Source organism: Urtica dioica, chromosome 4, assembly GCF_054948205.1.
Source record: "Urtica dioica subsp. dioica isolate 48M chromosome 4, U.dioica_male_clone48M_v1_H2, whole genome shotgun sequence".
In the NCBI taxonomy this organism is placed as follows: domain Eukaryota; kingdom Viridiplantae; phylum Streptophyta; class Magnoliopsida; order Rosales; family Urticaceae; genus Urtica; species Urtica dioica.
This window is the reverse complement of record NC_142759.1, coordinates 44,821,823-44,951,705: the sequence shown is the minus strand read 5'-3', so window position 1 is coordinate 44,951,705 and position 129,883 is coordinate 44,821,823. Positions and strand designations below refer to the sequence as shown.

Genomic DNA, 129,883 nt, shown 5'->3' with positions numbered 1-129,883 from the left:
AGATAATATGATCTAATAAATAAAATTGGTTACGTTACTGTATCTCACATTCTCTTTTATGTCCGGTATTATCTCACTGCGTCATTCAAATCGATTTACCTAATATTTACGTCTGTAAATATATGAAAGTGCCTATTTATCTAAGATTTACGAAACGTTGGCTATTTAGCAATGAACCTTTTTTCTTTCTTACCTTAGCTGCTCTTTACTCCTATATCCTTGGTTCTAGCTTCTCACTCACTAGATAATTATGTAATTTTAGTACCTTCAACCTAAAATTAATTCTTAATAGCGGTTTTAGATTCTTCATATGTGATTGAATGTTAGTAGTCAATTGGGAACCCAAATCATGTCCACGGATTGCGTCACCTTTTGTGTCGCCTCAATAATATTTCAACATGTATTGCTTCATTTTAAACGTAATTTATCTGTTTGGTTGACAACATCACTTGTCTTTCACTAAGAAAAAAATTATTTCACCTTTGGTTGTTTCATCCGCCCTAAAATCAAACTATCCTAAAAGAAGATGAAATTCACGACAACCGATTTGTTCATCGTTGCTCCATCGCCGGAGGATGTCCATTAAGGAGTCATTTTAATCTTTTGTTTTAGGTCACGACTCATTTCATTTTGGGGGTGCGGAGAAAAATTGAAAAAATGAATTATTTTTTATTTTATTTTATGATATGAGCCTGAGGTAACATCGTTAACTGATAAAAAAATTATAATTAAAATGAAGGATTGTGTGTCAAAATTTCATTTGAGCGATATATGAAAGTGAACACCAAACATGGACAAAAGATCTGAGTTCATTGATTGGATGTATCAAATTTTCATTGTAACTTTTTATGGTGCGCCTTAAGTAACAACTGCAAAGTAAATTATTTTGAGAAAAACAATCAACACCTGGATAATCGTCAAAGAGAAACGACGATCCAATTTTTCGGAACCTTTTAATGTTGAAATAAGTGATCAAGATTTGAAACCAAAATGAGAGTGACATCACATATATATATATATATATATATATATATATATATATATATATATATATATAATGACACTCAAACAATGAAAAATAAAATTTTGGGTTTGAATATTATAAGATAATGAATAGCAGAAGTCTTTATTTCGTGAGTGACAATCACAACACAATCTTTTAGCTATCAATGCAACAGTCTCAAGCGCCATGACAGTCTCAATGAAAGTCCGATTTCTATTTAACTTTTACATGAGTAGTCTTCTTTATTTCGGGAAGATATCGAATTTATTTCGTGAGTGACAATCACAACACAATCTTTTAGCTATCAATGCAACAGTCTCAAGCGCCATGACAGTCTCAATGAAAGTCCGATTTCAATTTTATTTTGGGCCACAAATTTTCGTCATGAGTTCGATATCTTCCCGAAATAAAGAAGACTACTCATGTAAAAGTTAAATAGAAATTTTTGTAATTAATTATTGTTATTATTATAAAGAAACTTGAAACAAATTAAATAAATAAAATAGCTAGATTTCACGTGGTACGCATGAAATAAACACTAGATGTTGCATACACTAATGGTTAAGCTGATGGGTATATACACTATTCTTAATTTCTTAATTAATATTCATGGTTTATAAGTTTACCGTAAATAAAAATAAAATAATATTATTTAAATTTTATGTTTATAATTATTTTAATTTAATCTTAAAAAGTGAGGTTATTATTTAGCAACATAAAAATTTAGAATATTCTTTAGTATAATTTAAAAAGTGAGAATATTATTTTATAGAAATTTAAAAAGTGAGGACATTATTTGCATAAATTTAAAATTTTAGGGTATTGTTTTGTAGAGTTACAAAGTGAGGATGTTATTTAGTATAAAATAAAAAATTAGAATATTATTTCGTAGTTTACTCTAAAATTTATAATTATAACTACATAATAAAAATTTATCAACTAAGAGATTTGAGTGTGATTGAAGAGTATGGAGATATTAGAAATGAATTTTTTTTATACCGTATAGCAATGAAACGACTCCATTTTATGGATCATTGGATAGAACCTTGTTCCATTCGAATTCCAAAACTAGAACAGATAATTTTTGTCGGCAATTTGGAGCCAGACCATGATTCCAGTTCTGGATTTTGGGAAAATCAGAACAAATATTTCCCTTTTGTTCTGTAATGATGCCCAAGATTATCATCTGTCATTCGATAGTTAGCACTGTAAATATATAATTAAAAATGTAAAAAAGAAAACAAACATATTCCTTAACACAACAACAATATATTTGTGACGCCCCAAAAATTGGGGTCAACGGAAAAATAAAATAAAAGACTCAAGAAGAGAAATAATACTAGACAACAAAATATAAGACATCACGTCAAACCTCGTTTGAAAAGTCAACATAATTTTCACCTATGGGATTTAAACACGTAAACAAAATAAAATTCAATGACCATTCAACAAACCGTCACAATTTAGTGTAGCACCATTTATATATAATAACGACAAATATCATCGAGTCATATCAGTCAAAATATTACAGTCAATATAAGAATACTTTACAAAAATGTGTATCTCCACTCATTCGTTGGGATGCCACAACATTTCTATAATCAGATCTTTTATTTTCAAACACCTGGAGTGGAATTAAAAGAAAAAAATAGGTGAGCTTCCACGTGCTCAATATGAGAACCATTACCCAACGTAGGTTTTATTCATTTTAATACCATATTATTTATCAAAAACTATATTATCAACTTACATTATTAATTGATTATTATTAAAAGCAAAACTTATTAACACTCAAATTGTAGTAATAACGAAACCTCTGACATGAAGTCAAGAGTAGCCACTTTAGGCTGTAAGGTGCCAGGTGGACGCGCAAAGTAATTGGTCAAGGTGGGCTCAACGACCGGTAACCTCGAATCTCGCCCCGCATAAACTCGATGCGCAGCAAAGGAAAGCGGAATGTGTCATCGCTCCATCCAATCAACTTTTTTGGACAATAATGTCCCCGGACGGAAGCGCATCGCCCGATAATGAATACTTTGATTCCAGTTTAATTTGTATAATACTAGGTTATGATTATTCAAAAACTTTATCCTGTTGACACATTTGGAACAGGCCTATTTGGTTTAATGTTTCACCTAATCATCTATCTAGTACTAACCATTTTTAATTAAAGAAAACTCTCACAAAAGAAGAGTAATAGAATCCCTACCTTTTTGGATCCTGAAAATTGCTCGACATGAAGCTAGTCTCGAAGTACGTGATCATCGAACACAGCTGATTTTTGAAACGCTCAAAAATCACGTCGAACTGAGTTCACGGTTGCATTCGGATCGTCGAAATAATTATGGGAATAGTCTAAACTAAAAATTCCAAGACCGAAGCTCCGGCGACGGCGGCGGAGATTGCCGGCGACCGAAAAAATTATTTGATAAGTACTCAAATTATTCGGTCAAGTTTTTTCGGTGAACGACAACTTCTCCACAAGCTGAAGGTTTGTACTTAGAATGATCCTTGTGATAAGTACTTTGTGATGGTGGTGGAGGTGTATCTTACATCCCGCCGGTTGGTCAAGAAAGCCACCGGAAATGGAGAAAAGAGAAAATAAATTAGAGAGGAGAGAGGAGAGAGAAACTGCACAGTGGAGGTAGAGAAGATGTACGGGTGTGGGTGAGTGATGAGTTTATTGAGTGTGAAAGACAAATTTTAAAGAATTATAAAACTTAAATAAAAATACCACCTCATCAAGTTAAATTTTCAAATTTGATCAATATGTTATGTGGGTTTTACAATGTCAATTCTAATTTCAGTTAAAAGAGCACCATAATTTATACCATGCGCCGCGCGTATAAAAAATAAAAAATAAAAACCTAAATTGCATTGCATGAGACAATAAATTAAAATACACATAACCGAACAATAGTGCAATCAAAGTTAATGAAGGCAAAACAAAGCTTATATATTATCTCTTGTGCTCAATAGAGTGGAGACACACAAAAATGAATACAATCGTGGTCTTACATTTGTCGCCGTTGCCTTATTTCCTTGTTTTATGCTTCGCCTCTAGTCTTTCCATTTTTATAGTCCTCCCAAAAGCCGGTCACCAATTCTCTCCAAAGTTTTGACATCACGCATAGAGATATCAGAAGGCACAAAAAGGCGAGACAAAATAGGGAATCACGAGGATGAAGAAGAAGTGCCCATTATCATTAGTGGGTTCGATGGGATCGCAGCGTCGGAGGATGGGCGTCACGGGAAGGAATTATCTGACGTGGCAGAGCTGCAATACGCGGCCACGAAGCGCGTAGGAGCCGCGGCGGAAGACGAGGACGAGGAGGAGAATGGAGATTACCCGAAGATAGGGGGGCTGGAGGACGCAAAGATGGTGTGTGCGTTGGAAGCGTCAAAGCTGTGGGGGATCGCGGCCCCGATAGCTTTCAACATTTGGTGCAACTACGGAATCAACTCGTTTACGAACGTGTTTGTGGGGCACATCGGCGATGTGGAGCTCTCTGCTGTGGCCATCTCGCTGTCCGTCATCGCGAATTTCTCGTTCGGCTTTCTGGTACGTGGAGAATGGATGAATGCAATGGATGGTTATATATATGTAGTAATTGGTGTTTTTGCAGCTTGGGATGGGGAGCGCACTGGAGACGCTGTGCGGGCAGGCGTTCGGGGCGGGGCAAGTGGAGATGCTGGGGATATACATGCAGCGGTCGTGGATAATCCTGTGGGCGACGTGCGTGGCGCTGCTGCCGCTGTACATCTACTCGGGGCCCATCCTGAAGGTGCTGGGGCAGGAGGAGGAGCTGGCGGACATGGCGGGGGAGTTCACGCTGCGGATCATCCCTCAGATGTTCTCGCTGGCGGTCAACTTCCCCACCCAGAAGTTCCTGCAGGCGCAGAGCAAGGTGTGGGTGCTGGCGTGGGTGGGGTTCGCCGCCCTCGCCCTCCACAGCGCCACGCTCTACGTCTTTGTGCGCGTGCTCGGGTGGGGCACGGCCGGGGCGGCTGCCGCCTACGACATCTCCGCCTGGGCCGTCGCCATCGCCCAGCTCGTCTACATCCTCGGCTGGTGCCGTGACGGCTGGAAGGGCTTCTCCCGCCTCGCCTTCACCGACCTCTTCCCTTTCCTCAGGCTCTCCGTCGCCTCCGCCGTCATGCTTTGCCTCGAGGTCTGGTACTTCATGACCATCATTGTCCTCACTGGCCATCTCGACAACCCTGTCATTGCCGTTGGCTCTCTCTCCATCTGGTATCACTCCTCTCTTTCTATTATTCTGCCTCTTTGCTTATAAACTAACCCCGTATGGTCTCTGCTTCTTCAGCATGAATATCAATGGTTGGGAAGGCATGTTGTTCATTGGGATTAATGCAGCTGTGAGGTTGACAATTTTCTAATCTATATCTATGTTTCTTTTATTATTACTACATTTATTTCACCATCTTTAACTTTTCATTCATTTCTCAGTGTTAGGGTGTCCAATGAGCTTGGATCAGGACATCCAAGAGCAGCAAAATATTCTGTTATTGTCACATGCATTGTGTCTCTCTGCATTGGGATTTTCTTTGCCACCCTTGTATTGCTGACAAAAGATCATTTTGCCAAGATCTTCACTGACAGCAAGGAAATGGAAGAGGCTGTTTCTCGGTTAGCATTCCTTCTTGGTATCACAATGGTGCTTAATAGTGTTCAGCCCGTTATATCAGGTAAAAAAATAAAATTAAAAATTAAAAGCCACTCGAATTTTTTTTATTTTTTTTATTTTTTTTATTTTTTTTTTTTTTTTTTTTTTTTTTTTATGATTAAGATTTTTCTATTTATTTGTTCTTTGGGCAGGTGTGGCTGTTGGAGGAGGTTGGCAAGCTTTGGTGGCTTATATTAACTTGTTTTGCTATTATGTAATTGGGCTTCCTCTTGGGTTTGTACTTGGCTACAAAACCAATTTAAAAGTTGAGGTAATATTATATATGTACATATATATTGTAGAATATTACATTATTCCATTTTGTTCGTTTCTCTTTAATTAGGTTGATGATATGTGCTAATGGACATTATTTTGATTATTTTTAGGGGATTTGGATTGGGATGATATGTGGGACATTCTTGCAGACTGTTATCCTTGTATATATTGTATGTAAAACCAATTGGAAGAAAGAGGTAAAAGTGGATTCTATGGCTATATTTCCTTCTTCTTTAGACTCCTGAGAAAACCGCATATATAAAAGATGTATTCATGGAAGTTAACTTCTTAACTAATAAGAGTGATCTCGATAAATAAAAAAATACTTTATTATTTCCTAATTGATCAATTGATGGTGATCCATTTCTCAGGTTGAACAAGCATCTGAAAGGATACGAAGCTGGTCCGGAAATAAAGATGAATATGATGTAATAAAGATATAAAGTCGGTTCTTTTTTTTTTCTACTATTTTTGAAGGGTTGTTTTGTTTTTTTTTTTTTTTTTTTTTTTTTTTACTTTTTTTTTGTAAGATTAGTGATTAGCAAGTCTACGAGGTATAGAGAACTTTCACGCCAACAAATTTAAATTGCTCATTTCACGGTTATACAGATATCTATAGTTTGTCTGCTCTTAAGGTTGATTCGTTTGACACTGAAATTTGATGCCACTCCAGGACTCGCAAGTCATAAAGTTTTAGCCTAAGCCTAAATACAATTTTTTTTTTGGTACGATACATCAAATATCGAAAATATTTTAACAGTTAAGATCCAATCATTTTGTTCAGCTTCTTTAGACGGAGCCTTTTGTTTTGTCCATATTTCATTGGCCTGAAGCTTTGAACTTTGAATCGAGTCATTTATGGCGTAAAGGACAAAACGATGGTAAAACTGGTAAGAAAACTTGTAAATCAACGAATTATATAATTTCTCATTGTTAAGACCTTCCTCTTATAAAATATTAATATTGCAGGTCAACTCGCAAAATTTTATGCAATTACGATATGGGTCAACTTAATAGGGTTATTACTTCAAGTCTCCAACCCAGCCAAGGGTTCTTCGTTTTTTGGCTTCATTTAATTTGTTTATTATTGAAACATCACTACTCATTTAATTTAAACACTAAATATACATTTTTTTAAAATATTATTCTTGTTAACGCCATTTTTAAATTAACATTTAGAACCGTCCGTGATTCAGTCCAGGGCCGGACTCTATGACAACACGTAGGTTGAGTGTGGTGAAATCTCACCTTCTCGTCATATTTACCTCGCCGGAAAGAGGTTCTCAATTTCTTGTTACTTCGTCAATATTTTGCCTTCGTGTTCGTCATGTTCATCGAGTTCGTTGTGTTCTTCGGGTTTTTCACCATTTTTGGGTTCTTTGCGTTCGTCGAGTTCTTCGAGTTCCTCGTGCTCTTCACGATCTTCGGATTCGTCGGGTTCTTCGTGTTCTTTACCTGAAAATACAAGAAACATGAACTAGAGGGACGCGGAGGGAGTTTCCCCTGGCGCTTGCTCCGACGCTCAACATTGGTTGAGGTGGGAGGCTAATATCTTGGCTCAAATGTCAAGAGAAAAAAATATAGTGAGTCTGAAGTAAAGCATATATTTTTTTACTCGAGAAAGACTTACCTTGTGTTGAATGGAAGTATTTATAGTTGAACCTTAAATGAGTGAGGCAAAAGAGGAATTTTTAGGCTTAAGGTTGCTTTGGCCATGAGCCTTGGCTAGATGAGTGGTTGATGGATGAGTGGTCATGGCTGAGTGATTGATGAATGAGTGGTCTCGTTTGGAAATGTGGTATTGTTTGGACGAGTGGTCTCGTATGGACAAGTGGTCTCATTTTGGACGAATGATCTCATAGACAGATGGTCTTGTTGTAGGAGTAGTCTTGGCTGAGAGGTGGAGATGGCCGAGTAGTAGCCTTGGCCGGGTGGTCATATTTGTGACTTTATCTTGAAGATTTTGCCAAGGAACTTATCTTGAAGTACGTACTCAAGATTCCATTTTGAGGACCTAGCTTAGAAATTTGTCCGAGAGACGTCTCGTGAGTCTTGATTTGAAGCTTGGGTTAAATTTTCATTCGTGGCTCGAGATTTTTGGAGCCATGAAGGCTAAGAGACTCGATCACGGGGATCGAGTGACCCGAAACTACGGGGGTCGAGATTTTTGAAGCCGCGAAGGCCGAGTCTAATATGGAGATGTAAAAAGATTAACTTTCATTGTTTGGGTTCTCGCAAAGCAGATTACAAAAGTTGGCCTCTCATAGGAGATAACAAATAAAACAGAAAACTTTTCACATGGTGGATTGTAAAAAGTTCACAAAAGGTGGGCATTTGGGCCTTGGGATTCGCTCTATGACACGAGCTCCTAATCTATTAGGTAGCCTTCTAGTTGACGATGTTGAGATAAGTTTCTACCCGGGCATTGTTGGCACGCATTGCTCCATTAACGGTGGCGTCTTGTCTACTCGTCGACGCTCTGGTGTGGTTAATCATTGCGAGAACAAATTTCTTTAGCTCCCTATTCTGGATAAGGTTCTCAATTTATCTCTTCAGGTCGATGCAATCGGAACTTTGGTGTCCGCGGCACTAGTGAAACTCGCTGAATCGAGTCTAGTCTCGCTTTATGGGATCGTCTCTTAGGGACGTGGGGGTGGCGAACTTCTCGCGGGCCAACGCCAGTATCCTTTCAGGAGGGGTGTTCAGCGGAGTGAAGTTCAAGTTACCTCGAAACTTCTCGGCCAGTAAGTGTTGAGCCGATTTCTCGTCCCAACAATCTATACCAGATTTATTCGAATTGTCTCGTATATTTATTTATATGAGTTAAGGGTCTCAGAATCCGATTATGAAGATCAAACCGAAATTTGAAAGAAATTAATAGATAATACGAATTTGAATATAGAAAGGGCGAAAGGAAATTCCTTTTATTGATTATTGAACGTACACCTTACAAGAATAGGAAATTGTTTGAGAATAAGCAGGAAAACTCCAAATGAGTATAGAAAAATATAGCGCAATCATTCAGTGGCGTAAAATGAAAATGGAGTGAGCTTTTATAGCTAGCTCGCTGATTCTCCTGTTTCTTCAGATCGATACACGTGTACGAGCAGAACCGGTCTTCGATCCTTCAATCTCGCGTACACCCCCACCTTTAGGCGATTTGACCGTTTCTTAGGTGATCACTCGTTTGAATTAATTGGGGGGGCCGTCCAGGAACATTTATGGGCCCGGGTCGAGTTGGGATTCGTCCTTTGATGAAGTATTGCTATTGTCTTGGGCCGATCTCGCTTGCGCCTAGGATTTCTAGGCCGAACTGACGTTTATCTTGTCCCCCTTTGGGCCGAACTTGCTCCGGGCCTAATTGGTCCAACTCGCCTGGTGGAAGGGGACGATATCCACTCCCACAGTAAGCGCCCTTGATCATCCGAGGGACAACTAGACGTGTCAGTGCGCGCCTTCTTCTTTCTTGATTCGTCCGACTTATCCTCCTCCCTCTTTCGATATCCTGGGTCATTTGCTCTTCGGCCGTGGACAAACTTTTTGAGGGTAATGTACTATCCGTGAGTATCAAGAAGTCAGGAACCTTCCAAGTTAGATTCCATTAAGTATCGCCAAGATGGCGTCTCCGTCTTCAAGCCTGTCAACTTTCTTCGACTTCTCGGTGAATCGCGACAGATATTGGCGCAAAGGTTTGTTCCTTCTCTGCTTGATTGTCCGGAGGTGGCTCTTTCTAAACTTCTGTTCTCTAGAGCCATTGAAACGGGCAAGAAAACTTTGTTGTAATTCTTCATAGATGATAGGGGCAAGGCAAAATACCTGGCACATGATCGCCGACGAGTGTTTACCCATTTTCCTCCATAGATGATAATGTTGGGTGTAAGAAAAGGAGTTGGTCTTCCCGCCATAAGTTGACGCGGTCGGGAGGCAAAAGTCACGTGCGAAGTCCTCTGCGAGGATATCCATGGTGAAAGGCGAGGCGATGTCCTCCATCATGTTGCAGATGTCGGGCGTCACGGTCTGTGCAGCTAGTAGAGACCTCGCACTTTGTCCCTTAACTCTTCAAAGAGAGTCATCATGTCTGTGTTTTCGGTGGAAGTCGCGGTGGGGGAAACTCTGTTTGTGTGTACTGTTGGAATAGATCTAGGATTAAGAAAAGATGATCTCTTCTAGCAAGCGGCGGAATATAAAATTTCTTTAAAAACACGTAAAACGATTTACTACCTAGACAAAGTGCATGAGCGTATAATTTAAAATTTTAAAATTAATTTGAATTTTCACTCAGTACCAACCTTGAATGGAGCTTGAATGTCGAGAAGCCTTAGGAAGGTTGAAACGCTTGTCTCTCCCACTAGTCTTCTTGAACCTGTGAGCAACCACGAAAGTTTCTACCACTAGAGTCTTTCGAGTATGGTTAGGATTTAGTGTGTGGACACTTTTAAACACTATGACTCAAGAACTTGTCTTGGAGCCAAAGAGCTAAAACAAAACACTAGGTCTAATGAGGACCAAGGTGCCAAAAGAAAAGAACAAGAAGAGATCTAGAGAGAGAGAGAGAGAGAGAGAGAGAGAGAGAGATGGGTGGCCAACAATTTAGAGAGAGAAGCTCTCAATCTCTAAAATTGTGTATTCAACATTGTGAATGATGTGGGGTATTTATAGGAGGAGGGATTGCCTTGAAGTGGTAGTTACCTCTTTTCTAATGAATATCAAATATTCATGGGCATAATCTTTATTTCCCATTCCTATCAAAATACCAAGGTTGGAAGAAGCTTCCTCTTTTCTCCTAGTTGGTCGCCCAAGTCTATTCACTACTACAAATATGGGCATCAGGTGCGACTTTTGTCGCACCTGATGCCCACAAAGTCGCACCCGATAGTACTATCGAGTGCGACTTTAGGTGCGACTAAGTCGCACCTAAAAGTCCGCAGCTAATACTATTGGGTGCGACATGTCGCACCCAATAGTATATACTATTAGGTGCGACACTATTGGGTGCGACTTATCGCACCTGAAGTCGGACCTATTTTTCCGTGGGAACTTAAGAATAAGCCGGGAATTTGACTTTTGGGTGCGACTTGTCGCACCCAATGCTCTTCCCGCCAACTTATTGGGTGCAACTAGTCGCACCCAATACTCTTCCCGCCATAGTATTGGGTGCGGTTAGTGGGCATCAGATGCGACTAGTCGCACCCAATAGGTAAGGTGGGAAGGGTATTGGGTGCGACTAGTCGCATCTGATGCCCAATTTATTTTGAAAAAAAAAATTTACAAATAAATAGAATTATAATAAGAATTAGAAATTAATATTTCATATTCAAATATTTTTAATATACAAACAACTAATACGAGTTTGTTCGCTAATATAAAAATATACAAGTCCAACTATTTTCGTTGTTGCCTACAAAACTTATCGATAGAGGAATTTCCTCTTCCAAATAAGTTGCCTCTGCGGCCACTGCTGCTTCCTCCTCGGCCACTGCCGCTACCACTAGGACGATCTCGACGAAACTCCGCAGAACCTGGCATCACATTATCAGCCATTGCCGCTGATGTCGGCGTAGGCTGAGGATGTGGGCTTGTGGGGGAAGCCTGAGTATGCATCTGTGTAAACGAGAGCAGCTGTCGCTGCATCTCTTCCATCTGGATTTGTTGTGCCGCCATTTGAGCTTGTTGTGCTGCCAGCTGAGCTTGCAACTCGGTATACAGTACTGGATCGGCACGTGAGTGAGATGACAAACCAGACGAGCTTCCGTCTTGAGCTCGAGCCACACTCAAAGCCCCAACTGGGGTCATGGGTCTTATCTCGACATCCCAATCACGGCGTGGCCCGAGAACGTCATGCATCGCATACTCCTCTGCGCGTTCGAGGCTCAGCTCTTCGCCTTGCTCCTCCGCTTGTCGCAAAATATCTTCCACTTGGGCGTTGATTCGCGCCTTTACAAAAAAACCAAATAAAATTATTATATAATTATTATTAAGTAATTAAATAAAGTAACTTACAAATTGTTGATTCACGAAGGGCGTTGTCCAGTTGCCGTTAACATCTTGATGGTTTTTCTCCCACGTCGCTAATGCGGAGGGCAATGTCCCATCCTCTTTCCTCTGCAAGTTTTAATCATCAAAATAAGACTAATGTGTCTAATGCTAATAAAAATTAAGCAACTTATGCCCTTCTGTCGATGAGCGAAAAAAGGTATCGACCCTTGTCTGGCCTTTGTCTGCTTCTTCTTCGCATTTTGTCTGTTGCGATCAGCCTTTGCCTGCGAGACATAAATTCATTTAATTCGATTCGATGAGAAAAACAAATCATGTTCAACTCATACCTTATGGTCCGGTGTGTTGAACTCCTCTATTGCCTTCAACCAAGCCTCGTGCGTATAGCCCTTTGGTGTTTCTTCTCTGGCGAGCTCTATTTTCCCACAAAACTTGTTGAAGAATCTAGATGATAACTTTGACTTTTGGTTGCGTCGCAACCGCTTCATTTCGCGAATGATAGTAGACTATATCTCGTTGCGAATGCAATCAGCTGGCACTCTCTCGCCAGTTGCAGGATCCTCGTACACAAAACGGTACTCGTTATGGATTGCGGTCATAACGGCCGTCACATGCTGAGGCTCGACTTCATTCCAGTCGTTTTGATCAAGTTTCCAAGACGGTTCGAGAAGGTGCCGATCATGGGATTTAGCTCCCAGATGTCCTGGTAGAACATCATGTGTCGCCGATCGTAGCGAACTACATTCGCACCAGGAGTCCCTACCCTTGCTCTCGCTGACACGAGACCCTTTGTTGGTCCACGTGTGTTCTTCGATCCGGAGGATCCCGGCGTCTGTGGTGGATCCTTGCCTTCACCTGCTCCAGTCGACATCCTATAAGAAGAAAACATGATTAGAAAACAAAGAAACGTGGACGACACCACGAATTTATTAATTAGCATTGAAAGTCCGATCTTACTAATTAACTAAGTCCTAAACCGAGCCTCCGTGGCTCGGTCACAACATTTTATCAATGAAAACTATAAAACAATCACTCAGTAATTAATTAATTACAATATCATAAACAACTAATCTAATTATAAAATAGTTTAAACAATTAACCAATTTCAATCTTAATTAAACTATTTCTTCAAAAAAAAAATCTTAATTAAACTAACATTTAAAATTTAAAATTAGTTACATAACCAATTTCATTATTAAGTATAAAGTGTTAACAATTAAACTATAAATTAATTAGTTAACTAAACTAACAACTTATTAACCAATTTGAATTCAATTACAATTTCAATTTCAAAATAATATTTTATCTAAACTTTTACAATTACAATTAATTTCAACTAAACATTAACCTAAGCATATTACTAAACTAATTATAAACACTATATATATTAACAATTATAATTACATTAATTAATACATGTTACTAAACTAATTATAAATACTATATATATTAACAACAATAATTACATTAATTAATACATGTTAACAATCAAAATCAAACTAAACATACTAACAATTTATTTGATTTGAAACGTAAATACTAAACTACTAAATATACTAAACACATATATAGAATTTGAAACTAAACATACTAAATTACTAATTAAAACTAATTAATAATTATTAACACTAATTATATATGCTAATTAAAACATACTAAATTACTAATTAAAACATACTAAACCATTTAAATTTATTTTTTCTTCATATATATATATAATACTAATTATTAATATATATATACACAAAAAAATATTATCCCTTAGGCGGAGGAGATCGGACCGGCGCGGAGGAGCGAAGGCGGAGGAGAGGACCGGCGTGGAGGAGAGGACCGGCGCGGAGGAGCGGCTGCGGAGGAAAGGACCGATGGAGGAGGAGAAGACCGGTCTGAGAAGAGCGGCGCGCTGACTTGGACGTCGGAGAAGGCTCGGAGAAGAGAGAGGGAGAGAGGGAGGGAGAGTCGCAGAGGGAGGGAGAGTCGCAGATGGAGGGAGAGAGGGACGGAGAGTCGCAGAGGGAGGGAGAGTCGGAGAGGCTGAAGAAGATGAAGAAGACGAAGTTGAGTTTATAAACTAACCCTAGTAATCAGGTGCGACTTGTCGCACTTGATACGCAAATAGGTGCGACTAGTCGCACCTAAAAAAGTTAATCGGTTCGACTAGTCGCACCTGAAAGTAAAAAAAAAAAATCTAAAAATTAATTCCACGTCAGACAAATGGAAAAAATGAGGGGGAGAAATTGAGCGCCGAATTTTTTTTTAGACTTTCAGGTGCGACTAGTCGAACCTGAAAGTTTTCAAAACTATTGAGTGCGACTAGTCGCACCCAATACCACTTAAAATCAGCGAAATTTTTTTCATTTTTGGAGCCCTTTGGGTGCGACTAATCGCACCTGATGCCCAATTAGTGCGACTTTTAGGTGTGACAAGTCGCACCTAATGCCCTTCCGCACCAGAAAGGCTTATTTGTAGTAGTGATTGCTTCATAGAGCAAATTTGTTTCCTCTTTTTTCTTTTAGAAAGTATCTTCATACATCAATGCACAAAATAATTTCCTTTTCTCTCTATGGTATGCACGAAATTTAACTTCTAGAACATGCTTCTAGATGTTTCTTTATTTGTTCATGACAATATAAGAAAAGTCCATGTAGAATTTTCACATAAAATTCCATGAAATGAAATTCAATCCTCAAGGCCCAAATACCTTCATTGTGGCCATGTGGACTATTTCATTGTCATCATATGACAATGTCAAAAAACTTATTTATTGACATTCATACCACCTTATGTCCTCATGGACAAAATTATCATTTAGACAATTTTCGTAAAACTTGTCTAGTTCAACATTTGAACTTGTTTTGACTTAGCTTCTAGTTTAACTAATCCTACTCTAATGACTTGTGGTAGTGACCTCATGCATCCAAATGAACAAAGCTTGAGCTAGCATACTTGGACTCAAAAGTTCACAAAACTTTTCCAAGTTCTAGCTTAATGTTAACTGACTCTACTAAAGAGTTGACACTGAAAATCTCTCGGTTCAAATGAATATATTTTATACTCAAAATTCTACTTAATTGTGATGAGTGGATCCATTAAATATTATCTATACTTACCCTTCATGAATATCATCGACTAGATGGTATATATAAAATTAATATTTTACGCTTCTAGTTATTATTTCCTCAACTCTTTTGTCACTTGTAGAAAAATGTATTGACGAGGAGTTAACAAGTCACATTGATTCATCCAAAAGAGTCATGACTCAATTTGGAAACTGGCTAGTTCATTTATTCACATTCCAAGGAACAAATCATGAGGTGATATACATTGCATTTCAGCAATCTTGTACATGAATTCCATATCTATGAGATCTTCACAAAGTTGTTCATGACATCTTCATAACTTACTACTTCACCAATAGGTCTTGTCTATATCACATAGTGAATCTAGAACTTTGATTTTCTCAAATGAGAATACGTAAGTTATGAAATGACATGTCTCATTTCAGGATTAAGGTAAGCATGATGCAATTCATACATAGTGACTCCGAGACATAAGAGGTTAAATGGTTTGTTCTTATTCTGTCTCTAGAAGTGCATTGGTCAATTCAGTATCTTCAGAAGATACCTGGGAAGAATTATAGAGTCTCCAACTCTCTATGTCTCATAACCAGACATCATAGATTCTCCTAACAATCATACTGAGATCAATAGTCCTTTGATCCTTAGATTGTGAATATGCTGTTTTAAGCTAACCATGAAGAGTTTGTTCATGCAAATCTATATTTGACTCTTCATTTGTTGTTAGGTTTGTTTAAGGACTAAAGACTAAGATTTATCATAAAGCTTCAAACAAACAAGGAAGATTGAATGAAAGTTTCAACTTTTATTAATTATTCAGCAGTTACAAGCAAGAGTCTTCGTAAGACTTTATTACATCAAATATAAATAAGTTGTAACAACTACTCTTCTTGTGGGCACCAATGCCAACACGTACTCTCTCATTTGACGCTCGGTTAAGAGGCGCAATATGTGGTGGAGTCGGGTTGGCCGAGATTGGTTCCGTTTGCGTTTGGGGGTTCGTTGGTTAGATAGGAGAGAGATTTCGTGGAATCTCTTACTGGGTGTTGAGTCTTTGTCTTAGGTCCTTGTCATGGCAGGGCGCGGGTCTCGGATTGTGGACAGACATTGGCGAAGTGAATCTCCGAGCGTCTTTGCTATCTGTCATGTCGTCTCTGTGGCTTATGCGATCGAAGACGGACGGACGTGAGCGTCTCGTTCTCGCCTCGGAGGAGCGAGAGCTTCGTGAGGTGGCTTGATGGTTTCATGGCCTCGACTTAACCACCACTTGGAGAGCCTCATTCATCTCGTGACATTGGTGACGTTTGCGATTTTCTCTCGCCTCCGTGAGGGCAACGCCCCTAATGTCCACGTACTCGGATCGGGGGCATCGTCGCTAATCTCTTGGTGGGGCTCGAGGTCTTCGTTTCTGGGTTGTTTTCGGGGCCTTGCTCCGATTCTTGAATCTAACGGGATGTGCTCCGATGCGTCTTGGTCGTTGAAAACGTTGTCTATGAGAGCACTGTCTTCTCCGAGCCTCGCAACAACTCCGGCGAGACAAAAGATATTCATCTCAATTCATTCTATTCGTGTGTCTCGGTCATCACGAATAGGTTCAGGGAGAGCTTCCTCTCAAGGGCCGTTGTTCTCTTGAGATTGGCGGGCTTGGGCTCGAGTGTTGAGTGCAACTCTTCCCATTGACGGGGCGCCGCCCTCGGAGATGGCTAGGAGGCAAGCCATGGTCGTTGGTGAATCTTGTTGTCTTCTGTGGAGGAAGTGGGTTTATTGTTGGAGAGCTTGTTGTTTTTCTTCGAGTTCCCTTCTTATAGTGCCAAAATTTTAATGTTATTTTTGGGTCAACACTTAGAATCGTCATTGGTTCAATCTAGGGTCAGAATGGGGTTCTCGGTTTCTCATTAATTCGTCAATAGTTCACCTTTGTGTCGTTGCGTTCATCAAGTTCTTTGGGTTCTTCGCAATCTTTGGGATCTTTGCATTCATCAAGTTCTTCGAGTTTTTGTGTTCTTCGCAATCTTTGGATTCTTCGTGTTCTTTGCCTGAAAAGACAAGAAACATTAACTAGATGGACGCGGATGGGTTTCTCCAGGTGCGTACTCCAATGCTCAACATCAATCGAGGTTGGGGGCTAATATCTCGTCTCAAATAGCGAGAGAGAAAAATACAGTGAGTTGGAGTGAAGCATATATTTTCTAAGTCGAGAAAGACTTGCCTTATGTTGGATGGAATTAGGGTATTTATAGTTAAACCTTGAATGAGTGAGGCAAAAGAGAAATTTTGAGCCTTAGGATCGATTTGGCCATGAGCTTTTGCTGGATGAATGGTCATGGATGAGTGTGGATGGCTGAGTAGTTGATAGACGAATGGTTGATGGATGAGTGGCTCCTTGATGTTATCGGTCGTTCTCAGAAAACCCGAAACATCAAGAAGGCATATGCCGCTCAAAGGACCGATGGTCAGGCAGGAGGTCCTAAAGAGTGGTAACTCACCTCCACGAGTCGACGGACGAGTCCTCGCGTCAAAACTACGCAACTCATCGAGTCGAGTCTATCTCCTCGAGTCGAGTCTTGCTCCTTGAGTCGAGTTTTACGTCCACGAGCCGACTGACAAGTCCTCTTGTTGACCTAATTCCTCGAGTACAGTCTCTCTCATATCGTGCGACTTGCACGAAATCCCGAACGCCGAAAGGAGCACGCGCTCGGTGCGCTCATCAAAAGGAGTGCACGAGCGCGCTCCTTGGAAAAGAGCGCTCGTACGACGCGCACGGCACACAGCGCGCCCGCTCTACGCTCCTTGAAGCCGCGCGCACCGGGAAACCGCACCCCAATCCTTGAGGTGCCTCCTTAGGACCTCCTAGGCCTCCACTAAAAATACCCCCTCTCATTGAGGGGGAGAGACACATTCATTCTTCCCAAAGATTACTCGCTCTCAGAGTTCTGAAATGCTGCCGGAGACTTTCTGAGCACAATTTCCTCTGATTGAGCGCATGATCTAGAGCGCAAGCCGCTCCTAATATTTTCTACTAAAAATCCCTTAAGCGTCCAACGCATAGGCCACGTCCATGATTTTCCACTGAAAATCCCCTACACGTCCAACACGCCTGGAATTCTCCACTGAGAATATCATACGTCTCCAAAAGAGAGAAAACACACATTCTCTCTCGGGTCGCTCGATCTTAGAGTCATGAGACATCGTTGAGGCCTCATCTGTGCTCTGTCTCCTCTGTTGAGCATACCTTTCGGGCTCCACGCTTCATACTGATTTCCCACTGAAGATAAATGATTATTGAATTCGATAAGAAGAACACTGTAGCATTTATGATTAGTGGGTTGAATCCTGTTATTAATATATAGAATCAATAACAACTATCCCCATAGCCTCAGTATCAAACTGAATTACATGCTGGGCATCTAAGTTCGGGCGGTATGCTAAAACATGGTCGATGATTGATACACGCCTGGGAAGCTGTATCTAAAATAATATATGTGGAACACTAAGTGAAGGCTGATCATTTAGTGGGAGCATTATACACTTTTGGTAAGTGTACGACCTGGGAAGACCTTGCCTGAGATGTGACGTTTAAGCACCATTACGACACACTAGCCGAGGTCACTATGATGGTCACAGTGAGACTTGATCTAAATCCTAAAGTGTTCATGGACTTCTAGGTCTTGTTACTTAGTTCTTTGATTCATCACGTTAAAGGCCAATTGAGGTTGCATAAACAGATGTTTTGGGAACTCGGGACTTGATCGTAGAAAGGAAGTGTTTCACAGATACGGAATCCAGCCTTCCTGAAAGAAGGTAAATGTTCTCTCACCTAAGGGTTATTTCTAGAACCGTTAGATTGCCGGCACTCTCGAAGTAAGTAACATTCGAGAAAATCTTTCGCTGGGGAAACACCAATGCTTAGGGCTTATATTTATGAGAAAGGTATAATGGAATAATTTACCTTTTCTCGATACGAGTTGAACCTTGAGGATCTTGAACGCGTACTAACTATATCAGTGGAACTCGTCAAGATGAGTCAATATAATTTTAGTATTAAAGGAGAGTTCAGTCTTAGCTTACACGGTGGAGTATTGACTAAGATTAGACGAATCGATCGAAAAAGATTATTTAAAGGAAGATATTATGGAATAATATATCCTAGATTATGATCTAAGGGTTGAGAGAGAAAGTAGGAATTTCAATAAAGATCTAACGGTTGATCTTTGATTGGAGACTAGGGTTTCCTAAAACCTCGCCATTATATCGCTATAAATAGAGGGTCTAGGGTTGAACAAATATCATCCAAAAATAGAGGAAAAATTTCGTCCATTCACTCTCTGTGGTGGACAAAAATTTTCTCTCTCTCCCTCTTCCCGGAATTCCGTGATTCCAATCCCATAAACACGGTGAGATCCGAAACACCATTGTTTCGGATCTAAGTGAGATATAGAAAGCTGCCCACTCAGTTGTCCTATTTGTCTCGGAGATTACGTTTTGGAAGACTGCGGTGTCATCATCGACGAATCGAAGCTGATCTAGAAGTCCTCTTCATCGACGAACGTTCAAGAACGAAGACGGATCTGATAAGGCTTGAAGAATTTGGTTCATGAGCCCAACCCGTAAGTCTCCTCGAACCTTTATTTTTATCGGTTGCTCGATTGCTTCTCCAACTTTATAGTACAAACTCGTAAAACTAGATCTTGTTTAAAATATAATCAATATTAATTAGCTTATGATAGCGTATCTAATTCTTCCGCATGATTATATATAGGTGTTTAATTCTTAACAAGTGGTATCAGAGCTAGTCGTTTTACTTGTTTGTTTGATCCGTTCGTGCTTTTAAATATTTAATGGCTCGAATGAAATTATATATGATTATGTTTTTCATTCGATTCGATAATTGTTTATGCGAATTGTTTTCGGATTTGATCGTAGAATATTTGATTCTCGCTTTATTAGAAAAATTATTGTACACTCGATTATGGTGGGTATAGGCTTTATGTAATTTTATTTTTCTGTAAAATAAATATTGTTGTAAATCCCGACGTGATCACGACGATCGACGAGACGCCGCGACCACGAACAACCGAATGAGCCGCTGCACCACCGTGCAGCGTATCTCCCACACGGCTGAGCAGAACAGCAAGGGAGCTGCACCCGCGGCCCCGCTCCAGCCAACCCAGCGCCGCCGTAAGCCCAATCGAGATGCGCCCAGTCTGCCGAGGTCGCGGCCTCCTGCTCCGCGTGCACCTGTGTCTTGTGGCTAGCCTTGCTGCCTTGAGGGCAACCCTAGCCGTGGCGGGCTAGGGCTGCTGGATTCGACTAGGCCTCGGCCCAGTCAGCCCAGTGGGCCCACGGGCCCACTGAAATTTAAAAAAAAAATTAAAATTTAATTTCTATTTAATTTAATTAATTCATATGGCATGGGCCTTAATGATTTTATTTTAAACATGAAAAATAAATAATTTGGATATTGATTTATTTTTCTAAGGGACATAGTTGTGGGCCATAATGAAATTTATTTTAAATGGAAAATAAATAATCTGGATAATTGATTTATTTTTCATGGGACATTGCTTATGGGCCCAATAAGAATCCATGGGCCAATATGATTGAGCTCATCTCATTTTCTTTATAAGATCAAATAGGAAATGATCAAAAACGAAACAGACCATGCTCGCTAGTTTATGCTTGTTTATTTAATTGCTTTGCCATATATGCTTGCTATGCTTGGATATTGTATCGTTGGTAGCTTGCTTATGGGTTTTCATTCATTTAAAAATATCTAATCGGATTAGGATAGTTTTAATGAATTAGTTGAACGGATCGGAGAGTTTTGTCACCAAGCCGATAAGAGGCTAAGCGGGGAGGTTATTAAAAGACGATGTCTTCCCTCCCTACTGGAAGCTCATCCGAGAAGGGATGCTATAAGGTTAATCAAGACTAGTTGTCACGAAAACCTAATCACTAAACTATATTGAAACTTAATTGTTTTTAAGGGTAGTTTAGAAACACTCTTGATTTTTTAATATGATTTAGTAAACTCGAGTGGATCTCCTAGATTAATGTTAATGCTAGGAAAATTAAAATACTAAGAGTATATTGAGTCTTAGGCCTCCAACATTGGCACAACACCATGAGGATGACGGATCCTTGCTTGATTGGCGGTCTTATTTAAGACATGGTGATCTGCTCCTAAGGACTGGCTTTTCTTGATTCCAATACCAAGGTTGTGTCTCTGGCGATAGGTGGGAGGGTCGAATCCGACGTGTACTGGCTAAGCCAGTGCGTTTGGGCTAGGCTTCTTTCATCGAAACGTTGGGTCGACTCAAGCATGAACCAACCTTTGGTTGCTCATGTGGCCAACGATTCCTATAAAACTGGGTAGTTAGTGAGCATAGTTATGAATTTACATGAACCATAATTGCTCACTAATCTGAGATGATACTCATTTTCACTAGGTGCACTTCGTTACGCCACCATAGTGGGACGGATTGTGGCTATTGGTGGATTACTCTGGAACATAAAAACTGGGTTCTTTTGTCTTGGTGTTTTATCCCGTGCTTGTTTGCATTATGTTTTTATTTCCTAAACTTGTTAGATAGTTGTTTCTTTTCATATTTCTAATAGAAGTTCTTTTATATACTCAATAATAATGTCAAACCCTATTATGGCCTTATTATCGAAAGACGTACTTACTGGTGAAAACTTCCCTAAGTGGAAGTCGAACCTGAATATTGTGCTAGTGAGTGAAAGCATTCGCTTTATCCTCACTGAAGACAGACTTTCGCTTCCTGGTCCTAATGCCTCTAGAAACCTAAAATAGGATTATGATAAGTGGGTCAGGGCCAATAACAAAGTTGTGGCCTACATGCTTGCAAGCATATCTGATGCATTGCGAACGAAGATGGAAGGGAAAAAGACGGCTTTGGAGATCCTTGACGCACTGCAACAAATGTTTGGGATGTAAAGCGAGCAAACCTGTATTGAACTCACCCGTAAGTGCACTAGCACTAGGATGATTCCGAGAACTCCGGTAAGAGACCACGTCATGAAAATGACTAACTACTTTACCGAAGCTGAGCTCCGTGGGGCACAGATGGATGAGATCACTCAGGTGGGAATCATACTGAACTCCATTTCGAGTGACTTCATACAGTTCACGTCCAAATATATTATGAATAAGTTGGACTATGGACTGTCTCAGCTGTTGAATGAGCTACAGACTTTCGAGTCTATCACTCAACCTGGGAGGAACAAAGGGTCGGCCAACTATGCTGACAAGAGTTCCTCACCCAAAACCAAGAAGAAATCCTCTTCTGGTGCTGAGTCATCTAAGGCACGCCCTAGCTCTTCTAAGAGGAAGGTTCCCGCTAAGAGAGGAGGGAAGAAGTTCAAGATGAACGGAAAAGGGAAAGAAAAGAAGCAAGATAGCATTGGTAAATGCCACCACTGCAACACTGAAGGCCATTGGAAAAGGCATTGTCCTTTATACTTGAACGAGCTTGAAAACAACAAGAAAAATGCTGGTATGTAACCTTAAAATTCATGATTAAAGATAATATGTTCGAAAGTAAATTATTTACTGCGAGCTATTTGACTTGACCTTGTTTGGTAAGTCAAAAGATCACTTACTAAAGAGCATGAACTAGAAGAAAACTAAATGAGACGTACGTCGAAAAACATAATTGATAGAGATATAAATTAAGGTGAGAATCCATAAGATGGGAGTCTCAACCCTAATCAGAAATCTGAGTCGTCTGTTGTACGATGGCAAAGCATTAATGACGTGAAGGAGTTGCCTTATCTTCTCTGGTCAAAGTGGGAGATTGTTAGGAATATTGCACACTGAAGATAAATGATTATTCAATTCGATAAGAAGAACACTGTAGCATTTATGATTAGTGGGTTGAATTATGATATTAATATATAGAATCAATAACAAATATCCCCATAGCCTCGGTATTAAACTGAATTACATGTTGGGCATCTAAGTTCGGGCGGTATGCTAAAACATGGTCGATGATTGATACACGCTTGGGAAGCTGTATCTAAAATAATATATGTTGAACACTAAGTGAAGGATGATAACTTAGTGGAAGCATTCTACACTTTTGGTAAGTGTACGACCTAGGCAGACCTTGCCTGAGATGTGACGTTTAAGCACCGTTACGACACACTAGCCGAGGTCACTACGATGGTCACAATGAGATTTGATCTAAATCCTAAAGTGTTCATGGACTTCTAGGTCTTGTTACTTAATTCTTTGATTCATCACGTCAAAGACCAATTGAGGTTGCATAAACAGATGTTTTGGGAACTCGGGACTTGATCGTAGAAGGGAAGTGTTTCACAGATACGGAATCCAGCCTTCCCGAAAGAAGGTAAATGTTCTCTCGCCTAAGGGTTGTTTCTAGAACCGATAGATTGCCGGCACTCTCGAAGTAACGTTCGAGAGAATCTTTCGCTGGGGAAACAACAATGCTTAGGGCTTATATGTATGAGAAAGGCATAACAGAATAATTGACCTTTTCTCGATACGGGTTGAACCTGAAGGATCTTGATCGCGTACTGACTATATCAATGGACACTCGTCACGATGAGTAAATATAATTCTAGTATTAAAGGAGATTTCAATCTTAGCTTACACGGTAGAGTAGTGACTAAGATTAGATGAATCGATCGAGAAAGAGAAATGACTTTTTTTTCGTCTTTTTGATCGAATTTGTTAAGCTTCAAATACTAAGTCCATAGTCCCCGATTTGGCTTCGATAAAGATGAATAGGAACTTTCTAATAATAATGTTTTTATTATAATCTCACATGTTGTAATATGATTAGCAGCATACATTTGGAAATTTGTTTATTTGTCGAATTAACTATTTATAGTGGAATTAATTATTTGTCGTTGGATCAAGTAAATAATTAATTGAATTTTGAATTGGGCCTTATGGGCATTGCAAAATTCGAAATTCCCTGGCTCATGCAGAAGCAATTAATTTATATTGGGAAAACGCCCAAAAACGAAATCCTTTGCTCATGGGCACATGAAATTCGAAAGCCCAATTTTTCTCTTTCATGATTTAAATAAAGAGAGAATAATATTTAAAAGGAAATAATATATTTGCCTTTATTCTCTATATATTTAAATTCCTAATATATAGGAGAAAATATTAGATTTGATATTATTTCACTATATAAAAGGGAATAAAATATTGCATTTTTAAATAGATTCTTTATTTAAAGGAAGATATTATGGAATAATATATCCTAGATTATGATTTAAGGGTTGAGAGAGAAAGTAGGAATTTAAATAAAGATCTAACGGTTGATCTTTGATTGGAGACTAGGGTTTCCTAAAACCTCGCCATTATATCACTATAAATAGGGGGTCTAGGGTTGAACAAATATCATCCAAAAATAGAGGAAAAATTTCGTCCATTCCCTCTCTGTGGTGGACGAAAATTTTCTTCCTCACCTTCTTCCCGGAATTCCGTGATTCCAATCCCATAAACACGGTGAGATCCGAAACATCATTGTTTCGGATCTAAGTGAGATACAGAAAGCTGCCCACTTAGTTGTCCTATTTGTCTCGGAGATTACGTTTCGGAAGACTGCGGTGTCATCATCGACGACTCGAAGATGATCTGGAAGTCCTCTTCATCGACAAACGTTCAAGAACGAAGACGGATCTAATAAGGCTTGAAGAATTCGGTTCGTGAGCCCAACCCGTAAGTCTCCTCAACCTTTATTCTTATCAGTTACTTGATTGCTTCTCCAACTTTATAGTACAAGCTCGTAAAACTAGATCTTGTTTTAAATATAATAAATAGTAATTAGCTTATGATAGCGTAATTAATTCTTCCGCATGATTATATATAGGGGTTTAATTCCCAACACATACAATGTTACATACGCCTTGAACTACGTTCTGACTTGATCCCGCAACGCGGGTATGTAGGCAGCTCACAAGAAGCACAGTTACACCCCCTATTCAACCCCTTCTCTCCTCAGAGAACACCTCCGACTAGAGGAAACCTCAACTCGAGACTTTCGAGTTCACACCTTTGGCTCGAGTGCGGCCATTTGGTCCGACCTTGGGTCGAACCTCCCGAAGCTTTAAATCGTTGTTCATTTTCGTGCGACAACAGTGGACAAGTGGTCTCGTTTGGACATGTGGTCTTGTTTGGATGAGTTGTCTCATGGACGACTGGTCTCATCTGGACGAGGGGTCTCGTTTTGGATGAGTGGTCTCATTTGGACGAGTGGTCTCGTAGACGGCTGATCTTGTTGGACGAGTAGCCTTGGCCGAATGGTTGGTGGTCGATTGGCCTTGGCTGGGTGGTCTTGTTTGTGACTTTGTCTTAAAGATTTTATTAAGGAACTTGTCTAAGGACTTTACTCAAGAGTCCATTTTGAGGACTTAGTTCGAGAATTTGTCTGAGAGACGTCTTGTGAGTCTTGATTCAAAACTTGGAGCGAGTTTTTATTCATGGGCGTGATATGTCGTTTTTTTTGTGTGAAAATGACAGCATAACATATATTATATTCAGTCCAATTTATGATCAGAGTAACTCTAATATTAGGAGGTGCCCATTTTGCTGTATTACCTTAAAAAATAAATATATATATTAAATATCATTTCACATTATTATTATAAAAAACACTAATTATAGACAACTTTAAAAGTAGCTCATAATAGACCAACTTTAATATTTTTATCATTTCAATTAAGAATTGTTATTTATTATTTAATTATAAAAAAAAAGAACTCATAGATGCAAAAAAAATGTTGGGACCCATATTGCCTACAATGCATTGAGCATCATAACCATCGAGTAGAGTAAAATATAGGGAGCTTGAGTAGATTAGCCAATCAGAAACATAAATTTGTCAAAATAGCCAATATTTAGTTTATTTTGCAAAATAGTCAATAAACCACAACTTGATCAGACAAAAATACCCTTCATTAAAATGATGGGTTACCAAATATATATTAATTAACAAAAATAAATTAAATAAGTAAATAGAAAACATTACAATAAAAAACTATTCTATTAATATTTAAAAAATTCCTTAAAAATATTACGAGATATTTAATGTCGATCTTCATTGCCATTAATTTCACTCGCCCTTCCCCCTCGCCACCGCGAATGAACCAAGAAAGCTTCACCGTGACATCGATTTAGTCTTAGAACTATTTCGGTATGCGTTTATGAAATAAATTTACTGTCATTAACACAAATTTACTGACATTAACATGAATTAACACTGAACATCCGACCATGAATTAACACGAAATTCTCTTCCTCTTCATCCTTCCCGAAGGCTGAAATCACACCCATATCTCGACGAATTCCAGTCACACAAATATATCGATATTAACACAAATTTATATAAAATAACACAAATAAACACAAATTTACTGATCCACAAACACAAACACGATCGCATAAACACAAGTATACCAATATATTAGAATGGATTTCACTTACCGACACCAAAGAACCAGACCTCAGAAGATCGCACAAGGGGAGAGTGGTGTCAGAGAAAAGTCTTCGGCAAGGCAAGACGGACAAAAACTCAAAACAAAATAAAACACACATTATTCACAGATTTGTAAAGCATAAAAATATAAAAGGAAATACGAAAGGCAATATATTTCTTCGAGAATATCGAGAACAAATGGCCGCAGACTCTATCACATTAGCCGCCGATTCTAACAAATTCCCTGCCGCTATCATATTTGTGATTAGGGAATAGAAGTTTGTGAGGCGTAGTGCGTGCGTGCAGCCGAATCCATATGGTGGCAATATATATGTATATGTATATATATATACACGAATATATACATACATATATATATACTAGTTTGCGTCACGTGCTTCGCACGTGTTTAATTTTAATTATAAATTAGTATATTTATTTAAGTTTTAAATTTCGCTTTCGGATAAACCTGATTAATAAGCAAAAGTCTCATATGTAATTGGTAGAAGCATATTAGTTGAAACGATGACTGAATCTTCATTGTTGTTGTTTCGGTCAACAGCTTCGATAGGAAAAATATATATGCAGTGCACCATTTCGTTGAATTATATATATACAAAAAAAAAAAAAACAACGTATTTTCATGAGGCAAATTGAGGAATAGGGTTTAAATTTCGTCTCGGAACTTTAGGGTGATAAATTGGAACACGAAGGATTGGTAATTTTGACCAAACAAAAAGAAAAAAAGGAAAAAAAAAACCTCGACTGAGGCATTTCGACAAACCCTGGAAAAACTTTGCAAAATAGGGCAATTAAAAGAGACATTCCATTCAAATAATAAAAAAAAAAAGTAAACCATACAATGATTACATAAGCATGATAATCGACATAAGCCAAGTTAAATTATAATTGTAGCAATGTTGTAGCAATTTCAAACCTAGCACACGTGAAAAGAATCAAATTATAATTTCAAATTCGGACCCAAACAGAGAGCACAAGAACCCCAAAATCAAACACACAATTTCAAAATCCCCCATTTCTATATAAAAAAAATGTTCATGTACAATACAAAATTCGTGTTCAGTAACAAACGATTTCACAAGGGAGGAGCGAGGAAGGAATAGGGCATTTGTCAGACGAAACATTTTAAGGTTCGTTTATGTCTCCAAATTTTCTAGCGTAGAGGCTACTTTCGCACAATTCCAACGAGAGAAGAAGCAGAGTAAAAGGCAAAATTTGCCACCAAGTCTCCAGCGACTCTGTCCCCGACGCCACCGTCACTCGTTTCGGCACGTGCTATGCACGTGATTAAAAAAGACTTATTTAGTATGCATAATGCGGTATTGTATTAACAATTGAGGCTCAAAAATAGAATCAATATCAAAGAGGAGGTAATGCTCCAGTAATGGGCAGCTCGGTCCATTTAAGTGATAATTTTTCAAGAAAGAAGATCAAGAGATGAATAATGGAATAAAAGAAAATGTGATGGTGTCGAAGTTGAGAGAAAAAGAGGATTATTACTTGTGTCTAAGACGAATACACCAGACAGCCACTTCTTCCCATCCCACCCTCCATACCTGCATCGGAACCATATTTTGATTAACACATTTAAAAAAATCAATGCAACACATGCATACTCACATAACGATTTTCATGTTTGCAATAGCAGAAGCTGATGCAAAGTCCCGTGCAGATAGTAAATCCCCAAAACTGGTCGACTCTGACCATCGCAAAATATCTAGAGAAAATAAAGAAAAATCGGTTCACATTTCGAAGGAGAAAATACTTTCCGTAAACACAATCAGTTAGGTTTGCTCTTACCGGTATCTAAGACCCAAAAAAATCACTCAATCTTAAAATCCAATTTCCGCAACAATCAAACTAATGTGTAAGCAGATACAGAACAAGATACATCAAAAAAATTCATAACAAATTTAAACTTACCTACGTCGATTTTCTCTGAGATGACTTTCTTCGAACACCTAGCAGCCAGTCGATTAGGTCGCCTGTCTTATTAAAAAAAAATCTAAATTTTCCTAAGGGAAGCTGGAAATTATAGAGAGAAAAAAGATGAGGCATACCTCGGCGAATTTGGACGGTGGCGTACGCGGTTGGCGGGCTCAATTTTTTTACTCGAATTGTTTAATACCCATGAAAAAGAAGCAAGGACCAATTTTCTGACACATTATAGTAATCAATTATGCAGAAAGAGAACAAACTTGTGGAAGTTTTTTCTGCTGTAACACATAAATAAAACAACTAAGGATAAAAATAGAGTAAAACCAATTCATTAAAGTAAAGCAGCAAGCATTTGATACTTAATCAGTGAATAATGAATATACCCCATTTGTGCCTGGTTTGAACTACGGCAAATCCAAGAGAGCGAAATCAACAAAACAACTTAGAAAACAACAACATAGACAGAGCCAACTGATAAATACAAAGGATATGGCTGGAAAATATGTAAAAGCTCAGTGCACATTCTGGTAAGAGAACTATCAATTACCTGCAAGGTGAAGAGCCTATCTTCAAACTGCACTTCTTTTGTCAGAAAATCGGCTCCAATTGTGGCCTTATATTGGTTGCTAAACTTCTTGTTCACATACCTACAAGAAGTATGTCAAGGGAAAAAAACAGAGCAACAAACCCAAAAGAACGGCTATACGAATTTAATTTTTTTAAGAAAGAGATATTTCAATCTCAATTGCCTGACAAAACCCACATGATTACAAGCTATATACGTCATGAACAAGAAATATATATACATGTACGTATATATATATATATATATATATATATATATATATATATATATATATGTATGTATATGTGAATACATCAGATAGCTTAGTCCAAGGATACTGATTAATCAAAGAGGTCTTTCCCACCCTGTAAATGAAAATAAAAATACAGCTTTTAGAGGAAACCTTTATTAAACGAATTCCATCAATAAACAACAAACCCTATAATTACAAAGAACCCCTAATCTCAGATGCAAACTTCGAAAGAGAGAAAAAAGATGAGGCATACCTCGGCAAACTTGGATGGTGGCATACGCGGTTGGCGGGCTAGAATTGTTTACTCGAACTCGAAAGGTTTGCGTTATGAGGAAGAAAGGTTTCGATGGTGATTTGATTGTATGGAATGGGATGATTCGGTTTTGGTCGGAGCGTGGGTGAGTTTGGGACGCGCGCAAGGTGTTCGATGAAAGACCTGTGAGAGATGTTGTCACTTGGACGACGGTGATCGACGGATACGCGAAGCGGTATTTGTGGTACGATGCCTTTGAAGTTTTCGAGTCGATGTGTTCGAGCGGAGTCGAGCCCAACGAGGTGACGATGGTCGTGGTGCTCTCGGCTTGCGGCGGGAAAGAAAGCCCTGGGATCGCGAAGCGTGTCTACGATTTCGTGTTGAGGCACCGCGTGAATCGGAGCCAAAATTGAAAGGTGAGAGAGAGGAATATAGAAAAAGAAACGAATTCGAATGAGATGAAGGGGAGGGACCTGAAAATGTGATTAAATGCGATAGAAGAAGGTGAAAAGGCTGAAAACGTTGGGATTCAATGATGAATTGAAGTATGAAATGAAAGACATTGAAGTATGAAATGAAAGTCCTGAGAGTGTGTATGTGTTAGAATAAGAGTAAGCTTAGGTCATAATAATTCATTTAAGTGACGTGTCGATTTAAGATTGATTAAAAACAAAAAGGAATAGTCTATGAATAGTAAATAAGCATTCTGACTTATTATATTATATAGATACATACATATATATACATATATATATATATATATATATATATATATATATATATATGAATATGGAAGAAAGAAAAAATTAGATACACAATTGCAAAAAGAAACTGGAGAGAGAGGGATAGATCTTCTATAACTATAAGTATTATTATCAATTACTTTGTAGGTTTTAATTCCATCCTTATATATAGTTATACGTATCAATGACCTCTAGTTGTGCGTTTCTTATTCTGTAATACTCTTGCAATCAATTTATATAAAAGGCAATCATCCTTAATTTTCGTTTTGCATGAATATTTTGGATCCATACATATTAATAATTATAAATGGCAATCTGATCCGAAAATCAAATGCAATTTTTTTTTTAATTTTGAAATATATAATAATTAAAAGGTTAAATTAGGTATAATAAATCTACACAAATTTGTCTATTTTTCAAAAAATATTTGAAACGTTGGCTAGTTTGCAATTTCAACGTTTGAAATGGTTTAATACGCCTAAATATTCTAAAATATAATTATAGTAACAATAAGAGTGCCGTCTCGATTCATCTTATGTTGTGATTCCAGGATTGACGAATAGAATGAATAAGAGAAAATAGAGATTTCGTCTGTTAATTCAGATTCGTAGGAGCTTCAGTTACTAGGTCCATACTCTCCAAGGTGGCTTTGGTAAGATGGATAAAGATACTCGTAATAATTTGATAAATGATTACACACTCACTATTGCAACTTGATTGCAATGTCTTTCTCATTCGTAATAAAGTACTTTATGAATAAGTTATTAATTCTTAAGTAACTTCGAAATATCATTGAGATTTAATTAAATCGACTTGTAAAAGAGCAATTTAAATCAACCTACAAATCCTGAAAGTGCTTGTAGTAGGTGTGTACAAAGAGGTACATGAGCATTGATTTGTTTGATCAAATTCCAATATGGGACTTTTCTCAAATAGGAAAAAAAAATATTATATTATATATTTTCCGATTTGATGAATATTTATTATAGTAATTATTTATGTGAGTATTATAGAGATAATCTCTACTATTCTATTTATAGAATAGTATATCTTATTGTGAGAAAAAAAATAATATATTAATTAAGTTATTTATTGAGAATATCATGGAGAAGTAAATAAATGTTAGATATGATATGAATATTTAATTTATTAAAGTACTTTGGAGATATTTAATTTGTTCTATTCATAGAGTAAATATCTCATATTAAATAGAACAAGATAAAATCAATTTAAGAAAGTGCATATTTTATCTGGGTAAACTTTAAAGCTATAAATAGGGACTTGGGGTAAGCGCAAAATACACCAACATAGCATAATTCCACTCTTAGAATTCGACAGCCCCTCCCCTAGTGTTGTGGCTATATTTCCTCTTTCCATGAGTTGAAAAATTTGTTCATACCACTTTCCAAAGAAAGAAAGAATTACTCTGAAACCTTATTATAATAATTAGTGAGTAAAGAGATAGCCCACACCTTATTCTCTATCCTTTCGAAGATTACATCGTGGAAGATTACGGTATCGATCAGCCGGGGTAACTAAGAAATCGACTATCCGAGAACGAGGAGCAGTCGAGGAATCTGAGAGCAAGGAGATCTAGAAAGCTAGGAGCGCGATGATTTGTAGCTGAGCCGAAAAGTATGTAATCCGAAATTCTCTTATAGTATTGTGTTGATTGTGTTTGCACATATATTAGATTTGTTGTTGAATAATTTTGAGTATCCTTGTAATTATTGTTTACGTTAAAGATTAACGATTGTTCGTGTATTTTTCTATTCTGCATTTGTAAATTAACATATTCTAGAGTTAAAAGATTGGTTACCCAATAAGAAGTATTGAAATGATCGTTCATGTCCAATTCATGGGAACCACAATTAACCTTTTATGGAAGTAATATACCCATCAATTGATATTAGAGCGATTATTCGTGTCTAATACAACTTTATCTGCCAACAATATATATATATATATATATATATATATATATATATATATATATATATATATATAAGTGTTTATGGATTCATCTCATCAGTAGCGGTGGCTAGTTTTTTTAAAACCTTAACAAACTATGACTATTTTGGTATTGATCAAATTTAATATGACTATTATGTTTCCATTACCCATAGTTTTTTTTAATCGTTTGTGATCTCTAAGAAAACTGAAAAAACGAAATTTTTTACTTTTTAGGTCAGAATGAGATTTTAGACATATTCAAATTTCACAGTTTGTTCAAAATATATATTGAACAAAAAACAAGTATAAAAATGGAAGTGAGAAGCCATATAACAGAGTATTTTATCCGAAATAAAAAGATGTGTATAATTTTTCAATATCGTGATTAGAATGTATATTTTTACAATTTAAGATGTTTGTGTGGTATAATTAATCAAATTCTCCTTTCAGATAAACAAGTTGTACCTTACATCTACCCTTTTTACTTTTACCTCTTGAAAAAGATATGGAAACCCTAAACCCACCCATAACTTCCTAACCCAAGCACATAGTTTATAATTAACCATGGTTAACTCAACTCATATAAATATAGATTTTTTTTGGCCCACTCTTCCAAGACCCACAATATTTTCCCTTCAATTCTCATCCCCTCTCCTTATCCCACTTTTCCTCTTTCTCTACCCAAATCTCCCACTCTCTCTCACATTGGGACAAGGGAGTCCAAAGTAAAAAAGAAAAGAAAAGGAAGTGAGTGGTCAAAATGGAATTTTCAGAAAATACAAGGGAGGAGAAGGCAACAACACCAACAATTCCAATCCAAATTCTAAACCAAAACCAAACAGAAGGCCAAAATCAGCCCCCAGAGAGTCAGACTCATCCAAAACCCCACAAATTATGTACAACTCCACAATCAGGTACAAAAAAACGCACACAATTTACTGTTATTATTATATTTTCTTCGTCTTAAATCCCAAAAAAACCCAATCAGATTTAGACGGCCATTCGAAGAAGGGTAAAATAAAAGCGTATAATATTTCTCTCTCTCTCACTCTCTCTGTCGTTCTACAGAAACTATCGGAAATCTAGAGAGAGAAAAAGATAAAAATAAATATTGTCAAGGGGTCCATAAATTTCTCTGGTTTTTGCTTCGGAGCCCTAGATCGCCAAATTTCCATTTCCCGCCCAAAATAGAACCTTTCAACTTTCAAGATTCAACTTGGTCCTAAACCCCGCAGAAGAAAGATGCTCAATCGGTACTTACAATCAATATACACCTTCTTCATCCAATCTATATATAATACATATACACGCACATATAATATAATCATCATAATACAATAACTGTTACACTAATTTTCGATTTTGTCAATCCTAGGTTTTCGCTTCTTTATTTTAATTTTTTCGATATATAAATAAATAATAAATAAAAAACTATTTGCGTTTCGCTTCGAATTCTGAGACTAAACCCATTTATCGTTCTTACATTTTCCATTCGATTTACAATGCCAGGTTTGTTGAGATTCTTAGTCACATACTCGTATATATCTATTTTCCAACTGAAAGTAGTAGTGATGTTTGTATTTTTCATGGCGGTGAATCTAAGCAGGTTGGTCGATGATCTCGCGTTTCTCCAATGACGACGACGAAGAAGAGCTCTTCGTCGATCCAAAGGAGCTCGTGAAGCTCCGAAGCTGGTTCGAAAAACTCCACAGAGCTGTGAACGGAACCTCCGCACCGGCGCTCGGACCAGACGGCGTCGCCGCCGATCTCTTTAAGCTCTTCGTCGTCGTCCGGGGGAAAGGCGGAGGAGACGCCGTGACAGAGCGCGGTTTCTGGACCTCCGTTGCGGGAGAGCTAGGGTTAGGGCTCGAATTCTCCGCCGCCGTGAAGCTCGTCTACGCGAAGCATCTTGAGGCCTTCGAGCGGTGGGTCGATCGCGGCGTCGATGTCATGAGAGAGCTCTGCCTCATGGACGGCGGCGATGGATTCGGGAATCTGATGTCAAGGAAGCGGAAGAACGCGGACGAATCGGAGTTTGACAGTGACGTTGACGGCGAGGTTTTCACGGGGGTTTTGGATTGGGTCAGAAGCGTGGCGAGAGATCCTTGTGATTTGACGGTTGGCTCTCTGCCGGAGCCTTCGAAATGGAAGGACGAAGCTGGCGTTAATAATGGGTTGATTTGGAAGAAGGTTTTGATGGCTCGTGAGGCTCTTTTCTTGAAGCGGAACAAGGATGAACAACAGGTAATTTTTATGTTATACTTTATTTCCTTGTTCTCTTGTACGTGATTTTGTTTTCTTCATTTGAAATTGAGTTTTTGTTTGGTATAGCTTAAGTTTGAATTTACTATTTTAAATTCTTATTAAATAGTTAAAAAATCTTGGAATTAAGGGTTAGACTTCATTCATCTCAATTTAATTTTTTATGAATATTTTTTATTGCTATTTGGAAGCGGTTTTTTCATGGTGTTCTGGGGTTTTTTTTTTTTTTTTTTTTTTTTTTTTTTCATAGTGTTGGGTGTTGTCTGTGAGCATTATAATTGATATAAAAAACTAGATTAAGGCAAATTAATGACCCTTTATGCTCAGTCAATCTGAAGAACACTTGCTTCATTGGATTCTAGAAGAACTACTTCCTCAAGATTGTTGAATTTCTAACTAGATTTCCATCCTCAATTCTAGTCATAAAACAGGAGCTGAATTTGATTCTCATTTTCAATTAAGAATCATACTCAAATAGAGAATTGAATCGAATTGATGAAACAAACAGGGGTCATTCCTTTTTAGTTATGGATAAGAGCCCATTCCTTTTTTTAGGGAACGTGATTGGTATTAGGATAGGAGTGGGAAAACATTGCTGAACTAGGAGTTTTCGGTAGGACTCAAACTTGTTTAAATGTAGTTACACACTTACGCTGTTATTACGGATATCTTATTAAGAAAGATTATAATATGATATTATTAAGCAAAGAGTTGTTTGTGCTAGTGGTTTGGTTTTTGGTTTATTTTCAAAAGCTCCTACGTTTTCGCATTTATAAAGGTTCTCATGTACTAATTGCGAATATTTTTTAGTTTATTAATGTTGTGAGGTGGTGGGAGGCTTGGTGCCTAGGGACTAAAAACCCTAGTTTTTTACATAAATGGTAGAAATTTTTTAAGAGATCGTAATATTATCCAGTGCAACTAAAGGTCTGTTTTGTACTTATAATGCTTAGGCTGAGTGCTCATTTCTACATGTTACTCCCAAAGATTATAAATTCAGTGAGTGCACTGGTATTTTTGTAAGTTAGTCTGTTGGTTCAAAATCTGTCTTGTTTCTATGTCTCTATGGAATCCGAAAAATACAGGTGGAAAAAAATGAAAATTCCTAGTATTTTCTTATGTTGTTTGGATTGTAATTTTTTTATAGGCAAAAAGAGGAAACGTGTATAACTGAACAGTGGATTCCATTTTCAATGAAAATGACAAGAACAATCAAAATCTAAGGCAATTTACATGTTTTCGAGATTTCATTTTCTTTATCTTACAAACGTGCTAATCTTTTTGTATAATTTTTTTCTTGGCATTATTTATTGCATCTGGTAGTCATCCAAAGCTTGAGAGGAAAATAGTAGATTCTTTACTATTTACTCATTATTAGTTGGATATGGTAAAATATTTTAAAGGAAACCCTGCGACGTTAATCTTTATTACTCTCAGAAGAGTACTAATTGTCATGCAATAAAATGATGGAATATGGTATGAATTTACGGACATTTAAAAAGTGAGGGTATACATTTTCCAGGTAGAGAGTGAGGTGTTGTTTTGCAAAAATTGAAAATTTGTGGTATTGCACAACAATAAACTCTAGGATAAATTTGCAGAAATAGAAGAAGTGAGGGTATAATTATTTGGTTTACCTTTTTTAGAACAATTTAAACAAGAACGAGAGAATAGTAAGGAATCTACTTCCCTCTAGTTTTTCTTGATTTCCAAATACAATAAGGAGTTTCAATTTATGCTCAACTTTTCGTCACCATATTGGTTTTCCTTAGTAAATTCCGTGTCCCAAACGAAAGCTTAGTAAGCAAGAGTCTCTCTTTGGAACTTTAAAAATATATAGGGAAAAAAGGTTAAAGTCCTTTGCATTTTCTTGTTTTGTTTTCATTTGGTTACTCAATATTTTTTTTCAAAAAATTTAGAAAAACATGGTAGAAGATGAAAACGTAAGTGTGAATTTCATTTTCATTTGGATAATCAAATTTTTTAAGATTAGCTGTCTGATAATGTTGTAGACGCATGTTACTGTGTTTGCTTGTCTGTGGGTGTGCATGCTTAAGCTCAACACTCTTTTTCTTGGTCTTATCTTATAATTTGATTCACTTTGTAGCAGTTAAAAATAATTTGCTTTATGGGTTCAAAGTCTGGTCAACAGTGAAATAACTATTTAACCTTTCTGTGCAAAGTTCATTGTATGTGTGCTAGGTAGGATCACAAGAACTTAGGTGGGTTATAAACCAATATAAATTATTGACTTCGAAGTGATTATGTACCTGTACAGATACAATCTCTTTGTGATGATTAGCCATGTCCTTTTATTTAAAATATAACTCTGAGAAATCTTTTAATTTATCTCACAACTCGGACAAATATTAATTTTTTCAAGGAAGTTGAGGCTTTTCTGTTTGTGTCGTTGGATATAGGTGGTTGTCAGAATGCCATATCATGTGTTTCTGTGTTTTATGATATTACACACAACTTGCTTAATTGAGACTAGTAATGTGCTTAATTACTCGGGGTTTAGTTAATAAATTTGCCCTCTTGCTTGTAAACTTCTGAATCTATTTTAAATAAATTGTTAGCTTGACACTTGATTTGTGGTATAATGATGAGTAGATCGGTTTATCAATATTGGGCTTAAATATAATGATAAGCAGATAGGTAGGACTCGTATATGAATACTTGATCCAAAATGCATTATTGTATATTCTTCTTGTATATTTTCCATTAATGCAATATCAAAGCCATATCATTAAAGATCTATTTTCTGTTTGCTTTGGTCGGTCGAGTTTTGGGTTTTTGGGTTCCGAGGTGGCGTGTACGACTAGCGTGCGCTTCGGTCATCCCTCGTATGCTTTCTTTGTATTTTACGGTTCTGCCATTTATTAATAATAGGGTCCCTTGTTTTTTTTTTGTTTTGTTTTTTTTTTTTTTTATCTATTTTCTTCTTGAAACTCTCTACAACTCACTTGTTACACCATAAAGAAACATATTCTATTTTCAAATTTTCTTGAGCTAATGATATTACAATCCAAAATCTGCAGAATGTCTATATACATACATACATACATACATACATACATACACACATATACACGTACATAAATACATACATAAATACAACATTTGTATGCACATACATACATACTATACATATATATATACATACATTATATATATATATATATATATAAATATTTCTTTTGATGTTGAAATTGTGTCCTTTTTTTGACGAAAATAAAATTATGTCCTTTGGTGCAGAAAAATCAGAGGATGCATCCAGGGATGTACACAGACAAGGCGGGTTTGGCATACAATCTCAGAGAGAGGCAAACATCCCGCCGGAAGCTTTTTAACGGGAAATCGGGCGGAGAAGCGGGCCTTGACTCATCCTCCGACGCCGACCGAGGCGGATCAGGATCGGACGATCAGAATGAATTGGAGGCCTCGATCTACAGGCACAGCCCGAGCCGAATTCCCACCGGACCCGCCTACCAGGCCCAAGTACCAGAATGGACACTTGATGCCTCCGAGTGCGATCTCAAGTGGTTGGGCATGAGGGTTTGGCCGCTTGATAAAGTGGAACACAAGTATCTTGTCGAGAGAGACCCGATTGGGAAGGGAAGGCAAGAAGATTCTTGTGGGTGCCAAGATCAGGGCTCGTTGGTCTGCGTGAGGTTCCACATTGCCGAGAAGAGGCTTAGGGTGAAGAGAGAGCTAGCCTCGGCATTTTACCTTTGGAGATTTAACAAGATGGGTGACGAAGTCAAGATGTTTTGGACGAAAGAGGAACAGAACAAGTTTAGCGACACGATCGCGTCGAATCTCTCGTGCTTCGGGGAAAGTTTCTGGCAGAAAATATTTGAGGCTTTCCCTTTGAAGAGCAGGGCTGATTTGGTGAGTTACTACTACAATGTCTACATTTTGGAACGGAGAGCTCATCAGAACAGGTTTACGCCGAACAAGATCGACAGTGACGATGAAGAGTTCGAGCCCGAATCGGAGACCAATGGTGATGTTATTGGAAAAGAGACGCCAGAGTCGAAGAAGAACTTCACTTTATCGACCCCAAACAAACAGCACAGGAAGTAGCAGATGACACAGAGAGATATAGCTTTTGGAAATGGAGAGTAGAAGGGAAGAGTCACCACTTTTGAGACCTGTAAAGCCTTACAGTTTTTTTTTTTCTTAATTTTTTTAGTATGGTTTGAATTGAAATTTTCTGTATGAACAGACAAACCCTTTTGCCTTGCACTGCCTTCTGATGTGGAAGTTACAGTGTTTTTGAACTCGAAAAACCGATGCAGAAGAAGAATAGGCCATTGCATCAAAGGCTCTATTTTTTAAAGAGATTTTAAAGTGAAACCTGTTTTGGTTTTGCTTTGAATTTTTGAGATAATATTTGTGATTACCTAATCAAATCACTAGTTTCAATTTCTGCTTTGTTTTATTGGTTGGATGATATTTGCTCGTTGAGTAGAGTGCTGGAGATGGAATGGTTATATTTTTTCTTTTTATAACAGCACATGTTGAACTAAAAAGAGAGTCGGCAGTGGACTGGAGACACACTCCATAAAATTTCTGCTCAACAAGTATAGAAGATTAGTTATTAGAAAAGTGCTTGCTTGTTTTACCGAATGTACTGTTCCATACTGGCTTGCTGAGAGGAAATAAATGTCTATATATAAATAATTTGGTTTGTGTGCACAGATGTTGTGTGATGAGACATCTGGAAAAAGTTGTGAGTGTGAGTGAGTAATGAATAAATGAAAGAGGAGAGGAGGGTCAGTTTAATCTGTAGGGATGCTTGCTGTTAGGGCGGCGCTTGTACAAGGCTGCGGCGAGGGTGCGGAGGGCGTCGTGGAACTTGCGGATCTTGAGGTAGCCGGTGACGGCGGAGAGGTCGGGGGCGGAGAGGGCGGTGGTGTGGGCGAGCATGTGGAGGAGGGCGGCGAGGGTGTCGTCCATGGCGAGAGCGGAGAGGCCGTCGGCGAGCATCTCGAAGGCGGGGTAGTCGGGGACGAAGCCCTTGGCCATCATCTCTTTGGCGAAGTCGACGGCGTGGGCGATGGGGCCGCCGGCGGAGCAGATGCCGCGGAAGACGATGTTGTGGGAGACGGCGTCGGGGGGCGGGTCCCCCTTGGCGGCCATCTCGCGGAAGAGGCGGAGGGCCTCGGCGGCGCGGCGGCGCTTGAAGAGGGCGTGGACGACGGGGTTGTAGGCCTTGGGGGAGAGGGTGAGGCCCTTGAGGTGGAGGGAGCGCAGGAGGCGGGTGGCCACGTCCACGCGCCCCGCGCGGCACAGCCCCGCCGCGAGGGTGCCGTAGGTCACGATGTCCGGCTCGCACCCGCTGGCCCCCATGCTGTGCACGATGTCGGCGGCGCGCCCCATGTCCCCCGCGCGGCAGAAGTGGGTGAGCAGCGCCGTGTAGGTGAACTTGTCGGGGGCCAGCCCCTCCATCACCATCTGGTCCACGAGGCGGGTGGCGTCCCCCACGCGCCCCCCCCGGCACAGCCCGTTGATCAGCGTGTTGTACGTCACCGCGTCCCGCGACACCCCCCGCACCTCCATCTCGTCGAACACCTCCTCCGCCTCCCCCACGCGCCCGTTCTTGCACAGGCCGTCGATGAGGGTGTTGTAGATCACCGAGTTGCGCGCGCACCCCCTCCCCTCCATCTCCTCCAGCAGCCGCATCGCCCCCCTCACCTCCCCCTTCGACCACTTGCTCTCCATCAGCATGTTGTACGTGAACTCGTCCGGCTCGCACCCCTTCGACCGCATCTCCGAGAATATCTCCTCCGCCCCCGCCTCGTCCCCCGCCAGGCACAGCCCCTGGATCAGCGAGTTGAACGTCACCGCGTCCGCCGCCGCAATCCCTTTGCTCGACACCGCCCGCACCACCTCCGCCGCCTCCTTCACCCGCTTCTCCCTGCACATCGCCGCGATCAGCGTGTTGTACGTCACCGTGTCCGGCGGGACCCCCCTCGCCGCCATCTCCGTCAGAACCTCCACGGCCTCCCCGATCTCCCCCAGCTTGCAGTGCCCCGAGACGAGCGAGTTGTAGGTGTAGATGTCCGGGTCGAAGCCCTCCTGCAGCATCAAGTCGACCACCTCCATCGCGTGGCTGACGTGCCCCGACTGGGCCAGCCCGCTCACCAGAGTGTTGTAGGTGAATATGTCGGGCCGGAAGCCGTCCGTGTCCTGGACCAGCCCGAGAGCCTCCCCGACGCGCCCCGCCCGGCAAAGCCCGTTCACCAGCACGTTCACCGTCACGTTCGACCCGCGGCACCCGTACTCGGAGACCATCCTGTCCCTCATCCTCAGGGCGCCGTCGACGTTTCCCTCCTCCACGAACCCCTGCATTATCGTGGCGAACGTGGTCTCGTCGGGAACAACGCCGTGCTGGGGCGTCGACATCTCCTCCAGCATCAGCATCGCCGCCCTCATCTGGTGGGCCCGGCACAGGGCCTTGATCAGCACGTTGAACGTCGACAGGTCCGGCGGGACTCCCGCCCCGACCATCCACGCGTGGGCCGCCTCGACCAGCCTGAGCTTGTTGGACTCGACGAGGGCGTTGAGGACGTGGTTGTGGAAGCGGGTCCCGGCCTTGATCCCAAAGTCGGACTCCATGGCCTCGAGGAGCGGGACGATCTCGTCGTGGAGGTCGAAGCTCGCCAGCGCGTCCACAAAGATCAGGAACGTGGACTCGGAGACCATCTCGGGCGGGATCTCGCGGAGGAGGGACCGCATGGACTCGAGGGAGCCGGAGCGGGCCAGCTTGCGCAGGAGCTCGTGGTACACGGCCGGGCTGGGTCTGAAGTTGGGCTGCTTCGAGGCCCACTCATAGACCCTTAGGGCCGAGGACTCGTCGCTCTCGCGGCTCACTGCTTCCAACAGCTGCTTCGGCGTGAAGTCCGGGGGAAGAGCCACCGACGCCGATGAAGAGACTGAAAAGCAGCGCCGGAGAACGACCGGCGGCCGATGAGATGAGCGATGCTGTTGGTGGTGGCGTTTCACGAAGGTGCTCAGGCTTACTGAGAAAGCCATTGTGTTTGAAGCCATCTTTGTAACTACATTAAACATTAGGGCTTCATTAATTAAGGCCACGGAAAAATGGTTTATTGCTTACAATTCAGAGTCTGAAATAGCGGGGAAGAAGGAAAAAAAAAATGGAAAAATTCCAGTTGATAGAAGCAACGAATTATGCTTTCGAAAAAGAAAAATGTAATTCAAGACTATAGTGAAACACGGCCAAAAACCCAGCGAGGTGACAAAACAAAAACCCAGAAACTGAAGAACAGCAATAATGATAACGAAGAGTTGTTGATGAGATGAGACAGTACCAGACGAGGACAGAGAGAGAGAGAGGGAGGCCAGTCGTGCTACGAATGCTGTTTCATGAGCTCACGCGTTCGAGGCTACTGCCTTCCCTAAACAAACCAGAAAGCTTCATCTTTAATCTTCTTCCATTGCTAAGATGAGCGACTCGATTTTGCCCAGAAGAAAACAAAAATGAGAGTCTTTGCTTCCTTGGTTTATCTTTGTAAGAATAAAAAGATATTTCATATACACCCCAACTTATAAAAAAATTGAAGCCCTATATCCATATTTACACTATATAGCGTAAATAATATATAAATAACCATGTCTACATATTTACACGCTTAAATTTACGTAAATATCTCATATTTTTATTTCAATAAAAGGGTAAAACAGGAATATCGCGTCATGTTTGTGATCATTTTTCTAGTAATTACGAAAAGGTGACTATATAGCTATCCAACTGTTTAAAGGGCAAACTAGCAACGTAGCCAAATTGAAACGTGGTTTTTGAGATCTAGCCAACGTTTGGTTAATTTTTTAATCTAGCCAATTTTTGAAATTTACGGGTACAAAATAACTAAAATACCCCTAAGTAATTATAATGCTTTCTTTTTAAAAGTAGTAGCCAACGTTTCTACCACCACCAGAAGAAGGGAAAGATAGGGGGTTTAGCGTACCACTTTATGACGATGGATACATACTTCACAAGACTTGTTGACAAAGTTTATACAGAACAATATGAGTTGGCCCACACATTGGTCTCTATCTTTCCGTAGTTTACATTTTTAAAGATAACGGTATCGACCAGCCTGAGAAACCGAGGAATCGACAATCCGAAAGCAAGGAGTAGCCGAGGAATCCGAGAGCTTCAAAGATCCAAGGAGCAAGGAGCATCCGAGAGATTTGAAGATCACTGGAAGCCTGATGCAAAAACAAGGAGATCTAGAAAACTAGGAACGTAGAGGATCTGTAGCTGAGCCAAAAGGTATGTGATACAAAATCGGCTTATGGTATTGTGTTGATTGTGATTTCCCATATATTAGATCCGTTGTTGTTGAATAATTTTGAGTATCATGATAATTATTGTTTACGTTAAATATTAGCGATGGTTTGTTTATTCTTCTATTTTTGCATTTGTAAACGTATTTTAGGTTTAAGAAATTAGTTACCAATAAGAAGTATTGAAACGACTGTTCGTGTTCGATACATAGGAACCGTAAGTCACTTGTAGGGAGTAATTTAACCCAACATTAGGATCTATAAAATAAGCTTTTACACAACAAAATTATTAACGGTTAAGTAACTTAAAATATTACTTAGATTTAAATGGACTTGTTAAGGGTATTTAAATCATGGGTAGTGTAGCAAAATAGCCAAAATGAAACTATGAAATTTGTTTTTAGCCTACGTTTCACAACTTTTAGGGAAATAGCCAACAGATTTATGTGGCAATAATTAAGGTCTGATTTGCCCTTATTTATTGACAAATTCGTCATTTTCTCCCTCCTACTTATTTCCTACACTTTTTTTTACATAAAAACTTCAAAAAATCATATCTATCTCATATGAACTCGGAATTGAGTGATTCCAAATCCTACGGATTCGTGATGCCGAGATCTTCAAAAATAGATCCATAGATGTAGAAAAATCACGTTACTACCTTAAATATGGAAATAACTGAAATTTTTTGAAATTATCAAAAAAATAAATGGAAGCGTAAATATTGTACATTAAACATAATTTTTCATCAAACACAATGGGTCTATTTTTGAAGATCTCGACGCCACGAATTTGTAGGATTTGAAATCACTCAATTTCGAGTTCATATGAGAAAGATAAGAATTTTTGAAGTTTGATGAAAAAAAAATTATTTGAAAAAAATAGGAGAGATAAAGTGACGAATTTGTTAATAAATAATAGCAAATCAGACCTTAATTATTGCCACATAAGTCATTTGGCTATATCCCTAAAAATTGTCAAACGTAGACTAGATCCAAAATCACATGTTTAAAGTGGCCCAATTAGTTACAAATCTCTTAAATCATCCATAAAGCCTAGTATGACATGGCGGTAGTTGTGTGACTCATAACATGCCTTAATTTTCGTTTGTATAACACTAATTGTTGATGTCGATTTTTAGATCGATCAACAATCACAAATGAAAAAGCGAAATGATAGAATATTTCAAAGGGGTTTAGAAAGACGTCGTATAAGAAACAATCCAATTATAAAGAACTATAATAATATACGAATATTAATTAATTTTATTTATTTAGAGAAGGTTACAAATGGACGAGGTGACGAACTCAACATGTTGAACTCAAGATTGTGAATATAAGAATACAAAATAGAATTAATTGAAAACTGAGATGTCGAGCTTGCATGTGCGAAAATCGTCATCTCCTCTTCTATTTATAGGCGAGATGGGACCTTCTGGCCGAAGACACGTGTTCTTCGATCCACACTCCTCACCAAGGCAGAAGTCGTCCGAGATCCGGTCTTCGCGGCGTGGTCTGCTCTTTGATTGACCGATCCTTCTGACCAGGAAGACGTGGCCGAGCTGGAGTTCTTCATTGGGCCGGAGAGTATTGCTGGACTTGGGCCGATCTGCCGAGAGCGAACTAGGTCCATATTAAATATTTGAATTTTTATACCCCCACAATTAGCCCCTAAATATTTTGAAAATATTTCGAATATTTTTGAAAATATTTAGCTCAGAGAATTTGAACTATTCCGAATAAAAAAGGGGGGAGATCGAAGATTCGGGACCACGTGGCATCGTGTGAGAGCGCGTCCTCTTCACACGTGGCGTGACGTAACCGTATTTCGTAGGTCGAAGTCGAAGAGTCGGAGAATCAGTTATCTTTGCAGATATCGAGGAAAATATCTTAGATTTGATTCGGTTTGATTTCCGAAATCATTAGATTTTTTTTCGGGATTTTGGGTAATAATGAAACATTTAAATAAGCGGACCGAAGAGTCACATCTTCTCATTTATATTCTTATCATCCGTGGTTAAAAAGGTAATTCTTCCTCTTTCTAACTTCTCACTTTCTTTCTGATTTCGAGTTCTCTCTCTTAGTTCTTTAGCTTACTTGCACTTCGACTATTATTGATTCTCAGTTCGACTAGCGAACTCAAACGAATTTATAGATTTAAACACTTCGTCCGTAGAACACATTAGAACTAAATGTCGAACCCAGGACTTCGTCCATCGGGGTCTCAACCTCTCGGGAACGAGGATATTTTATTACCCTCTGCTGTGACCTCGACCGACCTTAGGAAGATCCGTGAAAAATACCAGATTCCCCCAGAAATTAATATCCATCTTCCTCCTCCTGGGGCTACAACCGATACCATAGTGGAGGGTTTCTGTTGTATATATGAGATCTGGCTAGAGAAATGTGGGCTAAGATTTCCTATTCACCCTCTCCTATTCGACTTCGCCCAAACTCTAGGGTTGACCATTCCCCAAATGTGTCCAAACTTCGTTAGGATGGTAATGGGTCTGATAGTCGTAGCCTACGAGGAAAAGGTCGAACTCACCCTGATGGATTTAGTCCGTCTCTGTGTAGTTAAGGCAAATTCGAAACACGATCCGAAGTGTTTCTACCTATCGAAAGCTGCAGGCAAGGGCGTGATCTCGGGTCTGCCCTTGAAGGATAAATTTTGGGGGAGGCGATACTTTTACTTCGCCGTGAACGAGCATTCACTTGGTGATCGAGCTCGTTCTTTCTCATCAAAATGGGCGAGCTCGCCGAGTAAAAATTTTATTTACCCGTCTATTTATATTATGCGGACAAATGGAAAGACTAACGTTTTTTATTTTTATTCTTTTTTAGGGAAAATCAAAGCGCCATCCCAAGGAGTTGAGTTCGCTGAGAAGTTGACATTACTGCAATTGGGCGAAGTAGAGTGGTCAAGCTTTACTCCTTACAGATTCATATCGGCCAAAGTTTGGCCTTTCCCACCAAATTTTTCAGAGCACTTAGAGGAAGGTTAGTTCGACAAATTCGATCTCATCTTCTCTCTTTCAATACTAATTGTCTCCGTTTCTTACTATTAAAGTTTTTTTTTTAATTTTAGTTGGAGACAATATGAACACTCCGATCAGTGCCCGGGAGGCGAGGAAACAGAAGAAAGGGGTTGTCGCTTCGACTTCGACCCCGACTCCAGCAGGTCCTGCGGACACTCCCGAGGTCGAAGTGACCGGGGTTCGCTTGATATCTGAGATCCCAGTCGTCTTGGTACCTTCCGATGAGGTACCTGAGACGGCCGAGGACGCTCCAACAGGCGTCCAGGAATCCGGGGTTCCTGAGGCCGGGGAAGATCAAGTCCCCGGGATCGAGGATGACTCTCCTGAGGGGGCGAGAGAGTTTGGGTCCCCGAGAGGGCTGAGGTCGCGGGCGCGGCCAAAAAGAGGAAGATGCCGGCGAACCGAGTCTCTGAGGGGGGTGCTCTCGGAGAAAGGAAGAAGAAGAAGAGGAAGGAGCCGGCTCCCGAACTCGTCGGCCGGGATGGGGAAGAGCCCACCTCCAAGGTTCCTGCGACCGTGGTGACTCGGGCGGACAAAGGCAAAGCCGCAGCGGAAGGAAGCAAGTCTTTCTCGAAGTCGAGGTCCGGTGGTCGAGATGATTCCGCCCCACCCGCATCCGGAAAAGAAACACGTCGTCAACTTTCACTACGTGCGGGATCATTTGTTGTGCGACGATATTTACTCCTCGGCGGGGTTTCTTCGTCAGGTGACGTGTTCCGGGATGGAACTCCCAAAGGTTCCTGAGCTCGCCGAAGCGGACTGGTACAGGATGATGGCGAGTTATTTTTTATTATTATTTTTTTATATTTGTATATAACCGTTCTGTTATACTTGTAAGAAAAATATTCTGTTATGGTCGAACTAACGATAGAGGGGTTAATTTCAGTTGTCCACCCAACTGAATCGGGGTGTTTTCGCTATGAAAAACGCCTTCTCGACGCCAAGGTCGAGCAAGAGAAACTTGCCGAGGTTCAGAAGGGGACGGAGTCTCTTCAGACCGAGCTGCAGGGTATGAACGATAAGATCTCCACCCTCCAAGACGACCTCCTGGCCAAAGATGCCTTGTTGGAGTAGTCGTACGGCAAGATTGAACGCCTTACCGGCAAAGTTCAATTCCTGTCCGTCAACCTCGACGATAAGAAGGAGAAAGTCAAGGGGTGGACAGCTCGTTCTGGAGACTTCGAGAGGGAGATAAATAAGCTAGCGGCCGACCTGAGGGCTCGGGATAAAGAGCTGAAGGACGCTTTGGAGGAGATCGCCTGGATGAAGAGGATGGCGAAGACGTAGTGAGATCGGGCGGTGCATGCGGCGAAGAAGGCGACCTCGCTGAAGTATCGCGAGCAGATACTTAAGCACCGTGCGCAGAAAGAGAAGATGGACGAGGCCGTTCTCATTCTCAAAAAGCTCGAACAGTGCCGGGGGAACAAGGAATTGATCTCGGAGGCCTTGAAGGGCGAGATCTCGGACTGGACGGCCGAGATGAAAGATACTGAGGATGACATCGCTCAGTATGAAGCCGATTACTCGGCCATCTCCATCCCCGAGATCGAAGACGTCCCTTTCACCCCGTACTCTGACCGATCTCCCGCCGATGCGCCTACGACCGATGGGGAGACTTCTATCATCAATGAGCACGGCTCCATGCTTGGTCGTGCCGACGAGGTCCTCAACTCTATCCCAGAGGGGAACGAAGAGGCGGCGGCGTCCACGCCTATCCCGGAGCATCGAGATGCCGAGGTCGAACCCCGTGACCAAGTTTAATCTTTTCGGCCCATTCTCGTCTTTTTGAATTTAATAAATTGTTTATTTTGTTTTTGGGGCCCGTGTTTTGGGCGAAGTTTTTATTGGTTTTGATACAATTATAGGGGGCTTCGGTACCCCTATTTTATTTGACTATGTTATTATTTTATGCAATTTTGATTTTTAATTTTGCCAAGTTTTTTTTTTAGCTCGCCAAAATCTATTATGAATGCATGGACGTTTATTCTTTTATTCAGTCCGTCCGGTCGATCTGAATATCATTATTTTGTTTGTTCCTGAGACAGCTCGGATTAGTATAATCTGTCAAGTCTTTTAGGTCGCTTGTATTCGGCCTAAACTGTTTCCCTTAAAAGTTTCAGATGATTTTGCTAAGTTATTTAAATCGTCATGGAACTAAAAGGTTTCCCTTAGGCCGAGGTTTGGAATTGGTTCGTCGTTCAAAATCTGTTTAGTTGTTCGGAATATTTCTGGTCCGAAGCGTTTCCCTTTAGATTTGAAGCCAAAGTCCGTAATTAAATTTGGTGAAAATTTTAAGTCTTTTAGATCGCCGTGGACCTAAAAAGTTTCCCTTAATATTTTTGGACGAGGTCGATCCATGTGGGTGTGATCTCTGATGACGCTGTGAGATGTCGGCTCTTGCCAGAGTCGTCATGAGGCGTTTGCACTGCTAGCCTAGTCCGAGGTTGGGGTCATTGGCCGAGGTGCGAGCTCCGTGGCTCAAGAGGGTAGGGGGATTGTGCCTTTGTGGTAAGAGGCTGCCTACGTACCCTTATGCAGGGATCAAGTCGGACGTAGTTCAATTCTTACTGGTTTCAACAGTAGTATTTTTTGAGGTTTGAGACGTTCCATGATCTTAAAACCGGGATTCCGTTGAGTGTTTCAAGTTCATAAACGCCGGGATAGGTTACTCTGGTGACCCTATAGGGGCCTTCCCATTTTGCCCCGAGTTTTCCGGCGTTTGCCTCAGCAGTGTTTTGGAAGATTTTTCGGAGGACCAAGTCCCCTACATCGAATCTCCTTGTGTTAACATCTTTGTTGTAGAATCTAGCGATGGATTGCCTATAATGGGATAACCGTGATAGGGCTGAATCTCGCTTTTCTTCCACAAGGTCTAAGGCATCGCATAGGGCCTCGTCATTTTTTGGCTCCTCCTCAGGTGCGTATTTTACCCTAAGGGTTTGCACCTGACGCTCGATTGGGATGACAGATTCGACTCCATGGACGAGGGAAAACGGAGTGTCCCCTGTCGGTCTCCGCGGGTTGGTTCGGTATGCCCATAGCACGCCTGGCAGCTCCTCTGCCCACCGCCCTTTCTTAGCATCGAGCCTTTTCCTTATGGAGTCAACTATGGTCTTATTTGTTGCTTCCGCGTGCCCATTTCCTTGAGGATATTGTGGTGTTGACATTCATACCTCAATGTTGTTATGGAAGCAAAACTTTCTAAACTTTTTCGATATGAATTGCGATCCATTGTCTGTTATGATCTCGTGGGGAGTGCCATGTCGACAAATTATATTTTTCCAGATGAATGCGGTGACGTCGACATCTTTTATCAAGACGAAGGCGCCAGCTTCCACCCACTTTGAAAAATAATCTGTTAAGATTAATAGAAATCTTAACCTGCCAGGGGTGACCGACATTGGTCCCACAATGTCCATAGACCATTTCATGAACGGGTATGGAGCCGAGATAAAAGACAATTCTTCTGCGGGTCTTTTTATGTTGGGAGCATGGCGTTGGCATTGATCACAGCGGCGCGAGTGCGCCTCGCAGTCTGCCAGCATGGTCGGCCAAAAGTAGCCTTGCCTCTTTATTTTGATGGCAAGCGCTCGTCCGCCTGCGTGATTTCTGCATTCCCCTTCGTGCACGTCTTCAAGGATTAGTTTAGACTCCTCCATCCCGACGCACTTGAGGTAGGGTCCTGCGAAGCTTCTTTTAAACAGACTTCCATCTATGATGCAAAATCTCGCGCTTCTTAGCACGAACTTGCGTTTTTCCATCTTATCGGATGAGACCGCACCAGTCGTGATGTAATGTAGTATTTCATCTCTCCAATCCCCCTTCTATTGTTATGACCGCGGTAGTGGTTATGGCAATGGAAGGTTGTTTGATCGTTTCGACTGGGATGATCCTTTTGAGGTCCGGATCCGAGGTAGATGCCAAGGCAGCCAACGCGTCGGCCGAAGTATTTTCACCCCGAGGGATCCTAGTAAGGGAGAATTCTTCAAATTGTTTCGTGAGATCTTTTACGACTTTTAGGTAGGCTTCCATTCGCTCGTCCCTAGCCTCGTACTCTCCGGAGTATTGGTTTGCCACAAGTTGGGAATCGCAGAAAGCTTCTACTTTCTTTGATCCAACTGCGGTAGCCAACCTAAGTCTGGCGATTAGCGCTTCGTATTCGGCTTCGTTATTTGATGCGACAAAGTCGAGCCTGAATGATTGTTCTATGGTTTCAGTGTGAGGGGATGTCAGGTGTATTCCTACTCCTGCCCCTTGCTTCGATGATGCTCCGTCCACTTTAAGTGTCCAGGTGCCTTCGACTTCGGTTACGGTGGGACTTTCCCTCGGGAGTTCGATGATGAAATCCGCTAAAACTTGCGATTTTACGGATGTCTTCACTCGGTACTCAATATCGTATTCACTCAGCTCCACGGCCCACTTGGTTAATCTTCCTGATTGATTAGGGCTATGTAGGAAACTTCTGAGCGGATGTGATGTCATTACTATTATGGTGTGAGATTGGAAGTACGGTCGGAGTTTTCGAGCGGCGGAAACGACGGCCAAGGCCAGTTTCTCCATAATAGGATATCGAGTTTCAGCATCGACTAACGACTTGCTTGTATAAAAGATTGGTCGTTGGTCCCCTTGCTCTTCTCTGACGAGTACTCCACTTACTGCCGCTTGAGATACTGCGACGTATAAATAGAGTGGCTCCCCCGCAACGAGTTTTTGCCAAGATTGGGGGTGTCGATAGATACTCTTTCAATCTTTTGAACGCCTCTTCGCATTTGTCGTCCCATTCGAGCTTCTTGTTTCCTTTAAGGAGCCGATAGAAAGGAAGACATTTATCTGTAGACCGAGAGATGAAGCGGTTGAGGGCAGCGATGCGTCTCGTCAACCTTTGAACTTCACGCCTATTACGGGGTGAAGGCATTTCTCGCAAGGCGTGTAATTGATCCGGGTTAGCCTCAATTCCTCGTTGGGTCACTAAGTACCCAAGGAACTGGCCGGATGATACTCCGAACGAACATTTGGTGGGATTGAGTTTCATTTGATATTTATTCAATACCTCGAAACATTCCTCCAAGTGCCTTATATGGTCGTTCTCCCTTAGGGATTTCACGAGCATGTCGTCGATATACACTTTAATTGTCTTCCCTATCTTTTCTTTGAACATTTCGTTGACTAACCTTTGATAGGTGGCGCCAGCGTTTTTTAGTCCAAAGGGCATGACCTTGTAGCAATACGTGCCTCGGTCGGTGATGAAAGCTGTTTTTTCTTGGTTGTCGGGATGCATCAGGATTTGGTTATATCCTGAGAATGCGTCCATGAACGAGAGCATTTTATGTCCCACGGTCGCTTCGACTAGCTGGTCGATGTGGGGCAGCGGGAAGCTGTCTTTGGGGCATGCTTTATTTAGGTCGGTAAAATCAACGCATACCTGCCATTTCCCATTTTTCTTCTTTACGACGACAGTGTTCGCCAGCCAATCCGGATATTTTACCTCGCGGATTGAATCTGCACTGAGCAGTCTTTCAACTTCGTCGTTGACAACCTGCACTCTGTCTGGACCGAGCTTTCGTCTTTTTTGTTTTACAGGTTTAAAGCTGGGGTTGACGTTAAGTTGGTGAGACGTGACGTCGATGGTTATTCCTGTTATATCTTCGGTTGACCAGGCGAAGGTGGATTTGTTTCGTTTTAAGAAACAGATCAGCTCTCGCCTAGTACCACCTTTAAGCTTAGTTCCGATTCCGACACACTTGGAAGGGTCGGAGCCGTCAAGCTGTACTTGGACTGTTATCTCAGTGCTTGGCGCATCAAGGGAATTGGGATCTTCTAGTGCGGAAACGCTCTCGGCCGACTCCACATTCATTAATTGTTATTGCTCTTCTTTAATCGTTTTGGCACAATGTTTGTGGCTAGTGAGATAGCAACTGCGGGAGGTTGCCTGATTACCTGATCTCTCCTATTCCCTCTGGCGTAGGGAAACAAATGCATTGATGATAGGTTGAAGGCACAACCCTCATCATATGTATCCATGGTCTTCCCAAGATAATGTTGTAAGGGGAGAGACAGTCTAGTACTTGAAACTCTACTATTTTGTTGATTCCATGTGTTTTTACGGGCAACCTGATTGTTCCTAAGGATGGAGTAGTGGACCCATTGAAACCTGTCAAATGGGTTCGTTCTCTTTCGATCTCGTATTCATCGATTCCCATCCTTGCCAGGGTATCCTTGAAAATAAGATCTACAGAGCTGCCTCCATCGATTAGAACTCTTGCAACCTCACAGTTAGACACGTCAATCGTGATCACGAGTGCGTCGTCGTGTGGTTCGGTTGTCCCTATTGCTTTTTTTTCGGAGAACGAGATTTGTACATCTTGTTCTAATCTTATTTTGGTAGTTTGGTTACTTAATCGACGTTGATGTGTTTTGATGGAGTTAACTGTTCCGTTGCAAAACTTTGAGCCGCCCATTATGAAGTCAACCCTGTGTTTTGCGACAGTCGGCGGGGAGTTTGGTTCCCCTTCCTCCTCGGGTCTTGCTCTCTTGGGGGAGGGGTTGCCCCTTCCCCTGTTGTTGCTATTGAAGATCTTTTTCTTTGGCGGGGGTCCTGGATCAACATCTTTTAGTTTCCCCTTTGCATATTTCTCGGCTAAAGCCTTACGCACGGTCTCACAATTAACCGTGTCGTGGCCGTTAGCCTTGTGAAAACTGCAATACGCATTGGGGTCCCGTGTCCATTTCTTAGCCTGGGGACCTCCCTCCTTAATGTCGTCACTGACATTGAGCGTATAATTAGGAGGGGCGTGTTGCTTTTTGGTGTGAGGTGCGGCGTCGTGGGGATTAATCCTGCGAGGGTTATTCCCAGCATTTTCGGGCCTCACCCATGTATTGGAGGGTGGTTTCTTTTCGGCCGCGCGTTGCCTTTCGTAGGAAGCAAATTCTTCTTCGGCCTTTGCGTAATTCGCGGCTTTATGAATTGCATCCTCTAGTGTGAGGGGGCGGTTAACAGTCATCTCCAATTTCAGCTTTGAGTCGTGCCTTAATCCGTTCCTTAGAGAGGTTATGGCAGACTCGTGGCATGCGTTAAAGATTTTCGAGAGTACGTCCTTGTAACGGATCATGAAATCCTTCAAAGATTCGTTTTCTCTCTCCTGGATCCCCCATAAGTTTGCTATGGTCAGATCGTCCTCCACGAACATCGAATAGTGTTTCAAGAACGCAGCCGATAGCTTATCGAAACCATCAATGGAGTTTGGTTTGAGTTTGGAGAACCATTCCAAGGCGGGTCCGGACAAGCTTTCAGCGAATAGTTGGCAGTATCCTGCCTCCAATTCTCTCTCAGCGAGCATAACCCGTCCCATTGCGACTCTGAAGGACAATATAAAAGCTTTCGGACTTGAGGTGCCACTGTATCGTGGAAGGCGAACCTTTCCGGTATCTCCCAGTTGCACTTCAGTGATATTTCTGGCGAAAGGAGTTCGCATTGTTTCTTCAACGAGACGATCTATCTCGGGAGCCGAGCTGGTCGCAGAATGAAATTTTGAACGAACAGCTCTCAGCTCGGCTGTTATAGATTCCTTGAACCTGTCCAGTTCGGTCATACTGGGTTCGCCACCACGAAAGAGGCGAGGTCCCGATTGTGCCGGACTGACTGCGGTTGCACTTACCGGGCCATGACGGGTCTGATTCATCCCGCCAAAATGCTGGGGGTGAATGTTTGATAGATCGATGGAGGGCGAGGTCCCGAATCAGTCGGGAAAGACCCGGACGGTGCTCCCCCGAGCGGAGGCGGATGGAGTCCGGAAGGATCGATCGTGACTTCTGTCGCGACCTCGCCAGCAGTCCCCCCAAGCTAAAAGCTTGTGATGTGAGACTGGTCTGTTCCTCGGGCGACCTGTATCCCAGAGAAATCCAGACGGACTCCGGGAGGGATAGCTCAGCTTGTTTGCGCAACCGAGGTTGCTTGGCGAGCTGACACAGAGGCGGTCATATCTCCGAATCCCACTTGAGGATCCGGGGTGTTTTGAGGAGTCGAGAGAGTATTCAACCGGTCATTAAGAGCACGGTTGGTCTCGGCTTGCTCATCTATCTTTTTGGTTAGCATATCCAGGATTGCCCTGATCCCCGAAGGGATCTCCTCTCCGGATTCGTAATGAGTCGGAGTGGAAGACATGATAAATTTTGTTTTTTACGAACTGCTTCTTCCGAGATTGGTCTTTCTGAAGATTCCTACAGACGGCGCCAAATTGTTGATGTCGATTTTTAGATCGATCAACAATCACAAATGAAAAGCGAAATGATAGAATATTTCAAAGGGGTTTAGAAAGACGTCGTATAAGAAACAATCCAATTATAAAGAACTATAATAATATACCCAATATTAATTAATTTTATTTATTTAGAGAAGGTTACAAATGGACGAGGTGACGAACTCAACTGGGTGAACTCAAGATTGTGAATATAAGAATACAAAATAGAATTAATTGAAAACTGAGATGTCGAGCTTGCATGTGCGAAAATCGTCATCTCCTCTTCTATTTATAGGCGAGATGGGACCTTCTGGCCGAAGACACGTGTTCTTCGATCCACACTCGTCGCCAAGGCAGAAGTCGTCCGAGATCCGGTCTTCGCGGCGTGGTCTGCTCTTTGATTGACCGATCCTTCTGACTAGGAAGACGTGGCCGAGTTGGAGTTCTTCATTGGGCCGGAGAGTATTGCTGGACTTGGGCCGATCTGCCAAGAGCAAACTAGGTCCATAATCGATTTTGTGGGCCGGTCTACAACTGCATTGTGGGCTTTAGTCGGGCCAAGGCCCATACGAAATAATATTAAATATTTGAATTTTTATACCCCCACACTAATTAAGACATAGTTGATTAAATATGAAATGAATAACATGTATTAAATATGATCTAATTTAGACAATATTTGATAGTATATTATTTATGAGAATATATAGGAGATACTATTTCATAAAATGAAATAATACATTCTTATATCAAAATAAAATAAAACAAAATCAAGAAAATGAATATTAGCTTTCCTTTATCGTAGCAGACTAAAATATATAAATAGGGCTTAAAGCAAATTCGACCAACATAAACCCAAGATAATGAGGTGGACAAAACTTCTTTATCCTCCTTGTAGAATTTTGTGCCTCCTTGTTTCCTTAAAATAAATTATTTTGTCACTCCGATTGTAATAATAGTGAGGCAGTAGAGTTGACTTACGCCTTAGTCCTTGTGCTTCCAAAGAACGTCAAGGAATACTTGGTGTAATTCCCCCGTAGAACACTAAGGACATCGAGAAGACATTCTAAAAGCGTAGAAATTCAAATAGCAGAAAATTATGTAAGTAAAGTTGTTTCAGATAAATGTCTAGTTTCAGATTAGGGAAACTTGAGTTTTCAGACTCAATGTAGCATCAGATTTGAAAACCAATCCATACTTTGGTCTCTTTAACAAAACCAAGCATTTGGACCTCTGAATTGTCTAAATTGCCCTCAAATTAAAATTATCTTATTTCTCTCGTCTTTTCCTCCACTTCACGCTATTCTCCTTACTTCTTCACGCATGAAAATAAGAAACCCACACCATTCACTCACGAACAACGTCTGGCGGAACCCACGCCATTTGTCGTCGTACGCCATACGCCATCGCACGCCATTCACCGTCGCACGTCATCGTCTTGTCCCCATCGTTCATCGTCCTCAAAACTCAAGTTTGAACTTATCGAGCTTTCTATGTTGTTGGGCACTTGAGAGAAGAAAAATGAATAAGTTTCTATCACTTACACATTTTAAATTTACAAGAAAGAGTTTATTTTCTGGAATCCATAAATTTGTATTCGTCAGATTTTTTTTTTTTTTTCACGAAAAAATTCGAAGTTTCGATATATAACTTTGAAGATTTTAGTGTTAATCTCACACATTTCAATCTTTTAACTTTGAATTTTTAACTCCGTAATAGTCATAAACATTTCAAACATTTTAAACTAATATCTTATAATTTCGAACTTTTGAATATCATTTCGAACTTATATCCCGTCTTGCACGGATTTGACATTTTTTTTTCATCAAACTTATATTTTCTAACTTCTTAATAGGTTCAAGCATTAATATATGTTGTTTATTTGATGGTACTTGATTGAACAAATGTACAAAATGAGAATATGCTAATGAATCGCGATTCAAACTTCGTGCACTATCGAATGGGCAGCCCCCGAGACGTCAACAATCGTGGAAGCCCCCGAGACGACAACCACAATGGCAGCCCCCAACATGCACTTGCCTTTGGATGATGACGATCATTTCGTTGACCCTCCATCGAAAGCAGACCATCCGACAAAGGAAAAATCTGTCCTTGTCTATGGTAAGTTCATTTTCGTTTCAGAGTTTTCGATCACATAGTGTTAATTGTTTCGAGGAATTTGACCACATGGTATGAATTATTTTGAAGTTTTTATTTATTTTCAGGTTGTGACTTCTACTGATTTGATGTTGTTGGATTTTTCAGCGAAAAGAGGGACAATGCGACCTGGAAAATAATTTTTTTATTAGTTTTTAGGTCCACAAAATAAAATTTATACTTAAAAATTAAGTTCAAATATTTTATTTGTATTTTCTATTTTTTTTCAACGCAGTATAATAAGTGGTCTTTAAAAGTAAAAGCGGTGATTAGAGGAAGCTCGCTTCGGCCGGAGCGACCTCGTGGTGTCCCACCTCTTCTTTGCAGATGATAGCATTATGTTCTTCCAGGCCAATGAAGAGGAGTGCAGAGAGGTAGCGTGGTGTCTGGAAACCTACTCGGCGGCTTCAGGTCAGTTAATCAATTTCTCTAAATCTGACATCTGTTTTGGTTCGGAGGTGGACGAAGCGTACGGGGCAGAGCTAGCCGATTCGCTTCAGGTGTCGGTTACTTCTTGTCACAATAGATACTTGGGGCTACCTACGAAGGTGGGGAGGAGGAAATCGGACATCTTTGCATTTATCCGGGAGAGGGTCTGGGAGAGAATCAGCTCGTGGAGGGGTATCCACTTCTCGCAAGCCGGAAAAGAAACTCTTATCAAAGCGGTTCTCCAGGCGATCCCTTCTTACGTGGCGAGTTGTTTCCACCTCCCCCAAGGGCTCGTTGATGGGATCCACAGTGCCATTGCCAGTTTTTGGTGGGGGGGACACCGAGCAAGGGAAGAAGATACACTGGTGCAAGTGGTCGGAGCTCTCTCGCCACAAGTCAGCCGGCGGTCTCGGGTTTCGTGATATCGGGAAGTTTAACTAGGCCTTGCTTGCGAAGAATATGTGGGGGCTTATTCGTCGGCCTGAGAGTCTCGTAGGACGCGTCTTCCACCAGAGCTACTTTCCGAACGGGGATATCCTTCATGCCACTTGCGGGTCGTCAGGATCCTTCATCTGTAGGAGCTTATGTTGGGGTAAAAACATTATTTTACAGGGTTCTAGGTGGAGGATTGGGGACGGGGAAAACACTTCGGTTTTGCTCGATCGGTGGATCCCCCGGCCGCCAACGTTTATGCTTAGCGACGCCCCTTCGTTTCCGACTGAGATGCGGGTTTCTGAACTTAAAGACTACACCGGGAGTTGGAATATCCCTTTCATTGAGGCAATGTTCTCCCACGAGGATGTTGAAGCCATTCTGAGCATCCCGGTGAGCCGGGGTGGAGGCCCGGATGTGCTCCGGTGGTATTTTTTCAAAGACGGGGAATACACAGTTAAGAGTGGGTATCAGATTACTTCGGAGGATCCTTTCGGAGAGGGTCCGTCGAGAACGTCCGGGAACGGGGAGTGGTGGGGCAAACTCTGGAAACTCAAGATTCCCCCAAAGGTGAAGATTTTTGTGTGGAGACTTTGTAGGGGATTGATCCCTTCCCGTACCATGCTTCGTCAACGCCATGTAATCTCGGATACGACTTGTCCAGTGTGCGAGTCGCAGAGGGAGACCACTTACCATGCTATGTGGGGTTGCTTGTGGGCCAGGAAGGTATGGAAGATTGGGGGCTTCAAACCTCTCGTGAAGAAACTCCATGAAGGGGATATGATAGGGATGCTCCTCCTTGCCTCGACGGAACTTAAGGTTAGTGATTTCGAATTTTTCATTACTATTATGTGGGAACTTTGGAATCACAGGAACAACGCGTGCTTGGGTAAGAAGGTTTGGAAACCCGAGGAACTTCTCGAGTGGGCGGCCGGGTTTTTACGAGACTACCGGAGAGCTTGTTGTGGACCCACTTTCGAACGGGCTAAGGTGGTGCCAAGCAGGTGGAGCCCTCCCCCGACGGATGTTGTAGCAATCTCGGTGGATGCCGCGGTACGTACGGAGGAGAGACGCATTGGGCTGGGGATTGTGGCTCGGGACTCAAAGGGGGTGATTCTAGGCGCGGAGACTATTGTGATTCACCTCGGTCTTTTGCCCCAAATCGCGGAAGCTTCGGCGGTCCTTCATGGAACGCTCTTTGCCTTGGATAGGGGATGGACTCGGGTTATCATCCAATCAGACTGCCTAGAGGTGATTTCGGCTATTCAGAAACGCGAAGCGACGACTACGGAAGTAGGTTTGGTTTTAAATGATATTTATTTGCTCTTACATAGATTTGTGGATGTCTCTTTTGTGTTTCACCCGCGAGTATGTAATAAGGTTGCTCATGCCCTTGCTAGTTATGCTTGTAATTTTGTTTTTCGGGCGCCCGTTGGTCGGGATCGGCTCCTCCGTGTGTGTTACACGAAACCGAGAACGACCTTCGTGGTATTAGTCTGTGATGTAACCACGGTTTTCCTCCGCCACTTAAGTGAGGGCTTATTAATATAACTTTATCGTGGTGCCGCCCACGTTTCAAAAAAAAAAAAAAGTAAAAGCGGTGATCATCCCACTAATATTTTTCGTAGTGATTTTTAGCCTTTCAAAACTACGATATCATAGTGTTTCGTATGCTCCTACTGATGATTTTTATTTCAATTAACCAATGCGTTAACGAAATTATGATTGTTCAAACTAAGTTTATGTATTGGATCTTTTGATTATTATTATCATCATATGTGACACTTATTCATGAATGCAATCTTTTGACAACAATTGGAAGCCAACCCAAGTTGACTTTTAACAGCCTTTTCCTTTATTGGAATTCAATAACTTCAATTCTTCTGGTTTCTATGCAAACAAAAACAAAAAGAGGAAAATCACTAATGCAATTGAAGCCTGGAACTTTATGGGTCATGTTAGCTTCTTTTTTTTTTATTTTTTATTTAAATGGTTATTTATTCTAAATCATGAATAAATAATAAGAAATTTCATACTTCATTTACATGTATATTATGAATAAACAACTCTGTAATCGAATGTATATATATATATATATATATATATATATATATATATATAATATATATTAAACCAACTGAATAAATGATGAAGTTTGTAATATAGACGCTTGGTTTTTGGAAAATATCATCAGTATTTCCGTGTATAATCAAAATGTGCAATTAGTTTTTAGAAATATATATATCGCTTCAATTTATTATAAATGACATATATTTTCCCTAAAAAAATGTTATATTGCAAATACTATTTTTTTGTTTATTTTTTACAAAAAAAAAAAAATTGAACTCTCCAAAACGCCCTTAGTAAAATAAATGTTTATTTACTATTTTATTAAAAAAAAGTCAAAATCTCTCTTTATAAAAACAATTCTTAACTTTTTTATTAAAAAGATTTTGATTTTTTTAATATATATAATAAAAAAATAGAGAGTTATTTCATTAAGGGTCTTTTAGCTATATAACCATTTGACTTATATAGCGTTTTGTATGCCAAGCTTTTGTAAATTTTTTGTAAATAGTCACCTCAACTTATTTACGGCACTAAAAAAAACTAAAAAAATCAAAATAGGCCGGAATATTTTTGGGTATTTTTGTCTTTTTTAGTGCTGTGAATAAGTTGAGGTGGCTATTAACAAAAAAAAATTACAAAATGTTGGCTATATAACAATTGTTAGACTTTCGGTGGCTTTTTGGCTAATTTTTTGTTTCATTAAAGGTATTTTGAGGAGTTCAATTTCTTTTTTCTTAAAAAATAAACAAAAAATGTGATGTTTGCAATATAACATATTTTTAGGAGATGTATATGCCATTTATATTAAACTGAAGAAAGATGTATGATATTCTGGTAATGGACGAGATAAATTGTACATTTCAATTAAATACATGGATACTATTGATATTTTTCCTTATTTTCTGCCGTTGAATATAGATTCAACTTTTTTTTTTTAATAAAAGGCTACTCAAAAGAATATATTGATAAAAACAAAATGTTTATATTACCAAAATAGCGCAAAAGAAATTAAAAAACTTCTACAAGAAGAATATGAAAAGTGGACCACAGACAATCATAAATACAATAAAATAATTTGTGGATTACTCGTCTATGCAGGTAACTAGTTATTATCATATTACTACACGAATCACGGAGGAAACGTCTTTTTTCGCTTGTTGCAGATTACAGTTTTAGGAGTCTTGCCTGACTGAGATTCACGCCTAAAGAAGAAAACCATATCTTAGATTTGAAATTTAGATCTGGAAAAAAATCAACCACTCAAATTAAAGATCGGACGATACGAAAATCATATCTAAGAAATTTGGATTATTGAAACATAACCAAAAGAAAAAGTAAAATATGAAAAAGAAAATATAATATAAAAATTATCTTTCTCTAGGTTGAAAGTCATCCGTTGGTCAAAACTATAAGAGTCTCCCTATTCCGAAAGAAGAGATGACATCGAATTGAAAAGTCAAATTTTAAATTGTTCGGAGAGAGCACCACTAGACTTTTTTCGGGAGAGAGTAGTTCCGAATATAGATTTAACTTAGAAGACGTGACATTGTTAATTATTCAAGAACCGGTCAGACTCAGTTTCAATATCTAAGCCTAAGTTAAAGGGTAGAATATGTAATTTAAGGATAGTTTAGGTTGGCCATTGGTTTCTAGGTTTAGATAGTTTAGATATGTCGTATTATTTTACAACTAAAAGAAAAGTGTGCAAAAATATTTTATGCATCTTTTCCCATTGCGGTTGACAGATATGGGAAATATACTTAATTTATGTCACGAAAACAATTTATAAATGTGCTTCACCCACTCATTAGGCTACGCCTTTATAATTGTGACCCCACCCGCTTCAATTTGCTTGATAATTTTATCTTTCTTGTATAAGAAAAAGCTTCATTTTCTGTAATATAAAAAAGAAAAAGGAAACATTGCTGTTTTAAAAATAATGATAAACATTATATGCTAGTTTTTTTTTTTTTTTTTTTTTTTTTTTTTTTTTTTTTTTTTTGTTGTTGTTGAAGAATTAGCTCATAATTCTTCTTCAATAAAAAAAAATGTGGAATTACTAGATTCTAATCAATCAATTGGTGACTAGGTGCACTAAATAAAACGTATTCATGATAGGACTGAATTGAAAGCAACTTCCTACTATACGTCACGATTTTTTTTTTCTTTTGATTGAAAGAAGTACTTTTCATTAAGTCACAACGGCCGGGAAAAAGCTCCTCATAGAGGGAGGAGCATCCTCAAGTGGCACCATCCCATTCCAGTCAGAACGAGAAGCCCAAAAACAAAAAGAGTGAGCCAGACCATTCAACTCACGATGAGCCCAATCAAAAGAAAAACAAGGAATAAATGACATGGAAATTAAAATGCTAGAAAAAACTGGAGATAGTATCACTGTGGACACCTTAGTCCATTTGAAAGGGAGTCCATTAGTGGCTTGTGGTAGCCTTCGAAGACGACTTTCTGAAGAGTGAGACGACCAGCAATTCCAACTGCTGCCTGAACACCCAACATTTCGGCTTCCAGCACCGAGGAAGCCTGAACTTGGCCTGTCCAGAGAGCCACAATCCAACTCGCGGAGTCTCACACCGCTACTCCAATTGCCACTCTGCCTTCCGTGAACGATGCGTCAGTGTTGATCTTGAACCAGTCCGACGGAGGGGGATTCCACGCAACTCGGTGAATCGAGCTGCTACTGGTTGAACTTATTCGTGCGCCACCGACTCCTCCTGGGAACGGAAGAGGGTGCCAAGCTCTCCACTGAGACGGCGAGCCTTGCTTAAGAGCTGAGAGACTGACGGCATTGAGAGTCCCAGCTTCCCCTGATTTCGATACCACCACAATATGTCCATCACGGCTCCAAAAAGGGAAAGCAGATCATAGACTTGGGCCCTCGTCAACTGAGGTCTCAAGACTGTGCCCAACAGCCAATGGAGAACTTTGCGAATATTCTGATCTTCGCAGATGTGCCCCACAAAATTCATGCCCAGGGTAAACCAAATCCCTCTGGCCATTGGGTAGATAAAAGAGGATTCTATACCTTCGTGGCAGATCGGCCAAGTCAACGACGTCTGAGGGAATATACAGTTGATAACCACCGCCGTTGGGAGCGCGTTAGCAGTTATTCGCCACTAGAAGAGGTTCAACTTTCCATGAATTTTGGAGCTCCAAATGCACGTCCAAATCTTGTCTTTTGGATCGAAAGCCGCTCTATTATGCTCCCAATATGTGCCCTTAACTGAGTGGTCACCATTCTCCGAATTCATCCCACATAGCTCATCTTTCCGTGGACTTAGTAGCGTTTTCACTTTGCAGATCTCGGCTACCGACTCTTCCTCCACCCAAAGCGCCAACCGTCCCTTGTCCAAAATTCGGGTTTTCGGAATCATAAGTTCGGCCACTCTGATTGATAGGGGGCACGACGCCTTCTATTCGATGACGTGGTCGGTGTAGATCCACTTGTCCCTACAGGCATCGATTCCCTCTCATGACCCAATCACGTAGTAGGAGCCTTGAGAGATAACGTCACGCGTGCTCATCACATGCCTCCACACCAAGGAGTCTGATTGCTTGAGTTCGCAGCGGAGGAATGGGGTCCTCTGGCAATTTCACCGTGAGGCACTGGACCTAGAGGCTATTAGCTCCTCGTGCAACTGCCCAACCCAACTTGCTGAGGAGAGCGTGGTTAAAGTGCTCAAAGCGATGAAAACCTAGGCCACCATGGGTTAGAGGCTGACATAACTGGTCCCAATTCCAGAGAGCCAAGAATCTGTCATTTGCTGCCTTTCCTGTCCACCAGAAGCGTCGCACCATGGCATCCATTTCCCGACAAAGCCCTAGAGGCAGCTTATGGCCCGACATGAGATACGAGGGGATGTTGAGGGCCATTGATTTCATCATAGTTTTACGAGCTCGATAGGATAGGGAGCGACCTATCCAGCCCTCGATACGGGCCGCGAGTTTGGTTTTGATACCGGCGAAGCTCCTAGATTTATTTTGCCCAATAAACAGGGGGTCTCCCAGGTAAAGTGAATCATTTGCACAACGAGACATACCTAGCTGCTGGCATAGTCTCGCACGAACCGCTGGGTTATAATTTTTAGAGAAGATAATACCTGATTTTTGGGCATTCACTTGCTGACCCGACCAACTCTGTGTCATCACTTCATCTTCTTTTGCTCGGCAGAATAACACTGTGTCATCGACGAACGTAAGGTAGCTGGTCCGCGGGGAAGAAGCCATGAGAGCACCTCCGAGACCAGGATAAAGAGGTACGGAGAGAGTGGGTAGCCTTGTCGAAGCCCGCGAGAAGACTTGATCCTATCAATCAGGCACTCCTTCACTAAGGATATATATATAGCCAAGAAGCCGTAGGCCTCGAGGACTTTCCAAATGAAATGTCATTTGACTCTATCGTATGCCTTGCGCATATCGATTTTTATCCCTATCAAGCCACCCTTCCCCTTCTTCTTCTTCATAATCGAGTTAAGCTCTCTCGCAAGGATGGAGTTTCTCCAATCCCCCTGCCTGGGAGGAACGCTAATTGGGCAGGAGACATAAGCTTGTCGACGATGCTGCGGAGCCTCCCGATGATGATCTTAGTGATAATCTTTGAGCTGAAATTGCAGAGGCTAATTGGTCTTATCTTATCCAAACTTGTGGCCCCAGGGACCTTCGGAATCAGGATGACGTGTGCGCTGTTTATGGCTCAAGGCAACTTCTCGGAGCGGAAGAACTCCTGGACAAAAGACACCACATCACTCCTGATCGTCTCCCAGTAGGTTCTATAGAAGATGCCTTGCAAACTGTCAGGTCCTGGAGATTTCAGCGGGTGCATCTCCCAAACAATTTTGCGAATTTCTTCGGGGGATGGGACTTCCACTAGCTACTCATTCTCGTCTGTTGAGATATGATCCCCAAAAAGCTCCTCAATTGTATCTGGTTCTTCTGTAACCCCCGTAGTGTAAAGCGACCGAAAATGGTTATTAATAAAATCAGTGATATCTGCCCTGGTTTTGATCCAGCCACCCCTCCCGTCTTGGATTTCACTAATGTGATTTTTCTTATGACGAATAAGAGTGGAAGTATGAAAATACTTAGAGATATTATTCCCGAGCCTGCACCACAGCTTGCGGGATCGTATCTCCAAACGCTGCTAATATCTGCCTCCAACTCGCCTAGTTGGGCGAGCATCTGATCTTCTTCTTCGATGTTCAGCGGCGTCAGCAGGGCACTCTGGATCTGGAGCAATCTGTCCTCCAGGCCATGGATTTGGCCTTGCTTGGCGCCCAAATAATTTTTGCTCCACTTCTTTAGGCGGCTCCCGACCAAGTTGAGCTTCGCTTGTAGGGTCCGGCTATTGTTATTCGACGAGCCGGGGCCCCAAGCTAGCTCCACTTCCTTGCGACATGACGCTTCTGAGGTCCATGCCTCAAAGAACCGGAAGGGCCGTTGCATGCATTCTTCAAAAAGTATGGGGTCGAGAACAATGGCTCCCTGATTCGAAAACCTGGTAGCAAAGTTTCGAATAACGGCGTTAGGCCTCTCCAAAAGCCAGTCCTGACTAACCACTCCTTTATCAAGCATGTCATGGATTCGGTAGCCCGTTCCCTTGTTGTTTGACCAAGTAAACGCCGCTATCGTCGAAGGGAGTTCAATACCCCCCGTATTGTGGAGGAAGCCACATAGAATCGATTTATAGATATAGCTTTGTATCGGCTAAGTTCACGAGTTGAAGATAAGCGGACTCAAACCGCTGACATCCACCACAGGGCAAATCACTGCCTCTCAGGCCCCCGGCTGATTCTTTTTGCCAATTAACTTTGCGTCCCCCAACTTTGTCTGCTTGATTGACATTTGGTCTCAAATCATCTTATATATCTATATTCGAGCAAAAACTGCAAGAATTATTATACAAATACGAGTAGAAGAATTGCTAGTCTAAAAATAAACTCTAATCGCCATGTTTTCTCTCTAAAAAATATCAAAACTTGGACTTTTAATTTTTGGTGTCGTCGTTTCTTCTGAGACATGAAATTCTAATGGTTTCAACAAACGGAAAACTCTTGACCTAGGAGAAAATAATTTTTATCTTCATTTTCTTCTTCATATTTTGTTTTTCTTTCGATTATGTACAATAGTTCAGACTTATTAGATTTGACTTTTGTACTGTCCGATCTTTAATCGGAGTGGTGAGTTTCTTCATATATGAATCTTAGATGTAAAATATGATTTTCTTTGGACGTGAATCTCAGTTGGGCAAGACTCCTTATAACCGCAATCAGCAACGTGCGAATATTAGTGTTTTCGCTCGTGATTAGTGTGGTAATATGATAATAACCAGTTACTTGCATAGACAAATAACCCACAGATTATTTTATTGTATTTATAATTTTTTGTGGTCCACTTTTCATCTTCGTAGAAGTTTCTAAATTTCCTTCGAGTTATTCACGTAATAAAAATCTTTTGGCTTTTATCAAAGTCTTTTGAAGAATCTTTTATCACCAAGAAAAAAAAACGAGTAGAAGATTGTTGTTTTAGTTTTAAAAAATAAATTTTTTGCATGGAAAGCTTATTAATATATTTTATATTTGAATTAATGACATTTTTGGCCCCTCGTCTTGGACCTCTTTAACACCTTGGTCCCTGATTAAAAAAACCTGCAGTCTTGGCCCATTATGACCAGGCAATTTTCATATTTGGTACTTCTGTTAATTATTCTGTCAAAATTGGCAGATACTCATCACATGCAAGTCACGTGTGCGAATTATTGTTTGCTTGAATTTTTTTTTGTCTTCTTCTTCCCCATTTTCGTCTGATAAAATTCTTCACAGGAAAAAATTCTTCTTCCCCATTCGACGGTTCAGGACTCATACGGACACCTGAGCAGACGAAAATGGATTTTTTTTCCTGTGAAGAAATTTATCAGACGAAAATGGGGAAGAAGAAGACAAAAAAAATTCAAGCAAACAATAAAAATTCGGACACGTGACTTGCATGTGATGAGTATCCGTCAATTTTGACAGAATAATTAACAGAAGTACCGAATATGAAAATTGTCTGATCATAATGGGCCAAGACTGCAGGTTTTTTTAATCAGGGACCAAGTTGTTAAAGAGGTCCAAGACGAGGGGCCAAAAATGTCATTATTTCTTTATATTTTGTACTTGTTAATAATAGATTATGGATAAGGTAGATGTGACACGTGTTATACATCTATATGGACACGACAATAGCATAAACAACACGAACTTAAAGATAGATAGACATATCATATAAATATACAAGAGTTGCGTATCAGATATACAAGAGTTGCGTATATATCTGATATATATAATGCAATGGACGCATTAGTAACAGTTTTATCTTACATATCTCTCATTGTTTGTGGATCACATTCACATATATAAAAATATAATTGTTAGTGGAATAACACAAACTCCGAAACATTGTGAAATAATTGAGGCAAACTACTATATTTGGTAAAGGCCAATAATAGAATTCACGTCAATTTGCAATAAAGAAAAGTTGCTTACATCCTAAACTTTCCCCAGGGTCATTTGACATTAGACATAAGTTTAGCATAAAATCCACCATTAAAAAAACAAAAAATTAGCAAAATAGCCAACTTAAACGTTGTCATTTACTAAATAACCAAGGTTTTGTAAATATTAAGTAAATAGCCACTCGGATGACGTGGACCAATCAGATTTTTTTTAATTCCAGAGCGTGTCTATTTATCATTTAAATCCAAAAATATTTGAATTTTGAATATTTTTAAATATCCCGAAATTCAGTGTGAACAAAATTTGGTGGCTAATTTCGGATCCTTATTTTTAGCATTTGAAATATATATTGTTTCCTTATTAGTTATATTTCCTTAATAGTCGTTTATTCTTATTTTATTTCAAGCGCTCATTTTTTTTCATTCAAACTTCTGAAAATTGTGCACCGATTCACACGATGGATGTGTTTTCATTGATTGAATCAGGTGGGGCTCTTTTATTTACGTATATATTGTCGCTGTTATGTTGCAGTTAAGTTTTTTGAACGACAATGGCTGAAAAATCATTATCCATTGTCAAGTGGTGTAAATACAGAATGTAATCAAAATGATTTACAAACTGTAATCATAATATTTATGTCGTTATCGCACATGTTTACGTAAAATTACCCTTTTATTTACGTATATTTACTGTCGTTGTTATGTTGTAGTTAAACTTTTTGAACGACAATGGCTGAGAAGATGAACGGATTTTCTCGTCGGGGAAGAAAGATGAACTTCCGTTTTTTGGGTTGCGGTTATCAATTTGATTTTTAATGCCCTCGATTCGCGCATTCATTTCCTGATTTACTCGGTTTTTTTATTTAAATTTTATTAGAAAGTCTAAATGGGCGAGAATGAAATTGGGGCAATTTAGTAAACATGGCCGTGTGATTAAAATCTGATGGCTATTTACTTAATATTTACAAAACCTTGACTATGTAGCAATTCTCAACGTTTAAATTGGCTATTTTGCTAAATTACCCTTAAAAAAATTAATTAAAAATTATTCAACTTTGAAAACCCCTTTTTTTCAAATGAAAATTTTGACTATCATTAGATATCATACATCCAGAAAAAATTAATAAATACTATTTTAAAAATCATAAAAGTATTTTTATTTCCTATGATCACAAAAATATCACTTTTAGTTTTTTTCCCTCTTATTTTTCAGTTGCTCTTGCCATATCATTATGGAAAAATGACACATACACACTAGAACAAAATGGAGTTTTAGACGCGACTATCATCGCGGTGATGGGATAGATCATCTCCACCGCTACCTCCCGCTCCCATAGTCGACATATCTATACATTTAAAAGCAAAACAAAATGTTAAAAATAATAATTTTCAATCATTTAATTTTGAAATATAAAGCCAAGAATAAGCTAAATTACTCATTCATCGTCAGCATATACATAATCTATGTCATCTAAGTCTAAATCATAATCCACATCATCAGGACGATCAACATTGCGATCAACGAAAACATCTTGCTCAAGTTCTTCGTCGCCTATAAAATCATCGTCCTCTACAATGATAACATCATCGATCACAACTTCTGGCAAATCTGTGTCATGACATATAGAAAGTTGCCCTAAATCCGTTGGTTGAACCAGGCCTTCGACTTCGGTTTCTCGGTTCTCACTACAACATATTCAACGATTACCGACGATTTTTTTCGTCGATAATAACCCGATAATCGTCGCTAAATGTATTTAGCGACGATTTTAGCAACGATTATTATCGTCGCTAAATGTCCGTGCCTAAATATATTTAGCGACGATTGATTCGTCGCTAAATATTTACCGACGATATTAGCGATGATAATTTCGTCCCTAAATGTTGTGACGAGAAGTTTTTTTTCATTTTGAAACAGATAATTAGCGACGACTTTTTCGTCGCTAATTAGCGCGGGAAAATTTCCCGCGTGAATTAGCGACGACAAAGTCGTCGCTAATACCTTCTGTGTAATAATAATTAGCGACGACTTTGTCGTCGCTAATTATTATTATTATTATTTTTTTTCGTCGTTAATTATTAATTTTTTATGGTTTTTTGTTTATGAAATTCTAAAATGAAAAATCAAATAAAAACTAAATTATATTATCCAGATCAAGAAATATATAAAATCCGGTTACGTACGTTTTCGGTTATCGAGAAATATGTAAATAATAATCTACTATACACAAAATATCTAATAAAACACTAGTCTAGTCGCGACATTTGCTTTGTCGTCCCGGCGCTCGTTTTCCCCCTCCTCGACGTGAAACGCTCTTCTGCTGGCGCTGAAACTCTGCAGGCTGCGGCGGAACAATGTGCTGATCAGTAGACTGACTTGGTCCGCCGGGCGTCGTCTGCTGGCTAGCGTCGGGAGTCCTCTGCTGGCCGCCCGTCGGAGTGTGGACGCCGGCCGTCGGAGTCTGCTGGCTGTGGGATGACGGAGCGTGCTGCGAACTCTGCGGAAATTGAGGCATAAACGAGCTCAGGTTGAGGCCGGGCACCTGACTCTGTATTGCTTCGGCGAATGAGGCGATGGTCGACGTGAACACCTCCTGGGAGATATATCCTGGATGCGACGTCCCAGCCTCCAAACTATTGTAGACTTCGGCGACTTCAACCGCCATCCGTGCTCCCTGTGGCACCAAACGTCCGACGCCGGTCAAGTGATCAGTCCGCAAACCCATAATATCGCGGATCGCCTGCTGCTCTAGGACGGAAATATCAACGTCCGCTCCTTGTTGCTCAGCCTCCGCTCGCAACGTGTTGAACGTATCGACCAGTCGATCCTGATATAATTAACTAGTTAGTATATATTAATCGAAAAATAAGAAAAATAAATGTAAACTTACATAACGTGCGGAGGCTTCAAGAGTCAGCCATTCGGACTTGTCGGACTGATGTTGGCGCTTGTAGTTCGCAAACAAGCTCTCGAAAGCGCCTGTCTCGGCGCTCTTCTGCATGTAAACAAAACTTCAAGTGTTAGATAATTTTAACGATTTGATGTATCATATAAACATAAAACTTACGTTCTTCATGCGGTGGGTCGAGAACCCAATCATCCCCTGTCGAGTCTTCGTCTTCTTCTTCGCGCGATTCGCCTTGTTCTTCGCTTGTATGGCCTGTAATATAAGTAAACGTACACGTAAATAACAAATCGTTTAATAAAAGGGTAAACACATATTTAACGTAAATGATTTGATTACCTTAAACTCATCGCTCGTATATCGTTGTATCAGCGTCTCCCATTCATTGTCGAGCTTAACGGTCCTCGGTTTCAGCGACCGCGCCACCTGTACGCTGCTCTTGCAGTCGATGTCGAACCATGACCGCAAGGTATGCCTCCAATCGCGAAGACGAGTCTTCGCGTCTCGAATGATTGCCGCATCGACAATCACCTTTTGCTTCCCGGTTGCATCACCATCGATTCGAATGTCGTACTTGTCTCGAATCGCTGCTCGGATCTCGGCCTCCTTCGCCGGCCCCACGTTCGCATTCGTCCACCTTGGGACCGTAGGCGACATCTTGTCTCGGACGACCAACCCGAGCGTGTTCGCGAACGTCGCGAGATCCGGATCCATCTCGCGCTCTGGCTGCAAGAACGACTGAAACTCCTCGTTATAAATAACGACTTCCTTCACCCCGGGGCGCCGTGCACGCTCAGATTGAAGCCCGACCGTCGGCCCACGCACGGCCGGTTCGATATCCTCGTCTTCTTCTTCGACGCCATCACGTACGGGCGCCGACTGGCAATAATTCGGGAGACGGGCTAAGAAGTCATCCCCGCCTCCGCTGCCTCCAGCTCCTGTAGCCGCAACCATCTGAAATTCAAAACAAAATTTATTTAGTTATGCATTCGTAATGATTTAAATCAGTTAATTTAGTAAGTAAATGAAAAACGTTATATACTATCAATCATCGTCGTCTGACAAATCATCTTCTTCCATCAAATCTTCGTCCTCAGTTTCTTCGTCATCGATAAACTCTTCTTCTTCAATATTTTCCAACAAGTTCACCGCGTCGTTGCTCACGGGCTCTGGTATCGCAGACTGATGACGCGTCGACAATGAATCTAAATCTGACGGTTCTACTGACAACTGAACTGAAGACGAAGATTGACCAAGAATGAGGTCAATATCAGGAAGATCCCACACATTTCGATGATTACACTCTTCGACGATTCGCCAATTAGGACCATTCAAGTTATCTTCCAAGTAGAAAACTTGTTTCGCCTGAGTTGCCAAAATAAATGGCTCGTCTTTGTACCATTCTTTTGCCACATACACGGTTGTCAAGTTATTGTCGTTCCGTGTCCTTTTCCTCGGATCTTGGTCACCGAACCAACGACATTGAAATAAGACGACACGACAATTGTTCTGATACGTCAAGACAATGACGTTTTCTACTTGACCGTAGAAGTCGTGACCTCCTTCACTTGGTACACATACCCCGCTATTCTGAGTCGTTCTTCTGCTATCACGTTGATGGGAGATAAATTTAACTCCGTTCACTACATAACACGGATACGTCTGTGGTGCGAAATGTGGTCCCAATGCCAATGCATATAATTCGGAGGATACGGATAATCCGTCTTGGCTCATGCGAAATACCTACATACAACCATTAACGAGTCGGTTAGTGTCGAAGCGAGTTTAATCATATTCTTTGAGTTAATTAGTCAAATACCTTTTCCCAATACCATTTTGGGAACTCAAGTCGATGCGCTTCTTCAACATCTGGCCGACCTTCTAATTCCATGAGATCTATGTGTTCACTGAAATAAAATTCATGTTCATTTAATACACCACTTCGTATAAATAATTCAAGTTCATTTATTTCACTCATTTACCTCATGAAATCGTCAATTTCGGGACAATTTCGTAAAATGTACCACTCAGCGAGCAATCGTATATTCTCATTTAAGCGTATCGTGGTCATCTTCCCGTAAGGCCGACAACTTGATGACTGAAACATCGATAACTCTCGTTCGACACCTTCGAAGTTAGACGCGACGTCTGTTCGTTGGGGCATGTTGAAACGATTCTCAACGCCTTCTAGATACCTTGAGCAGTATGTCAATGCTTCGTCTACAACATAGGCTTCGGCAATTGAACCCTCTGGTCTAGCTCGATTACGCACAAAGTTCTTGAGCGTTCCAAGGTATCTCTCAAATGGATACATCCACCGCATATGAACTGGACCTCCGTTAATTGCCTCCTCCGGTAGATGCATTACCAAATGAACCATGATTGTGAAGAAATCAGGCGGGAAAATTCGTTCCAGCTTACACAATATAAGCTTCACATCCTCCTGCGCCTTCTCAATGTCTGAAATTACCAGCGTTCTAGAGCAAATAAGTCTGAAGAAGTTGCAGAGCTCTATTATGGCATCTCGAATGGTTCGATCCAGAAAAGGACGAATAGCAGGAGCCAATAAGCGCTGCATAATCACGTGACAATCGTGAGACTTCAAACCCGTCAACCTCCCATCCGCGGTAACATTCTTCTTCAAATTCCCCGTAAAACCATCGGGAAATCTAACAGATCTCAAGAACTCAGTAAACCGCTTCCGTTTTGAAGGTGTCAGAGTGTATGACGATGGCGGTTTCATCCATCTATCTCCTTCTTGGTACAAATGAAGCTCGTGCCTTATGTTCCAGTCCGCCAAAGTCAACCGCGCCTTATCTGTGTCTTTCGTCTTCCCCTCGATGTTCAGCAAGGTACCCAGAAGATTGTCGCATACATTCTTTTCTATATGCATTACATCGAGGTTATGCTTCAGCATAAGACTCGACCAATACGGCAACTCGAAGAAAATACTTTTCTTGGTCCACTTCAGCTCACTCGCATCGTGCTTTCGTTTCTTCCCGCCGAAGTCAGGGTGCTTCCCCGGGGTTGCATCTCCCACTAATCGCAATTGTCGAAGTATGTCGCTCGCTGATTTTCTCGCTGGTGGTGGTCGTTTCTCATTTCGTACCTTGTACAGTTTACTCTTCCTCATCGGGTGTAACAACGGCAAGAATCGACGATGATCGCAGTAAACAATCTTGTTTCGAGCCTTAAAAGATGGTGTGTCATTGTTACACGTCGGACAAGCAACGTACCCTTGACCACTCCATCCCGACAAACTGCTTCTCGCTGGAAAATCATTCACCGTCCATAGAAGTACGGAAAACAACCTGAATAGCTCACCGGTCGAACCATCTCTCAACACAACACCGGTTTCCCACAATTCCTTCAGCTCATCAATCAGCGGTCGTAAGAAAACATCCATGTCTTTTCCCGGCGCACTACGACCTGGTATAAGCAATGTTAACATCAAGTACGATGTTTTCATGCACAACCACGGCGGTAAATTGTACGCAGTCAAGACTACCGGCCACATACTGTACGATAAACTCATGTCACCAAATGGGTTGAAACCATCGGCGGCAAGTCCAAGCCGGACGTTCCTCGGTTCTGCCGCAAACATGGGATATTTTCGGTCGATCTCCTTCCACGTTGCTCCGTCTGCAGGATGTCGCAGTACACCATCTTCCTTAATGCATTCATTCTCGTGCCACTGCATCTCTAGAGCTGTGTGCCGACTCGCGTACAGTCGCTTAAGTCGATCTTTCAGTGGAAAGTAGCGCAACACTTTATGCGCTACTTTTTTTCCACCGTCTTTCTTCAGCCACCGGCTCTCATTACGAACTGGACACTCGTCTAGATTGGTGTTGTCCTTCCAAAACAACGCGCAATCGTGTTTGCAGACGTGAATCGACTCGTAACCCATACCAAATCGACGCAATTTCGCCTTTGCTTCATAGTGTGACTCTGGAATCGTGTTGCCGATCAGATGAGACTTTTTCAGTACTTTCAGTAGCTGATCAAACGACTTATTCGTCCACTTGTTCATCACTTTCAAATGCATCAACGTGACAACAAAGGAGAGTGACGAATACTCTGTACAACCCGGCCATAATTCTGTGTTCAGGTCGCTGAAAAGGTCATCGAACTGTCCACTCTGGTATTCTGCATTCGGGTCAATACTGTCATCGTCACCGTCTACGTCGTTGTGATCTAAGATATCGTGTACAGCATCAAACATCCCGCCTCCTCCTCTGTAATCCGTCTGATACTGCATTACGTCATCTTCTTCCTCCCCGTGAAAGTTCCACCTCGTGTAATTCCTCTTAAATCCTCTGATAAAGAGATGATTCTCTATATCAGGAATTTTTTGCATCAACACGTTGTTACACCTCTTGCATGGACACTTAACTCGTCCTTCGACATTTACGTGTTGTCGGGCCATTACCATGAACTCTGTCATGCCAGCCGCAAACTCAACGCTTAAACGTTGGTCCTCGATTATCCAATTCCTATTTGGATAACTCATTTTACCTATAGATTGAACATTTCAAAATTTAGTAGTTTTCGGATTTTATTTTATAATTTCACGATCCTCCCGAAATTTCGGCAGAACCTCCCCTATAAACTTAACAACCTGGCATCAAGCCTTTAACTTTAAAACCTGCATAGAAACATCCTAAAACTAACAATAAATCCAACCTCAGTGGTTCGATTATTAAAATTCATAATCCATATCAACTAATTAATTTCACATTTTTAATCATTTCTAACAAGAATTAAATACAATTCCATTTAATTTACATAAACTAACTAATTGTTTTTACATGTTTTTACATAATTTTACCTAATATAAATATTTATACCTAATATTAAAATTTATAACTAATTTAAATATTTGTGTAAACAAAACTAATTTAAATATTTATAAAATTTATAACAAATATATAATTCATTTATAACTAATTAATTCATTTATAAGTTATAAAATTTATAACAAATATATAATTCTAAAAATATAAATTATGTAAATATAACTAATTAAAATAAATTTATAACTAATATATAACTAAAGTTATATATATATATATATATATATATATATATATATAACTAATATATATATACCTAATATATTAATTCTATAACTAACTATTATATATATATAAAGTTTAAAAAAAAAACTTACCGATCCAGAGGGAGAGGTAGTGCGCGGGAACAAGAGGAGGGGAAGCGGCCAAGGACGGCGTCGGCGGGGAAGCGGCTACGGCATCGGCGGCGGAGCGGCGGAGTAGTGGCGGAGCGCGGCAGAGGAGCTGCAATGGGAGAGAGAGAGGTAAGGAGAGAGCTGTGAGGAGAGAGAGAACTGAGGAGAGACAGACTTACCGGGGAGGACGACGTCGGCGTCGGCGGCACACGGCGAAGGAGGGCACACGGCGGACGAACGGCGGGAGAGGCGAAAATGAGAGAAAAACTCGATTTAGGTCAGGAAAACGAAATGGGGAAACTAATTCGCGATCTGGTATTTAAAGACATTTTTCGCTAATTGATTACATTTTGTCGCTAAATGCATTTAATTGTATAGCCACGAATAATAGAGATTTAGCGACGATTTCTTCGTCGCTAATTGTATAGCGACGACAACAAAATATTTAGCGACGAGAAAATCGTCGCTAAATGTTTTCGTCTTAATTAAATTGGAGGGATTTTTCCCTCTTTAAAATTCGAAATTAATTCTACATTATTAGCGACGATATTCTCGTCGCTAAATGAATTCAGAAATCATTAGCGACGAATTTATCGTCGCTAAATATTTTTCCGCGAACTTAGCGACGACAAAAAAGAATTAGCGACGATAAATTCATCGCTAATTATCTTTGCCGCCAAACTTAAATATTTTTGGCACCAAAAAATTAGCGACGATATTATCGTCGCTCTATGACGTTCTAGACGGTTTGGGCCCGGGCAGGCCCGTTCCCGGGGGTCCTCATGTGCGGCGGGATTTTGCGAGGCGGATGCGAAAGTATAGTATGTACTTCACCCTGGTTAGGGCTGGGAGTCAGTTCGATTCTCGAGAAGTCCAACCGAATTCCAGGTGAGAAATTCCTTCTCGGTCTGCTAGATCCCAAAGTGTTCAGATTAGATCCCGCCGATGTGAGACCTACTGCGTCGCAGCGGGATTCCAATGTCTTGTGCCTAGATGAAAGTGTTGACACTTCTCGCATCACGGTCTGGTATGACCGATCCTGAGTTGCGGCTCTCTCGATGAGGGCCTCCAGCATTGATTTCAACTCGGGGATGAATTCCAAGCAAGATTCAGGGGTTGTCGGAGACGATGATGCCATGGGGTTGAAGTGGTAGGAAAGAAGGTTTTGTAGGAATTTAGACTTGGAGTGTAAGGAAAATTGATGGGATTCCCACAGACGATGCCAAACTGTTGATGCGATTAATCACACCAAAACAGTCACGTCAAATTTGTGGTTAAATGGGTAGATTTAGGTTTATAGATGTGCCTCAATTCCCTATAACAAGACTAGATTCGAGGAACTAGAAATTATATGTGTAATTAAATAAAGTCGAAAAACATAATGCAAGAATAGCTCGGGGCCGTTTGTATTAATATCGCTTGTAAGCAGTACAAAGTTAGGATTTCGATGATATAGATAATAATTGGAAAGTCACGTGCCCAAAATGGGTCTAATGGTCATATATATATATATATATATATATATATATATATATATATATATATATATATATAACAACAAGAATACCATTAGATTGAGGAACATCTGAAGGAACAGCCGAACTCATCCATAGAGCCTCAATCCGGAGGTATATGAGCTCCGAAGACTCCATGGTATCGAAGTTCTTGGTATCGAACGAAGAATCCAAGTGAGATGCTCGTATCAAAGCGAGGTATCGAAGCTAAAGGAATAACAAGCTACACCAAGTAAGAAGTGTAGAACAATTAGCTCATAAGGACCACCATTGTATAACCATTTATATATATATATATATATATATATATATATATATATATATATATATATATATAGTATGAGAAGACGAGATTGTGAGCTCCCGGTTGTTCGGGACACGTCATGTGTCAGTTGGAACTCACTACTGCATATCGGGACACCTCTCGTGAGAGACCTACTCATGCGAGAGGTAGTTGTGGATTGATATGGTTAATGAGCTTTAGATGTTCGGGTCTTCGGGAGGCGGTTATCTCGAGCTGGGAATCGATCTTGTTGACGGGCTGGTGCGCTAACTTGACCTGTTAAAGACAAAATGAGTCGAGTATTTTTTTTATTTTTTTATTTAAAAAAATGTAAATTATTTAAGTTATTAATTTAATTGATAATGACTCATTAATACGAGTGAAACAGGATGACAATTATCTCACCGCCTAAAGAGTAATATGAATTATAATGGTCCCGTTTGGTTCAGTGTTTCAGGACCTGTTTTTGTTTTTTTGAAAAAACCAAACTGAAAAAAAAGCGTTTGGTGAAACAGCGTTTTCTAAAAACTTCATAATCGTTTTTTCATATTTGTATGTAACTGCCAAAAGCTACAATTCTTAGCTTTTGATAAAAGCGATTAAACATTCTGAACACAATTACTGGAATGTCCTCATAAATTAATCCCGAAATTATTTCCTAATAACCCTCTAACAAACAAACCTAAGAGACTAACCTACAAAACTATGAACAGATTTACTAACAGATTGCACTTGGCTGCGTTTATTGTATCAGAAGAAATAGTAAACAAATATCTGCTTAAATTTCTCAACAAATCTTATAAAAAATATTTGTATAAATAAATTAACAGATTATCAGAAAATACACAAAAATACAGAGTTTCAAATACAAAAATGAAAACCCGTAACCACTTACGTATTTCATCACTCTGAACAGTTGGGGAAGAAACTGAAAAGAATTCATTCAAGGTTAGTCTATTTTGTTTGTTTGTTTTTCCAAATAATCTGAGTATAATGTGAATAAACTGGAAACTTCTCGGTATGAAGACATAAAACATACCTATTTGTCACCCCGGCCGTTCATCTTCATACCGAGAAGTTTATGTCTTCTCGGTACTCTGCCACCACGGACGAACGGCGAGCTGGAGAAAGTGGACCCACGTCTTCAATACTCTGCCCGCTCGAAGTCGCTGACAACCTCGGCACCTCGTCCACCCTTTTTGTATCGCAAACCCGCTCTTCCGATACTCTGACTCCGAGCTCGTCGCCTATGGCTTGAGAAACAAAAAAAAAAAACAGATCAAAACCCTAAAAACAATCCCGATTGATCAGCCTGAATAAGAAATCGATGGCTAGAGAAACAAATCAAAACCCTAAAAACAATCTCGGATTTGAAATCTCATCACCTAACTCTTCTGTGAATCCCAGATTTGAAATCAAACCATAAAATATCAAACCCGCAAACCCCTAAAATCAATAACCTAGAAAACCCCTAAACCAACGATTTGTAGAACAACCTCGATCGCTCTACAATCGCTAAACTCGGCGTTCTACAACCGGTCGATCGCTCTCTCTCTCTCTCTCTCTCTCTCTCTCTCTCTCTCTCTCTCTCTCTCTCTCTCTCTCTCTCTCTCTCTATTGTCACTTGTAATTTACATTCATCAGCTTCTACAGTTGTTGAATAGGTCGTTTACACTTTACAGAGAAAAAGAAAGAGTTCGAGAGCTTTGAGTCATTTTCGAGGTAAGGGAAAAGAATAGGGAACTCACTGACTGACCTTGGGAACAAGAAGTACAACAAATAGTCAGTCAGTGAACTAATAAAAGTATAAAAAATAATGTAAAAATAGTAAATACAAATAGGTGATTAAATATATACGTTTACACTTTAATTTATCAATTAAGCTATATGCATTTTAATTTAGATCCAATACATTTAAACAACTATACCAAAATACCTTAAAAAAAATAATAAGCTAGAGTTTTTTTATCAATAACAATAAATTTTTTTATTTATAAATATTATTGAAATGAAACTCTCGTTGAATGTTAAGTATTTTTCTTTTTATACATATTAAAGTACAAATAATTATTTTTTAAAATATTTTTTTGTTGTTGTAGTAAAAAGTCAAAAATAATTCTTTTTTTAAATATTCTTTTGTTGTTGTAGTAAAAAGTTATTTGACTGAAATCTATAATTGTAGATGTCTGAAAATCAAGAAACACGATCTCGACCAAAAGCAATACGGGATAATGATGTGGTTGATATCTTATGCGACGTATGTATTACGGAGATTGAAGCTGGAAATCGACCGGGAACAAGCTTCACCAAAGTAGGATGGGAGAATATGGTGAAAAATATTTTCGAGAAAACAGAAAGGGGATACGATAAAGCTCAATTGAAAAATAAGCTGGAGTTACTGAAAGGTGAATGGAAACTCTGGAACCAATTGATCGGAAAAGAAACTGGCCTTGGATGGAATGGTAACAATAATACCGTTGACGCAAGTGAAGAGTGGTGGCGTAGTAAAATAAAGGTTTGTATCGAAAATCTTGTATTACACAATATACGTAGTACACAAAGACGTGTCTGGTACTAGTATCGTTGAAGTAATGGAAGTTGTTTTGTCACTGCTTGGTATTCATGTAGGACATCCAACGTGGCTTTTTGCGACTGGACTATTTCAGAGTCGCGAGAAGAGAAAAATGTTTGCAACAATACCAGATCCGCATACTAAATTATATTGGCTCAATTACGAGTATAATCTAGTTCATGGCTCTACTCTAGGAGGAGCTCCAAACAACTCGAGCTTTTGAATATTAATCAATCGTATTTAATAAGCATTCTTATATGAGAACTACATTCATTGTTTTGCAGTTGTTTTTTATTTTGTTTTACTATAATAATCAAACAATACGAGAACGCTAGTCTCGTTTATATTCCCTGGTTACTTACTATTTTTTTACACAGCAGGTTATATATTTGTTTTCAGGAACAAATGGATATCATTTCAGATGATGAGTGTTAATGCCTGAAAATGGATCAACACGAAAACCGGTCCGCGGTTCGGTCTAGGGCCGGACCCTACGACCGCGCGGTGGTCGAACGGGGAAGTTGTCCCAACACTTGTGCCTCCGTCGTGCCGGAAAAGGATTTCCGACGACTCGTCACCTGAGAAAAGAGAAGAGAGTGAGCTAAAGGGCCGCGAAGGGGTTTCCTCCGGTGGGCACTCCGACGCTCAACATTAGTCTAGGTGTCGTGCTTTGAGTTCTAGAGAGATAAAGTCTCAGATGAGAGAGAGGCAGAGGTTTTATTATGTGTGAGCCAACTTACCTCCAAATGAGGAATCTGAAGGTATTTATAGGATTTTGAATGTGAAAAGTTATGGAAACTTGGCGGAGGGATTCTCCGGTTTTGTGAGCTTTACCAGAGGTGCCTTCCGGTTTTGTGAGCTTTACCAGAGGTGTCTTCCGGTTTGGTGAGCTTTACCAGAGGTGTCCTCCGGTTTTGTGAGGTTTACCAGAGGTGTCTTCCGGTTTTGTGAGCTTTACCAGAGGGATTGGTCCTTGGCAGGGCTGTGTTTTTTCCTTCTTGGCCCTTGGCAGGGCTGGGACTTTTCTTTCCTGGTCCTTGGCAGGGCTGGGATTGCCTTCACAATTTTTGGGTTGGACTTCTTCCTGGAGGTCGAACTTGGCCTGGAGGTCGAGCTCGCCTGGGGTCGAGATCGCCTGGAGGTCGAGCTCGCCTGGAGGTCGAGCTAGCCTGGAAGTTGATCCTGGCCTGGAGGTCGAGCTCGCCTGGGCGTCGAGCCTGGCTTGGAGGTCGAGATCGCCTGGAGGTTGAGCCCGGCTTCGAGGTCGAGCCTGGCTGGAGGTCGAGCCTACCTGGAGGTCGAGCTCGCCTGGGGGTCGAGCTCGCCTGGAGGTCGAGCCTGGCTTGGAGGTCGAGCCTGCCTAGAGGTCGAGCTCGCCTGGGGGGTCGAGCTCGCCTGGGTCGAGCCTGGCTTGGAGGTCGAGCCTGCCTGGAGGTCGAGCCTGCCTGGAGGTCGAGCCTGCCTGGAGGTCGAGTTCGCTTGGGGGTCGAGCTCGCCTGGAGGTCGAGCCTGGCTTGGAGGTCGAGCTCGCCTGAGGGTCGAGCCTGGCTTGGAGGTCGAGCCTGCCTGGAGGTCGAGCTCGCCTGGAGGTCGAGCTTGGCTTGGAGGTCGAGCCTGCCTGGAGGTCGAGCTCGCCTGGAGGTCGAGCTCGCCTGGGGGTCGAGCTCACCTGGGGGTCGAGCTCGCCTGGACGCCAGGACGAGAGGTCCCCTCAGGGGTGAGTTCGACTTGTTTTAATCCCGGGCTCTACTCTTTGGGCCGGGGTTGCCATGCATCCTCGCTTGAGTTGGGCCTTGACGTTTTTTAATATGGGAAAAATCTCACATAACAATGAGTTCGAAATTATTGCCAAAAAGGAAAATAACGAACGCATTGTCCTTATACGGAAAACTGCTCATTTGATGCAAATTTATTATGATACATACATACATACATAAAGTTCCTTGTATGGATTAAAAAAAACGGGGCATATTTTCCTTCAAGAGATGTTGATGGGAAACAGAATTCGGTGCCAAAGAATGTTCAGAATGGAAAAAGATGTTTTCATAAGTTTGTGCAATAACTTGGAAACAAGTTACGGATTCAAAGGTTCAAGACATATGACTGCATTGTAGATTTTAGGAATGACTCTAATTATTCTGGTACATGGTCTAGGAAACCGATTAGTGCAAGAGATGTTTCAACATTCTGGTGAGACGATAAGTCGATATTTTTCGGAGACGTTGGATATATTATGTCTTATGAGAGTCGATGTCATAAAACCTGTTGATCCAGAATTTAAGAGTACTCCCAAAGAAATAGCAAACGATCCAAGATATATGCCACATTTTAAGGTATTATAATAATATTTTTGTGATCTATTTTCATCGATACTTTGGATCAATTAATTGAGATATTTGTTTTTTTAAAAGGATTGCATTGGTGCTATAGATGGTGTTCACGTTCCAGCTTCTTTACCTCAAGCAGATCAAGTGTCGTTTATCGGTAGAAAGAAGATTCCTACTCAAAATGTTTTGGCTGTATGTGATTTCAATATGAAATTCACTTTTGCGTATGCTGGTTGGGAAGGTAGCGCACATGATTCAATGGTATTCTCTGCCGCTCTTCGTGATACTAAAATTAACTTTCCAAAACCTTCAGAAGGTATGACTATTTTTTTTTATAGTTTTGTCTTGTATACAGTTTAAACTAAATCATTATATTCAACTTGATATGTCACAGGAAAGTATTATCTGGTTGACGCTGGTTATCCTAATTTGCCAGGATATCTTGGTCCGTATAAAGGTCAAATATACAATCTGGAGCATTTTCGTGCGAGAAGAACTCAACCTACTACAAGTAAAGAAATCTTCAATCTCGCGCATTCTTCTCTGAGAAGCGTCATCGAGCGAAGCTTTGGAGTGTGGAAAAAAAAATGGAGAATCCTGAATGTCATGCCGAGTTTTCCATTCAAAAATCAAGTAAAAATAGTTATCGCAACTATGGCACTGCACAACTATATTCGAATGCATGCAAGACAAGAGATGGATTTTGAAATATTCGACGAGACAGAGAGCGATGGCGAATGGGATGAAAACGACACAACTGAAGATCAAGATGAAGATTGTCAGACTTCTTCGAGCAGTATGGACAAGTTAAGAGATGAGATTGCTGCAAGTTTAGTAGAAATGATAAATTTGTAGTTTACATTTTTGTCAATAATTAAAAAAACTTTATATTAAAAATAAAATAAATTTTTGTCGTCCATATTTTTCTAGTTTGTAATTATAATCATATATATGCATATAAATAATTATTATTTAATTTTTAAGACCATGTCTATTTTAGTCTTTTGACCATAATATATTTATTTTACCAAACGCTAAATCAGTTTTTGTTATCAGCAACAACTGTTTTATAAACAGTTGACCAAACACCTGTCAGTTTAAAAAAAAAACAGTTTTTTTTAAACTGAAACTGAAAGCACTTTTTAAAAAAAACAAAGTTATGCCAAACGGTGTCCACTAACCTAAAAAAGGACCCCCGATATTTTTTTTTTATAATTAAAATGTTCTTTATTTTTTTTTTTTTTTGGATTCCTTATATTCATGGACCGATTAATAGCATGGAAAGAAGTTAAATGAATGGAATTTCCAGAAAGACCCTGATAAAGGCTCTGCCAAAAATGCGAAAGGGTAACCATTTCTGTAAGAAGAGGGAATCTCTTGTTTGCCTTGAAAGTGCAAGCCTAACTTAAAGAATTGAACCCTTTTTTTTACACAATATTTTCGGGTCCTACGTCAAATTTGCTCTCTCTCTCTCTCTCTCATTGATATCTTAGCAGTTTTTGCTTATCTCAGTTTGATAACAAGGAAAGAAAATATTCTCTCTCTCTCTCAACAAAACAGAAGAGCCAAAATAACACAAAAACAAGCCATGTCTTCACCGAGCAAACGCAGAGAGATGGACTTGATGAAACTGTGAATCTTTTGAATCATGAACTGTCTAATTTCGTGTCAGTTTTATTTTGTTTATGACTTTTCAACCGTTAATTTTTTTTTTTTTTTTTGGTAATTAGGATGATGAGTGATTACAAGGTAGAGATGATCAACGATGGCATGCAAGAATTCTATGTGGATTTTCATGGACCCAGTGAAAGTATATAATATATATTTCTAATCTTCAATACCCCTATCTTCTTTCTTTGTTTTTGCTCTTTGCTCTTTTTTCCCCTAATCATTTCTAAGCCTGTATCCAGAATCCAGATTGCTCTTCTGGTTTTTTATTTATTTAATAATTAATCTATCGACGTTATTGATTGATTATAAGTCAAAGTGTGTAGTCCCTTTAAAATTTGGAGGCAGTTATTGAGTTATTTCACTTTCGGTTGATCTAAATCACCCTTTTTTTTTCTCTCCTAATTTCTGGTTTTTGGTTTTCACATTGCTACTCAGTCTACATCTGAATGACTTCATTCCTCCAAAAAGAAATATTCTTCTCAAACTCACTTCTTCTTTTTTCGCTGGGTTGACCTTAATTGGATTTGTTAAGCATGATTAGTACTTCCTTAATCATTGCAGGTCCTTACAGTGGAGGTGTGTGGAGGATAAGAGTGGAATTACCAGACGCTTATCCATATAAATCTCCTTCAATAGGATTTATCAATAAGATCTACCACCCGAATGTTGATGAAATGTGGGTACTCAAATCCTGAAACACCCACTTGGTTTTTCTCATATATATAGTATTATATATATGTGCTTCATTTTGGATTGGATTCTTAAACTTTTCAGGTCAGGTTCTGTTTGTTTGGATGTCATTAATCAGACTTGGAGCCCAATGTTTGGTAAAAAAAAAAAAAATCTTTTGTATAAAAAAAAAAGTAGGACTTCTATTGATTAATTGGTCTCATTTTGTGTCTATGATATGTTTATGTTTTTTGAAGATTTGGTGAATGTGTTTGAAGTGTTCTTGCCACAACTTCTTCTTTATCCCAACCCATCAGACCCTCTTAACGGAGAAGCCGCGGCTCTAATGATGCGCGACCGAGCTGCTTATGATCTGAGAGTCAAAGGTATCCGATGAAAATCTTTTCGCTGATAGATTATATGAAACAAAATTCTGTATTAAAATTCTTTGAGGAAAAATAAAATCAAACTCATATAAGTTCGTTTAGGAGTTTCAAACCGGTGATATGTAAAAGGACATCTTCGTTTAGGAGTGAACACAACAGAGAACTATTCCCATTGTTGAAAAAACTACTGAAGATTGGATATTTTGTTTTATGTCCTTTTTTGCTGTACCGACTTGTTCTGCCCCACCACGCCCTTGACTTGGCGGTGGTTATTTTCAACCACAGAAATTGTGCCTTCCTTTCCAATTCAATGTAGCTTTCGATTTCCCAACGCGGTATGATATAGGACTTTAGGGAATGAAATAATTACTTAAAACTGTTTAGGGTCAAAATTAGTATCATCAATAGTTGTTTGTCTCTACATTGTGGCTGAGATGATGATTTAGTGTGGAAATGAATGACTATTGTCTCGAATACTCGGTTATCTTGTGTTTTCTTTTTCGTTTATCAACGAAATTCAAAGGCTCCTAATTACAAAATCAGCAACTTTAACTCATCTAAAGTCTGTTATCATTAGAAAGAAATATGAAGAATAATTGGACTTGCATGATATGGATGTTAAAGTGGTGACGATCGGTTTGGATTAGCGCCGTTATATTACTTTTGATCTAGGGATTAATTATGGGTGAATAATTTCGTTCGAGTACATGTCTAGTGACTCATTCTTTGCTTTCTGTTGGTGGATGATTTAGAGTACCGCGAGAAGTATGCCAAGCCAGAAGACATCGGAGCGAAGCCTGAAGAGGAATCGAGCGAAGACGAGGAGCTGAGTGGAGACGAATCCGACTCAAGCGAGGATCAAATCGTGGGCCAAGCAGACCCCTAAACACCGATACGGGTGGTTTCTTCAATGTGATCCTGGTCTCTTGATATGATGTTGTTGTACATGATAATGTTTTTACTTTGTTGGTTAAAAAAAAAAAAAAAAAAAAAAAAAAGATTTATCCAGAAACTCAAAAGATTAGACCTGTAAACTGGGTTTGGGAAAGAATTTCCCGCCTTGTGTTTATTTGGGGCTTTTCTTTATGTAAATAATATGTATTGCAGTAAAACTAAGCATGTTTTTTTCTCCGAATCCACAAAAAGCATAATAATACTTGTAATTTAACCTTGAATTTCAATCACGAACCTGACAAAATGCCAATTATCCAATATTTGACTATTTCGCAACATTAATAAATATATGCATGGAATAATGTTACCGCAATCTGATGTGGAGTGCATGAATCAGATTAATTTCAAGATGAGAAAATGAAAGGACAAAGGGAAAATAGTCTGTCTACCTATGGTCAACCAAAATACCTGTTCCCTTGATTTTTAAAATTATTAAATTCGCCTTTAGTATCACTATTGATATTGATTTTGTACCTTAAAATGGTTTGTTTACGCAAATACCATCATTTTTATAAGTCCTCGTTGCCTTTCTCATAATTAATTTTTTGAAAATCTAAAAATGCTCCTAGTTAAAATCAGATAGTAAATAAAATATAATTAAAAAAAGTTATATGAACTAGACAAGATAACTTGTTAAATTCATTTTGTTTATCAGACTCTTCGTTTTTCCGTCAATGCGTTTAGATCCCTTTTTTTTTCTCTTCACTGAGATTTTTAATCGCCGAAGTGTCTTTGGTTTAACAGGATCATCGAAGTCACTTTGGTTCAACAAGTTCTTCGAGTGGCATTCTGGTTCAACAATTTCAACGAACCTAAGCGGTTGAGTTACGGTTCCCGTTTGTTTTTTTTTTAAGATTTCCGCTACGCATTATCTAAATGCTTGGTTCGATATTTTTTTGGTTAGCAAGTCTTTAAACTTAAATGATTTTTCCTAACTAAAGTTGAATTTCATGCTTTTATTTTCCGTTAAGTATTTCTAAGTTCTAACTATTATGCTATGGTTTTGAATTCATATTTAAATATTTCACATGTTCTAGTAAATACTTTTATAAAGTTTTAAACTCAAAGTTATATTAAAGTTTGGTTTATTTGTTTAAAGCTATTTTGTTGGGGGTGCCTTCAGGAACACGGACATAGGTGTTTCAAAAGAAACAATGTTTATTAAAAAAAAATTATCATATTTTATTCTAAAAAAAAAATTAGATTAGACGGTCCACAAAATTAGGTCGCACATGCCTCGCCTAATTAAGGCTATTGTGGTGTAGCTTATTATTGCATCTCCACGGGGCCATTTCTCTATTGAATATGTTATAATGTCCCATAATATCATCAAGTTCGTGGAACCACAACTCAACCGCTTAGCTATCGACGTTGCTGGTCAACATTCCTCATTTAGTTGTAGATTGTTTACTTACAATACAGACAGATATTTTCATAGAAGTGAGCTTGCGCTTAGCAAGAAGAATATAAAACTCACAATTGCGACATAAACTTTGCAAAAAGGTGAGTAACGCAATTCACGAGCAGGTTATTAGCATTGTTGTCGCACGAAAACGAACAACGATTTAAAGCTTCGGGAGGTTAGAACAACGTCTTTAGCCTGCATCTCTTGGATGTCTTATGGCGTGTTGCGGAGGCGTCCTAGGGTGCGCTGTGTATGGCGAATTTAGCCAGCATTTATTGGATGTCTTACAGCGCGCCGCGGAGGCGTTTTAGGGTGCATCGTGTATGGCGACTTTAGCCAACATCTCTTTGATGTCTTACGGCGCGCAACGGAGGCGTCTTAGGGTGCACTGTGTATGGCGACTTTAGCCAGCATCTCATGGATGTCTTATGGCACGCTGCGTGAGCATCTTAAGGTGTGCCATGTATGGCGACTTAAGCCTGCATCTCATGGACGTCTTATGGCGTACGCGGCGGAACGGCGGAGGACGACCGGCGCGGGCGGGGAATCTCTGGAGGAGAGAGAGAAAAGTGAGGAGAGAGAAAAGTGAGGAGAGAGAGATGTGAGGAGAGAGAGAAGTGAGGAGAGAGAGACTAACCGAAATTATTAGTGACGATACTACCGTCGCTAAATGAAATGATAACAATTTAGCGACGAGATTATCGTCGCTAAATATTTTTCCGCGAACTTAGCGACGACAAAAAATAATTAGCGACGATTTCACCGTCGCTAAATGTCTTTGCCGCCAAACTTTGGAAATTTTAGCACCAAATTTCCATACTCTTTTAGCGACGACCTTATCGTCGCTAAAAGCATTATTAGCGACGATTAAGTCGTCGCTAATAGTGTCGTAGCTAAATGTCATATTTCTTGTAGTGTGTGCCGCATAGGCGTCTTAAGGTGCGCCGTGTATGGCGACTTTAGCCTGCATCTCTTAGATGTCTTATGACGTGCCACAGAAGTGTCTTTAGCTTGCATCTCTCGGATGTCTTATGGCGCGCCGCGGATGCGTCTTTTGCCTGCATCTCTTGGATGTCTTACGGCTCGCCGCGGAGGCGTATTTTGCCTGCATCTCTTGGATGTCTTATGGCGTGCCGCAGAGGCGTCTTTAGCCTGCATCTCTTGGATGTCTTGTGGCGCATCGCGGAGGCGTCTTAGGGTACGCTGAGTATGGCAACTTTAGCCAACATCTCTTGGATGTCTTACGTTGCGCCGCAGAGGCATCTTAGGGTGCGTCGTGAATGGCGACTTTAGCTAACATCTCTTTAATTTCTTACGGCACGCATCGGAGACGTCTTAGGGTGCGCTGTATATGGCGACTTTAGCCAGCATCTCATGGATGTCTTATGGCGCGCCACGTGGGCGTCTTAAGGTACGCCGTGTATGGCAACTTTAGCTTGCATCTCATGGACGTCTTATGGCGCGCTGCGTAAGCATCTTAAGGTGTGTCGTGTATGGCATTTTTAGCCTGCATCTCATGGACATATTATGGCGCGCCGTGGAGGCGTCTTTAGCCTACATCTATTGGAGGTCTTATGGCGCGCCGCGGAGGCGTATTTAGCTTGCATCTCTTCGATGTCTTACGGCGCGTCGTAGAGGTGTCTTAAGGTACGCCGTGAATGGCGACTTTAGCCTGCATTTCATGGACGTCTTATGGCGTGCCGCGTAGGCGTCTTAAGATGCACGATATCGATTTTAGCCTACATCCCATGGACGTCTTATGGCGCGTCGCGTAGGCGTCTTAAGGTGCGACATGTATAACGCCTTTAGCATGCATCTCATGGACGTCTTATGGCGTGCCATGGAGGCGTCTTTAGCCTGCATCTCTTGGATGTCTTATGGCGTTCTGCGGAGGCATCTTTAGCTTGCATCTCTTGGATGTCTTACGGCATGCTGCAAAGGCCTCGTAAGGTGCGCCGTGTGTGGTGACTTAAGCCTGCATCTCATGGACGACTTATGGTGCGCCGCATAGGCGTCTTAAGGTGCATCGTGTATGGCGACTTTAGCCAGCATCTCTTTGATGTCTTACGGAACGCTGCGGAGGCATCTTATGGTACGACGTGTAAGGCGACAAGCCAGCATCTCTTGGATGTCTTACGGCGCGCCGTGGAGGCGTCTTAGGGTACGCCGTGTATGACGACTTTAGCTAACATCTCTTGGATTCTTATGGCGCGCCGCGGATGCGTCTTTTGCCTGCATCTCTTAGATATCTTATGACGCGCCGCAGAGGTATTTTTAGCCTGCATCTCTTGGATGTCTTATGACGCGCCGCGGAGGCGTCTTAGGGTGCGTTGTGTATGGCGTCTTTAGCCAATATCTCTTGGATGTCTTACGATACACCGCGAAAACGTTTTAGGGTGCGTCGTGTATGACGACTTTAGCCAACATCTCTTTGATGTCTTACGGTGCGCAGCGGAGGCATCTTAGGGTGCGCTGTGTATGGCGACTTTAGCCAGCATCTCATGGATTTCTTATGGCATGCCGCGTGGCCGTCTTAAGGTGCGCCGTGTATGGCGAATTAAGCCTGCATCTCATGGACGTCTTATGACGCGCTGCGTAGACGTCTTAAGGTGCGCCGTGTATGGCGACTTTAGCTAGCAACTCAAGGATGTCTTATGGCGCGCCGCGTAGGCGTCTTAAGGTGCGCCCTGTATGGTGCATTTAGCCTGCATCTCATGAACATCTTATGGCGCGCTGTGGAGGCATCTATATCCTACACCCCTTGTATTTCTTACGATGCATCGCGGAGGCGTCTTAAGGTGCGCCGTGTGTTGTGACTTAAGCCTGCATCTCATGGACGAGTTATGGAACGCCGCATACACGACTTTAGTCAGCATCTCTTGGATGTCTTACGGCGTGCCGCGGAGGCGTCTTAGGGTGCGCCGTGTATGGCGACTTTAGTCAGCATCTCTTGGATATCTAACGGCACGCCGCGGAGGCGTCTTAGGGTGCGCCGTCGAATAGCGACTTTAGCCAGTATCTCTTGGATGTCTTACGGCGCGCCGCGTAGGCATCTTAAGGTGCACCGTGTTATTGGTGATTAATGCACCTTAAACAATCAATTAAATGCGCAAAAGAATAATTACGCTAACAAGAGCTAATTATTAACATGGTTATTAAATAAGATCTAGATTACTTAATTAATTAATCATAAGAAACTTCATCAATCAACCATATCATATAAAAGATGAGTTTAAGAAAACTTACAGTTTTAGGCTCACGAACTGAAAGCTTTCACAATCAGTCTTCGTCTTGAACGTACAAGCCTCCACACGATCAGACTTGGAACTCATCCTTCAAGGACTCGATGTGATAACACCAAAGTCTTCCGAAAAGTAATATCCAAGGAAGATAAGACAAAAGAGTGAGCTTCGTTATATCTCACTAGATCTGGAAACGGGGTGTTTCCGATCTTTCTCTCTTATTTTTAAGAATGGAATTGAAGCAATTCCGAGGGGAGGAAGATGAGGAAGAATTGACCAACTCAAGGAGAGAGAGAGGCCACGAAATTCCTTAGCTAATTCGGTTAAATTTTACTTTATATTAGTCCTCTAGTTATAGCAGTTTAAAAGGTATCTTTATAGAATATTACAGAATATTCTAAAAGATATTATTTCATTTTATTGTGTTTACACTTGTGGAATAAATCTCAGCCCTTGGATCTCAACAAGTGAATCCTATTTTTTCTCTCATCCGTCAGATCAGTATCTAGGATTTTATTTTATAAAGCAGTATAAAATATTTGATGTTGAGAAAATCAAGGAAATTATATTCTCCTAGATATTCTCCTAAATATCCTCCTAATATTTAGCCTAAATATTAGGAGAGAATATAGGAAAATATATCTCCTATTTATTCTCCTATATTTTAGAAACAGAAAAACAGAAAAAATACTGGTTACCATACCAGTGCAAAAAACGTCCAACACTGTAGGTGGGTAGGCGATTCTTTGTTTTTTCAAGGCCCAATAGATTTAAGCCCATAAACACTTATTTACTTGTCCAACGATAAATAATATTTATTTACTTGATCTAGCAATAAATAAACAGCTTTACTACATATATTTATTTAATTTCCAAAATTAATGTTGTCAATCACTATTACAGCAAGTGAGATTATAATAATAATACATACTATTACATTAACGTTCTTATCCGCCTTTATCGATGCCCAGTCGGGGACGATGGACCTATTAGTAGAAGCTTAACATATCCGATCAAAAAGACGAAAAAAAGTATTTTCTCTTTTTCGACTGATTCGTCTAATCTTAGTCAATAGTCCACCATGTAAGCTAAGACTGAACTCTCCTTTAATACTAGAATTATATTTACTCCTCGTAACTAGTGTCCACTGATTTAGTCAGTACGTGATCATGACCCTCTAGGTTCTGCCCGTATCGAGATAAGTCAATTTGTTCCGTTATACCTTTCTCGTTACATATAAGCCCTCGGCATCGTTGTTTCCCCAGCAAAAGATTCAACCGAACGTAAGCCAACTTCGGAAGTGTGCACAATCAATCGGTTGGAATCAACCCTTAGGTGAGAGAATATTAACCTTCTTTCAGGAAGGCTGGATTCTGTATCTGTAAACCACTTCTTCTACAATCATGTCCCGAGTTCTCAAAACATCAATTTATGCAACCTTCATTGGCCTTTAACGTGATGAATCAAAGAACCCGGCAACACGACCTAGAAGTCCATGATCACTTCAGGATTAAGATCAAGTGTCACTGTGACCATCATTTGTGACCCTGGCTAGTGTGTCGTAACGAACCTTAAACGACACATCTACAGGCAAGGTTTGTCCGGGTCGTACACTCACCACAAGTGCAGAATGCTCCCACTAAGTGATCAACCTTCACTTGTGTTCCACATATATGACTTTAGATAAGGCTTTCCAGGCACATATTAGTCATCGACCAAGTTTCAGTTCACTGCCCGATCTCGGATGCCCAACATGCGATTCAGTTTGATACGGAGACTATGGATGATAGTTGTTATTGATTCTTAATGTTATCAGACCTCAACCCACTAATCATATGATGCTAATAACGTAACTTCTTATCTTATTTAGTAAGCATCATTTTCTAGTGGGCAATATTCCTAACACGTGTATGGCGACTTTAGCATGTATTTCATGGACGTCTTATGCGCGCTGCAGAGGCATCTTAGGGTGCGCCGTGTATAGCGATATTAGCCAGCATCTCTTGGATGTTTTACGGCACGCCGCGGAGATGTCTTAGGGTGGGTGTGCCGTGCTTTGCGACTTTAGCCATCATCTCTTGGATGTTTTACGATGTGCCGCGTAGGCTGAATCTCCACCTTGCGTACCACCCAGTATGATGGTCACAACATGGAGTTGTGTATTGGCGTCAGCAGTAGCTGTGATTCTATTGGCAATGGCGACTGCTCCTCCTCTTTTGTTAGACTGTGGTCTGCTTGAGGTGGGGCTCGCAGTGCTAATCATGCGTAACATGAACTCTTTCAGATAATCCCGTTGGATTAGAGCCTCGATTTGCATTTTGAGATTGTGGCACTCGGAGGTCAGGTGACCATATACCAGATGGAGCTCGCAATATCTAGACCGGTCGCGAGTTGCGGGGTCTTTTTTCATTAGAGCCGGGCGTGAACTTGTCACGCGCCAAAGCTAGGATTCGATCCGGCGTCATGTTCAACAGCGTAAACGACGAGTAGCCCTTAAAGTCTTCCGCAAGTCGCGGCTTCTGGGGCATCGAAGGTTGGCTATTGGAAGCCTGACCTCTCTGCGGCGAGAGCTTTAAGTGCCGCTCTTGCGGTCGTCGAGATAATCTTCGACTCTCATGAAGGTCTTGGCTCGAGTCATTAACTCGGCCATGGTAGAAGGGACACAGCCGATGACGGACTTGAGGAAGTCACTTGTGCGCAAGGCTTCAATGATGGCACCAATTACGTCACCGTCGTCAAAGCTGTCGACCTTATTCGATTCTTCAGTGCATCGAGCGAGGTATCGCTTAAGAGACTCGCAACTCTTTTGCCTGATTGACCACAAATACATCTTGGTCTTCTTTTGGACCATAGACGTAGCGAAGCGTGCCAGGAACATATCCTAGAGGTCTTTGAACAATTGGATGCTTCCCAACCTTAAGTTCTTGAACCACTCGAAGCCGGGTCCGACGAGGGTAAGACTATAAGCTTGGCACATGGCACCGTGTACGACACCCTGCATCGTTATCCAGGTTTCATAATGTTGGATGTGGTAAACGGGATCCGCTTTCCCATCATAGGGAGTGAGGTTTGGGAGTTTGAAATTTCTCGTGCATACCTTGCCCAATATCTGAGCACTTCCCGTTTTCCCATCGTATATTATCGTACGTATAATTATAATGTACATTATAATTATAACGTACAATAATATACGAGCCGTACGATATAATACGATGAGATACGATACATTATAATTTTAATAAAATTCATACAAATTAAATTGCATTATAATGTATGATAATGTACGATGCTATACGATAAAATTCATATTTTTTGGGCATTTTAAGCGGAAAAAATCAAATTCACGTGAAAGTTTGTCATTCTAGGTCATCAAAGCTCGTCGGATTTCCTCGTATCTCGTCGAAAGTGAATTGAGTTTATTTGTTCAAAATTGTATTTGTGTCTGAAATTGGAACAAAAGTCCATTTTTAGATATTTTAAAATATGAGGTCTAATCTCGATATTTTGTTAATTTTTAGGTCCATAAAATGAAATTTTGCTTCACGGGACCCCACGTATTTGGATACCTATATAAAAAAAAAATAATAAATAAATAAAAAAAAATAAATAAATAAAAAAACTAACAGCATCATATCATCACACAAAATCCCAACCCCACTATATTTATTGTTTTCTATCTTATGTCTACATTTTTTTTTCCTGATTCTTGGGTTGTAAAATAAAGCTATTGAAGCTTGAATCCTCACAATCATGAAACTACCACACTAACAAGCAAGCACATATCTACCAGAAAACAATTACAAACGGAGTTAGTATTTTAAAATTCGTCCACTAAGTATAATATATTACAATGGAAGACAGCAATACACTCCAACTCAATGTTATAATTTTTAGGGTAGTGTAGCAAAATAACCAAAATGAAACTATAAAATTTATTTTTAGCTTATGTTTCATAACTTTTAGATAAATAACCAACAGGTTTATGTGGCAAAAGGTCTGATTTGCCCTTATTTATTAACAAATTCGTCATTTTCTCTCTCCTACTTTTATTTTACACTTTTTTTACATAAAAACTTCAAAAAACCATATATATCTCATATGAACTCGAAATTGAGTGATTCTAAATCCTACGGATTCGTGACACCGAGATCTTCAAAAATAGATCCATTGTGTTTGATGAAAAATCATGTTTAATACCATAGATGTAGAAAAATCAAGTTACTACCTTAAATACGGAAATAACTGAAATTTTTTGAAATTATCAAAAAAATAAATGGAAACGTAAATATGATGCATTAAACATAATTTTTCATCAAACACAATGGATCTATTTTTGAAGATCTCGACGCCACGAATTTGTAGGATCTGAAATCACTCAATTTCAAGTTCGTATGAGAAATATACGAATTTTTTAAGTGTTGATGCAAATAAAATTATTTGAAAAAAATAAGAGAGAAAAAATGACGAATTTGTTAATAAATAATCATACCTTAATTATTGCCACAAGCCATTAGGTTGTATACCTAAAAATTGTCAAACATAGGCTAGATCCGAAATCACATGTTTAAAGTGGCCTACTTAATAACAAATCTCTAATTTTTAAGTCAAGTATACAAATTTACATTGTCATAATTTATTATCTTATGAGTGACTTCTTTATTTAAAAAGGGAAAAAAAGACTTATTTATAAGAAATGCATAAATATGTTACCAATTATTTTAATATTTATAATGATAGTAATATTATAAATTAGTTCAATAAATAATAAATATAAAAATAATTCAAGCGAATCTGCGTCTGCATATGTTGCTTGTCTTACATAAGATCAATACATATTATCTATCATAAATATGTCAAATTAAACATTGCTTAACACTCTTACATCTTCAACACCAAGCGACATAAATTGAACAATAAACAAACCAACTACAATATACTTCATAACTCCTATCGTCGCTTACAGCCTTATTGATACGTTCATCTTGTTTCGTATCAGATTTGGCAGACTTCATCGAATCATGACAAGAATCTTGAATGTATTCTTCTATGCGACCCGACTTCATTTCTTCAGGTTCACACCACCTAAAAAGTCGCACTTATTTTGACTTTTTTCGACGCGTAAAAATCAAACTACCAATATTGCTTTCAATCTCACTTATCTTGACCTCTTCTTTCTTCCCACATTTGCATTCTTTGTTCTTGAAACAATCTTCCTCCGATGTTCTGCTAACTATGGACGACATCACTAATACAATTCGGATAAAATCAATAAAATTTATAAAAGCTCCAAACTTCGAACAAACCTAACTACCCCAAAACCCAAAAGCTCATAATTACCAGCTCAAAACAAACATAAGCCCCCAAATTTCATATTTGACCATATCAGACACGATTTTCTCATGCTTACTTTGTTCGAAGAAAATCATTATTAGCTCCCCACTCGACATAGTGTCATTCACTTAAAATCGCTCCCCAAGAGCCTTATGTCCTTCGTTCTTCTGTGTTAGTGTCCTTCATATAAAATATGGAGTTCATTTTTAATTACGAGAAAAGTTGATGACTTCCAAGATTTAGGATGAATTTTGATAGGTAAAACACATTTTCAGATACAAAGTAGATATTCTATAAATTTAAATGAAGTCAGAGAGAAGATATATTTTTTCAAAGATGAAATAGTTAGCAATCCCGTTGAGATGCATTAAAATTGATTTGAAGGTGTAAACAAAAGCACCATAGGAGTCTTGACTCTTTGACTCTGTGAGAACATGAACCGCCATAACTATACAAATGTATACTTCAAATGTACGACTCCTTGGTGGTGGTGATTGTTCCCTGGCTACAACACACTGCTACTATATTGACATTAAATCATCTAAAACTGAGCCTCCCACCTTAAAATTAGAGTCAAAGGGAAAACAAGTTCTTCAACTATATATATATATATATATATATATATATATATATATATATATATATATATATATATCATTATTGTATCTCCCCATATAACTAAGTCATTGATGGCTTGGCCTCCTCTTCCCAGAATCAGTCCTCAACCTCTTCACCGGGTTTGCCCAACCGACTCCACCACTTCCACCAGACTGGCTAGCCCACCCTTGAGAGGGGCCGCCAGATTGCTGACTCGGCCTCGACCCGGGACCCGTTGGGCTCTTCAGACCTCCTCGGGCCACACCTGAAGTAGGCGACACGGGACCCGCCACCACCCCAGGCCGGGCCTTCACAGAGGTCTTCTCGCGATCCTTCCTCTTCTTCTTGCACACGACAAGGTCCCCTGGGTGGGTCGGCCGAGGAGAGCTGTCCCGCTGGAACTGTTCCCGGCTATTGCCACCGTGCCTTGCTTCTTTGTGCACTCTCACGCTTCTCGGCGTGTCTTCGCCGCCGCGGTGTAGCTTCTGGTGAGGGCTCGGCTCGGCTTCTTCCTCGTTCGCCATCTTCTTGTTGGTCGTGTGCTGCCTCTTGCTCGGACCAGCCGCGGACGCCTGTCTGTGGGGCGGGCCGCCAGGTGGTACAGCCTGGCCCGGGCCCGCAAACGATATCGCCATCCTGGCTTCTCGGAATTCTGTGTCCGGAAACGAAAATTTCAAGATGTCGAAGAACAAGTCGTGGACCTTCCTGGCTTCGGATCTTACCTGCAGATTGTCAAGGGAAGTTGGATGTTGAGGATATTACAGTAATACGCAGATAGTGGGGGTTAAAAATTAGAGTACAATTTCTTCTTTCATACAACCATTGATACCAATATACCAGTTCGTATCACAGATTATGTCTCACACCATATAAGGTCCATTGACAGATTTAAAGACAAAATCTCAGCCTAGTACTGAGTGTCGACTTGGAAACAGAAGAGTGGTAGAAGAGTACCTCATGTGAGAATGCATAGTAATTCATTGCGTTTCTCAACACAGTCTGCACATCAGTAATCATCTCCGTGACCGAGTTATACTCCAACCGTTCCGCACGCAGTTCTATCTTTTTGAAGTCTAAAAGACCATTTCCAGGTCCACCAGCATAGCTGGAAGTGTCCATGCGTCTCCACAAATCGGTAACTAAAGGTACAATTTGACTTCCTTCCTTTCCGATTCGCTTCTGGAGCTTGGTCATGACGCTCTTGCACTGCTCCCAGGAATAAATACAACCCAAGTCAGCGAAACACAAACAGAACAGCAAATAAGATAAAGGACAAACTATAATATTATGTAAAGATACTCTCAGATGTATGACCTCGGATAACACGGAGGCAGTGGCTGACGGGGCACTGGAACTGGCACCACCTTTCCCATCCCAATTGTCTCTCGGATGATCGCGGGCTTCCTCTCCAGAAGCGTACATGCTATTCAATCTGCTAGACTTTGGCGAAGCATGCGATTTCGACGCACTAGCCAGCCTCCTTGAAGGTGTATTGCGTCGACCTTTTGACGAGGAGTCATTCTGCTCATGCTTCAATGCACTGGAATCTCCATAAACCTTCATTTCAGGATCACCTCTAACTTGGGTTTGATATTTTAAGGGGTCTTGAAACGGCAAGAGTGGCGAGTCTCCGTGCTGGGCCGATGATGTCTCGTTGCTTGACTTCTCCTCCGCCTTCTCCATGTTGTGGCGAGGACGGGCGCGGAGACTGCGCTTCCTCTTTATCTTGGGTTGCAAAACCTGTTCATCTTCGACCTCTTCACGATCATGAATCCAGCTTCCAGATTGTTGGTGGTCCATGTGAGAATCTCCGGATATAGCAATTTCCCCTTCTTCTAAATCATCTGTCTGTAAAAACATTATTAAAACAAACGCATTGAAATCATAACACTTTGAAGGAGCAATTGTTAACGTAGCGTCAAGTAATCATGAGAAATTAGTTCCGTACCATTCTTCTAGAAACAGAGCTCGGTCTACCCTCCAAGGCAGACAAGGAACCAAATTTCTGTGACGCTGGAGATACAATGCGAGCCACTCTTCTGCTGTCCGATGATGATCCAGAGGAACCCCCTTCTTCTAGAGCTCTGCTAATTCTGATACCTTCTGTAGCCCGAGGATACTCGTACTCGGCGGCAGGAAGAGCCTGACCATCTTCTTCCTCTACTTGATCTTTGTTACCAAGCGGTGCCCCAGCGGCGCCACTGAATTCCTCTTCTTCGAACTCTCCAATTTCACCCTCTTCTTCGTTAATAGAATACCCATTCCTCTCAGTCTCATCATAACTTCCGTCCGAATACTCTCCGATATCGTCGTCCAATTCCTTGTAATTATGATGCTTCTTGGGTCTGCCCCTTCTTTTCTCTGTTTTTGGCGAACTATCAGGACCCATTTCACTATTTTGGGGTCCACCGAACAGCATGGCTTTGGATGGTCTTTTTGATAAAGCCGCTATAGTGGTATTCACTTCTCTTGTTCCAGCTCGAAGCCATATCGGTACCTGCTCATAGGTTGATGTCTCCTCAATCCAATCCAGTTCTTCATCCATTTGATCAAACAATTCAACTTCTTCATCACTTCTCGCAATCATGCGATTAACCTGCTGAAGAGAAGGCACATCGTGGACAGTTTCTTGATATCTTTCCTCGTCATGTAACATTGTCTCAAGTGTCATTCGTCTCTCTTCATGTGTAGTCCTCTGGTCAAAACGCCCGGCATTGATGACTTCATCGGCCATGTCAATCTTGTATTGTTGAATGTTGTTCCTTATGAGACTTTCAATCGATCCCACGTATCGATCCTTACCAGCAAGGTCATCCTCTGAATCAACTGTGCCTCCACTCCTCAGTTCATCCTCTTTCTGATGGCTTGCAATTTTGTCAACAACTGCTTCCATATAAATCACCTTGACTTCTCTCTTCTGTCCAATACGGTGCGCCCTCGCAACTGCTTGCTCTTCATTTTTAGGGTTCGGATCGGGATCGTATATGACGACTGTATCGGCAGACTGGAGATTAAGCCCACGGCCAGCCGCACGGATACTGAGCAAGAAGATAAAGCAATCTGTACCGGGGCTATTAAAATCCACTATGGCTGATTCACGATCTTCTAAACTAGTCGTTCCGTCAATTCGTCTATAGACAAGTCGCCGCCACTGCAAATATTCCTCCAATATGTCGAGAAGTTTTGTCATGGTACTAAAAAGCAATACCCGGTGCCCCGTTCTTTGTAATTTGATAAGGATTCTATCCAAGATCCAAAGCTTCCCACAAGATCTTACAAGAAAATCCTTAGACACATCGTTGAAATAAGGATAATTAAGCAATGGGTGATTGCAAGTTTTGCGAAGCTCCATACACCTATTATTTAAGGTTTTATAAATCTTAGGCTGGTACGCTGGGTTTCTTTGAACCCTGCGTTTCTCGTCTTCCGGGTCAACTCGGATGGTACCAGTAGACTTGATCCAATCATAAATAGCACTCTGAAAAGCTGACATTCTACATTTGAGGACAATGGAAACCTGCAATATAGATGCCCTAGTGAGAAGGAACCATGATCCACGTGAAACATGCAGTTATATACAACCAAAAGCAACAATATACCTTGGCTGGTAGTGAACCCTCGACATCTTCAACACGACGCCTGAGCATAAATGGCTCCAAAATTTGATGGAGTCGGTGGATGATGATTACTTTCTTTTCAGTTTCTAGCCAGTCGTCCTCTGCAATTGGAGTGGGAGCTTCCTTTTGAAACGGTTTGGCGAACCAGTCATGAAAAGCTTTCTTATTGTCAAACACTTCAGGAAGAAGTAGATTCAAAAGGGACCACAGCTCCTTCAAGTCATTCTACACTTGAACAACAATAACCACTCAGAAAATCAACTCAAAAGAACAATTCGATTGTAGACTGTGTAGTATCAATTGACAAATATCATTAAGTTCGTAATGTTGACAAGCATTAAGACTAATTACTTAGGAAAGTATTCATTTTCAATCTTAAAGAATGATACTAACTTGTCGCACTTCTAAAATAACTAATTTTACACTCATATGAAGATTCTTATGCTTTATCAAAGATACAGGATTCTTTACCTACATTTTAAAATACGGCTATATATAGATCAACCAGATATTACAAAAACATTTAACCAATTATTATCTTATATACTTAGTTAGCTGTCCTCCATATGCATTCAAGTATTTTAACAATAGAAGAACGGAATTTCACAAGATTGATGTGCTTAAGACTATGCCATGCAACACACAAAGCAAATCAGTAATCCAAGTTAACTGTTTGTTTTTACATAATAAGCTTGTCATATGGACCTGTAATGGTGTCCCAGTGAGAAGCAGGCGCCTCTGGCAGCGGTATCTATCAAGGTCACGAGCTAGAACCGACTCTCTGTCTTTCATCCTTTGTGCTTCATCGATTATAATGTACTTCCAATCAATCTTTGAAAGCTTTGAGCGATCATACATGATAAACTCATAAGTGGTCACAAGGACATTAAATTTCAACGCACAGACCTCCTACTCACGTGAAAAATAAAGTAAGTTAGCTAATACATCATGAAGACAAAAAAAAAAGATGTATATTTCTTACTTGGGAAAATAATTTTGATCTTTGATCCTTTTGACCGACATAATAGATGCAAGATACAGATGGAAGCCAGGTATGTAATTCACTCTGCAATGAACTCAGTACAGCACGTTAGAAGGTTGAAGGGAAAAAAACCATTAAAAATTAGTTACAAAATCAACAGGAGAAAAACCTAACCTTCCAATTTACCAAAACCGCGTTTGGAACAATAATGAGGTGCGGCCCATTGTTCCCTTTGAATTCCATCAAGTAAGCGATCAAGGCCATAACCTGCAAAGTACTTAACTAAATTACACGGGTAACAACAGAAGACTTCCAAATATAATTGGAGCATCAATGGGAGTCTTGTACGGGGACATCTCAATTATTGTGTATGGATGAAAAGGGGGGAAGAAGAAAAAAAGGCGACAATCTTAACCAAACAGAAAGTAACCTGAACAGTCTTTCCCAGACCCATTTCATCTGCTAATATTCCATTTAATTTGTTGTTATACAGTGACAACATCCACTGCAGCCCGACCTGCATAATCAATCACACGATGCTTGTATAATCTTCTTTCAAGCAGAAAAAAAAGATGTATATTACATATAACTCGCACTACAGGTAAATATAGACCACAAATCAGCAAAAGTAACCCTTTTTAAACATAGCAACATACAAGCTGATAGTCTCGTAGGGTTCCAGCTCGCAACATCGAGGGTTGTCTCATGACTCTTTCATTCACAGCATGTGCAAGGCTATAGTACCTGGTGATAGATAGCAGAAACAAAGACAAAACAAAAAAAAAATAAGGTATAGATCAAAGGAATAAATAACTTATATGACATTGATGTGGAAACACATGCACAACTTCCCAAAGATAAAAATCTCTCAAACACCAAATATGAGAAGAAAAAGAGTATTTACTAAGCTACCCACACAAACACTTTCTACAGGTACCATATAAACCACGTATCACAATTCAAACTCACCAACAATAAACAATATTGTCAAAAAAAAAAAATTAAATTAATTTAACCAACTTACTTGTTAACAGACGACCCATCCTTAGGTGCATTCATTTCCCTAAAGCGATTCCTTATCATTACTTCCTCCCCAGCACAAGCTGCCGCTGATCTCACTTCTTCTTCCGAGAGACCCTTTTGCCAAAAGAACCAGCGAGCCAAAATAAATAAGACAAGTAAAGAAAAAGAAACGAAGGAGAACAGAAGAAAAAGATATTAAAAGCATGCCTGAAGTCGCGCTGCTGCTGCAGCAGTATTCGCTGCCTCCTCCACTTCCTGCTGATTCTTGGCTGCTGTGATTTTACCTCCAAGTTTATGAAGATAGTCCTCCGTCTGGGTCAAGAAGGACGACAGAACCATGTATCTCTCAGCCGCATCACCATCAATGGTCGTCTGTTGTTCAAGCAGCATCTCCCTATACCTTTCAACATCGTTGTTCTTCAGTGCTTCCATCCTTTTATTTCGGTCATCGTCCTTTCTTTTCGAGAACTCCCTCAGCATCCGCTCGTGATATTTGGCAACTCCCCTGTTTCGAGCGGTTCGTGCATCCCGAATCCCCCAATGGGACTCGAGGAGTTTCTTCCGCCACTGAAAGATTGATTTCAATTGCTTCTCTCTCAGTGCTTTCTGAGAGGCCTGCACCTGCCTGGAAAGCTCCATCCGCTGACGCTCGCAGAGTCGAACAAACTTCCGGTAAGGCCTGTCGGGCATAGCCATTATCTCCTGCTGCTGCTGATCGATTTCCTCTCTCAAACGGGCTTGGACATCTAAAAGCCTGAGCTTTTTTTCTTCAATTTGCAACCGCAGTACGAGATCAGGCCTGATTCTTTTCCTTTCCAAGTTCACAGCTAGTAAACCGCCAATCTTCTTGATATTCTCTGTTCTTTTCTTGTTGAGCACTTCTGCACCTTCCTCAAAAAGAATATCCTTGGCATCATAACCCAACGTCAGGTTGTTATTGGAGCTATTTGTTGTTCCTGTACCAATAGAATCATGTTTTCTAGTGAAGAAAGGGAAATCAAACAGTGGACCGTGATACTTTCTGGCGGAACCAGCATCTTTAGGAGGTGGCGTAGTACTTGGTTGTGCCGGCTTTTTAACCTGTATAGCATCAGATGCTGCGGGAACCTGAGACGCAATGGTCTTCCCTCTATCCAGCGAGTCACTTCTAACGGGACCTTTTGGAGTACTTCGCTCAACTTCATGGTCTGACTTGACAGAGACACTCATAGAAGGCTGCTCTTCTTTTCCTGAAGGAACCACTAATGTGGGCTCCTTCAACAAAGCTGGTATACCTTTCCCAGGAGCCGGCATTGCATTGGCTTTTTCATCCCTGGCGAGAAGAGCTTCTTCCCTTGAAGTGTTTAGCCCATTAATCGATGTGCCCACATGTGCATCCTTTTCATTAGAGTCGGCATGTCTCATACGCTCCGCTACAACATTCCCAGCAGATCTATCCTGAACGTTTCCAGCTCCGGGAGGAAATTGCTGCTGCTGCTGTTGTTGTTGTTGTTTCTGCTGTAGTTGCTGTTGCTGTTGTTGTTGCTGTTGCTGTTGCTGTTTCTGCTGTTGTGCTTCTTGTTGTTGCTGTTGTACTTGCTGCTGTTGCTGCTCAAGGGGAGGTGGAGCAATTGCCTGGAGAAGTTCATGCGGGAGAGAACCTTCACCTTTCTGTCGAATAACAGAAAGAATAAAATGTATATTTAAGTTAATAATCATCAGTTGCGTAACACTAATAGTATTTTTTTTTATATAGATATCTGAAAATCAAATCGGTGTAAACCAAGGGCAGTAAGCAGGATGTGAGGGAGCATGAGCATTTGCATACCTTGATCCGCCTAAACGCTAGGATTTGTGCTTTGAGAACATGCAGTTGCTGTTTAGTGAATGCGGAGCGTTGGTTTTGTGACACGGGACCAGCTGGTCCGCCTTGTGACACCTGGATTTGACTTCCCAAAGCCCTCTCGCTCGCAGTACTAGGAGCCTGTGGTGCAGGTCGGTTTGGTGGCCTGACAAATTGCGCCTGCATGTTCTCTGGGCCGCCTAATGTACCTTTCACATGTAAAGACCGGTCCACGTTCTGGCTCGTGTTTTCAGGCGACTGCAAAGGATGCATTGAAGGCATACTATTCCCAGTCACAGCCTGAGGTCGCACCTGGTTCTCTCTTCCATGAAGAGAAAACTGTTGCATCGCATTGTTGTTACCGGCATTGGTATTACCAGCACCCAAAGTAGACCCAAAAGGGCCCGACGAAACGGGCTGCTTTGCTTTTGCTGAATTGGACTGCCCAGACACATCACTTGACGAATTCGCACGAGGAGAATTATCATTGGCAACTTGTGGAGAAGCGGCCTGATGCTTTGTCGCCGGAACAGCTGATGATTGTGATGAACCCGCATTGCCTTCGTTCGCCTTCTGTTGTGCAAGCATCCTAGACTGAAGTTGCGGGATAATTTGAGCCATCAGATTGGCATTCGCAGGCAGTGTCGGATCAATATTATTCTCGGCTAGCCACGCCTGCACCGCCTGAAGTTGGGCCATTGCAAGCTGGTTCTGTGCCATGTTTTGTAGGTTTGGCTGAAACTGTGGCATCTGCATGGGCCTCGCGATGTTTCCAGGCATTAGTTGCCCAACCATTGTGGGTTGGATGACTGGCTTAGACTCGACCCTGTGGTGGTCAGAAGCCACAGGCTGGCCTTGCTCCATGTGCTGCTTCTCTCCGCGAGAAAAATGCTCAGATAAGTTCTTCGACGATGATGCATGTGCTTGTTGTGCTTGATGAGCCTGCATGGCCATGAGCTCTTGCATTTTCTGATTTCCCATCCGCTGATCTTGATCTTTCCCAGATGGAGGGCCTAAAAGACCTAACTTGGCTGCTTGGTGGGATTGCATGGCCATGGCTGACTTGTTATGTTGTGCCTGAAAAGCATACTGAAGATATGCCTGATGAAGAGGATTTAGTGCTTGCTGGTCAGGCCCTTGGATCCTGTTCTGACCCTCTTGGGAGGTAGCCTGTTGCTGGGCTAATTCAAAGAACTTCCTTGACTGTTGAGACATTGGATTTGCACCAGAAGCTGCGGCGAAATTCCCGGGCCCCAAAACTCCGTGGAGACCACCACCTGGGTATGTTAGATTGGCCTCATTCCCTTCAGGTTTTCTCAGTAATTGTTGTTGTAATGGCTGCACAAACAGAGCATTATAATATCATTAGATATTATATCTGACCATATCTGAAATTTACTTCCTAATGCCTGATTAAGTGTTTTGAGGACAACAGAACCCATGGACTATAATTCAGAAAGAAAGAAAAAATAGGTGCATAAATTCATGAATATAAAATAATATAGAAAGAACCATAGTTGTGGAACACTGAGTGGTCTATAGAAACACTAAATAAGGAAGAAAAATGCTAATAAGAAACTGGCAACAGCCAAGAAAAAGCACAAAACTACGAAAAGACGCGAAATTTACCATAACAAACACAAGGAAACAAGGAAATGCGAGAGTTTGCAGCAAGTGCAATTTCAAACACATTTGACCATGCAGACGCAAATTATGGTAAGCAAGAAAAAGAAAAAACCCATCTTTAAACATAGACCCCAAAATAATAATAAAAACTTCCCAGTACACAACAGGCGAAAAAGGAAGAGCTTTGAATAATAGCTTGCTGAGAAATAAAACTTCATAAGTAGCGCCATAAGAAATCATTCAGATATAATGCGAAACAGCAAAGGACAGAATCCCTAAAAGCAAAACAAACAAAAATGCCAAGAAAACTCTTTTGTCTATCCAATTCCAACCAATGCAGCTAGCCCAACTATGATTGCCACTAAAACCTGCCTAGTTTGACTCATAATATACCAAAAAATAAATATAAAAAAACACTGCCCTTCAAAACAAATCAACTAACTGACCAAGAATGTAAACCAACGACAAAAACCATCACAATAAGCTGACTAATCACCGAATTCCACAAATCTGCATTTCGCAATCATGAACAAAGATTCCAAACCTCTAAAGTCTAAACTTCCAATTCAATCATTACCTGCCTAGACTGCTGTTGTTGCTGCTGAATCTGATCGAAACCCAAATGCGGCGTCGATACCGCGGAGGACGAAGACGACGGCGATGCGGCGGCGGACGACGTCGACGCCGTCCGGCCCACCGGATTTCGACCGCCGCCGCCGGCGGATTGCATGCCAACTTAACCCGATTCAGACCTACACAGAACCCAAAGTCATCACAAAAGTACAAAAAACTTAAAAAGACGGAAGTTTTATTGGAGCGAAAACCCAATAAAAAATATATAGCCCAAAACCCAAGGGAACTTCAAGCCGAAAAAAAGGAGATCGAAATTATATTTTAAAAAGATAATCTAAATCCAAATCTTTATTCAAATTTCGTACCAAAAATAAAAACCCTGCTATATGGGCCCTTGGATCGCAACGTTCAAAAAAAGCTTTCAACAAATACACACTCACAGACACAAGCTCAGAAATATTCTCTCACACTCTCTCTCTAGGTTCTTTGGGTGAACCTTCTCTCTCTACAAAAGAAGCGCGATTTTCGGAGCGGACATGGATGGTGATGACGACGACGATGATGGATCTTCGCTGGGACGAACCTACACCTTGCGATTTTCCCTCACACGCTCTCTCTCCGAGGGTTTTTCGCACGCGATTCGCGAGAAAATGGAAAAATGAAAAGGAAAGAGAAATTCGCAGTCAAACAAACCCTAAGCGATTTAACCCTTTGTTTTATTTTTTATTCTTTATGCTGGTCATTTTTTTATAGGCTAAATGCGTTCGCTTTTTATTGGCTTAGCAATGAGGCTGATTCGCGTGTCTATGTAAGTTATCTTTTTTTACATTGAGATCGCAGTTAGAAAATCCACCTCCCTAATCCTCATAATTACGGAGAGAGCCATTGGATTTTCTTTCTTTTTATTTAAATAGGCAAAAAATAAAGAGAAAAAGAGAAGAAATGTGCTATATATACTATTTTTTTGTAATAAGCCAATACGGGTAAAATTTAATAATCTATCATTTTGGTGAGCATAAAATAAAATCATATCTTTTTTCCCAAAAAAAAATAAAAATCATATCTTGATTTCTAAATATCATATACTTCCTATTAAGCCATCGAATTCACCAAAAAGGGTCAATTCTAAAGGCCTTAATTCTTTGGTAAGAATCTCAAATGTGAAATGATTTACTGAATCAATATTATTAAATTGAAACACGTGTATGGATTGTTACTTCATTGTAATGAGATTTTGCATCAATTTTATAATGATGTATTTTGTCGCACGAAAATTAACGATCTAAATCTTCCGGCAGTTCGATCCAAAATCAGACCAAGTGATCGTACTCGAACCAAGTGTGTGAATTTGAAAGTGTCGAGTTGTTCTTTGAGGAGATAATGGGGTGAATGAAGGGTGTGACTACGCTTCTTATGAGCTGCCTACGTAACTGAGCGCAGCAGGATTAAGTAGTAACGTAGTTCAATACGTGTGTAATCGCTTTGTGAGGCGCGGAGCCTGAAAGGTGTGCTCGATAGAGGAAACAGAGCGCGGAGAAGTCTTCGGCGATGTTTCAGACTCCATAATTGAGAGGCCCGAGAGAGAATGTATGTTTTCTTCAGGCGAAGAGAAGAATTCTTCTGAGAGAATTATTGAGAATAATTAGTAGAATATTAAAGGCTCGATTAGAGGAAACTGTATGCATAAAGTCTCTGGCAGCGTTTCAAAACTCTAAGAGCGAATAATCTTGAGGAATAATGAATTTTTTTTTGTGACCATCTCTGAGTAGGGATATTTATAGTTGATGTGGATGTCTAGGAGGGCCTCTGAACACACCCCATGGAGCACGTCGCGAATTTAAGGAGCGCGCGCGGCCGCGCCTAGTATGCGCCATGTCCAGTGCGCGCCTGCTTTTTGAGCACGCCCAGTGCGCCTTTGATGAGCAGGTGGGGCGGCGCGGCGCACTGAGGGGTAGGCGTAGCGCGTCGAGCCCCTCACGCGCCGTGTGTTCGTCACGTGGTGTACGAGTGAGCTCTGCTTCGTGCATGAGCTGAGGCTTTTTCGTGGCCCTGCCCGTTGGACCTTAGAATTTGGAATTAGACGCAAGCCGCGTGGAATTTAATGTTTCGGCTTTCTAAGAACGACCGACAACACTATATATTATGCCGTCTTTTTTACCAAGTAAAAACGACACTCTGAGAGCGAAAACCGACATAAAACCGGAAGACCCTTCCGCCAAAATGTCTAGGATCCCTCCGCTAAGACTCCCAAAACCGAAGGATCTCTCTGACAAAGGTCCATAAATCATAGGATCTATTACTTGGCTTGTTCAAAACCAAAAGAGCTCTCCGTCGTGACTCACAAAACTAGATGATTCCTTCGCTAGAACCCACAAAATCGGAGGATCTCTCTGCCAAAGATCCCAAAACCAGAGGATTCCTCCGCTGGCTTGTCCAAAACCAAAAGCTCTACATCATGACTCACAAAATCAGAGGATCACTCTAGTAAAACCCACAAAACCGAAGAATCCCTTCGCCAAAATTCACAAAATCGGAGGACCCCTTCGCCAGAATCTCCAAAACCGGAGAATCTCTCCGCAAGTGGGCCCCATATGCCTATGACTTTGCACACTCAAAATTCTGTAAATACCCATCATCTTTCACCATTAAAGGGAAGTCATTCTCTACCAAGAAAAAATACTACAACTTATCTCTCTCATCTCTCTCTCTCTAAAATCTTGTCTAGAGTTAAAGGGGAACACTTTCTCTCTCATAATGAAGAGTAACTATCTCACCTCAAAACATAAAGAGGAATTATCTAGTTTTTTCTCTATAGAATTGAAGAAGAATACTCTCTCTCTCTCTCTCTCTCTCTCTCTCTCTCTCTCTCTCTCTCTCTCTCTCTTATATTTCTTTTCACAAACAAAGGTTACAATTATGCCAAATTACATTCCCTCTCAAAAAATGTCCAAGAACTTGAGAAATACAATTCTCATGGTCTACACTTAATTAGAGGAACATATCATTGTATATCACATTTCATTGTATGAAATTAGTAGACATTATTATAATTGATGAATATAGTTATTTAAAAAAAGTATAACATTTTTTTGTCAAACTCATAGACTTATGCAGTAACTTGATTGAGACATTACAAACGAGATGTGAACATACGTCCTGGTATAACGCTAAAAAATGATCGGTGATTGATCTATGCCTAGGTAGCTATATTGGAAACCACATATCTAGTCCACAAAGTGTAGGGACACTTTCAAGGTCATATGTCCATGCTCTTTGATTCATTCATTAATACCTAGAAGCAACGGTTGGATAGTAATTTTTTTGGGAGTCTGTGATATGATCATTGAAGATATTGATTTACATATAATGGAAACCAGCTCCCCTGAAAGTAAATGTTCGCTCACCTGACAGATGAATCTAATAGATTGTCGACACTTTCGTAATGAGGATAAGCTAAAGAAACTTTTGCTATGGATTCAATGGAATTCAAGGCTGACAAGTGACATTAAAGGTATGACGGTAATATACACCATTTGTGTCACGAGGGATTTTGGGGATCAATTGTTCACAAACTGGCTATATATCAATGAACGCTCAATTAAAATTGAGTAAATATAATTCTAATAACGAAAAAGAGTTCAATTCCAGAGTTATATTGAAATAACCTCATAATTTGATTAGAAAAAAATATAAAGGAATCAAAATCGCTCTAATTCGTGTTTAGTTAATAGGTCCATAGTTCCCGAGTTAGCTCTGTCACGCCCCGTGATATAGGGTGTGAACTAAACGATAATTAAACACTATTAAACAGACTTTACTAAACACTAATAGAGTCACAAACCATCCCACAATGCATACTCAGTTATTTACTTCACAAGTCCAAAGATAAACGAAACAAAACTCGAAAACGTAAATAAACTTCTACAAACCAAGACTTATATATAAACCTGCTAATAAAAACTAAACAAAGTCATCAGAACACTTGACGACACCAAAACTCCAAATTCGTTCTAACCATTCTTCTCGTTTCATGGTTATAAGAATTTTTTTAAAGAAGATATAGGTGAGCCTGCGGCCTAATAGATATTATAGTATTGGCTTGAGTAAACAGATTTTCGAAAATAATAATATTCTTATATGTGTAAATCGCTATACACATACAAGTATTATTGCATAAATTTAAATGACATAAATGTAAATGACAGAAATTTAAATGTGTCCCTAATGTGGTTAAACATGTACTATTTCCTAAGCCATCCTGCCAACTTAACTCGTGGTAGAACCTCTGATCAGACCAAGGTACACTATCCGTACCGTAAATGTGTGTGTATCAAGCTTATCCAAGATATACAAAACATTTTCATTTCAAAAATAACTGGATATATGTATAATATGGAAAATACTTCAATTTCACAATCATATCTCTCTATTTGAAATTTCGTCACATTTTAAAAACGATTTTGGTTGTTGTGGCATTTCGCAAATATTTTTGTTTCGAAAATAATGTATAATTTTTCTAAAACCAGATAAGAAGGTTTTATCTACATTTTCATCAGTCTACATCACTCGCCAACAAGATGTTCACTCACATCGTAAGTCCGCTAGACTTCCTTAATTGATTCTCTATGATAAGTTAATCCAAATCAAGATTCTAACAAAACTCACAAGACTCGTATTTAAAACTCAAGAGCTCATAAACAGCCTAAGAAAATATGTCCAAATTTTCCAGCTAGCAAAGGTAAATTTTTTAAGGAGCTTTGCCTACCGGAGTTTGCTAAATTGCTAAAGGATGGAAAATCTATTTCGATAAGGAATTTGAGCCAAAAAAACTTGATCTTTGGATCTTTGGAGTTTTAGGAGTTTTTATTCGTACACTTCTGAAGAAGAAAATGAAGAGGGTGGTTACCGAAAGAGGAAGAAAGATTCACGTGTAATTGATAAATCAAACAAAACAACAAATCGATTCCTTTTCTTTTTCTATTACTTGCTAGCATAATACACGTAGAAAACTTCTATTATTTCAAATACACACATATACATATATCTTTATCTTATTTATATTTATATACATTAATGTAGAACGGTAGACAGAGCAAAAGAAACCGACTATATATATATATATATATATATATATAAATATGTACTCTTGTACTACATTTCATACAAAACAAAATTAAATAAACATAAATTATAGAGTAGTTCTAAAATAGGTAAAATCTATATACATACATATATATAAAGTTACTAAAACACTGTTGGGGAATCAAGTGGGTATCAGACACGAACAATCGCTCTGATACCACTTGTCGGTGGATCGAGCTCGCATCGGACACGAACGATCGCTCCGATGCGACTCGTTTGAGATGATTCCACCATATAACCATATTAATGCGGAAAAATAATTAATTACGCTGATCATAAGCTAATTAAATTATGGTTATAATTAACAAGATCTAGTTATGTTTAATTAATTTAATTCACGAGAGCATATAAGTCAAGCAACCGATATAAGAGTAAACGAGTACTTACATTGATTTTCGGTTCAGCTACAGAACGCTCCAATCCAATCGCGTACTCCTTGCGTCGTCTTGATGAAGGACTCGAGGATGACACCTTAGTCTTCCGAAACGTAATCTCCGAGACGAATAAGAAAGATGAGTGGGCACAGTCTTTATCTCACTAGATCACGAAAATAGGTGTTTCGAGATCTCGCTCTTATTTTACTAAGAATGGAAACGAATTTCCGAGGGGAAGAGAGGCAGAAGTGCTCGGCCAAGGTAGGCTAGAGAGAACGAAATTTTCACCAAAAATTGCTTATTTTTGCCTTCTCATGAACCCCTATTTATAGTAGTAAAAAGGAGATATTCATGGAATCTTCCAGAATATTTTATTTCTTTTTATTGTGTTCACACTAGAGGATTTAATCTAGGCCATTGGATCTCAACAAGTGAATCCTACTTTTTCTCTCATCCATCAGATCAATATCTATGGGATATTATTCTTTTATTTAAATAGAGAATAATTTATTTAGTGAGATAATAAAGGAGAATATATTATTCTCCTAAATATTCTCCTAAATACTTTCCTTTAAATAAGGAGAAAATATAGGACAATATCTTATATTTTTCTCTCTCCTTTATTTAAACAACTAAAGAGAAAATATTGGTAAATACCAATATTGAAATTTCGAACTTGATGGCACACGGCCAAGGAGATTTGCGCAAACCCTAGTGCCAAAAATCCTAATTCGAATTTTCCATGTGTGCAAGGCCCAATTGCTTAAAACCCAATTAATTATTTATTTACTTGGTCCAACAATAAACAAATATAATTGTTTATTTACTTGATCAAACAATAAATAAACAATTCTACCATAAATATTTATTTAATTCTGCGAATACTCGTTTTCCAGAATTAATGCTGTCAATCACAATTACAGCAAGTGAGATTAATAATGATAAACATTATTATACGAAAGTTCTTATCCGCATTTATCAGAGCCGAATCGGGGACTATGGACCTAGTAATAGGAGCTTAACAAATCCGATGAAAAAGACGAAATAGTCCTTTCTCTTTTGTCCATCGATTCGTCTAATCTTGGTCAAATACTCCACCTTGTAAGCCAAGACTGAACTCTCCTTTATACTAGAATTATATTTACTCATCGTGACGAGTGTCCACTGATATAGTCAGTTCGTGATCAAGATCCTCCAGGTTCAACCCGTGTCAAGAGAAGTCAATTTTTCCGTTATACTTCTTTTGATACATATCAGCCCTAAGCAATGTTGCTTCCCCAGCGAAAGATTCTTTCGAACGTTACTTACTTCGAAAGTGCTAGCAATCTATCGGTTCTGGAATCAACCCTTAGGTGAGTGAACATTAACCTTCTTTCAGGAAGGCTGGATTCCGTATCTGTAAATCACTTCCCACTCGAATTATGCTATGAGAAAACTCCCAAGACATAAGCTGTGATTAGCATGAATAGCCTTTTAGCGAATGAGTCAAAGAGCTCAGTAACATAACCCAATGTCCATGATCACTTCAGGATTTAGATCAAGTCTCACTGTGACCATCATAGTGGTCTCGGTTAGTGTGACGTAACGGTCCTTAAACGACACATCTACACCAAGACCTGTCCAGGTCGTACACTTACCACAAGTGTAGAATGCTCCCACATAGTGATCAGCCTTCACCCATGTGTTCCACAAATATGACTTTAGATATAGTTTTTCAGGCGTATATCAGTCATCGACCATGTTTTAGCACACCGCCCGAACTCAGGTGCCCAGCACGTGACTCAGTGTAATACGGAGGCTACGGAAGATAGTTGTTATTGATTCTAATTGTTTTGAACTCAACCCACTAATCATATAATGCTAATAAATTGATCTTATTATCGAATTTAGTAATCATTATCTTCATTATCTTCAAGTGGGTAATATTCCTAACAAACACACCATACAATATTAATAATAATATTAGATAAAGGTAGTAATTTATATTTATGAGAAAAGAAATTAGGGTATGACAACTCTCTTTCTCCTTAGAAAACTTTTTTCCCTAAATTAAGAATTTAATTGGACACATGATATAGGTATGGGTATCTCTTGGCATGTCACTATCCAGCTTAAGTTGCTTCCTTATTCCATGGTGTGTCCACAAGACCTTAACTAACGGTATCTCGCGATTACGAAGACTCATTTCTTTTCCTATGGACAACTTCTGTTGGCACTTCATCGTATGAGACATTCTCTTGGATATGCGTCATTGAATTGAATGATGGTTGCAAGGTCATGTCTGCTCTTTCGAAGCATCGACACATGAAAGACATCATGAACAAACGATAAATTTCAGCGGTAGAGCAAGTCGGTAAGCTACAAAACCAATTCGCCCACTTACCTGAAATGCCCCTACGTATCGAGGAATTAACTTCCTTTTCTTTCTGAATCGAGAAACACCATAACGTGGAGAAACCTTTAAAAGCACGTAATCTCCTACTTTGAATGAAAATGATATTCGCTTCTGACAAGCATAGACTTTAAAATGTCTTCAATCTCTGTTGCTAAATTTTAGTGCTGTTCCCATGGCTTTCTGAAATTTTTTCCAATAATGAGCAGTGACCCGCGTATCTCAATCTAAAGTAATGCTCAAAGGGACACCGTAATATTTCACTACTTCTCAAGATACACTTCTGCTAGCTTTCTCTAAGAGTACCTTGGTGTGAATGAAATGCGCAGACTTGCTATGTCGATCAACGATTACCCGTATCATGTCAAAGCTTACCTGCGACTTTGGTAGAATTGTAAGAAAATTCATAGTTATGTCTTCACATTCCATGTTGATATTGGCAATGGTTGTAGCATTCCTCCTGGTTTATGTCGCTCTGTATTCACTTTGAGACAATTTTGAAAACTCCTGACATAGTCAATGGCATCTCTTTTCATATTGCACCACAAGAACTACTTCTTTATATTCTGATATGTCTTGGTAGCTCTAAGGTGAATTGCATAACGAGATTTATGCACCTCTTCCATAACTGCATTCTTGATCTCGTTTACTTGGGGAACAACTAAACGACTTTTGAAATACATGATTCCATATCCGTGAATATTCCAATTCTCAAATGTATCACCACTTTGTAATTTAGTCTAAACACCAAGTAAATGCTCATCTTGTTGATGATTCTCTTTGACTTGTTGGACCAAATAAAGAGGATCTACTAGATTATAAATCACCACTGAATAATGATTCTCAAAAAGCTTGATATCATAATCCCCTATTACAATCTCCCATTTTCTATCGAGTAATATCGAAGCTTAAACGCCTGCACGTTTCCTACTTAGTGCATCAGCTACAACGTTAGCCTTACCAAAGTGATACTCTAGAGTAAAATCATAGTCCTCCATATAATCAATCCATCATCGCTACCTCAAGTTCAGATCTATTTAAATGAAAAGATACTTCAAACATTTAGGATCTATAAAAGGTTGCTCGTTGTTTTTGGTGGTAACATGATTGTGACACCTAAAGGTTGCTTTGGCCTACCGAGTTGTGTATGTAAGAGTAGTGGTCTTTCTAACGAATTAGTTTCTACTATCAAGATATTAACAAAATCTTCAAAAATAAACGAATATGTGGCACCAATGTCAAACAATTATAAATAGGGGTCTTGGTAGGGTGAAAAACTAGCCCAACACAACGCATTAAAGCTCACAAAATTCTATCTCTTCTCTATGAGATTTTTGTATCCCCTATTCCCAGAAACTTGTTTTGTTGTTTCAATGAATCTCTCATTAATTTAATTAAAGCTACAAAGAAATTAACCACCCTATTCGTCTTCGTCCATCTTGAGAATGGATTGGAAGACTACATCGTCAGTTCAAACAAGAAGAATGAGGAGATGTACGAGCTGTCCTACAGAAGTAGGGGACGAAATGAAAGCGTTAGTGGCGACGACTGTTCAAAAGAAGAAAAACAAGTCCGTTCTTGATGAAACAGTTGACGAGCACTTGTCCGGACGCTTCGATCCGACTCACGAAGAGTTTGACCCCGATCAACAATACGAATAGGATATGTTGCAAGCTCTTAAGAGAAATCGACAAGAGACACATCTGTATGCTTGGATATCGGGCCCTGGTGGAGGTTCAAGGAGTGCACCACCACCTCCTCATTTTTTGCTAGATAGTGGGCGAGAAAAATTTATTCCCGAGATGACAAATCTTAAATTGAAGCACTCGATCTGGGTTGAATAAGATGTTCACTTCGGATTGGTGGGACGTGGTCCTAATGACGGTGACGATGATGGAGGTAGTGGTGACTTTGGCGGGTTTCTTGCTAGTCATGATATTGGTGGTAGTAGTGGTGGAGATCAACCTTACAATATGTGTGTTGGTGAAACAAGTAGGTATCAGACACGAACAATCGCTCTAATACCACTTGTTGGGAAACGAGGGGGGTTATCGGACACAAACGATTGCTCTGACACAACTCGTCGGTGAAGCACGTAGGATATCAAACGCGAACAATCGCTTTAATACCACTTGTTAGGAAAGGAAAGTAGGTATCAGACACGAACAATCGCTCTAATACCACTTGTTGGAGAAACACGAACGGTAACGGACACGAACAATCGTTCCAATACCATTTGTTGCAATAATGTGCTCACCTTGATAACAATATAAGTTGCGGAATAAATTAATTACGGAATAAATTATCTAACAAGATCTAGATTTACTTTATTAATTAAATAATGAAAGCATTCAAACATGCCAAACAACCAATAAGAACAAAGAACAAAGTTCATAGAGAACTTACGGATTGGGCTCACGAACAGAAACTTCAAGCTTTCTCAATACGTCTTCAAACACTTTGATTTCCTTTTTCAAGCTTTCAGATCCTTCTCTTCGAACGCCTTGATCTCTTTCTTCAAGCTTTTGGATCTTCTTCTTCGAACACCTTGATCTCCTTCTTCAAGATTTCAGATCCTTGTACTCCTCCTGATGACACCGTAGTATTCCAAAACGTAATCTTCGGACGAATAAAGAAATACGACGTGGGACCACACTCTTTAATCTCACATGATCAAGAAACAAATTTTGTTTCAAGATCTCACTCTTATTTTCAAAGAACGGAATACAGTAATTCCAAGGGGTAGAGAGAGAGAGAGAGAGAGAGAGAGAGAGAGAGAGAGAGAGAGAATCAGCCAAGAGGAGGGAGGGCTCTTTGGTCGAATTTTTTGAATATAAAAGTGTATTTTTCTCTTCTCATGAACCCCCTATTTATAGTAGTGGAAATGATATATTTTTGGTAATTTCCAAAATATATTGTTTCATTATATTGTGTTCACACTAGTGAATCAAAGTTTGGCCCTTGGATCTCATCTCATGAATCCTACTTTATCTCTTAGCTATCAGATCAATATCTATGAGATTTTATTTTATGTTTAAATAAAGAATATTTAATTATGAGAGAATAAAGGAAATATCTTATTTCCTTTTAAATAGTAGTCTCTCCTAATATTCATGAGAGAGAATACATGACAATATCTTATTTCCTTTTAAATATTATTCTCTCATAATATTCATGAGAGAGAATAAATGACAATATCTTATTTTCTTATAAATATTATTCTCTCCTAATATTAATGAGAGAGAATAAATGAGAATATTTTATTTCCTTTTAAATAGTTTTCTCTTTCTTTTATTTAAAGAGTTTTGTAACTAACTAGGCCACCTAAAACGTTTGATTTGGGATCTAGCCTATGTTTGGAGATTTTTAGGGAAATAGCCAAACGTATTAGGTGGCAAAATATTTTTTACTTTTTTGTCCTTCAATAATTAAGATAGTTTTTTAAAATCATGTTATATTTTTTTTTTTCCTTTTTTGTGCATGTTAAATTCATATTTTGTAGAAAGTAGTTACCAAATATTAGAATCCACGTTCTCTCTCTCTCTCTCTCTCTCTCTCCACAAAACCAGATCTGGGGTTTTTTTTAACCTTCAACATGCCAAGATGACGAGGAAGACGCCGAGGTCGCGGGCCAAGGGGGCAATCCAGCCGAAGAAGTTGTCGCCGATGACGCAGATCGGCCGGAGGCGGCGGAGGAGGTCGGCGAAGGCTCGTCGGAGCCAGATCGACGCCCACAGGAGGCGGTCGACGAGAGCGTAGTGGAGGGAGTCGGTGTTCTCGGAGTCCGGAGGGAGGCCGTGGTCAGCGCTCCGGAAAGGGGTCGCGACGAGCGTCACGGCGGTGGTTGGCGGGAGAGAGGATCGGAGCTTGGTTAGAGGTGGGCCGACTCTCACTGTTATTTTTTTTAACAGTGAAGATTTTTGAATGTCAGTCTTTGGAAAAATGTAGAGGTACAGATTATTTATTTACAGTTATTTCCATTTATTTCCATTCAGATTACTTAAATGTGGAGAATGAGATAATTTCTAGTAATTTACGTTTATTATCTGTGTTGACAGGTTCTTACACAGTAACGTCAGTCTTGGTGAAACCGTTCTAGATTAGCGCGTCGCGTGATTAATGATATCTTTGATAAAATATTTTTGTTGAGATTTGTTAGAGGTTTAAGGCTACGTATAACAATTTTTAAATTGTCTGTTATTTTATATCGTTATTGCCTATTATTTAATATAATTATATTCATTATTTCCATTTGATTAAGTAAAAGGGCAAATTAGTCTATTAATTATTGACACCTAAGCACGTTGGCTATTTCCCTAAAAGTTATGAAACATAGGCTAAAAACAAATTCTATAGTTTCAAACTGGCTATTTTGCTACACTACCCTTATTTAAACAACTAAAGATAAAATATTGGTAACTACCAATATGGCATGGACGAATTTTATGGCACACGGCCAAGGGGTTTTGGCGCAAATCTTATTGCTCGAAACCCTAAAATTTGTCCACCTCATTTAGTGCAAGGCCCAATTGCTTAAAACCCAATTAATTATTTATTTACTTGGTCCAACAATAAACAAATAAGTAATTGATTAATTATTTACTTGATACAACAATAAATAATTACTACTACCATAAATAATTATTTAATTATGCAAATACCCATATTTCAGAATTGATGCTGTCAATCACAATTACAACTAGTGAGATTATAATAATGGAACACATTAATATTAGAAGTTCTTTATTCGTCTTATCGAAGCCGAATCGGGGACTATGGACCTAGTAATAGAAGTTTAACAAATCCGATGAAAAGACGAAAAATTCATTTCTCTTTTCCACATCGATTTGTCTAATCCTTTCAGAGTCCACCTAGGTACGCCAAGACTGAACTCTCATTCTAGAATTATATTTACTCATCGTGACGTGAGTCCACTGATCTAGTCAATACGTGATCAAGATCCTCCAGGTTCAACCCTTATTGAGAAAGATCAATTAATCCGTTATACCTTTCTTAATACGTATATACCCTTAGCACTGTTGCTTCCCCATCGAAAAATTCTTCCGAACGTATATACTTCGGAAATGCCGGCAATCTATCGATTCTGGAATCAACCCTTAGGTGAGTGAACATTGACCTTCTTTCAGGAAGGCTGGATTCCGTATCTGTCAACCACTTCTCACTCGAATCATGCTCCGAAACTCCCAAGACATAAGTTGTGATTAGCATGATAGTAGCCTTTTAGCGAACGAGTCAAAGAGCGCGGTAACATGATCCAATGTTCACTAAGCTTTTTATCATCCTGGCGTCGAGCTATTTTTCCGCAGGACCTCCCGTACAGTATCGTCACCGCAGTAGAGTTTAACCACCAAGTTCGGGATGGATTGGTGTAGTTCCTCTACGCCTAGGACACCAGAATATCAAACCATGAACGAAGAAAGGCATGAGAGAAAAGCATATTGGCTAGTGATTGTGGGCTTTAACACTTTCCTACGGCAGGTACCATTGAATGAAACATATGAAAGATGTAGTTAATGTTCTTGTATCGCACCTCATGTTGGAGCTGCTTCTCAGGTATAGAGTTATTGTTGCTGGTTATAGTTGTTATAATTGTTTGAGCTGTTTGAGTTCTTGTTGCCCTTGCAGTTATGGTATCGCACCTCCTGTTACAGTGGAGCTGTTATGGAGTCTTTAAAGTCTTGGTAGCTTTCTGTCAGAAAAGAATATGCTTATATTGAGTTCTTGTATAGTTGCTATTCGTTATAGTTGTTTTTCAAGATTTAGATCAAGTCTATTTGTGAGCATCATAGCGACTCCGGTTAGTTTGTCGTAACGGTACTTAAACGACACATCTACAACCAAAGTCTGTCCGGGTCGAATACTTACCACAAGCCGACTATGACAGACATGTTCAAAACTTTCAACAATCGTATAAGGGGGTATTTCACGTGGTGCCAAGCGAGTTTCAAGAAAATCAACCGAGTTTTATCCAACCGGGACGTCTATCGAGATTCTATTGATACATTTCATTTTCTATCGTAACTATATGTTTGTCGAACATATTTATTTCATGAACGATTTGGTAGTATGTCATTCAGTATGGAACATTTATGCTAGATATTTATGATTCCAAGTGTTTTAAATTTGGACTATATTTACAAATATATATGTGTCTTTTAATTTTGTCACATTATTTTCGTTCGGTTTTCCGTCGGTATATCGGTTTTCCATCGAAAACGACATTTGAAAACGTCATTTTATTTGCCGTTTTCTACATTTTTTTCGTTCGATTTTCCGTCGACACAACGGTTTTTCATAAATCAGGAGGCTCGAAACGGCCACGAAAATGACATTTAAATCCTTGATTTTAACTACATGAAGTGTTAATGCGTAGTCTTTATATTTAGAGTATAAAAAAGAATCTTTTAGCCCACGTACAGCTCAATCATCTGGATCATAACAATAAAGATTCTACGACGTTATGGAATATCAAAAACATATTTTGTATTCCCCATTTAATTCCATGACCATATCCGTTGTATTCTCTCCATTTTATTCCTTCAGTTGCACTTTTGTTTCTCGGATATATAGTATAAAAGTAACTGAAAGCAGAATTATTATCATTATATAACAAAAGAAAACAAATTACAATATTCTTAATGCAGGAAAAACAGTTGCAGAGATGTCAAACAACACAACGTTGAAAGCCTTGCTGCTCAATCAACTGAGACTGGTTGCATATTTTCACATTCTTTCCTCAGCTCTTCGAACAGCACAGACGACAAGTATCGCTCACCGAAGCTCGGGTGAATCGTCTGGAAAAAGAATTACGATAATCATAAAGAAAAAAAATAATATATCAATTAATTGAGTAACTAAACCACCAAAATTTTAAAATTTGCTAAATAGTCAATCTTTTGTAAATTTTAAGTAAATAATCATTATGTTGATCTGACATTATTTGAACGTTTTTAGCATTCTATTCATATACACTTGGAGTTTGGTGATTATTTACAATTATTAACAAATATTTACAACTATTAATGTATTTATGGCCTTGTTAATAAAATCTTGTGACTATTTGTTTAAAATTTACAAAAAATTGATTATATGACAAAATTTGAATTTTCATATTACTATATATCTATAGTAATTTTATCAAACAGAAAGATTTATTCTATTTGCATTACCACAATGAGTTTGCCTTTGTTCTCAGGCATATTCGCGAGCCTGAGAGCCGCCACGGTGTTGGCCCCTGACGAAATCCCTACCTGAAAATTCAGTGTAAAAACTTTTAAAATTAGTTTTTATGTTTCAACAAAAACCACACATTGCAAGTAAAATTCTTTTAGAAATTTACCATAAGTCCTTCTTTCAGCGCCAATTGCCTCGCCATATTGACCGAGTCTTCGCTGCTCACCTATAAAAAGAAAAGAAAAAAGGGTTTAAAAAAATACAGATTTAGCACAGGGCATTTGGTATCGAAGTTTGACTTGCCTCGAGAACTTTCTCCATTATGTCCATGTCCAAAATGTCTGGTTTAAACCCTACCCCATTGCCAGTTATTTGATGAGGACCTATTTCAACGGACAAACAACATCATTAACTACAACAAAATAAATAAAAAATATTACGAGATATCCTCTCTTTTTTTTTTTTTACCTGGTTTACCACCATTAAGTATATTACTCTCAGCAGGCTCAACACCGTATATCTGCCATCAAGTGTATTTTTAGTAATTTGGGATTTAAGTGAGAAAAAAAAACAGCTTCCCAAAATAAAATAAAATAAAGAACCTTGACATTAGGATTCCGAGACTTGAGATATTGGCCAACACCAGAGACGGTGCCACCGCTGCCAATTCCCATGACAAAGATATCGACTTTCCCGTTGGTGTCTTCCCAAATCTCCGGTCCCGTCGTGTCGAAATGTACCTATATATATATCCCCAATATCAGGTGTGACTCATAGTTAAAGAGCCCACATCGAAAAAGATGAAGAACTTGACAGTCATGATCAACATCACCAAGTGAAGCTAACCGAGTGTGACCTGAGTGTTGGCGGGGTTGGAGAACTGTTGGAGCATAAAGGAGTCTGGAGTGGATTCGAGGAGCTGGTAAGCTTTCTTCACGGTCCCACCCATTCCCTTGGTGGGGTCCGTGAGGATTAGGTCGGCCCCGAAAGCCCTCATCGTGACCCTCCGTTCCAAGCTCGTGTAAGACGGCATGGTTAAGACCATCTTGTAGCCCTTCATCGCCGCCATGAACGCCATGCTGATCCCCATGTTCCCCGATGTTGGCTCGATCAGAGTCGTCTTCATAAAAAATAAATAAGTTCAGATGATGAGTTACACCTCTTATTGCCAGATGGTTTTGAGATGAAATTAACTATCTGAGTTTTTAATTCAGACCATAAATACCCATGGATTTTTTAAAACTCTGGTATTTCACCACTAGCTTTTACTTTTTCTTTTTTTACATTTTTAGCCTAAAATTATATGATTTTTTAATATTTGCCCCCTCATGAATAACTTTTTTCTTACACGTCCCCTACAAAAATTTAAATTATGCCCCTCCCTACTGAAAATCTTGGCTCCGCCACTGTTAATACCAATATGCATAAAATTTGAAGTGAGATAACAAAAGGATAATGATGACTTAACAAGATCGTAGAAAGATTTATTAAATTATCAATTACACTTCTTATTTTTCAAATAACTTTTTGACATAACCTTTCCAGGGGTGATTAGATTTTTCTTCTCTGCATCTTCAAGCATAGCCATCGCCGGTCTGTCTCAACAAAAAATAAAGTACAACATTCAGCTTATGTCACGTGAAAATTCTCAATATAATTTATGTATATATTATTGAATAAACGTGTCTAGCTATATATGTGGATAATGTAAAAAGAGATATAGATGCCTGTCTTTGATGCTAGAAGTTGGTTGCATCATTTCTTGCTTCACGGCAATATAAGCTCCACAACCTTCGGTGACTTTGTTCAGATACACCAATGGGGTTTTTCCAATTAGCTGAGAAAATTAACAGAGGAACACATTTAACAAGGCTCAAAATTTATTCTTTTGTACAAAAAGTTGGGAAAAAAAAAAGAAGGAAACTTTTCCCTTTTTCTTGAATTTATCACTTAAATATACGGCTGGTCTGGTTTGGTTTTTTTTTTTTTAAAAAAAAACAGACTGGATCGGTTTAAACAGTCTACGAAATTTCAAACCAGACTGGACAAAAAAAATATCAGAAAAAGGCGGACCAGACCAAATCAGGTTAAAACGGCTCGGACCAAACCAGTTTCGGTTTAAACTATTTAAAAAGGTCTTGTCTAGTTTCATAGAAAATCAGACCATTTCAGACCGTTTTAGACCGGACCGTTTAAACGTTTGAATTTCTCCCACCATGTAATCATAATTTGTGAGGTTATGTTTGGTATTTTTATGGAAATTATTTGTGAAAGCTGACTGAATATATGCTTGGTTTGATTTAGAATTAGTTATATATATATATATATATATATATATATATATATATATAATTATAGACTTTTAGCAACTGAAAAATCAGTGACAAAAAGGTGAATGTGTCGTGCAATATAGGAATAGTTTCAACGACAGTCCAATTCTCACAAGTGTGAAAGATTTATTCAACTACTGGAATTTTAGTAGCAACATAGCATCAACAACAAAACCCTCACAGTCAATTTAACAAACATATGATTGATTGGAAATTTTTAGATGCTTATTATCAAGAGTCAAGAGAAGCTTCTAATTTCTAACTAATTTAAGTTAAAATATTGATATAAGTAGTATTGTTTCAGTAATGGCAACGAAAAAAGTGACGAACATAACGCAGAAACCCAAGCTTTGAATTGAATTCCCTAAAAGAAAACTTTTCACTTTTTCTTTTTAAAATATATAATAATCGAGAAGAAACGGATTCGATTTCAGAAACTAGTAGAGAGAGAATTACTTGCGAAACTTCTCTCTTGATTCCGGTGCCGGGAAGATCCTTAGGGAGATCTCTGAGTCGCTGAGCGAAGGATTGAGTTGCGGAGATGGGCTCAGTAGAGAAAAGCCTTTTCAATGCCGTGTCGGAGCTGGATTTTCTCTGGAGAATGCTTCTCAGGGACGCCATTGTCGAGACAGTGAAGTACTTCGATACCATTAGCGTGGCAGTGGATTAAATAGAAGAGAATTCTGAGCATACAACCAGAGAAGACAAAATCAATGACCAAACTCACTTTGGCTATCGATTTTTTTTTTTTTTTTTTTTTTTATATATATTATACTGTCATTGTGAGTGGAGATAATAATGATGACTGTCACGTACTTTCAGCCAAGGTGTGCGAGACCCAAATCTTTGTAATAACGTATTCCATGAGCGTTAAACTTGGGAACAAACTTTCCAAATGCCAAATAGTCTAATGCTTGTCCACTATTAAAATTACAGTTGAATTTAATTAGAGCATTAATGATTTTCCTAAATAAATTTAATTAATAAAAAAATTATTAAAACTCACCGTCTGTTTGAAAATAAGTAGAAAATTATAAGATAATTAAGAACATAAGCACAATAAAGAGAGAATGAATGAAAAAATTGTATTGTTTGTCTATTACATACTTTATAATAGCCTCTATTTATAGGCTTACAAAACACAATGAAAAAGCATGCCCTTAATAAATATAAATTCAAGGAAATTAATCTAGACATCAATATAGAAAAAGAAAAAGTCATAAATACAGAAATTTATCGAATCTAGAAACTATTTCTAGAAGTCACTCGACTGAGATAAAAAGTTATCCAGCATTATTCATAATAGGAACAAACTTTTTTGAATACCAAATAGTCTAATATTTATCCACTACTAAAATTATAGTTGAATTGGAGCTAATTTATATTCTTGAATAATTTAAATTAATCAAAATTATTTAAAATTACTCGCGAGACTGATTGTTTTGTGAGTTTCGTAATGATAATTGATAACTTTTTTTAGTAAATTTAAATTAATAATCATAATAATTAAAAGTAGACTATATATTTAATATAAGAGGTCTAAATGAGTCATTCGTCTTTCTCTGTTATTTGATATTTATCCATTTTCTCATAGATAATTACAAATTAATTACGAATATTATAAGACTGTATATGTGAAGTTTTACCATTGACAGCATTGCTTTCAATTTATTAAATCGATGGAGGACTAGTATAACTTTATTTGCCATCAAATATTTAGGGAAAATGATGCGAAAAACATTACATGCATTGGATTTATAGCTAAAAAGGTCAAACTAAACTTGTAGATTCCTTCTTTTGATATTCTTTGTAATTTCTATACTTGTGGCCACTGTTTGATGTCTTATCATTTTTGTCTTTGTCATTGAAAGAGACATTAAGAGATGGGAGATCATATTGGGCGTCTACTTTTAGCCGTTAAGCGTATTGAAGGGATGTAAAACTGGAATTCAATTAGTTTGCGTTTGGATCCAAATCAAAAGTATTTCACCTTCATTATAGCGTTGGAAAGTTTTTTAGAACAATGTGTTTATTGGTCTGCTGTTTTTTTAGATCAATATCAGTACTGTTGATATCTATTGGTAGAGAAACTTCGCCGTTCATTTTTTTCTTCTCTATATATATAACTGACGTAACGACTCTTCGAGTTGCTCTAGAGCTACCAAACCAAACGAAAGTGGGTTAGTATACTTTAGGATGAGAATGATTTCTACGTAGAGTATGAAAAATGTTTTAATGAATATATAGTTCGAAAAGCCGTTTCGAGTTTCCTGATTTACGGAAAATCGACACGTCGACGAAAAACCGAACGGAAGAAATGTGAAAAAGACAAATAAAATGTCGTTTTCAAATGTCATTTTCGATGGAAAACCGACATACCGATGAAAAATAGAACGAAAATATTATTGTTGAATATGTTATATATATATATATATGTATAATACATGTATCATTTAATTTTTAACTTAAGATTTATACCAACTATATTTTATAATCTTCAATACGTAATTTCTTTTATACCAATATAATATCCAATATTTCAATACCTACAAGTTGTTAATTTCAATCCCACATAACGTATTTATTTTATACCCAATACGCAAATTTATACAGTATATATATATATATATATATATATATATATATATATATATACTAGTCTGAAACACGTGCTTCGCACGTGGTGTTTATAGTTGTAATCAGTAAATAATTAATATATGTATGATTTAATTTACCAAGTTTTTCTTCAAAGCATGAGGTTATAAATGAATATTAAGATATGAAATATTTCAACAATACATAATACTTAGAGAGTAAAATTTTTGAGAGACTCTCATAATCAGTGCAAACATTTCAAGGAAATATATAGTCAGTGACATACTTAAAAAAAATGACATAAGTAAATAAAAATCAGAGTAGTCGTAATAATAAATCCAGTTCTTAAGTTCTCAAACCTAGCATTTTATCATTCCCGTCCTTCGATTCCCAGACCAAGCACGTAAAATTTAATAATAACAATTCAAAATCGATTCCACAAACCTTATCGTTAATCATCAGAATCATCTACACCACGTGCTGGAACGTTCTCCAAGTACTGGTCGACTTAAGAACCATAACACTATGCAAAGGCACAGGCTTCCTTTGTCCCTTTACGAACAAAGAAACCAGCATTAGAGTCTAATAAAATTTAAATGGTAAGGGAGAGTCATAGCATGTATATAACTTATCAGACAAATTGAAAAAATAATAAATGAATAATTTAGATGTTGCTTTACTGGAACTTGATTTCAGGGATGTGGGCAATCTTATGCCAATCTTGTCCTTTATCTTTCTCACACCGTTGCTTCAACAAAGGATGGCATATGTGGATTGATAAAACAGAGAGAGAAGCGGGTCCAACAACCACCTCGTCATCACCAAAGATAAAGAGTGATTAACAGAATTAAAGATTGGAAAAATATATTTTACAATAAGATCAAATCATTAAATTGTTGAGAAATTTGATTGCTTGTCCCCACCTATGAATAGCATTCCAAGACCGTTCTTGCTCCAGAGGATACAGTGATATTGCTGCTCTGAATGGCTGGGAATATATAGAGTGAACTCCTTGGCTACGGATTACGGCCTAAAATTTGTCTGAAGAGAGATCGAATCGGGGATGATTGAAGATAAGCCAGATAGTACGATAAAAAAAAGCTTTGTTTGGCAACAATGGTGGGAAAGCATACCCATTCTCGCGAAACTGTTTGTTCACAAAGAAAGCATACCGTGACCTTTTTGTCCGTGTGAGTTCAGTCTCGTCGCCGGAGTTAGGGCGAGAACGGTCTAATGACCGACGAGTTGCAGCAGAGTGAAGAATCGGGTCACGGATTGAGTCCGCTGAGAGCACGGGTAGGAAAAAAAAACGCGGGGAGAGACGCCAAATCAAAAAACCAAGAAGAATAAAAAAGCAGTTAATCAAGAGAAAACAGTCCAAAGTCGGTGTGGGTAAATCTGCAATTAGCAAGAGGAATTTTTCCAAAAAAAAAAGTAAATCATCTCTAGATGGTTCAAGGCATCTTAAGGTTCAAGACGATCCACAAATATTAAATACTCCAATAATCTATAAAGTACAAATGACTAATTTCCCAGCCACACGATTCAAAAATTCAGAGTTGGTGGATCACTCAAACTCATGGCTAACCCCAATTTCATCAATCTAATCAACAAAGATGGTCTCAAATCCATGTCCAACAATGAAAACCTTCCTTGATGATCAACGATCTAAATAATGCGTGGAAATTCATATATGTTATTTATCTAAATGGTACTCTATGTTATTGATCATACTTTCAGAAATTGTTCCCAAATTTACAAAATTTAGATCCCCTTCTGAAATATGACATACCTGGTAAGACTTGTTGAAGATAATCCAACTGAAATTTTGTACCTGGTAACGCTTGTTAAACCCAAACTTCAATTCAGCAATAATGGGAAAAATAGCCAAAAAGGAGTAAACCTATACAAGTTAAATTGCCATATTTTAAGGCCTCATCTGAAAGTAAACCTAACAATGGTGGGAAATTCAGAATTTACAAGATATAATTTCTACGAGAAATAGGAACTACCATTACTCGGGAAAATCTATTTAAAAAAATGTACAACCTTATTTAATTGAAGCTAAAAAAAATGCAGACTTTCACAATGTTCAGCATTCAAAAATCAAAGTATATACCTGTAGGCTAATTCATCGATGACCGTTTTGCCAATGCACGTAGCTCCTCCATCAACGAGAGTGAAAACCACTGGACATGTTCCCGAAGCTGCTTCATGTGTTCTCACTCACTTTGGATGACCAAACCTAGTGACATACCCATCAATATCAAATCTGAAAAATTATAAATTTAGAAATTCTCAACCCAAATCAAAACATTTATCACAGCCCATATTTGAGCAAAACAAATACGCATATACATTCACTTAATATAGGGATTTAACACAATAAAATTTAAAATCAAGAGGTTTGTAATGCAATACTCTCCCCATAAATTACAATAAACCATAATAAAACCAACACCAAAGACTTTTAAATCTTCGCCATCTCAGGGTAACCAAATTTTTACATGTCTAAGTCATTTCAGCAATCCAAAAATATGAAACCTAAATCTTGTTCCTGTTTCATCTTCAGTACCCAAGGTATTTCAAGCGTCACGCTAAGATTCCAACCGAAATTCATAAATTCCTCAAGCCTTTAACGAAATAATTAAATCAGTAAACACGAAAAATTATAAAAATAAATCTTGACGAAAAGTTTAATCAGACAATTTTGAGAAAGAGAGTGTTGATGAATTTTTTTTAATCGATGAAAGTGGATTATGATAGTTACAAAGGAAATAGAAAAAATAAGAGTCAAAATAGATAAATTAGACAAATACAGAATAGGCAAGGGAAGGCTAGGCTAAAAGAATGGCAGAGATTCGGAAGAAAGCTCGGATTTTCTCAGGAATTGGGGAAGGAAAAAGGACTAAACCGAAAATTGCAGTGAGACTGAGATAGAACATCAATCATTTTTCTTCACGCGGCAATGAGATATGCATATAAGATGCAAACAACTAAAAAAAAACCCCAACTTGAGTAATATAGCACAAATTCGTCAGTTTCCTTACAAATATTATCTTCCAATTCACTTAAAACACTTCCCAAAATCACTCGATACAAATCGAGAAGCCAGGAAACCCAAAAAACCACATACATTTTCAAAGACAAGGATAAGAACAAAACGCTTAATTGAAGGGAAATTAAGATCGGGGACGAACCTAGAGGAGCGCGAATCTTGAACCTGCGGAGTCCGACCAGTAAATCCAATAATCGCGAGACGAGAACAGGAAACCGTAACGCGAAACACAGAGAACCATAAATAGAGAGACTGAGATAGAGCGCGCACGAAGTTTTAGGGAAGGAATAGGAATAAGAGTGACAGAGTGAGACTTTATGATTCCGCTAATTACTCTTTAAAACCGTTTTCGATATAACTGATATCATGCACGTGAGTTTGAAAGGGCATGTGAGATCTTGCGTGAGTGTAATAAAAATCCGGTTTGAAGATGATGTGTTGTGTTCTTATTGGTTAAAAAGGAAGTGTCATGATTTAATTGGACAACGAATATGATGAATAGTCTATGAATAGTAATTTTACATTCTGACTTATTATATTATATATATATGTGTGTGTGTATATATAAATATATTGTTGTCAGTGGTGCCCCCAAGAAGAGTAGTAGTGTTTATTTATGTACATTTGATATAATATAGTCTCACGAAGACTCTTGCTTGTAACTGCTGAATAATTAATAAAAGTTGAAACGTTCATTCATTCTTCCTTGTCTGTTTGAAGCTTTATGATAATCTATAGTCTTTAAACAAACCTAGCAACATATGAAGAGACAAATATAGATTTGCATGAACTCTTCATGGTTTGCTTAAAACTGCATATTCACAATCTAAGGGTCAAATGACTATTGATCTCAGTACGATTGTTAGGAAAATCTATGATGTCTGGTTTGGGGCATTGAGAGTTGGAGACTCTAGAGTTCTTCTAGGTATCTTCTGAAGGTACTGAATTGACCAGTGCACTTCTAGAGACAGAATAAGAACAAACCATTTAACCTCTTATGTCTCGAAGTCACTACGTATGAATTGCATCATGCTTACCTCAATCCTGAAATGAGACATGTCATTTCATAGCTTACGTATTCTCATTTGATAAAGTCAGAGTTCGGACTCACTATGTGATTCTGAACAGGACCTATTGGTGAAGTACTAAGTTGTGAAGATGTCATGAGTAACTTTATGAAGTTCTCATAGATATGGAATTCATGTACAAGATTGCTGAAATGCAATGTATATCACCTCATGCTTTGTTCCTTAGAATGTGAATAAGTGAACTGGCCAGTGTCCAAATTTAGTCTTGACTCTTTTGGATGAAACAATGTGACTTGTTAGCTCCTCGTCAATACATTGTTTCTAACTTATTCACAAGCGACAAAGGAGTTGAGGAAATAACAGCTAGAAGGGTAAAATGGTAATTTTGTAAATCCCGATT

At 39.6% G+C, this 129,883-nt stretch overlaps 9 protein-coding genes across 12 annotated transcripts; 3 read left to right on the top strand and 6 right to left on the bottom strand.

The window, feature by feature from the left end:
- The first annotated feature begins 4,346 nt into the window (after positions 1–4,346).
- On the top strand, positions 4,347–6,425 carry LOC149401610 (MATE efflux family protein). The gene is made up of 7 exons (XM_089612689.1): positions 4,347–4,565; positions 4,630–5,255; positions 5,329–5,385; positions 5,472–5,710; positions 5,841–5,959; positions 6,075–6,161; positions 6,336–6,425. Exons 1-7 carry the CDS (start codon positions 4,383–4,385, stop codon positions 6,405–6,407), a joined length of 1,383 nt encoding a protein of 460 aa, XP_089468815.1. The 5' UTR covers positions 4,347–4,382; the 3' UTR covers positions 6,408–6,425.
- A 26,429-nt stretch (positions 6,426–32,854) lies between these two features.
- On the top strand, positions 32,855–38,893 carry LOC149401609 (ARID/BRIGHT AND ELM2 DNA-binding domain-containing protein). 3 transcript variants are annotated; one of them, XM_089611409.1, is made up of 3 exons: positions 32,855–33,149; positions 33,842–34,479; positions 37,756–38,893. In XM_089611409.1, the coding sequence occupies exons 1-3, from the start codon at positions 32,996–32,998 to the stop codon at positions 38,584–38,586; spliced, it is 1,623 nt and encodes a 540-aa protein (XP_089467535.1). In that variant the 5' UTR covers positions 32,855–32,995; the 3' UTR covers positions 38,587–38,893. The 3 variants fall into 3 exon arrangements, with proteins under 3 accessions (XP_089467535.1, XP_089467538.1, XP_089467536.1); XM_089611412.1 differs by lacking the exon at positions 32,855–33,149 and adding an exon at positions 33,284–33,488; XM_089611410.1 differs by lacking the exon at positions 32,855–33,149 and adding an exon at positions 33,650–33,744.
- Positions 38,894–39,006: 113 nt separating this feature from the next.
- On the bottom strand, positions 39,007–42,020 carry MEE40 (Pentatricopeptide repeat (PPR) superfamily protein). Its single transcript, XM_089611408.1, has 2 exons — positions 41,838–42,020; positions 39,007–41,564 (listed from the first exon to the last, which is right to left on the bottom strand). Exon 2 carries the CDS (start codon positions 41,554–41,556, stop codon positions 39,280–39,282), a length of 2,277 nt encoding a protein of 758 aa, XP_089467534.1. The 5' UTR covers positions 41,557–41,564; positions 41,838–42,020; the 3' UTR covers positions 39,007–39,279.
- A 6,406-nt stretch (positions 42,021–48,426) lies between these two features.
- Positions 48,427–49,020, bottom strand: LOC149401607 (uncharacterized). The gene has a single exon (XM_089610805.1). It carries the CDS (start codon positions 49,018–49,020, stop codon positions 48,427–48,429), a length of 594 nt encoding a protein of 197 aa, XP_089466931.1.
- Positions 49,021–49,657: 637 nt separating this feature from the next.
- LOC149401606 (uncharacterized) lies at positions 49,658–51,707 on the bottom strand. Its single transcript, XM_089610804.1, has 3 exons — positions 51,086–51,707; positions 50,510–50,650; positions 49,658–50,286 (listed from the first exon to the last, which is right to left on the bottom strand). Exons 1-3 carry the CDS (start codon positions 51,705–51,707, stop codon positions 49,658–49,660), a joined length of 1,392 nt encoding a protein of 463 aa, XP_089466930.1.
- Positions 51,708–51,786: 79 nt separating this feature from the next.
- Positions 51,787–53,442, bottom strand: LOC149401605 (uncharacterized). The gene has a single exon (XM_089610803.1). The coding sequence runs from the start codon at positions 53,440–53,442 to the stop codon at positions 51,787–51,789; it is 1,656 nt and encodes a 551-aa protein (XP_089466929.1).
- Positions 53,443–82,839: 29,397 nt separating this feature from the next.
- UBC6 (ubiquitin-conjugating enzyme 6) lies at positions 82,840–85,327 on the top strand. Of its 2 annotated transcripts, XM_089612256.1 has the most exons (6): positions 82,843–83,104; positions 83,203–83,282; positions 83,705–83,819; positions 83,918–83,970; positions 84,070–84,198; positions 84,951–85,327. In XM_089612256.1, exons 1-6 carry the CDS (start codon positions 83,061–83,063, stop codon positions 85,082–85,084), a joined length of 555 nt encoding a protein of 184 aa, XP_089468382.1. In that variant the 5' UTR covers positions 82,843–83,060; the 3' UTR covers positions 85,085–85,327. The 2 variants fall into 2 exon arrangements, with proteins under 2 accessions (XP_089468383.1, XP_089468382.1); XM_089612257.1 differs by lacking the exon at positions 83,203–83,282 and having other exon boundaries at positions 82,840–83,139.
- Positions 85,328–95,591: 10,264 nt separating this feature from the next.
- On the bottom strand, positions 95,592–106,121 carry BRM (transcription regulatory protein SNF2). Its single transcript, XM_089611768.1, has 15 exons — positions 105,736–106,121; positions 105,375–105,549; positions 103,157–104,509; positions 101,557–102,999; positions 101,351–101,463; positions 100,983–101,070; positions 100,757–100,843; positions 100,501–100,593; positions 100,327–100,410; positions 100,050–100,253; positions 99,327–99,569; positions 97,676–99,244; positions 97,042–97,575; positions 96,682–96,933; positions 95,592–96,449 (listed from the first exon to the last, which is right to left on the bottom strand). The coding sequence occupies exons 2-15, from the start codon at positions 105,525–105,527 to the stop codon at positions 95,814–95,816; spliced, it is 6,852 nt and encodes a 2,283-aa protein (XP_089467894.1). The 5' UTR covers positions 105,528–105,549; positions 105,736–106,121; the 3' UTR covers positions 95,592–95,813.
- Positions 106,122–119,881: 13,760 nt separating this feature from the next.
- Positions 119,882–123,541, bottom strand: CYSC1 (cysteine synthase C1). The gene is made up of 10 exons (XM_089611107.1): positions 123,259–123,541; positions 122,200–122,309; positions 122,010–122,067; positions 121,329–121,592; positions 121,075–121,212; positions 120,941–120,992; positions 120,776–120,855; positions 120,639–120,698; positions 120,469–120,549; positions 119,882–120,093 (listed from the first exon to the last, which is right to left on the bottom strand). The coding sequence occupies exons 1-10, from the start codon at positions 123,451–123,453 to the stop codon at positions 119,995–119,997; spliced, it is 1,137 nt and encodes a 378-aa protein (XP_089467233.1). The 5' UTR covers positions 123,454–123,541; the 3' UTR covers positions 119,882–119,994.
- Between the last annotated feature and the right edge of the window lie 6,342 nt (positions 123,542–129,883).

Coding starts and splice junctions, on each gene's coding strand:
- LOC149401607 (XM_089610805.1), bottom strand. CDS start 49,020: ATGTCAACACCACAATATCCTCAAGGAAATGGGCACGCGGAAGCAACA.
- LOC149401605 (XM_089610803.1), bottom strand. CDS start 53,442: ATGACCGAACTGGACAGGTTCAAGGAATCTATAACAGCCGAGCTGAGA.
- UBC6 (XM_089612256.1), top strand. CDS start 83,061: ATGTCTTCACCGAGCAAACGCAGAGAGATGGACTTGATGAAACT. Junction 83,105..83,202: donor GAGATGGACTTGATGAAACT/GTGAATCTTTTG, acceptor TTTGGTAATTAG/GATGATGAGTGATTACAAGG. Junction 83,283..83,704: donor TTTTCATGGACCCAGTGAAA/GTATATAATATA, acceptor TAATCATTGCAG/GTCCTTACAGTGGAGGTGTG.
- MEE40 (XM_089611408.1), bottom strand. CDS start 41,556: ATGGCTTCAAACACAATGGCTTTCTCAGTAAGCCTGAGCACCTTCGTG.
- LOC149401610 (XM_089612689.1), top strand. CDS start 4,383: ATGGTGTGTGCGTTGGAAGCGTCAAAGCTGTGGGGGATCGCGGCCCCG. Junction 5,256..5,328: donor GTTGGCTCTCTCTCCATCTG/GTATCACTCCTC, acceptor CTGCTTCTTCAG/CATGAATATCAATGGTTGGG. Junction 6,162..6,335: donor AAACCAATTGGAAGAAAGAG/GTAAAAGTGGAT, acceptor TCCATTTCTCAG/GTTGAACAAGCATCTGAAAG.
- BRM (XM_089611768.1), bottom strand. CDS start 105,527: ATGCAATCCGCCGGCGGCGGCGGTCGAAATCCGGTGGGCCGGACGGCG. Junction 99,570..100,049: donor TCACTGGGACACCATTACAG/GTCCATATGACA, acceptor GTTCAAGTGTAG/AATGACTTGAAGGAGCTGTG. Junction 97,576..97,675: donor GCTCTGTTTCTAGAAGAATG/GTACGGAACTAA, acceptor ATGTTTTTACAG/ACAGATGATTTAGAAGAAGG.
- LOC149401606 (XM_089610804.1), bottom strand. CDS start 51,707: ATGAATGTGGAGTCGGCCGAGAGCGTTTCCGCACTAGAAGATCCCAAT. Junction 50,651..51,085: donor AGCTTTCATCACCGACCGAG/GCACGTATTGCT, acceptor GGCTCCTTAAAG/GAAACAAGAAGCTCGAATGG. Junction 50,287..50,509: donor TCGCAGTATCTCAAGCGGCA/GTAAGTGGAGTA, acceptor CTAATCAATCAG/GAAGATTAACCAAGTGGGCC.
- LOC149401609 (XM_089611409.1), top strand. CDS start 32,996: ATGGAATTTTCAGAAAATACAAGGGAGGAGAAGGCAACAACACCAACA. Junction 33,150..33,841: donor ATGTACAACTCCACAATCAG/GTACAAAAAAAC, acceptor GAATCTAAGCAG/GTTGGTCGATGATCTCGCGT. Junction 34,480..37,755: donor GGAACAAGGATGAACAACAG/GTAATTTTTATG, acceptor CCTTTGGTGCAG/AAAAATCAGAGGATGCATCC.
- CYSC1 (XM_089611107.1), bottom strand. CDS start 123,453: ATGGTATCGAAGTACTTCACTGTCTCGACAATGGCGTCCCTGAGAAGC. Junction 122,068..122,199: donor ACTTCTAGCATCAAAGACAG/GCATCTATATCT, acceptor TTGTTGAGACAG/ACCGGCGATGGCTATGCTTG. Junction 121,213..121,328: donor CCAACCCCGCCAACACTCAG/GTCACACTCGGT, acceptor ATATATATATAG/GTACATTTCGACACGACGGG.